The sequence below is a fragment of the Ambystoma mexicanum genome, chromosome 8 (genome assembly GCF_040938575.1).
Source record: "Ambystoma mexicanum isolate Mex_15411 chromosome 8, UKY_AmexF1_1, whole genome shotgun sequence".
NCBI classification, from domain to species: Eukaryota; Metazoa; Chordata; class Amphibia; order Caudata; family Ambystomatidae; genus Ambystoma; species Ambystoma mexicanum.
This window is the reverse complement of record NC_090929.1, coordinates 280,179,995-280,324,173: the sequence shown is the minus strand read 5'-3', so window position 1 is coordinate 280,324,173 and position 144,179 is coordinate 280,179,995.

Below are 144,179 nucleotides of genomic sequence, written 5' to 3'. Positions count from 1 at the left end.
TTATGGATCCTGTACATGCCTAATTTGCTTTTTGATGTGGTCTGTCGCTTAGATGTGATGCTCAGGGTGTGCATCACATCACACTGTGCTGTGCGCTGAGCAGTGTGTTGCAGGAGTAGGACACAGCACACAGAAGCTGCAGTGTTGATTTTACAATGCACAATGTGCATGTAGACAGGCATTCATTGTTATGTTACGTCTACAACTCTTGTAATGCATTTGGAAATGACTTATTTTGGGTGGGAGGTTGTTGGTCAGTCATTTCATCTGATTCCAGGTCAGGCATCATTGTCTGATGCCACTGTACATTTTGGACATGGCAATGTGTACCTTATTGTTACTGTGTTGGTGTATGGGTATTGCTTGCCATGTCATGTTGTAGTTTGGGAGGGTTTGAGTGACATAACAGTGATGGCCATGGCCTGTTTTGCAAAATTCTTCACTGGAACTGCACTGGATCTGCAACTGGGCCACTCTCACCGACCTCGGTCCCTGGCCCAGCCACTCTCCACTTGCACTGCCTCCCTGGCAACCCCTGCACTGCGGTACTGTCTCTCTATCCCTACAGCCCCCCCTTCCCAGCACTGGTCTGCACTTACCTTTGCAGTTGCCACCAGCTGGCCTATGTATTTGTTATTTGGTTTACTTACCCTGTACTGCACTCCCCCGCTCCCCTTCCTATTGGACTTTTCCCTTCCCCTTACCCCTGCACTTGCACAATCTAAATGACACCTGGCCTAGTAGTACCGTTGTCTGTCTTCCCTTGTTCCCCCCTCCCTGCCTCATCGCACCTTGAAATACTTGTGTTTAGGCCACATCATGTCATGTCATATGTGTGCCTTTTGGTCACACAGGATAGCTTGTGTTTAAGTAGCTAGGGATGCAGACAATGTGGCACTTCATTGGCAACTATCTCAGGGTGGTAGGGTTGTGACAGTTGACTGTCTCATTGTCATAATCGATTGTCACCTGGTATGTGCCAGGCCTGTGTGCACTCCGCAGGGGTGGGAGTTTAGGTGAAAAATGTGGCCACAAGCTGGGTCCGGGCTTCCTCGCCACGTGCCCTGTCCCCTCCCATGGGCAGCGCCTGTGGTTGGGGATGTGGGGGCACCACCATGTCCACCAGGACGCCCTGCCATGTTGCAACATTGTGCAGGACACATGCTGCCACAATGATCCTGCACACTACTGGTGGTGCATAGAGTAGCTGCCCGCCAGAGCGGTCAAGGGAGCGGAAACGTGACTTGAGCACTCCGAATGTGCGCTCCACTATGGCCCTGGTTGCAATATGGGCGGCGTTGTATCTTACCTGGGGTGGTGTGGTGGGGTTCATGATTGGCGTCATCCAGATTGGCGTCATCATGTGGTTGCTCAGAGGGTAGGCACTGTCCCCTGGAGAGGTGTAAATGGTTGTGATTATTGGGGTTTGTTTATTGGTGTGTGTGTGTGTGACATGCATGCATGTGCAAGGGCATTTGTACTCACCTAGGAGCCATGTGTCGCCATGCTGCCCAGCTTCCAGGGCCCGGCTCAGGGCGGACATTCTGTATATGAAACTGTCATGGGTGGAGCCAGGGTAGTTTGCATAGACAGAGGTGATGATTCCCTTTGCATCGCATACCACCTGTATATTGATGGAATGCCAGTGCTTGTGGTTTCGGTAGATGTGCTCAGTGGCCCTAGGTGGACGTAGTGTATGCCTGCGTGCGCCATAGCTGGATTGGGCGCACGGACAGCGGGAAACACGTGCAGCGTCTTCCTTGCATCGCACACGTGCGCGTGCGCTGCGTTTCTCGTGCTTGCGCTACCTTGCGCCTGCTTGCGCTGGGACTTTCAGCGCACGTTTGCTCCATGAATCGACTCCCAAATGTTTTCTTTGCATTAAATCATTGCTTGTGTTTGTGTGCAACTATCCAAAGCGGCTCCCATAATAATTTATAACAATTTCAGCAATTTTGACCATATTTGGTGTTTTTGCCCAGTCCATTCTAAAGATTACTTTAAAAGCCATTTTGACAGCTGGATAGTCAACTCCGTTTTTCTCTTGTGTTTGCTGGGGGAAAGTGGGATTGATATGCTGTTTGAATTCTGCCATTCCTAGAAACTGTTCTCTTCCCTATCTCTTTACAGTACCTATTGGGGTTTGAGGGTTGTGCAGGGGAACCTTTAACCACAGTGCTATCAGATCTGAACCCACACAAAAGTATTATTTTCTGTGCTGAATTGTTTTGCTCACTACCTACTCCTCGTGTATTAAAGAGATTATTCAGTGTTACCTCACCCCATTGATGATTGTTGTGTACCTATTAAAACATATTGTGATTCATTTTCAAATACATAAATAAATATTTACCTGGTTCAGTGCGATCGGGGGTGCGGGGGTTCCAGGAGAAGGGCGTGATATGAGTGGTATATCGTTCAGAACAATGAACTTTTAGAAAAAAAAATAAGGATTTCAGTTGTGCACTAAATGCTAGGTGTTGACTTGGGTGTGTGCCGGATTGAAATCACTTACAGCTTGGGGGCTCGTCACGAGATCCTGAATTAGACATACCACAGCATGCTAACTGACGGGGTAAATACACCTTGTTGGGTTACCATATTGTGCTACACTGTAAAAACACCCTTCAATAGAAATACTCAAAGGAGTTAGGCCTGTTTTGCAAAAGTAAAGTAACCCTGAGATAAGTGAGAAGGAAATTAATATTTCAGGAGTGGTGACCTTAGTGGAAATCAATATTGCAATCAATATTGCAAGGGAACACCTACTGCACAAATTGTTTTGTTTGTCAGGGGTGAATGGTTAGAGCAGGATGAGAAAGTCTGGCCGCAGGAAATCAAACAAGTCATTGACACAGAATTAGATACATGGCAGGACCAGCGTCCATTACACCAGGCACTTAGTGAATTGTATATGGCCCCAAAAGGAAAAGAAGAGCAATGTAAAATTGGCAAAATAGCGGCTTTCTTGTACCTCCACATTGGAGTAATACAGGAAAAATATGCCGAAAGCCTAGATCTGGCAAAGAGGCAAGTACAATTCCTAGAGAAAACCCAAATTGATCTGGACTCTGCAGCGCAAAGGCTACAAAAGAGCCAAGAATCAGAGAGAGAAACAAGACAGTACCTGACAAAAGTAAAGGAAGATCTGGATCTCCTGCAGCAAGAGAAGGTAGAGCAAGATACCACATTACTGACACTGCAAAAAGAGTGTCAAGAAAGGTTGGATTCTCTGCAACAGAGCCAACAAAAGCTGGAGCAGCAATTCAATTATAATAGTCTGTGCAGGGCAGATAGTTGTCCTAGAAAGTCAGAATGACGAACTAAAGGAGGAAAATAATAAATTAATAGTGAAGGATCTCCACACTCAAACAGATTTTGATGAGGAACGCCAGAATTGATATGCCATTAGGAAACAAAGGGACGACCTGGCTGCACAGAGGGGTACTCTAATTAAGGAAAGGCCAGGAGGTCAACCATTTAAAAACCAAGGTGGAAGAAAATCACCTGGCCCTTCAGGGACGGGGTGAACTGAAAAGGGACTACGAAAAGCTGTTAGAGCACACCAGGAGGGTGGAAGAGGCTCTGGCAAAGAATAATCCGGCTAGTAAGGATCAGACTCAGGAGGTGAGCCTCCTGCAGCAAAAATTGGCTAAATACTCCCAAATCAGACAGGAAGCAGAGAGAGACAATGAGACTCTCTGTGAAAGAAAATACAGGTTCCATAGACAGATAGCCATGCAGGAACAACCGTTAGAGACCAGTAAGGCCTTAATAGAAGAACAAAAGGGTCAGATTCTTGCATGTCATCAGGGAGTAGGGGCTGAGAGAGATGAGGTCAGATGGGAGAGGGAAACTCCTGAGCATAACCTCAGGAGCTCTGTTCTCACCAGAGACTTTAATCCCTTCAATTCCATGGACTCTGCCACTCCCATGTCCACTGGCTCACATGAGCCAAGGGCCACGGGGATGGTCGACTCAATACAATGGGAAATATGGGGCTAATAGGTCAGCGCCTCCCAGAAATGGGTGGGTGGGTATCTATGTACAGGTTCCCAAGTCCTAGGGCCATCTTCTCTGATCCGGGAGACTCCAGTGAGGGGAGAATCAGAGAAATGGATCCTCAGAAATATAACCTACCAATGATCAGGCAGTGACATTTGGTGGGGAATTCCATGAGACTAGGCCTACAAAGAGCATACTAAAAACCTCTTCCCAGCTAGAACAGTGGCGGGGGTACGCAACCAATCCTGGGAGCAAGGACGAGTCAGAAGACTCTTCTGAGCACCACAGGTCCCTAGATACTAGGCCCCCACATACTGCCAGCCATTCCGAAGCTCGCACAATCCAGCAGAGTCTAGAAGATCAGACAGCCACCTCTGGTAGCAGTGCCTCTGAGTCAGAGTATGAGTGGACCAGGGTGACCAGAACTAAACGGCTAACAAAGTCAAGAGAGCTTTACTCAAGGATCCCCTAAAGCAAATAAAAGCTATTAGGAGCATCATCACGCCCTACAACAAAAATGCCAAATATTCGGTTTGGGAGCACCTTGAATTATTTGACAGATGATGGAGACTTTCCACCTGAAGGACATGCAAAGCTGTATTCAGTATGTAAAGTGGACATTTTCACCTGAGTACTTGAGCTTCTTTGCGGGGCTGGAGGATCAGAACCATTCCAGATGGTCCACCTATAGAGCGGCCATCCCATCTAAACCCTCAAGAGGCCAGCAAGGCAGCCTACAACCTACAATGTGGGGAAGACCAGGCCCCACAAAAATGTGTCCAGGAATTGAAACGTGCCTTTGTGCAGACCACTAGAAGGGTGCACACTGACAGTAAGGAATTGGTGAACACCTTCTTTCATGCTCTCCCTAAATACATTATGACCCAGATAGTGAGGGATTTTCATGAGAAAAGATCACTAGACTGGGTCATTGAACAAGCAACGCGCATCTATGAAGTTCAGAAGCCACTGGAAAGTAAAAAAATTGGCAAAAGACCCAAACCAACCAACACCCCTGCTGCTGCTAACGTGGCAGAGGTGAAGGTTGCCCCCATTTTAGATCTGGAGATGGGGGGGCTAAAAAACTTCCTGCGCAGAATCCGACCAACCCCAGACCCAAAAGGCCCTTGGACCAATCCCAAACAGTGAGTCCGGGAGGTAACCCCACAAATGGGCCCCTAACGCCTCTGACTACATCAGCCCACGCTACAAGGGCAATAGACCAATCCTGGGCTATGTGTGGACATTCCCAGCCCAAGGTGGGGGGATCCAACCAGACAGCTGGAAACCCAGAAAACTTCCCTCCTCACTTTCCTCAAGAGGGCACTAATCCCCCAAATGCCGGACCAAATTTCTTTCCCCGTTACCCGCCAAACCTCAACCCCCAAAACAACCCTTCTTTCTTTCTCCACTTTCCTGAGCCTAAACAGCACAATCCGGGAGAGGGGAGGCCAAGGGTGGAAGGGTACCCAAACTATCCTAAACAGGGGTATCATGCAAGAAGGGATAGTTACCCTTCCTGGGATCAACCCAGGGTAGACCAGAGGACTCTGTACCAGCCAGAGCGGGTGTCTGTCATGCTCGCTGGTCTCCACGGGGGCATCACACGAAGCTGAGCGATGATTGTCTGCACGTGCGTCGCACAAAGCTGGGTGATGAATGCCTGCACATGTCTTCTCTGTCTCACTACTTCTTCATAGGGGAGCGTTTGCCTTAGGTGTTCAATGGCGGATTCTCTGTCCTGCAACTGAGTACAGGGGCGCAGTAATTTTCCAGCCTCTCTTCTGGGTCTAGTTGCGTCACTGATCCTGCGGGCTGTAGCAGAGTTCTGAGTAACTGTGACTCTATAGGTAAGTCTCTATGGCAATAGACTCTCTGTATAGTTTGCTTAAATGTTCTTAATTGCCAAGGTTCTCACTATTGTTCTTGTATTCTTAACAGGTGCGGTTTAGGAGCGTGCCAGACCAAGGATTGCAGTCTCCCCACGACGCTGAGCAGAATTCCTGGAGGTGAGTACTAGTGCGAGAACGCGGTGTCGAAATGTACAGTAAATGGTTCTTTTCCTTTGCGCGACTAACCTGCTGTTCTTTCTTTCCTGTTCTGCAGGTGTGGTGTGGCTCCGGAGCGGCGATCGCGTAACCGCTTCAATGGAATTCAGGAAGTGTACAGTCTCCGGGTGAGTATTGGTTCTCTATGCGTGTGTTTTCCTTTCAGCGCAGGCGACGATCCTGAGAGCGGCAGAAGGAAAAGCCTTTCGAATGGACTGCTTCTCAGGTAAGGACTCAACCACTGTTCTTGTTCTTGTTCTCTCTTCCTTTCCTTTCTCCACAGGTGCTGAAGGTTTGTGGTTCCCAAGGCAGGCATGGCTGGACAACGAGTAACTGGATCTAAGCAGACACGGTGAGCGTTATGCTGCAGGAGTGCAGAATTACACGAAGCGTGTTCTGTCCTTAGGGTGTGGTTTATATAGCCTTGAACAATTAGTACAAACTAAAGTAGTCCCTACAACAACACCCAAGTAGAGCACAAGTCGTCCCAGATAAAGTAGTCCTTCCAGCCACACCCAAAGCTACACTGTATGGCTCAGTTCTTTAAGGCTGGGCTATGTGTGTGTCCATGCTCCCTGCAACAAGATGGAATAACATGAGCCAGGTGCCAACCGTGCCAGGACTGGCTCCAGGAAGTCCTACGGCAACCTTTTGGGGCATTATAGGTCCACATGTGTGCCAGCAACTGGGGTAGGCTGGTCTGCTCCTGATGTCTGGGGGCATGCACCATGCCAGTATCCCAACTGGAATACCAGGTCCAGAACATGGCACAGGATCTGGGTCACATGCTGAGGACTCAACAGAACCCTCATATGAGCATGGCGGCTCGGAACTCCCCAAATCCAGAACAATGACAGGGGAAGAAACCCGACAACCCACTGGTTCCCAGGGAGGAGGCACAAGGGGAAGGGGTGTGTAAAGCCTTAGAGGGAGCTTCCTTCCCCACTTGTGAAAAGCCCCTGGAAACCCAGGAACCAGAACCAAAATCTCCTGCCCCCAAAAGTCTGCAACCCAAGGAACAGAGTGTGGTTAGGAAAAATAAAGAGTCTAAAAAGGTCCATTTTGTGGAGGAGGTACAAATCCTCCAGTTTGAAGGGCATGGGTCCTCAGAGGATTCTGGGAAAAAATCTTCTCCTTTGGGGATGGGGGAACTCCTCCCAAAGAAAAATGGATCCCAAAGGAACCAAATCCAGACTGGGTAGATGTGGGGACCGAGTTAAAACTGCATCATCAAACCCCAGAATGACCAGCACGAAAATCCCCTTGTTCAAACCCATTCTGGTGACTGCCTCCAAAAATGGGGAGGCAGCATAGAATCTGAACAAGGGCGGCCCAAAACATCCCCCATACCTCGCTGTCACATTTTTCTTACAGCTTCCCAAGATCCCAAACAGAATCCTGCCCAAGTCACCTCTCTGTCAGTATCCAAAGCAAAGAAATTAATCCACCAATTGGCCAAAAATGTGCATTATCTTTGCCACCTTGAAGAAAAGGAGGGAAGATTGTATGCCCTGGTCCAAATACAGGGACAATGTACAATTTTGGCACTGGTGGACACTGGATCCCAAAGCCACCCTTCTATCAAAAAGGGACTTTGAGCAGCTGAATTCCAGAAGGGGGAGAAATACCAAATCCCTCTCACCCCTCTTCCTGGACAACATCAGAATTTCGATGGGAAGGAAATTCCTGTCGAGGGAACTGCAGATTTAGACATTAAAAGTGGACGACACAAGGTGAAGCACCCTGTCCTAGTTGTGACTCCAGAGGGCTACTAGGGAATGACATCCTGCATAGATTGTCTCCCCTCATAGATTGTGTAAACAAGGTCCTCTGGACCCAGGGTAACCGACCAATAAAATTGCAACAGAGTGTAAGCCATGTTAGTTTAAATGGCACATGCCACATGGTTGAAGAAAAACCTGACCAAATTGAATTCCACTTCCAGAATAACCAAATCCCAGACGTGACAGTAATTGCAGTAGGACAACAAACTGGTGATAGGGAGTCCTCTCTATTTCTGAAAATCAACCTTCCTTCGAGTCTAAGGTGGCATTCCACACTGGAAGGAAACACTCTGAAATACCATACAAATTCACAGTCAGAAAATCCCATTTCTATAGTCCAAAAAGACGAGAAAGCAGCTCAAAGCTTGTCTGATATTTAGAAAATTGGAGACCGGTTGTTCATCCAGATTCAGTTAAATGAGGGAAAGGACTCTGTTCTCACCCGAGTGTGTGTGTGAACAACGGTAAGAGCTTCATCAGCGCGGCCATGTTATGCAAACTCCCAAAAGATCCAGCCATTCACACATTTAAACTGTTAGACAAATGGGAAATGGATCTGGAAACACCCCATTCCAAACATCTCCTTCCTAGCAGGTGTATGCTCAAAATTTCAATAGGCAACAAGAGCATAGTCCATAATTGTTGGGTTGCGCGAGATGTCCCTGCTGCATTTTATATAGGCAGTGACATTTTCAATCGCTTTGCCATTAGTTTGGACATAATAATCTTCAAAGCTTGGTCCCGATTAGAGGGTAATCCCATGGACTTTGATGACCCAGAGAAAGCATTTCGGTCAGCTCATCTGCTGCCATATGCAGTTGAAATTCAGATTGGAGAGGAAGTCACCATCCCAGAACGGATCCAATAATTTTCACTGTAAGTAAAAATTAAAAGAGGACAGAAACTGAAAAATCCTGACGCCTTTGTACATCCTAATGCTCATTTCCAACAGCAAGGGTTAGGGGTAAACTCAACACCAATAGTCAACATAGAACACAACACCATTCCAATAGAGGTGGATAACAGCGACCTAAAGAGTATCACTCTGGGTACAGGCACCATTATTGGAATGGCGGTTGATGACCAACATTTTCCCATAGATTTAGGTAACAAACTGTTAGGACCAATCCCCAAGGACTGTTTTGACAGTGATAGCGATGAGGACACAACACCCAAAAGGATCTTCACCTGGCATGGGGGGAATTTCCTGGTGTACTCTTCCTGCCCTTATGGTAAGGAAGATGTGACCTGTGACTTCAGGAGGGATAAGGTGATCTTTGAAGTCCACAAGGACTGCCTTCCCCACCTGAAGCCATCAGTCCAAATCAGCACTTTGACCAGGGACTTCTCCACCCAGTTGGAAGAGGCCGCTGAGATAGCCAAACCAGAAGTCTTTCCAGCCTTCTTGCAGATGGTTGAAGAGAGAGTCAACCTAGCTGATGCCTGCGAGACTCTGGAGCAAAAGCAAAAATTGAAACACGTTTTCTTAGATTTTCAAGATCTCTTTGCTGTGGACTCATATGACTGGTCGCACCGACATCCACACAACAACAATTCCCACGGATCCTGGCATGTCTCCATTGCTTGTGAAGCAATATCGCTTCCCTCTCGCATCAATGGAGTCCCCTACTGAAATAATTAAGAACCTTGAGTCCCGTGGGATAATTCATCCTGTCAACAGCACCTTCAATAATCTGTGGATTTTGAAACCAAACGGCCAGTGGAGAGTCTGTGCTGACCTGAGAGAGCTCATCAAACGGGTCCATACTTCCCGATGGCCTCTTCCCTACATAGACCAAGGGCCGGCCCAGATCCAGGGGTCAAAGGTATTCACTGCAATTGACCTGACCAATGGGTCCTGGACTGTACCTGTCAGTAGGGAGGACCAATACAAGCTGGTCTTTACCTTCGGGGCAGCAGTACACTTGGACCTAGACTCCCTTTTGATACTTCAACTCCAGTAATTAATTTAACATCTTTCTACATAAGGCCATGCCCGACATGGGTGAAAGGGGTAACCTGGCCTATGTAGATGATGTTCTAGTCAAAAGCTCAACTGTGGAGGAACACATAGCAGAGATTTGTTATGTTCTGACACAGTTGGGGGCAGCCAGAGCAAAACTCTCTTTTGAAAAGGCACATTGGTGTAGAACATGTGTCAATTTCTTGGGGCATGACATAACACCTCAGGGTCTCTGTCCCCAGGAAAAGAAAGTAGAAGCACTCCAGAAAATAAAAGACCCCACAACTCTGCGAGAACTAAGGAGCCTCATTGGACTAACTAATTACAGCAGAAAGTTCATTAAGGATTATGCAGAGGTCACAAGACCCCTGATCCATCTTTTGAAGGGGGAGGTCAAGTGGGAGTGGGCTCCAGAACAAGCCGAGGCAGTAAGACAACTCAAAAGAAGCCTCTCAGAAGCGCCTTGCCTAGCTTACCCTGTCAAAAACAAGGAGATCTTCTTGGAGACAGGGTTCTCAAATACATGCTTGACTGCAGTATTACATCAAAAGCATGACAAGCATGAAAAGCATGACAAGGTCAATAAAATAATTTCCTATGCGAGTAAGATTTTTTCCTCTGTGGAGGAAAAAATCAACGATTGTGAGAAGACACTCCTGGCAACGTTGTGGGTATTGAAGCATTACTGCCTGTTTATCCAGGGGGAACACATCATACTGGAGACTCCACACCAACCTTTGCAATATCTATAAAATTTGAGTAATTTCTGAATTACTTCCTGGATTCTGTCAATGCAAGGCTTTCCTGTGAAGGTCAGATATGGCCAAAACAAGAAGAGTCCCATCGCGCAAGGTCTGGCTGACTTGAATGATTGTGCCAGAGAAAACTGTCTCAAGCACTAAAGTCTTAAAATCAAGGACAACACGGAGGCCTACCTTAATTCCCCACACAAAGTCCATGAAGAAGACCAGTGTGAGGGAATGCCCACTGTCTATGTGGATGGGTGCTCCTACCATGTTGACAAAAATGGGGAAAAGGAAATCATGTCCGGCGTGGGGGAATGCATGGGTGAATAATGCCCCAGAACCCTCCGCTGGGTAGAAAATCGGTCCCCGAAGTAGTCAAGTGTCAGAGCTGATGGCTGTGCATCAAGCCATCCTCACTGCTGTCCAACACCAACTCCATGAACTGGTCATAATCACAGATTCAGATTATGTATGGAACGGGTTCGTGGAGCACCTCGTTAACTCGAAACCCAGAGGCATGCTATGTGCTAATAATCAAACCTTTAAAACATGGGAAATTAATACAAAATATTGATGATCTGGTCTCCTAGAATTGGATGACCATCTACTGGAAAAAGATCAAGGGTCATTCTAAAGTAGAGGGACCAGACAAAACTGGCAATTACCTAGCTGATCAGCTGGCCAAAACCAGAGCCATCCAAGGGGATCTACTGGATATCGAGTCCCTGTTGGGGGAAATCCAGGTCACTGCTATCACTAGGTCCCAGAAAAATGCTCACAATGAACTCTCAAATGCACAATGGAGTAAGGAGAGCCCCAATGCTGATTTGATTGCGGCTCAAAAAGGGGATCCAATAATTGGTAAGTTTTATCAACACATTGAGGACCCTGAGAACTTTCCCCTATCGGATACTGATTACATTGGGAAAGAGGACCTCAGAGTGTTCATGAATTGTCAAAGAAATGTCTGAATCCAAGACGGTTTGTTGGTGAGGAGATCCATAGCTGGCCATTACCAGTGGGTGGTCCCTACCTTATTCCAAAGCCTGATGCTAAGTCACGCCCATGATGCGGCCACAGCCGGTCATCGGGAGTTTCATACGACATTAGAAATCTTGCGAGAGGCTGCATACTGCCCACACATGGGGCAGGACCTCGACCAATACTTGACGGGGTGTCTTGTGTGTGCACAATTAGAGCCAACATCACTCACACACCGTGCGCCCCTCCAAAAGAGGGGGATGACACTGCTTTGGTCAGATTTACAAGTCAATTTTATCGGGCCCTTGATTCGCTCATCTAGGGGGAACAAGTACATGTTGACCGTAACATGCTTGTTCACTAAATGGGTGGAATGTCTCCCGCCCCAAATTGCAAGGCAGAAACAGCAGCAGTCCTGATGATCAACCATATTTTCTCACGTTTTGGACTACCCCTAAGGATTGAGTCAGACCGAGGTATCACCTTCACCAGCGAAGTTTTGGCAAAGATGTGGGAGATACTTGGGGTCAAAAGGAAACTACACATTGCCTACCGGCGATCCTCAGGTGGTGGAGTTGAGAGATGTAACAAAACTATTGTGAGCATATTAACAAAGTTTGTTGCAGATTCTGGGCCAAGTTGGGACATTCGATTACCCCTTGTCCTGATGACCATCAGATCTACCCCGTCTTCTGCAACAAAAATGTCTCCATTTGAGCTGATGACTGGACGAAGGATGGTGCTACCCCAGCATCTCCTCCACAGAACCCAAAAGCAGACCTTTATAAATGCCTCAACAACTCAGGAGTAGGTTGTGAATCTGAGCAGGCAAAAGCATCATGCTTTTGCCTATGCTCAGCAGAATCTAGAAGGATCTGCAGACAGTATGAAGACCCAGTATGATCTTAAGACAACTAGAAAAGAATATCAAATACAATTTCGAAAGGAACCAAGCCAAAGAGCGCAAATTCCACCCAAGTTGGCGGGGTCCTTTTGAAATTGTGGACAGAATCTCCCCAGTCGCCTACAGAATCTGCATCCCGAAGGGCAGTTTGGCAGAGGGGGAAGATAAGTGGGTCCACATAAATCAACGGAAGAGTTGCGATTCGAGGCATACTTTGCGGAAAATAGAGGAGCAAACCGTAAACCCAGAGGGGCAAATTCCGGATCCCTAGGAGAATCCACCTGTTAAAATCATTAGTAAATACAGGCGGGGAATATTGTAAATTGTATTCAATGTATGCATCTGCCCCACTACACCCTCTGGGAGTAGTAGTGGGGAAATGTCCATAAACATGCTCTGTTCTGTCTCATAGCATTGGAACTAAGAAATTCTAATTACCACGGAGGACCAGTCGGGGACCGGGAGGAAAGACCCAAGGAGCCCGTGGTAACGTTCCATACTCCCAACGAGAACTGGTGAGGGGAGTGTGTCCCTCCAGCACTGACGAGAGAAGCAGCTGAATTCTCCACCTGGACCAAAAAAGAAAAAAGAACATCCCAAGTCGGGAGGGGGGCTCTGTGGGATGTATTGACCCACTTTTGATCTGCTATGCTGCCTCACTCTGTTATGATGGTGCCAGAAACAGCAAAATGGCCGCAAAACTTTGGGCATGCCAAAACCCTTGAAAACTGCACTTTCAAACCAGAAAAAGATGGCTGCCCAATCTGCCACGGATGTTGTCAGTGGTGGAACAGATCTCTCACTTCTGAAATGTGTCACTGAGCTCCACAACAATTGAAAGTGGAGTGCAGAAGGAACAAGCAGTGTTTTGCTAAATAAAACTCCAAATCTTGCTTTAAATCACTTTAAATTGTTGCTGAAACTTCAGAATGCCGGTACAGACACCTTCAAATATTCAAAATTCTTGCTGAGTTTAAGGAAGCATTGTGAACTTACAATGTCCTGAAAAGCTCAGAGTATAAAGAGATTTTCACAGCAAAAGTTGCCTGCCTGTGGATCTGTCAAAAATCTCTGTGCAGCAGAGAGCTGCTGTGATGACAGCTGTCAGCGGTTCCATGTAATAATGTCGCCACAAAAATCTCACCATGCAAAAATATTGCCGAAAAATGGCCGTTTTTTGTGGTGACATTATTGCATGGAACATGCGGGGGGCAGCCCCGCAACCCCCAAACTTTTTTTTTCTTTTTCTTTTTTTTTTAATGTTTTTTTTTGCCCCTGTCCCCATATATTTTTTTGCCCCGGTCACCCATATAATATCGCTGCAACCTTTTCCCGGCGATATTATTTACGGCGACCATATATATATGGGGATAATATTACCTGATACCCTGTCAGCAGCCTGCCTGATTAAACTTTAACATGTATAAACTGAAAATCAAATGTTTGCAATCTAAAAGGCATGTTACTGATAGTAACCCATACTGTTATTGTTTGATCCCATGGTTAAAGTCATCAATGAGAATTCTAGCTGTTATGTGATATATCAAGTTTGTTTTTGTGCTAAGGAAAAGGCCACAGAATGTAAAAATTAATTTAAACCTAGGTGAAGTTGTACAACTTGAATAACAGGTTTCTCACAGAAGGAAGGTATTTCCCCCAGCAGGAAATCACAGAGAAGTGTTAATTTCAGGGTAGGAAATAACCTGGTCTTCAGAGGCAAATGGAACAATGGCCAGCTGCAGCTCAGGAAATTTGAAGTGTGAAGAAAGTCGTAAATGGCCTCTGCAAGGAACAAACATGGGGGATGGCTCCAAAGCAAAAGGCCCACTGCATAGTTGAACCATTCTCAGCTAGGCCTCAAATTGTAGAGCAGAACCCCACAAGCTTAAGGGGAAGTATCATAATAGAGCCGGACTGTGCTCTTACTGCTTGCCTGCTGAAAATAAATATCCTCAGAACCAAGAAGGGCATATCTGATCCAGTCCTGTGGTGTGCTGTGACCAGAACACCTTGCTGAACCTGTCCAGTCCTGTGCAATGCTGTTACCAGAACGTCTTGCTGACCCGGCCCAGTCCGATGTGCCCAGCTGTCTTTCCTAAACCAGATCCAATGCCCTGACCAGAACTGACGGTTCCATTTAAAAATGTACCCAGTGAGTATAAATATGAAGAATTGTGTCACTAGCATATGTACTCTGCACAGTCTTATCCCTATCCTAGACCCAGCCTATATTGTAATCAGAACCTGTATTGTTAGGAGCATATTTGCATTGTCTGAACCCTCTCTCCAACCCATCCTATCTTTCCTCCATAACCAGTATTGTTAAAACTAACTCTGCGCTGATCACCTGAAGAAGGCGAGTTTCCTTAGCAGGCAGTCACCCTCATCAAGTGACTGTGTTCTTGTGTGGTATTCGTTTAGTTCATAGTCATCCTCTAGTGTAAGCAACCCATTTGTCATTTTTAAAAGTGCATTCCTGTTTTCGATTCTTGCGCCTATCTCGAAAAACGACCTCTACTAAAGCGTCTGTAACTCCCTCAGTTTTCGTGATAGAAACAAACTTTCAACTTCTGCTTGTAGCTAATATTCATATCTATCCATCACACCTAAATCACCTAAATCAATTTGATTCTCCCATTATCGCGAATATCGCGCAGTGAAAAGTTTGCCATGAATTTTCATTTTGGGAAATTGTTACATGTGTAAAACAGCTTTTAATTGCTTCTGATTTGAATTTTAAGATTTCAAATGTTTTCTTTGCATTAAATCATTGCTTGTGTTTGTGTGCAACTATTGAAAGTGTATCACATAAGAATTTATAACAATTTCATCAATTTTGACCATATTTGGCGTTTTTGCCCAGTCCATTCTAAAGATTACTTTAAAAAACATTTTGACAGCTGGATAGTCAACTCCGTTTTTCTCTTGTGTTTGCTGGGGGAAAATGGGATTGATATGCTGTTTGAATTCTGCTATTCCTGAAATAATAGCACCACAACACAAAATCTACTTTTGGCACCATACATATTTACACATGTGCAACCTCTATAAGAATCACATATCCAGATTACATATTTAATATAGCAGCTATCCCTCCAAACCCCGTAGCCGTGGGTTCTTGATCTGCTTTTCACAGAATTTTGATCTTTTCATCAGGAACACATTGTCCAAGTTGTGAGCAAATTTCTACAAGTGTGTATGTTTACCATGGCCATAGTGTATAAAGTTTCATACTTCTAGCAGCAATACATTTTGTGTAAAATCACATTTTCTGCCGTTTCTTTCCAGAACATGTCACCCGATTTTGCCGCCTCTTGAAACATGCAGCCAAAAATTACAGTAACAATGCTGTTATTTCTATATTTTGCACATTTTTACATAGTAAGTTATCAGTTTTTTTTAAAATGTGTCCTGTGTCCTTTTTAAGCACAAATGGTTGTTTAGCTCCACCCCTTTGGTCTCTCCCTGGGACCCAGGAGCCATCCCCCTTTGTTTTCTCTTGGCAGAGGCCATTTACAACTGTCTTCGCACTTCGTATTTCCTTAGTAGCAGCTGTTCATTGTTCCCTTTTGCCTCTGTTGCCCAGGTTCTTTAAAAACCCTTTAGTTACAGCTTAGGTGTGATTTCCTGCTGGAGAGAAAAGAGGCCTCTGTGAGGAAACCTGTTATTCCAGTTTGGTTGGCTTAAATGTAAATGTTAATTATGTTGCATTTTTCCTTAGCTTAAAACAAACTTGTGATTTCAAAATAGCAGCTAGAATTCTCATTCTGGATTTTGAACCATGGGATCACACAATTACAACATAGTTTACTCTCAGTAACAGGCCACTTAGATTGCACACATTTTATTTCAGTTTATACATGATTAAAGTTTAATCAGGAGGCTTCATGATAGCTGTCTTCCCTGCAGCCCTCTGCTGCACAGAGATTTCGACATCCCCAGACAGGACCACTTTTGCTGGGGATGTCCCTTTATGCTTTCAGCTTTTCAGGACCTTGCAAGTTCACAATCATTTCTTAACTAAGTGAATTATAGCACCCAGGAAGAATTTTGGATATTTGAGGGTGTTTTGTTCTGGCAATCTGCAGTTTCTGCAACCAAGAAAAAGGGTTTAAAGCAAGACTTTGGGGTTTCAGTTAGCAAAGCACTACTTTTTCCTTCTGTACTGCATTTTCATATGCTGTGGAGCATACTGACATATTTCAGGAGTGATATCTCTGTTTCACCACTGACAACATGTGTGGCAGATTGGGCAGCCATCTTTTTGTGTTGCAATGTGTGATTTCCAGAGGTTTTGGCACGCACAAGGGTTTTGCAGCCATTTAGATGTTTCTGGCACCATTATAACACAGTGATGCCGCATAGCAGAGCAAAAAGTGGGTTAAAACATCCCACAGAGCCCCCCTCATGGCTTGAGTTTGACGGCCCTCCAAGGGGAAGTCAGGAGATTGGGATGTTATTTTTTTCTTTGGTCCAGGTGGAGAAAGTCGTCTGCTTCTCCCATCAGTGGTGGATCGACATGCTCTCCTTGCCGGTTCTAGATGGAAGTATGGAGCGGTATCCGGGCCCCTGGGTCTTTCAACCCGGTCCCCGAGTGGTCCTCCTTGGTACTTAGAATCCTTGGTTTCAGTGCTATGATACAGAACAGAGCATGGTTATGGACATTTCCCCACTACTATTCATGTAGTGGGGCAGATGCATACATTTGACATACAATTTACAATATTCCCTGCCTGGATTTACTAATGGTTTTAACAGTTGGATTCTTCTAGGTATCCGGAATATCCCCCTCTGGGTTTCCGGTTGGCTCCTCTATTTGCCGCAAAGTATGCCTGGGATGGCAACACTTCAGCTGGTTGAAGTGCACCCACTTGTCTTCCCCTTCTGCCAAACTGCCCTTGGGGATGTGGATTTTGTAGTTGTCTTAAGGTCATAGTGGGTCTTCATACTGTCTGCAGATCTTTCTAGATTCCTCTCAGCATAGGCAAAAGCATGTTGAAGGTGTTTTCTCAGATTCTCAACATAATCATGAGTTGTTGAGGCATTTATCAAGGTCTGCTCTTGGGTTCTGTGGAGCAGATGCTGGGGTAGCACCATCCTTCTTCCGGTCATCAGCTCAAATGGAGAAATTTTTGTTGCAGAAGAAGGGGTAGATCTGATGGCCATCAGGACAAGAGGTAATCGAATGTCCCAACTTGGCCCAGAATCTGCCACAAACTTTTTTTAATATGCTCACAATAGTCTTATTGTATCTCTTAACTCCACCACTAGAGGCAGACGATAGGCAATGTGTAGTTTCCTTTTGACGCCAGGTATCTCCCACATTTTTGTCATCACTTCGCTAGTGAAGTGGCTACCTCAGTCTGACTCAACCCTTTGGGGTAATCCAAATTGCGAGAAGATGTGACTGATAATCAGGGCAGCTGCTGATTCTGCCTTGCAATTTGGGGTGGGAGAAATTCCACCAATTTAGTGAACAAGCATGTTACAGTCAACATGTACTTGTTCCCCCTAGAGGAGCGAATCACAGGCCCGATGAAATCGACTTGTAGATATGACCAAGGCAGTGTCATCCCCCTCTTTGGAGGGGAGCACGGTGTGTGAGTGTTGTTGGCTGAAATTGTGCACACACAAGACACCCCTTCACATATTGGTTGAGGTCCTGCCCCATGTGTGGCCAGTATGCAACCTCTCGCAAGATTTCTAGTGTCGTATGAAACCGCCGATGATCGGCTGTGGGAGCATAATGGGCGTGACTTAGCATCAGACTTCGGAATGAGGTGGGGCCCACCCTCTGGTCATGGCCAGCTATGGATCTCCTCACCAACAAACTGTCTTGGATTCGGAGCCTTTTTGGACATTTCATGAACACTCTGAGGTCCTCTTTCCCTATGTAATCGGTATTCGTCAGGGGAAAGTTCTCAGGGTCCTCAATGTGTTGATAAAACTTACCAATTATGGGATACCCTTTTTGAGCCATAATCAAATCAGCATATGGGCTCTCCTTACTCTATTTTGCAGTTGAGAGTTCATTGTGAGCATTTGTCTGGGACCTAGTGATAGCAGTGACCTGGATTTCCCCCAACTGGGACTCCATCTCCACTAGATCCCCTTGGATGGCTCCAGTTTTGGCCAGCTGACCAGCTAGGTCATTTCCAGTTTTGTCTGCTCCCTCTACTTTAGAATGACCATTGATCTTTTTCCAGTAGATGCTCATTCCATTTGAGTTGACCAGATCATCAATACTTCATATTAATTTCCCATGTTTCAATTGTTTTTTTATTAGCTCATAGCATGCCTCTGGGTTTCCAATTAACCAGGTGCTCCACAAACCCGTTCCGTACATAATCTGAATCTGTGAGTATGGCCAGTTTGTGGAGTTGGTGTTGGGCACCAGTGAGGATGGCTTGATACACAGCCATCAACTTTGCCACTTGACTACTTCAGGGGCCAATTTTGTACCCAGCTCAGGTCTCTGGGGCATCATTCACCCATGCATTCCCTACGCCGTCCACAAGTTCTTTTTCCCTGTTGTTGTCAACATGGTAGGAGCATCCATCCACATAGACAGTGGGCATTCCCTCACATTGGTCGTCTTCATAGACTTTGTGTTGGGAATTAAGGTAGGCCTCCATGTTGTCCTTGATTTTAAGACTTTCGTCCTCGAGACAGTTTTCTCTGGCACAATCATACAAGTCAGCCAGACCTTGCGCGAGGGGACTCTTCTTGTTTTGGCCATATCTGACCTCCACAGAAAAGCCTTGCATTGACAGAATCCAGGAAGGAACTTGGGAATTACTCACAGTTCCGGGCCGGATTCTGTCACTTTGAAGATATTGCAAAGGTTGGTGTGGAGTCTCCACTATGATGTTTTGCCCATGGATAAACGTGCAGTAATTCTTCAATGCCCACACCGTTGCCAGGAGTGCCTTCTCAAAATCGTTGAATTTTTCCTCCACAGGGGATAAAGTCTTACTCGCATAGGAGATTACTTTATTGACCTTGTCATGCTTTTGATATAGTACTGCCGTCAAGCATGTATTGGAGAACCCTGTCTCCAAGAAGAACTCCTTGTTTTTACTGGGTAAGCTAGGTAAGGCGCTTGTGAGAGGCTTCTTTTGAGTTGTCTTACTGCCTCGGCTTGTTCTGGACCCCACTCCTATTTGACCCCCCCTTCAAAAGATGGATCAGGGGTCTTGTGATCTCTGCGTAATCCTCAATGAACTTTCTGCTGTAATTAGTTAATCCAAGGAGGCTCCTTAGTTCCCGCAGAGTTGTGGGGTCTTTTATTTTCTGGAGGGCTTCTACTTTCTTTTCCTGGGGGCAGAGACCATGAGGAGTTATCACGTGCACCATGAAACTGACAAGGGTTCTGCACCACTGTGCCTTTTGAAAGAAGACTTTTGCTCCGGCAGCCCTCAACTATGTCAGAACATAACGGATCTCCGCTATGTGTTCTTCAACAGTTGAGCTTTTGATTAGAACATCGTCTACATAGACCAGGTTAACCCTCTCACCCATGTTGGGCATGGCCTTGTGTAGAAAGATGATAGATTAATTGCCAGAGTTGATGTATCCAAAGGGAATCCGGGTCCAAGTGTACTGCTGCCCCTCAAAGATAAAGGCCAGCTTGTATTGGTCCTCCCTACTGACAGGTACTGTCCAGTACCCATTGGTCAGGTCAATGGCAGTGAATAACTTTAACCCCTGGATCTAGGCCAGCCCTTGGTCAATGTAGGGAAGAGGGCATCGGGAAGTATGGACCCGTTTGTTGAGCTCCCTTAGGTCAGCACAGAATTCAGAATGGCTGTTAGGTTTCAAAATCCCCAGCACCGGATTATTTAAGGTGCTGTGGACTGGACGAATTATCCCACGGGACTCAAGTTTCTTAATTATTTCAGTAAGGGACTCCATTGATGTGAGAGGCAAGCGGTATTGCTTCACAAACACTGGAGTCATGCCAGGGTCCGTGGGAATTGTTGTTGTGTGTATGTCGGTGCGACCACAGTTATATGAGTCCACCGCAAAGAGATCTTGAAAATCTAAGAAAACTTGTTTCAACTGTTGCTTGTGCTCCAGAGTCTCACAGGCATCAGCTAGGTTGACTATCTCTTCAACCATCTGTCTGAAGCCTGGAAAGACTTCCAGTTTGGCTATCTCTGCTGCTTCCTCCAGCTGGGCGGAGAAGTCCCTGCTCAGAGTGTAGATTTGGACTGATGGCTTCAGATGGGGTAGGTAGTCCTTGTGGACTTGGAAGATCACCTCATCCCGCTTGAAGTGACAGGTCACATCCTCCTTACCTTAAGGGCAGTAGGAGTACACCAGGAAATTCTCCCCATGCCGGGTGAAGATCCTATCTGGTGTAGCGTCATTGTTGCTATCACTGTCAAAACAGTCCTTGGGGATTGGTCCTAACAGTTTGTTACCTAAATCTATGGAAAAATGTTGGTCATCAACCGCCATTCCAACAATGGTGCCTGCGCCCAGGGTGATACTCTTTAGGTCGCTGTTATCCACCTCTATTGGAATGGTGTTGTGTTCTATGTTGACTAGTGGTGTTGGGTTTATCCACAACCCTTACTGTTGGAAATGAGCATTGAGATGCACATAGGCGTCCAGGTTTTTCAATTTCTGTCCTCTTTTAATTTTTACTTCCAGTGAGAAATCTCGGGTCCTTTCTGGGATGGTGACTTTCTCTCCAATATGAATTTCAATGGCATATGGCAGCAATTGAGCTGGTCGAAATGCTTTCTCTGGATCATCAAAGTCCATGGGATTACCCTCTAATCGGGACCAAGCTTTGAAGTTTATTAGGTCCAAACTAATGGCAAAGCGATTGAGAATGTCACTGCCTAAATAAAATGCAGCAGGGACATCTCGCACGACCCAACAATTATGGACTAAGCTCTTGTTGCCTATTGAAATTTTGAGCATACACCTGCTAGGCAGGAGATGTTTGGAGTTGGGTGTTTCCAGGTGCATTTCCCATTTGTCTAACAGTTTAAATGTGGGAATGGCTGGATCTTTTGGGAGTTTGCGGAACATGGCCTTGCTGATGAAGCTCTTACCGTTGTTCACATACACTCGGGTGAGAACAGAGTGCTTCCCCTCATTTAATTGAATAGGGATGAACAACTGCTCTCCAATTTTCTGAATATCAACCAAGCTTTGAGCTGATTTCTTTTTGTACTATAGGAATGGGATTATTTGATTGTGAATTTGTTTACAATTTCAGAGTGTTTCCTTCCAGTATGGAATGCCACCTTAGACTGGAAGGAAGGTTGATTTACAGAAATAGAGAGCACTCCCCATCAACAGTTTGTGGTCCTACTGCAATTACTGTCACGTCTGGGATTTGATTATTCTGCAACTCAATTTCGTCAGATTTTTGTTCAACCATGTGGGATGTGCCATTTAAACTAACATGGTTGACACTCTGTTTTAATTGTATTGGTTGGTTAGTCTGGGTCCAGAGGACCTTGTTTACACAATCTATGAGGGGAAACAATCTACGCAGGCTGTCATTCCCTAGTAAACAAGGTGCGCCCTCTGGAGTCACAACTATGACCGGGGGCTTCACCTTGTGTCACCCAATTTTAATGTCTAAATCCACAGTCCCCTCCACGGGAATGTCCTTCCCGTCAAAGTTCTGAAGTTGTCCAGGAAGAGGGGTGAGAGGAATTTGGTATTTCTCCCCTCTTCTCGAATTCAGCTGATCAAAGGCCCTTTTTGACAGAAGGGTAGCTTGGGATCCAATATCCACCAGTGCTAAAATTGTACATTGCCCCCGTATTTGGACCGGGGCATAACATCTTCCCTCCTTTTAACTCAGTCCCCACATCTACCCAGTCTGGATTTGGATCCTTTGGGACCCATTTTTCTTTGGGAGGAGTTCCCCCGTCCCTGAAGGAGAAGATCCTTTTCCCAGAATCCTCTCAGGATCCTTCTCCTTCAAACTGGAAGATTTGCAACTCCTCCACAAAATGGGTCTTTTTAGGTTATTTATTTCTCCTACACCCCCCTCTGTTCGTTGGGTTGCAGACTTTCAGGCTCAAGAGATTTTGGTTCCGGTTCCTGGGTTTCCAGGGGCTTTTCACAAGTGGGGCAGGAAGCTTCCTTTAAGGCTTTACACCTCTCTTCCCCTTGTGCCTCCTCCCTGGGAACCAGAGGTTTGTCGGGGTTCTTACCCCATCATTGTTCTGGAGCACTAGACCATGGACTTGAGGAATTCTGAGCCACCATGCTCATCTGAGGGTTCTGTTGAGCCCTCAGCATGCGACCCAGATCCTGTGCCATTTTCTGGACTTGGCTCTCTAGTTGGGACACCCGCTCTGGCTGGTACAGGTTCCTCAAGTCTACCCAAGGTTGATCCCGAGAAGGGTAACTATCCCTTCTCGCAAAATACCCCGTGTTAGGAAAGTTTGGGTGCCCCTCCAACCCTGTCTGGGCTCAGGAAAGTGGGGAAAGAAAGAAGGCTTGTTTTGGGGGTTGAAGTTTGGCGGGTACCGGGGAAAAAATGTGGTCCGGCATTTTGGGGATTACTGCCCTCCTGGGAAAATGAGGAGGGAAGTTTTCTGGGTTTCCTGCTTTCTGGTTGGTTCCTCCCACCCCTTGGGCTGGAGGAGTCCACCCATAGCCCAGGATGGGTCTATTTCCCTTGTAGCTTGGGCTGATGTAGTTAGGGGAATTAGGGCCCCGTTTGTGGGGTTACCTCCCTGGCTCCCTGTTTGGGATTGGCACGAGGGCCTTCTGGGTTTGGGGTTGCTTGGATTCTTCGGGAGAAGGTTTTTAGGCCCCCCATCTCCGGATCTAAAATGGGGGGAACCTTCACCTCCAAAACCTTAGCAGCAGCAGGGGTGTTGGTCGGTTTGGGGTTTTTGCTAAGATTTCTATTTCCCAACGGCATCTGTATTCATAGATGTGCATTGCTTGTTCAATGACCCAGTCTAGTGATCTTTTCTCATGAAAGACCCTCACTAGCTGGAGAGCATGAAAGAAGGTGTTCACAAATTCCTTACTGTCAGTGCACACCCTTCTAGTGGTCTGCGCAAAGGCGCATTTCAATTCCTGAACACATTCTTGTGGGGCCTGGTCTTCCCCACATTGCACGTTGTAGGCTGCCTTGTGAGCCTCTTCAGGATTCCTATGAATGGAAAAATGTTTCAGGATGGCCGCCCTATAAGTGGACCATCTGGAATCGTTCTGATCCTCCAGCCCCGCAAAGAAGCTGGACTATTCAGGAGAAAACGTCCACTTTAAATACTGAATACAGCTTTGGCTGTCCTGCAGATGGAAAGTCTCCATCATCTGCTCAAATAATTCAAGATGCTCCCAAACGGAATATTTGGCATTTTTGTGATAGGGCGTGATGACGCTCCTAATAGCTTTTATTTGTGTCAAGGGGTCCTTGAGTAACGCTCTCTTGACCTTGTTAGCCTTTTTAGTTCTGGTCACCGTGGTCCACTCATCCTCTGACTCAGAGGCACTGCTACCAGAGGTAACTGTCTGGACTTCTAGACTCTCCCGGATTCTGCAAGCTTGGGAATGGCTCGTAGAATGTGGGGGCCTAGTGTCATGACCCTTGCCCCTGGCCCTCACTGGCAAGTCAGCCTTCCAGTTAGGGCCAGGTCAAAGGCCTTAAAACCTCATCCAAGACTCTCTTGGAGTCAGTCCTGGCACCTTTGGTGCCAGGCATATAACCATCATGAAGACCAAAATTAGAATGGGACTATTTACTTGGGACTATTTAACTTGGACGGGTTCAGCCAACATGTAGGCACACGCATAGCTCAGTTACAAGGAACTGAGCTATGCGGTCTAGTCTTTTGGGTGTGGCAGGCCTGGGACTACTTTACCTGGACTACTTTGGGTGTGGCAGGCCTGGGAGTATTTTACCTGGACTACTTTACCTGAGGTTATTTAAACCACACCCAAACAGCAGAACATGCTTTGCCTTATTCTGCTGTGGGCAGCATAACGCTCACCGTGTCCAGTTCTTTGATGCCAGTTTACCTGAAACCAAGGACCTGCAGAGAGAGAAAGAACACTACGAAGGTTACCTGGAACAGTATCCTGTCTTCAATCCATCGCTGACTTCAGTTCCACTCACCTGAAGGTACGAACTTCCATCATCCGGCACTGCATGCATCCTGGAATACCATAACCTGGAAAGAGGGGAAAGAAAGACGGCATTAGTAAGCATTTACTCGCGTTTCCTCCCAAATGAAGAAAGCCACACAATTCTCACCTGGGTAGTCATCTCCTGATCAGTATCATTGCTGGAACATTACGGTGCTCGGGACGTAACATCGGAACCTGCAAGGAGAGAAAAGACACAGGTTAGCAATATAAAAGGTGAAACAGCGCAGCGCATGGTGCATTACTCACTGGACAGCATCGCGCACACCGCGCTTTCACCTACCAGCCCATGCTCATCTTCAAACTGCATGACAACACTAAAATACCTTTCCATACCTAAAAGGAAAGAAGCAAGACATTATTATTTGAACTAAGAGGAACATAAGAACTGCATATAAAGACTGTAAAGCAGCAAACCTATGAAGTCGCAGCAGGCCTGGTTCCTGCAGGGGGGCTTGCACCAGTGAAGTAACTTGGTCGCTGCTCGCCCCCCACATCTACGCGCCCCTGCCATGAGGAGCAGGACGGAGAATCCACCTTTCACAATATTAAGATGAGGAGAAGGCCCAAGGTGGAGGAAGGAGTTTAGGCCAATGGAGGTGGGAAAACATAAAGACAATCTGGTATTGAATCCAGCTCTCCTATATTGCAGACCCATCTTTAACCAGAGGCCTTTCCAAGGGACCGGGAGAGGGTTTGAGAGTGCAAATCATCCAACCAGGGCTGGGTGGCGTCCCTGTGGATACCAGGTGAGCGTAACCTAGTCTCTTGGGACCTGTAGTGCTCAGAAGCATCTGCTGACTATACCTTGCTCCCAGGATTGGCTGAGTATCCCCCCACTGTCCTAGCTGGGAAGAGGTTTTTAGTATGCTCTTAGTGGGCCTAGTCTCATGGAATTCCCCAACAAATTTCACTGCCTGATCTCTTGGTAAGTTATATTTCTGAGGATCCATTTCTCTAATTCTCCCCTCACTGGAGTCTCCCTGATCAGAAAAGATGGCCCTAGCACTTGGGAACCTGTACGTAGGTGCCCGCCCATCTATTTCTGGGAGGCGCTCACCTATTAGCCCCATATTTCCCATTGGGTTGAAGTCTACCATCCCCGTGGCCCTTGGTTCATGTGAGCCAGTGGACATGGGGGTGGCAGAGTCCATGGAATTGAATGGATTAAAGTCTCTGGTGAGAACAGAGTTCCTGAGGTTATGCTCAGGGGTTTCCCTCTCCCATCTGAGCTCATCTCTCTCAGCCACTACTCCCTGATGGCATGCAAGAATCTGACACCTTTGTTCTTCTATTAAGGCCTTACTGGTCTCTATTAGTTGTTCCTGTATGGCTATCTGTCTATGGAGCCTGTCATTTTTTTTCTCGCAGAGAGCCTCGTTGGCTTTCTGTGCTTCCTGTCTGATTTGGGAGTATTTGGCCAATTTTTGCTGCAGGAAGCCCTCTCCTGAGTCTGATCCTTACTAGCCTGATCATTCTTTGCCAGAGCATCTTCCACCCATCTACCCGGTATGCTCTAACAGCTTTTCATAGTCCCTTTTGAGTTCACCCAGACCCTGAAGGGCCAGGTGATTTTCTTCTAGCTCAGTTTTTGAATGGCTGACTTCCTGGCCTAGGGTGTCCCTCTCTTGACACAGAGTTCCCCTATGCTCAGCCAGATTGTCCCTTTCTTTCCTAATGGCATGTATTTTCTGGTGCTCCTCATCAAAATCCGTTTGAGTGTGGATGTCCTTCAATATTAATTTATTATTTTCCTCTTTTAAGGCTTCTAGGCAGTTTTGTAATGTGACTACCTGCTCTGCACAGGTTCTATTAAAATGTAATTGCTTCTCCAGCTTGTGTTGGCTCTGTTTCAGAGAATCCAACCTTTCCTGACACTCTTTTTGCAGTGTCAGTAATGTGGTATCTTGCTCTGCCTTCTCTTGCTGCAGGAGATCCAGATCGTCCTTTAATTTTGTCAGGTATTGTCTGGCTTCTCTCTGAGTCTCTTGACTCTTTTGTAGCATTTTCTCTGCCGAGTCCAGATCTGTTTGGGTTTTCTCTACGGATTGTACGTGCATCTTTGCCAGATCTAGGTTTTCAGCATATTTTCCCTGTATTACTCCAATGTGGAGGTATAGGTAAGTCGCTATTTTGGCAATTTTACATTGCTCTTCTTTTACTTTTGGGGCCATATCCAATTCACCAAGTTCCTGGTGTAATGGACCCTGGTCCTGCCATGTATCTAATTCTATGGTAGTGATTTGTTGTTTGATTTCCTGCAGCCAAACATTCTCATCCTGCTCTACCCATTCACCCCTGACAAACAATTTGTGCAGTGGGTGTTCCTTTGCAATATTGATTTCCACAGGGGTCGCAATTCTGAAATATTATTTTCCTTCTGACTTATCTCAGGGTTATTTTACTTTTGCAAAACATGCCCAACTCCTTTGAGTATTTCTATTGAAGGGTGTTTTTACAGTGTAGCACAGTATGGTAGCCCGACAGGGTGTATGTACCCCATCAGTTAGCACGCTGTGTTAGACTTTCACAATTGGTATGTCTAATTCAGGATCTCGTGACGAGCCCCCAAGCTGTAAGTGACTTCAATCCGGCACGCACCCAAATCAACGCCTATCGTGTAATGCACAACTGAAATCCTTATTTATTTTTGTCTAAAAGTTCTTTATTCTGACCGATTTACCACTCATATCACACCCCTTTCCTGGAATCCCCCCCACCCTCTGGTCACACTGAACCAGGAATGAGGCTGGTTTGCAAAGTTAAAATATTTATTTATATATTTACAGTTTAATCACACTATGTTTTTATGGGTACACAATAATCACCAATGGGGTGATGTAACAGTGAATAATATCTTTAATACACAAGAAGTAATAATGAGCAGAACAACTCAGCACAGAACTAATACTTTTGTGTGTGTGTGCAGATCAGATAGCACTGTGGTTAAAGGTTCCCCCTGCACCCCCCTCAACCTCCCAATAGGCAGTGTAAAGAGATAGGAGGATAAAGCAGGTATTCAGGAATGGCAGAATTCAAACAAAATAACAATTGCATTTCCCCCCAGCAAACACAAGAGAAAAAAGAATTGACTGTCAAGCTGTCTGAATGGCTTTTAAAGAGATCTTCAGACTGGATTGGGCAAAAACACTAACATGGTAAAAATTGCTGAAATTGCTATCATTTTGTGAGGGAGCCGCTTTGGCTGGTTGCACACAAACACAAGCAATGATTCAATACCAAGAAACAATTTGAAATCCTAAAATTCAGGTCGGGAGCAATCAAAAGCTGTTTAACACGTGTCAAAATTTCCCAAAAACTAAATTTGTGGCAAACTTTTCACTGCGCGATAATCGTGATAATGGGAAAACTGTATGGATTTGGTTAGCTACAAGCAGAAGTTGAAATTTTGTTTCTAGCACAAAGACTAAGGAAGTTATGGACGTTTTAGTGGAGGTCGTTTTTTCGAGATAGGCGCAAGAATGGAAAACGGGAATGCGCTTTTAAAAGGACAAATGGGATTTCTAACACTAGAGGATGACTATGAACAAAACGAATCCCCACAAGAACACAGCCACTTCAGAATTACTCCCTACCTGGGACTCGCCTTCTTCAGATGAGAAAAGATCAGTGTAAAGATAGTTTTAGCAATACTAGTACAGGAGGAAGATAGGATGGATAGGAAAGAGAGTTTAGACAATTCAAAAGTACTCCTAACAATACGGGTTCTGAATACAAGATAGGATGGGTTTACGATAGGGATTAACTAGACAAGGTACATATGCTAGTGAAACAGTTCTATCTATAGATACTAACTAGATATGTTTTTAAATGGAACTGTCAGGATTCAGGTCCGTCAAAATTCTGGTCAGGGAATTGGATCTGGTTCTAAGGTAGACAGCTTGGCACATCGGATTGTATCTGCAATCAGCAGGGCGCTCTGGTCACAGCACGGAACAGGACTGGACTGTATCTGCCCTTCTTGGTTCTGATGATAATTATTTCCCAGTGACATATTTCAGGAGTGAGATCTCTGTTCCACCCCTCACAGCATATGTGGCAGACTGGGCAGTCATCTTTTTGTGTTGCAAAGTGCAATTTGCAGAGGTATTGGCATGCACACGGTTTTTGTGGCCATTTTGATGTTTCCGGCACCATTATAACACAGTGTCGCCGCACAGCAGAGCAAAAAGTGGGTTAAAACATCCCACATGCACATTTCAAAGAATCAGTCACTTCAAAATGATCCCAATTTTGAAAACTGAATTAAATATGACCTTTGTAAGTAGAGTGATTTGCACAGGATTGCAGAGATTGGTCAAGTGTCGAGTTCAGGTTTTCTGGTTGCACACATTTTGCAGTCTGGCAGGTTTCTGACCACCCATGATCCCAGTGCAGCTTTGGTTTTGCACCAACATGCAATTCCTGGCAGGCACGAGATAAAGAAAAGCCATCTGTTCAAGTAGATCATTGCATTCTGTTCTTTTTAACTGTCAGTGGGAGAAGTGACAATTACATTTTCTATGTGAGTTTAACAGAGGATCAGGTGATGCTTGGTTCAGTACAAGTTCCACCAAAATCCCCATGGACCCAGGAGGATAGATCAGGCGCAACGCAATCATCTTGGAAGTGGGACGACACAGAGCAACACAGGTTCGAATCCCGGGTCAGCGTTTAGAAACCTCTTGCTTAGAAACCTCTTCAGTATTAAGCATGTTATAAAAAAAACAATTATTATAAAAAATTATAAACGTACTACTATGAACTCCATAAATGGAGATTAACACCACCATATTACCACTTGTACTCCGATGGGAATTCCGCGAGACCAAGTGGCAGTAACAGTAAATCCGTTTCATCCTATTTCAGCAGATTTACTGCCAAAATACCACCAAAACGGTAATGAGGACCTTTCTATTGCTGTAGTTCGGAGGCAATACGGGACAGGATGCTCCATGTAATATTAAAATTACTTTAGATATCCTGGGGATTTCCTCGCCACTTTCATTCCTTTATATCTAAATGAACCTTGTGAACATTTGCCTTCTGGCTAGCATAATAACACTTTGTCAGACACTGGCAATGTACTGTACATAAAATCCAACCAATCGAAATAGAGATGTACAGGGACCCAAAATTAATAGCTGTCAAAGATCACAAGGCGTGAAAGAATGTGCCCTGTAGTGGTGCCTCTGCTTCAGGATGTCACTAACCTGTCACAAAATAGTGATCAAAATATTGATCATGAGGCAAATGTTAGTATACTTAGAGCATTTGGGAACCATTCATGAAGCATTTATTAAAGGTATCTGGAAAAGTTGAATCCTCTAGCAGTGATATAACTTTCTTTGATCTATCTACCCATACGATTGTTACACATCTCCTCTGCAAATTAACCCCTTCACTCATTTTTCGGCGCTTGTTTCCTGCATTCTTGTGTTTGCAAAATATTTGGGCACATCAAGTTTATTGACATGATTTCTAGCCGGGTTATTTTCTTGAAAGGATGGAGATGGGCTGCTGTCATTCCTGGGAACCGTGGTCCAACATCGTATTACATGATCAAACAGTAAACTATATAACAAATGCAATTGCATTAGCAGAGAAGTAGAGACAAGCTTAACATTAGAAGGATGATTACAGGGTTTAAGCGTTCGGCGTCGGGGTGGGTGCCTGAATGCAAGTTCAAATCCTGGCTGGTCTTTCATCATCCTATGGTCTATAAATTGAGTACAAACTTGAAAATGTATTACAACATGTCTGATACAGTTTACACACTCACATTTACTTCAGACGGATTGTTCTTTTTTTAAACTTGTGCATACATTTAAAGAAATTACTTCTGAAGATTTAGCCAGCCTTTAGGAAATCGTTCATCTATTCTCATACTCGAATTCTCGAATTGTCAGCTTGAAGCACAATATGTTTTAAGAGTAACTCACGCCTTTATCAAGTGCTGAAAAGAAAAAATATAACAAGTCCTCTCTCAGTACAATATGTATTTAGGTAAATATACACCCAAAAAAGAAACGAGTAACCACTCACTCAAGAATATTGGCCACACCTGTAAGAGAAATAAAGTTCAATACAAAAGATCGTTTTGAATCATGGCAATCTCACTCTGAAATGATGAGCACATGCAGTCTGAACAGGAATTATATACCCTGTTAAACATAAAAGACATATTGAAGTCGCAAAGGGCCTTATTTACAGTCTTACTTTTGGTGTAAAAAGAAGTTATGCCACAAATCTTCCCAGCAATTGTCGGAAAAGCATTGGAATGAATTCACCAGCTCCCTGATAATCATGACCGGGCCAAAAGGGTCACAACATACACAAAAGGGAAAAGGAAAGAGGTGCGTGGTAGCTCCTCTGCAGAGAACGAACATGGGTCAAAAACCCTGCTCTATTGAATTTCTTCCACTCAGAAGGGTCTGGAACCACGTTTTAGCTCACTGCACCCTTCAGAGAGCAGAAATACCTATTTGCATATCAGTCTGGTCCCACCCGCAAGGGTAGTACAGCACCGAAATACTATGAAATTCTCCTCTGAATAAGAGTACCAACAGCAACCCCAAACACATGTTTTGGACTTGTTGGGATTGGAGGCTCACACACCTTTTGTAAATGTTGTAATGAGGGGCTCACACACACGTTTTGTAAAGAGGGTTTTCACACCAAAGTGAACACCACCAATTCACCACATACACCACCAGTACCCCGAGAGAGAAGCTGGCAAACAACTATTGGTCAAATTCACCATCAGCGGATAGGTGGCCATCAAAAAATAAGCAGCAAATTCACAATGATATTATGTGAATCAGTGGAACTCACAGCCACAACATCATTTTTGGTAATGGAATAAAAAACACACAACATCTTCTAGGTGGCAGCATCAAGTGCATAACTGGTGTATGCGGCCATATACCTCCACACATACACATGTGAATCAAGTAAGAGGACCAGATGGAGTTGGAGCATCAGAAAGAGAAGGCATACAACTAGAAGATTCAACAGTCCTTTATGTGGGGAACATGTGGTAATGGATTTGAGAACCAGTATGTCTGGAAATACAATTGGGTGCAGTGCAACATATGCATTTGCTAGTGGTAGATGGAATATATAAAAAGCCCCACTATCCAGTCAACCTTCCAGCCATGTCAATAATAGCCTGGTTTCGGCATGTAGCAAGTAAAATCATTGTACATGTGTTGGATGTGGCCCACATCATATACCAGATTGTGGTGTAGGACTAAGCACTAAGCATATGTACCTACACACCACTGGACAATTAAATATATTGCACCCCCATACTGGACATGACACAGGCTATCACGCAGACCACATACCTACCAACCAAGGGCATGTGTACTGATGATGACAGCAGAGCAAACACTATGCATGGACTACCTACGTTAACATGCCAACATGGACTGAACCAATGCAACTGTCATAGACTTCGATCCACAGATCAACATCACAGTATCCATCCCACTAATCCTGAAGGTGACAAAAGTCTTTTCTGTACATGCGTGTCTTCCAGACCACTGTGGGTAGCGATGGTAGCATCTCCCAATCAACATTTAGTGACACATGCACACAGGTGCTGATGCTATTAATCCACATGTTGACAATTACGTACACTTCCCAACAGAGGCCAACTCCATCAATAACGACAAGTGAGATTTGTACCGTGTAACAGGACTCCCTAAAGTTGTTGCTTTGATTTATGCAGCACATGTGGCTTTCATACCCATCCCCCCTCCCCCAAGGCTCGTGAATTCATGTTCCTGAACCAGAAAGGATTCCATAGTAACAACTTGCAGGCACTGTGTGATGTAAGCATGTTATTCGCGCACACACTTGCTATGTTCCCTCGATCCATTCATGACGCTATGGTAATGCACAACAGTAGTGCCTCACAGTTCACACAAAACGTTCCCATTAGGAAAGAAAATCTGTTTGGTAAGTATCGGAACACTGAAAGCATGGTGCAGTTGCAAATATGTGCTTTACGCCAATGAACATGATGGCCAACTGGGGCCAGATTATCTAACACTTGGGCCAGAGCTAAACGTTGAGCAAATGCTTTAATGATACTAAATGCTGCAAACTGATGTTGTCGCAAACCCTATTATTTAAGAAAATGTGCAATGTTTAAAAAATGAACCAGGCTGTTTGTTTTTTTAACTCTCTTTTCTGCATAAGATCAAAAGAAATGTGTTTGTCACATGTCTTTTGATATTATGTATTATGTGGTAAACATAGTAAACAAAACAGGCTGCTTCATTTTTCCCGTAGCAAAAATATTTTGAGATAATACAGATGGGGGTGCGGGGGGGGGCAGTTTGCTCCATTCTGTATTATCTCAGCAGCAACATTGATGCTAAATTCCATTGTCTAATCAGGCTCCAGCTCTGATAACTCGAAGTGTGCATATCTCCCTTTCCACAGGTGAGGAAGCCGATCCTCGCAGACCATGACCCCTGACTCCTTTGGGCAACACCCGAACACCAGGTCAGGAGAGTTACAACCGACTGCACATAAAGACATGCAGTGTGATTAAACATACCTTGGTACTGTTGAAGACATGTTGGTGCTGCCTTACACCAGAGAGGATGCACACTCATGTTTACGCCAAGCAAGGTCTCCTGTTTTATGCTTCGCGGCTGCATCTTACACAATATTATCATATATGGGAGGAGGGGTGCCCTTACCACCAGATGCCGGCAGCACTGCTGATGATAATTCAGCAGAGGACAGACGGTCACCTACAGACTCAAAGACTCCTCCACCTCAACACAGGCATTGGTAGTGGTGAGTTGAATGTGTAATATAATGGTTGTTTCCCAGCACTATATGTAAATAAGCTGGAAGGCAATGTTGCACATACTGTGCAAACTGCCCGATGTTCATTGTACACTACCGAAGTAACAGGTCACATTGTGAGAAAACGCTCAGGTGACATTAAGCTGTCAAATGTTCACAGCACTCTGGTAGAAGACCATGGGAAGACATAGGAAAGGTGTGTATTGAAGCTGCATTATCTCCAGTCATACTCCCTTCACATGTACCACAGTGAGCATTGTTCAATGTCAATGCATGCAACCTCACATGCGTCATCAACAATTAGATGATGCTATTCCAACAGGGGATCATGAAGACCCAATTGCATGCACGTTACCTCACGTGCATCGTCAGCAGTGCCATTTTGATAGCCCAACATGCGCTCATAGGCATCCAATTGTTTGCACATTAACTCAAGGAGAGTCCAAACTTCACTAGTTACACACATTGTTATGAATTGTTTCCGTTTTGGCATGTCACTTCATCAATTTCCCCCCTTTGTTGGTGGTTCCTGGGCATCAGACCTTATCTTTGTTAGTATTGGATTGGGACGGCCCTGGGGCTCGGCAGGAGTTGTTTCCTGTGAGGTCATCCTGGACTGAATTCAGTGTTGGCTGTGTGCGTTTGGAAGCTGCCATTAGAGTGATTTAATCCCTCTGAGTGTACAGATTGATACTTTACGGCTTGACTGTGTGGATTTCTCCTTTGCAAACACGTTGATTGCTGCTTTGCTTGTTACAGTCTTGATCCCTACATCTGTGAAGGTGTGGCGATACTTTAGCGGACTATGACGCTTTTGTGAAGTAGTGGTCTCTCATTTGGCGAGAAACCAGCGAATTTGTCATCCTGTGACGCGCTTTGAAGTTTCACCATTTAAAGGCTCGGAGGTTCTTTCCTTCCTTTGCCTATATAGAAGTTTGAATCTACCCTTTCAGCACGGTGTTGAAGAGATTAGTGGATGCTTTTTTTTAAAAAAATTCCCCTGAAGAATGTTCGCCCGAACTGGGCAGTGAAGAACAGAAACATGTTGGGATGGTTGTTCTTTTAGAGACACATTGAGATTTTTTTTGTGTTATGTTATGTGATATCTTTCGTGTCATGCAAATAAGTGAACTTTGTATTTCATGTTTTAGTAACTGTTTTTTAGTGTTTAGTACACTGTGTTAGGTGAGGGTAGTGTTTTATGTTTAAATTCAGTTCGAATTATTTGAATAAAAATTTGTTATACACTTTTTTAATCAATCATAGCAGACGGTCCATTTTGTCAGGACTAGTGATGCCGGAAAACCTTATAGAGTTCCTGTGTAAAGGGGGTTGGATGTAAGTAAAACAAGACGTGTTATCTTACTCTTTATTGTATTATACATATTGATATCCCTGTCAGTAGAGTAGGATGTTATTATAGGGACTGTTTATACCTATTTGAACATACTAGGTCATCCTGGACACCTGTGAGGAAGGTGGTGTCTTCAGCTAAGCTAGCAGCTGTTAAAATGTTTGGTTATGGCAGCCCCGCACATATGCAACATAACCATGCACCTGAATTGTGGCTTCCATACAGTGCAACAAGTCAGGATGAAACTGTAAACACAACAAGGGTGAAGCCTCTGCTTGAGGCAGAAAGAAAGATGATCCACCACTGAGTCCTCTGCCCGCCTTTCTTTGCCTGCTTGTGTCCCCCCTTTGATTACTCATGCAGGATCAGTGTTTCTGATGTCTTCCTGTGAAGGATATTCTTAAAGCGGCTTGGATGTGTTTGTGAAGGTTTGGGAGCTCCAGATGGTGAAAGATATGGGGCCTCATTACGAGTCCGGCAGTAACCGAGGCGGTAAAACTGCCTGGTTACCACGGGACTCGTATTACCATTCCGCCTCTGTGATTCCCGGAATTACCGGGGCATTACAACCCCGTTTTTACGGGAATCACGGAGGTCGGAATGGTGTTAATCCCTCGTCCGCCTGCAGGCGGGCGGTGTTAAACCCGCCAGGTCAAACCTGGCGGGAACATCACCTCCCGCCTGCAGGAGTCGGGATCAGGCAGTTCGGAAACAACGGTGGCGGCGGGTTTACCGCCACCATTTATTTCAGGACCGCCTGATTTGTAATGAGGCCCATGGTCTTGTAGTACCATTTGGCCAACTACCAACAACGCAGTGTGATTGGGATCAGTGTTTCTGATGTCTTCCTGTGAAGGATATTCTTAAAGCGGCTTGGATGTGTTTGTGAAGGTTTGGGAGCTCCAGATGGTGAAATATATGGTCTTGTAGTACCATTTGGCCAACTACCAACAACGCAGTGTGATTGGGAAATCCCTCATCATCTAAAAGAGGCAATACTCTAAGGTGTTGGCAAATGCAGCAGGGTATAGGGCAAAGGATGGTGCGCTTTCGCACCATCATTTTTATTTTCTTATGGCTCCCGATGCTTTACGCCAAAGCGCAGTACATATCAAACACACAGTACAATTATCTGAGAAAAATATACAATTCTAAGCTTTTATATCATGATTGAAGAAGATGTGGGCTCAAGAGAAAAGCAAAATAACAAATAAGACGAAACAGAATGTAGAGAAAGAAGGAGGGCATGCCAGTGAAGAGCGGCCAATAATGAGAAGGAATGGAAACGAGGTTGGGAACAGGGAACTGATAAAGACATTGAGAATGAGATCAAAGGGAAGGAGAGGGAGCATACAAAGAGACAAGAGATGAGAAGTAAGGACGAGCAAGAACATAAAGAGATTTGAAAACAGCACAAAGAAAATTAAATTTAAGACGAGAATAAAATGATAGCCAACCAAGAGAGGATAAAGACAGAGAAACAGAATCACAAGGAGAAAGTGAATATAAAAGATGAACAGAGACATTAAAACCAGAGGAGCTGGTCGAGAAACAGGAGTCAAAACAGTAGGCCTGAACACAAAAAAGAGACGTGAGAAAATAAGTGAGGAAATCCGGAGTTTAGTATCATTAAACCTAAGGAAGGGTCGAGCTTTGCGAATATTAAAGACATTAAAGTAACATGAGCATGAAAAAATTGAAATATGACAAGAATAAGAAATATCAGAATCAAGAGAAAGACCAAGGTTACGTGCAACAGAAGAAATCGAGAGCCAAGCAGGAGAAGAAGAAACAAATGGAGGCAGAGAGAGAGAAGGAATAGTATTAGCGCGGAAAGAGAGGACCTCCGTTTTAGTAGTGTTCAGAACAAGAAAATAGTCTGACATCTAGGTTTTGATCTCCAAAAGACAAGAGGCAAGATTATCATGAATATAACAGGAAAAAGAGGATTGTATTGTATTTTGTATTTATTACATTTTTATATAGCGCTTTACGCCAGAGTGCTTTACAAGAGGACCAAAGAGAATACAATAAGCATAGAGAAACAGCATGTGAATCAAGTAACAAAAACAAATACATGCAACAATTTACAACAGGTTACTTGAATCCAGTGTTGTAACATGAGTGGTGTGAGACTGTAATGAGAGAGGCGATAAGAAGTAGTTAGGATGGGTGTTAGGATAAAGAGAGAGAGGTAGCAGAAGAGGTCAGGATGGGGATTGGAGGAGATGGTATTTTCGAGAAGTGTGAAAGGAAGGGTAGGAGGAGATAGAGCGGATAGGGAGAGGGAGACGGTTCCAATGGAAAGGAGCAAGAAGTTGGAAGGAACAGAAGCAGGATTGGGCGCAGGGAGATGGAAGAGGAGTGAGCAGGAAAAGTTCGGCAAAGCGGAGGCGGCGAGAAGGAGAGTCGAAAGTGAGGAGAGAGGAAAGGTAGGGTGGAGCAAGGCCAGTGAGGGATTTGAAAACGAAACCGAGGAAATTAAATTTGAGCTCGGAGTGAAAGGGAAGCCAACCTAAGGAGGAGAGAGAAGAGGAGATGGAATCATATGGTGGAAGTAGAAAGAGGGAGCGGATAGCAGAGTGGTAGATAGATTTAAGGGGGGTTAAGTGAGCAGAAGGGAGACCAAAAAGGAGAGTGGAGCAGTAGAAGAGCCTGGAGAAGACGAGGGAGGAAACTAGGAGTTTAGTAGCATGGAAAGTTAGGAAGGGATGAATTTTACAGACGTGATAAAGGTGGAAGCGGCAAAATCTGGCAGTGGGAGAGATATGGTGGGAGAGGGTGAGATTAAAATCAATGTGAAAGCCAAGATTGCGGGCATGGGGAGAGATGGAGAGAAGCGAAGGGGGGAAGAGAATAGATGATGGGGGAAGGGAGGAGGATGTGTGTTAGCAGGGAAGAAAAGGACTTCTGTTTTTTCCGTATTGAGGGTTAGAAAGTGAGAGGACATCCAATATTCTATTGAGTAGAGGCAAGAAGAGAGCTTAAGGTGGATAGATATCAGAGGTGAAAGAAGAGAAGGAGAGCAAGAGTTGGGTGTCATCATCGTAGAAATGGTGTGAGACACCGAAGGAGGAGATGATAGGAGCTATGAAGGAAGTGTAGAAAGAGAAGAGAAAGGGGCAAAGGACTGAACCTTGGGGAACACCATGATTGAAAGGATAAATAGGGGAGGTGCTTCCACCCCAGGAAACAGCAAAGGTGCGATTGGAAAGATAGGAGGAGAACCAGTTAAGAACAGAGTTTTGAAAGCCAAGGGAAGAGAGAGAGTTTAGGAGTAAAGGGTGATCAACAGTATCGAAGGCAGCAGAGAATTCGAGAAGGATGAGAATGGAGGAGTGCTTAGAGTAGCGGGCAGAGAGAAGAGAATTAAGAACGGAAGTGAGGGCAGTTTCAGTGGAGTGGTGAGGACAGAAACCAGATTGAGTAAGGGGGAGAAGAGAGAGAGTGGAGACGAAAGAGGAGAGTTGAGAAAAGACAATGCATTTGAGAGGTTTAGAGAGAAAGGGCAGCAGGGAGATGGGGCAATAGTTAGAGGCTAGATGGGGGTTAGCAGTTGTTTTTTTTAGAATAGGGATGATAGTGGCGTGCTTGAAGGGGATGGGAAGGTAAAAGTAGCTAGAAAAGTGTTGAAGAAGGAGGTAAAGTAGGGAATGAGGAGGTGGTAGATTTTAGGAATAAGGGAGGTAGGAATGGGGTCAGAGGGGGAGGAGGAAGCATGAGTTTTAGGTAAGAGGAGGATAACTTCAGACTGAGTAACAGGAGTGAAGGAAGACAAAGTAGAGGGAGGGGGATGGAGGAGGTGTTGGGGGAGAAAGAAGGGGAGGAAAGGGTGTTGTGGCTAGGTATGAGGACTTTACTAGAAAAGAAGTTAGCTAGATCAGAGGCTGAAAGAGGAGAGACAATGGAATGATCAGGAGTAGGTGCAGAGAGAAGACGGGTGAGAGTTTGAATGATTCGGCATGGGTGAGTGGCTTGAGAGTGGAGGAGTTCAGAGTTGTAAGTACATTTAGCAGATTTAAGACAGAGTGTGATAGGAAAAGTAAGAGGATTGGTTAGAAGGGGACGGGTGTTTGAGCCAGCGTCGTTCGAGGCATCTGAGGAAGTGATGCATGGAGGAAAGGTGAGAGGTGAGCCATGGTTGGCCAGGTTTGCGAGAAGGACGAAACGAGGAAAGAGGGTAGAGAAGGTCAATGGTAGAAGTAAGGGAAGAGGTTAAGACGATGGATGCATCATCTGCAGAGAGAGAGGAGAAGTTGGAAAGAGGGGGGAGGGAGGAGGAGCAGGAGGTAAAGAAAAGAGAGGGGTTAAAGTTGCGCAGATCACGCCGATAAAAAGAGGTAGAGGAAACAGGGAAGGGAGGGTGAGAGGTGGGAAGAGTGAGGAAAAGGGAAAGTAAGGAGTGGTCAGAAAGATAGTTAGGTAGGGCTGAAATAAGAGAGGCAAGTAATCTGGAGGTAAATATGAGATCGAGAGTGGAGCCAGATAGGTGAGTGGGAGGGGATTGGAGGGGAGTAAGAAGGTAGGAGTCCAGAATGGATAGAAGAGGAGAGTCGTAGGGGTTGGAGGGAAGATGGAGATTAAAGTCAACTAGGACGAATAATGGAGATAAGACTGAGGAGATAATCAATGTCGTCGAAGAATGATCCGAGGGGACCAGGAGGGCAGTAAATTATTCGAAAAGAAATGGCATGCAGGGAATTAAAGATGTTATACATGAATTCAAAAGAGGGGAGGACAGACAAAAAGAGTTTGGTGTTATCAACATAAAAATGATGTGATAACTCAAAGGATGAAATAATAGCAGCAAGAGGAGGCATGTAAAGAGAAAAAAGAAAAGGACCCAAATTAGAGCCTCGAGTAACACCATAAATAGGAGATACAGTATCAGAAAGAACTCCAGCCCACTAGACAGAATACATACAATCAGAAAGATAAGAACGAAACCAAGATAGAACAGTACTAGAAAAACCAAAGCAAGCACAGGATGATAAAAGTAAAATGTGATCTACTATGTCAAACGCAGCTGATATAGTCAAAAGAATAAGATTTTCAATCGGTTGTCTGTAACTAGACCAATAGACACATGAAGCAGAACAGGTCAGCATTTTGTCATGTGGGAATGTGTCACTTGTGAGCAAACAACCTATGGAACATGGGTATACTTTCTGCAGTCCAGTGAGCTGAGGAGTTTTTATTGTGCAATCATGTCATGCTTCTAACATGTGTATCGTAGGCTGACAATTATGTAGCATTGTGCTCATTCTTTCTGTGGTCTGCTGTGTGACAGTGTCATTCTTGTAAGTAAATGGAATAGGGTTGCAGAGACATGGATTGACTTTGCCTGGTGGCTTTGGATGTGGGTCACTGATTGACCAGTGTTAGGGATGCAATTATGACTGTTTTGGAGATGCAATTTGTACCTGTGGTGTTGGTACTGTTGTGGGTATATGCATGCCTGAACCCTTTAGTTTTAATTGACGCATGTGTAGTGCAGCTGTTTGTCCAAAAGTATGTTTCTGTATTCAGTGCACATTCGTGCTACTGGCATGGATCATTTTGTGTAGGTGTCTCACTCACCTGTGTCTTGCCCCTCATCCAGGCAATTGCCACCTTCCTAATCATTTAACGGGAGCAGTATTTTCTCCCCTATGTTCCACAATACTGTCTTGTGGCTCCCATTCAGTTACTGGGCCTTTGAGATACTCTGATGCAGGGTTGTCCAATGCTAGGCCTCGATGGCTGGATCCATGTAGGGTTTTCAGGATACCCCTCATTAATATACATGAGATAAATTTGCATACAATGATTCAAATTGTATGCACATTTTCCTCATGAATGTTAATGAGGACTATCCTGAAAAACCACCAGGATAAAGTTGAATATGATGGGGCATATGTAGAGATATAGCAGTGTCACTTCTGCTGGTGGTCATTCTGTTTTCCAGAAACATATTCATCTTTGCATGTCTCCAGCACTGTCCTGTACACAGTTTTTATGCAACTGTAATGCATGATCAGCTATTAACTGGCGTATTCAGTCATCGAATGGCAGACGGCATACTTGGCGGGAGTTTAGTGATATGACTAAACTAAATAAGGCCCAGAATGGTCTGCCTGTCCTACAGACATCAACAACAGAATGAACAATTAGTAATGAAAAAATATGTTGAGGGAATGTATATGTTTAAATCTCTTATCCGTGGATGTGGTGCAAGGACAAGACAGTGCATTTTAGGCTAAAGTATGGTTGCATTCAGAAAATTGTGACTAACTAATGACTTTTCCTTTTTCTAATGTCCTTTTTGTAGTCTACAAGACAAGATTGTATTTTGTCTTGTGATTTTACCTACAGATATTTGATAATTTAGCATTTAAATGACATGAACAGATAAGCATTTAATGTAGTATTTCAAGTTTATTTTGGTCATGATTCTGGTTGGAAGAGATGACCCCTTTCATGTTACTGAAAGAAAAACATCCTAAACAGTGATAAGTTTCATTTGTTTAAATGTGTTGGCAGATTTCATCCTTGAGGTACATCGGAATGTATGGTGCTATTCTGAAAATTACGTCTTCTCTTAAGAACAATAGTTAGTCAAAAATTATTTTAGCTACCACTGCATCTTGTTATAAAAGTAGACACTGGCCCTCATTACGGGTTGGATGGTAACTGTGCTGGTAAAACTGGCAGGTAGCCGCCGGACCCGTAAACAGTTACTGGTGCCTGGCTTACCGGTAACACTGGGGTATTACAACCCTGGCTTCCGGAAAGTCAGGCGCCAATAACTATGTTGTTCCCCATTCCCATGGAGTCCCATAGGACTCTATGGGAGTGGGGACCACGGAAGTACCGGCACCGTCAAAAATGGTGCTGGTATTTCCCTGGCAGTCTGCTTACTGTGGCTGCTGTGTCCGGCAGGGTCCTATCTGTTGGGCGCAATGGCTCCGGCATGCAGACCTGTAATATGCTGGTCTGGGAACAACGGTGCTGGTAAGCTTACCGGCACCGTTGTTTCCAGACCGGAAAAAGTGTAGTGAGGGCCACTGTTTACAAACATTGGCCCTCATTACGGGTCCGGCAGCAACTGTGCTGGTAAAATGGCAGTTACCCGCCAGACTTGTAAACAGTTACCATGATCTGGCTTGCCAGTAACAATGGGGTATTACAACCCCGGCTGCTGGAAAGTCGGACGCTGGTAGCTATGTTGTTCCCCATTCCCAAAGAGCCCCATAGTATTGTATGAGAGTGGGGACCACGGAAGCACCGGCATCGTTAATAACGGTGCTGGTGCTTCCGTGACGGATTGCTTACCATGGCTGCTGTGTCCAGCACAGCGGCTCCTGCATACAAACCTGTAATATGCCGATCCAGAAACAACGGTGCCGGTATGCTTGCCGGCACTGTCTTTTCCGAACCGGCAAAGTTGTAATGAGGGCCATTGTTTCATCTTTTTCACTCTTCCTGCTCTGGGATCCTATGTAAGTAAGTATTTCAATCAATTACTTTTTAGATTTAGGTGCTAGTGGCCATTTAGTGGTGTCTCTGAGAATATAAAAAAAACTGTCTTTGAAGCTGTTGTAATAGCTATACTAGACTAACATCTCTGTAAAATAATAATTTAGCATGGTTTTAAAATGATTCAAAATCTTTCCTCTGACTCAGAACAATAATAAATATACAAGTTCCTTTATTATTGTTGTAGGATGTTGTGAATGGATCTGTGTTAGAGTGAATTTCTAAACTCTGGCCTGGTGTACAGATGTTTAGGAGGCCACCCTTATAAGCTGAACAGAGGAGCACTTCTGGGAAGATATACAGATCAATTCACGTTAGCTTGGCGAGCAGTCAAGGCTATATCTCAGGATGGGTGAGGGTGATCAGGGGTCTCCAATAAGCACACACAGTGAATCACCAAGAACAACAGTTGAATAGCCATATACTGAAAATATACTATTTATTATATGCCCAATAAAAACACGAATGAGTTATGAAATGCAATAGTAAAATACCACAAAAGCAACACACTATGTACCATAAACGCAATCACTGGAGTCCGTGCGAGAAAGTTAAAAACTCCACCAATACCTGCAAAGGAAAAGGGCGAATAACTTTAATAGCACAGACAACCTTCAGATATGACAATCCTAACTTTATAAATCCAGCCTTAAGATGAATGGAGCCTTGTGCTCAATGTTTGATGGGTGCGTAAAAGAGCCACTCGTGCATAAAGTTCAAAAAGTACTTTTTAGGAATCAGGAAAATGTTAAGGGATGGATTCAAAAGGGGTGAAACGGTTTCTAAAAGTTAGCAGAGGATTTTCTATGGCAAACAAAGTTGTTCCTTACTTTCAGAGGTCTTTAGGGAGCAAATATTACCCAAGCGAAAAGAAGGCCAAAAGTAACCTTCAATGCATAAAGGCAATGGGATGAACAAAGGGTCACCAATAAGTGACTTTACTACTCAACGCCCATAGCTCGGTTTATGGTGCAGACCACCTGGCAGGTCTAGCGGTGGCCATCAGAGGTTTGATTTCCCATCAGAGGTTTGGCATCCTGATGCACAGGAGCCGCAGGTGCAGACAACAGGTCCGGTCGGGCACTTGAGCTGCTACTCTTAATTCAGATGAAGAACAAAGAGAAAACCATTGCAGCAAACCTCAGGGCACAGGAAGCAACACGTGAAAACCACCTTCAGTGATCGTCACTGTCGCACAGTGACGTATTGCATTTTACTCTCACAGTAAACACAGCCGCCTATCTTGTGACCCAAAGCTGCTGGGACAGCAAAATTCGGCAGAACGGTGCATTGTCGGATAAGCTAGGGCTCCCCAATGTCTTGAGTTGAATCTTAAAACTGCGACACTCCTGCATGGTACCCAAGTTTTCATCTTGTCAGTCCGCTGGATGGCCCAGGGACACTTCCAAGCAGGCTTCTTGCAGGGCTACCAGGAGGTGTTGAGAGTGATTGGTCCCACCAATCCAAAGGTTTGAAGCACCTTAACAGATCAAGCACAAAGCAGGGCTTAACCGGGACAACAATGGGATTCAGGTGTCAGCCCTCTTCAGTGCATCTCAGGATCATCCTTTGTTTTGCTCGGCTCTTCAGGATGCTTGGTTCCTTCTGCAGATTTGTTCAAAGCTGTTGCTGATCTGCTGGAATTGGTGCAGTACCCCATCTCATATCCAAAGTCAGGTGAGTGCTCGCACCTTGCCCACCAATGAGAAGATCTGGCCAATGCATGCATGCTAGCAGTGGTCCAATCAAGAACCACTGTGGTCATCATGCTCTAATGCATACCAGACACCCTTGCACCAATAGAATGGATTTGGACCAGGCAGTTCCAGCCCATTTTCTGGATGCCTACACAAGTGACCTGCAGGGTCCTGCAAAAGAAACAGCTTTCACAGGTAACCACATGCTCAAATAATAAAGTATTGCACCTGGAAAGGCAGGGGGAAGGCCCAGAGACAAAATTGTCAAAGGAACCGACACAACACCTTGTGGCATGACCATATTGGACACTAAATCACGGTCTTGAGCCAAAGTGGTAAACGCAGTATGGCTCAGTAAAAAGTTACCAAAATATAAGAAAAAGCTACTGTCTGTTGCTAGGCACATTTTACAGTCACCCAAAAATGCTTAGAGGGTTTCTAGGGCCAGAAAACACAATGGCCCATTTGCACAGTACTGTAATGCACTTTGTGCAATGATAACATGTTACCAAGTGACACCAATGTCGAAAGACAAAGAGAACCAAAGTTTCTCAGTACTAACAGCCTGAAGAATGTATCAGTTTCTGCATAGAATTGATCTAAAGCCCAGTGAAGTGCAGCTGAAGGCTGTGTCCCACTGTAAAAAGTCAGGTAAGGATACAGTAACAAATGCAAAAAGTTTGGGGGCCCTTAGACTAAGGAGAAAAATTATCTTCACGAGACATCGGAAATCTAATAGTCTGCATACCATTGTCGGTGTCTGTGGGCCTCTTGTACAATCTGAAACTAATGGGTTCATGGCTTAAGTCCAGCCAAGTATCCAAAATAGACTTGTCTTTGGGACAATTTGGAAAGTGAAGTAAATTTGATAGATGAGTGTATGTTGTTTTAATAATGCTTTTTAAATCAAAGTAAGAAACATCCAAGGAAAATCTTCTTACTTATTCCATATTATAAAGATGCTATCAATATATTGGATTACATTAACTCATGTATCAGCCAGTGTGATTAAGATGCAATCAACTGTCTTTCAGACTGCTTCGTGAAGACATAAGGAAGGTTAGGGACTGATTTCTTGCCTGTTGATGTACCTCTTGATTGTCTATAGCATGTGTTGTGAAATCTGATGGAAATGCGTTGAAAGCCTACTTTGAACAATTGCAAAAAGGTATGGCTGACGTCTGTGAGATGTGAAGTCAACCATTTTGTGAGTGCAGTATCTTTTGCTTCAATGAGCAGGATAAATATAAATACCTAGGATATCCGATTTGGGCAATATGGTGTGTCCTCCTATTTTGTGCTGGGATTCCACCTTACTAATACCACTGCAAACCAAATGTTCACCTCGATCAATCCACTGTTCTCTGGGCGTTTATAGGGTGTAACCTTAACTCTTTCTGTGTATTTGAGTGCCTGTGTGTGTACCTGTGTGATACTGTAACTGTGTGGGTGTGTTGATGTGTGTTTGTGAGTATCTATTTGTGTGCATTAACAATTGTGCCTGTTCCATTGCTGTTGCTGAGAGTGTAAGTGTGTGCACTCTGTGTGTTTCCATTGCTGCATGTTTGCGGTCCCAATTCTGTTGTTGCTAAGTTTGTGTGTGTGTTTCTGTTTTCTGATGATTGTTTGTAAGTTTACAAGTGCAAAGCATTTGTGCATGCATGCATTCGGGAAGTTGAGTGTATTCTTGTGAAGATCAGGTATGAAACAATCTGAGGAAAACATGTTGCCATTCAGTCCCTTCATTGTGGGTATATCTCAGTGAAATACAAATTCTCATACATTCCCAAAATCCATGAAGCCAAGAATAGAAAATAATAAATTAGACCTCAACATGCTGAAACACAAATCATGTGTCCTATATAAGCGTAACCCAACATGGATCTTCACTAGTATGTTTTTTGTCAACTAGGTCCTCACAAATGTAGTGAAGTAATGTAGGAATCTTTGTGATTGTATTCTGTTCCTCATTACTATAACATGTCCACACTTCAATCCTTATAATGTCCTCATAATCACGGGAATATATGTGTGGGTGTGTGGGTTTGTGTAACTATCCTTGTGGGGACTTGGGTATGAAAACATGCACACGCTCTGCGGACTTGATTTCACTGTGGGGACCTAAACCCAATTCCCCACATGGCAATGCCTGTCAAAGGACTTAAAGCAGCTTAAAAGACATCTGTGCACATTTGTATAACTTTTGAAAATATGGTCTGTGTTTATTTTGGTGTGTTGATTTTTTTCTCAGCTCTGTCCCCGTAGGCTGGCCATTTTATTGTAGTCATCAACACACGGACAGGAATTTAAACACACTTCATAAATTGGATGCCCTACATGCTTAGGCATAAGAAAGTAGATTCATGGGAACCATGTATACACAAATTCAGTTGTGTATTTGATTGGCCTGAATCCTTTGCTCTTTGCGTTTAAATGTAAAATAATGAAATGAAGCTGTTTTTTGTGCATTTTGTATGTTTACAGAATTTAATATAATCAATATTCAACGTAAGTGTTCCCTCAGCGCAATACACACTTCCAGATTAATTTTAAGCATTGGCTACTTTTGTAACAAACCAATTAAAATGTGACTTACTTTACTTCCTTATTTTTCTTTGATTTTGTTGAAGTCCCAACAGTGGTGGTGTGTGATGATATTGAATTCCACACTGTGAAGGCAACATATTGTGTCCACTGATAAAATCTTGTCTATAGTCTGATATGTGCATTAATTGAATGTTCGCTTCACATTTTGTCTGATTAAACAACATTTTTTACAGGGTTGATGTTTAATTGATACTAATTTGGTCTTATTACAAGTTCGGCGGTAAGGGGAAAAAGTGGCAGTAATGGAATTGCCGCCACTTTGACCAAACTGCTGACATAAAGTTTATTGAAAATGGGCGCTAATTCCTCTGGTGGAATTAATTCTCAAGAAATTAGCGCTGGAGGAATAAGTAATTAAAACCAGTGATAATTCCCACCGGGCAATTCCATCGTATCTTCAGGTTAAAATACCTGTCAAACACTGGCAAAAATACTGTCCAATTTAACCAAAAACATGGTGCAGTTGCCTCCACCCAAAAGGTGAAGGGAAATACGTTCAAGTGATGCAATTGAAGCCACAGATGCACCCAATTGGCCATTAAAGCGTATGTGAGGCCCACAACTTTCCCAAACACACTTTCCAACACTATGCAGCCACTATATGCAGTCACCAGCAGTAGCAAAACCTAAGCTCCAAGACTTCCTGTTGTACATTGAGCTGAAGAGGCATGCACAGCTCCATTAGAGTACAACCAACACAATTTCAGAGGAGAAGCCTTAAAGGAGAGCACCCATTCCCTGGGTCAGACAATTTCCCTGGGCACTAACTTATGTGCATCTGATAACAATCTGGCGCCTTAACAGAGAGACATTAGCTGAGCTACTCTCCCTGATACAGGCACTTCTTTAAGGAATGATCAGCACAGGATCAGCCAACCCACCATTGCTGAAGGTTTGGTTGGTGTCATACATACATGCCAGAGGTGCCTTCCAGCACCTTATGGCCATGCAGCATGGCATGTTGCAACTCATGCTTTCCATTGTGCTTGCCCAGGTACTGGACTTGCTCATGTGGCATTCAATCCAGCACATCTCCATGGCCACCATCCCTTCACAGGTAAATGTAACAAAGGCACAGTTGAATGTGATCTCTGACTTCCTCATCATCAGTGCAGCACTTGTCACATTGGTTGTACCCTAGGCATCGGAAGAGGTGTACGGTAACAGGAAACAACAACATTGCCTTAACATACAGGTCACCTGTGATGCAGACCTCAATGTGAAACATTGCTATGTCTGCTTCCCCAGGCTACACCCATGATGTCATGGTCTTGTACAACAGTACACTACCAGCATATATGGTGAGGCCCAACAAGGACGAAACATGTCTGGGGTTGCTTGTGTTTCCGTGCTGAGGGGACCTGGTCTAGCAGTTCAGGCTGGGCTGCTGCCATTGGTGGCAGTACATTACTGATTTGCATATGGATGGACCCCATTTGTAATGGCGCAGACAGGCTAAACAATGGTGGTGTGGAAGGATATCCAGAGCAAATCCAGTGGTTCCGATTCATTCAAAACCTTCCATCCATCACTTTTGTGGTTGTAGACCCAAAAAAGTCAACAGACATGAATCCTGGGTAAATTCAATCAACACCAAACACACAGGGTTCACAAGTGGAAAGGGTAGAACCAAAGAGGGGGGTGGGGTTTCACCTAGGTGATTGGAATGTAATGCAAGCCCTCTCACAGCCGTGTGCTATAAGGATCAGCCCTCTGACCCAATACATAAGAAGCGCTACCCTACTGGACAAAGCCCTGCACAACAACATCTGGGCATGAAAGCAATGCAAAAACTGAAATGAACAAAGACTGGACTACAGATCCCCCAATGTATAGGAAAACCATACCTAGACAGGAGACAACACAGTTCTCCCGAGTAAGATGACAGATGCAACACTGACACAAAAGCCACACCATATGCATACCATTTCAGGTTCACTATCACAAAGTGCACAGGATTATCAGAAAGCAAATCAGAGCATATGCATGAGTACACAGTGTTGAAGATCCAAAGATAACACCTCAGTTTGCAATCCAGTTACAGCCTATGTCCATTACCTCTGGTGGAAATGGGGTAATCCCCTAGTGACATTAAACATTTCCCCTCTCATTCCATGAGGCATTGCATGATTCAGGGAGAGCGAGAACTGATGTAACAAGTGTGCCATTTGTACATTACCTGACATATCATGCCATGACTACTTAATCAAAACCAAACTAAAAGACTACCTCCTCGCCTCTGAGTTACCCTCTTAACCTACCTTTCATCTGACTGCTAGCTAACATGTTCTTCTCGCCTCTAACATGCCTCTGTACCTCATTTCCTCTGTCTCCACTCTAGCCCTTTCCCATCATGGTAACATCTGGAGCACAGCTGGCCATACTGCCTACCTGCCCTTAAAACTATCCACTGTTAATTGTCCTTAATCTATGTATGTTGTAAGGGTGTAATAGTAAGACTCTGACACAGAGTAGTCATAGCGGTTGGCATAAACCTTTATTATATTATGAAAATGAAAAGAAAAGCCTATCTTACCTTAATGCTAAGAGTGGTTACCCTGCCTCAACCAAAATAACTAATGTCACTGTCGGGATGTAGAAAGCAAAATGTCTGAATGTCCATTGTCAGAATCCTAACTCTGTCCCTCACACTCTTAGTTTAAAACAAATGAAAATAAGGTCTTCCTGGCCCCTGGACAAAAAGACAGTTTGAAGTGTATTAGTTCCTTCAAATGGTAGGGGGAATATCTCCCTTCCCCAGCCTTCCTTAGGCTTCTGGTGTAGTTTGTCAACTGTTGGGGATGTCTCTCTTCTCCAGCCTTCTTCAGGCTGGCAACACAGTTCAGCTTCTTCTCTGTTTCTGGGGTCCCCGATCCTTGGATTAGCAAGCTTGTCTCTTTTCTTACCAGACACTATGAAAAGGAAGAGGAGTTTGGATACGTGTCCAAACTGCGGTGGGTCACTGAACCTCGTTGGCAGACTTGGTCTCCTCTAACTAGGTACTGCGATGAAGAAGAGTGGCATGCATGCTCCTCCAAGCTTAGGTGGGTCCTGACCCTGTGTGGCAGACTTGGTTTCCTCCTACCAGGTGCTGCGATGAAGAAGATTACCTTGGATGTGCCTCCAGTTTGAGATGGGCCCCTGACCCTGGTTGGCAGTCCTGGCTTCCTCCTACCAGACACTGCAACAAAGAACAGTGGCTTGGATACACCTCCAAGCTGAGGTGGGTCCCTGACACTGTGCGGCAGACTGGGTTTCCTCCTACCAGGCACTCTGATGAAGAAGAGTGTCTTGGATGTTCCTCCAAGCTGTGGTGGGTCCCTGACCTTGATTGGCAGTTCTGGCTTCCTCCTTTCTCAGGTCTCTTAGTTTCAAACACAGACTTGGTTCACTCGCCTGCCAAGCTCTGTGTTCCATTGTACTGTTCTCATAGTTTTTCTTTTTTATGGTCTCTTGATGTTACATACTTGGTTTACAACACTGCCAAATACTGTCTTCAGATATATTGTTCTGACAGTTCTCTTTGTGGTTTCTCTTATGTGACAGTCCTGGGTCACATTCCCTCCAAATACTGCCACAAATAAGATTGTGCTTTCTCATCACTTGATTTGATCACAGACTCTGTTTCCCTTGTTACCACATCTTGATACTCTGTCTCTTAGGGTTGCATATGGGCTGTCCTCTTTGCCCCACTTTCCATTTGTAATGTTTTTTAGGGTTTCCTTTACCTTCTGGTGACCCTCAACCACAGGCTCGGCCATCCAGTTACCCCCAGGGTCTTGGATGCAGCCCTGTGGTTGGTTGCAGACTTCCCTGTGTTCTTTTTTGCTTTGCTGGTGCTCTGGCATTCCTGTCGGCTCGCCACAGTGGATCCGAAGCTCAAGACTGGCTTTGGCGTCTCCTTCTTCGCCAGACTGTGTGTTCCTGTTGGGCTGTGGTGCTCGCACTTCCCAAAACCAGCCTCTTGGTTTGTTTAACAGTATTGGTAGAGATAGCCCCTTCAGTGTCTCTACGCTTGGATCTGCTTTTGCTGGCCTTCTCTGTGAGCCTCAACCCTCTCTCAGTTCCTATGCGCAGCGTCTGGCATTCTGCTAAGGCCGTTGGCTGTTGTTATGTTCCCAACCAGTAAGCTTTGTGACGGAATACTAGACCGTTCAGATAGATTCCTGTTAGTGATCCATGCGGCTCTGTGCCTCTTTCTCATCACAGTTTGTTGCTTCAGATCTTCATTGTATTCATCCATATTCTTCCTCGTCTCAGTCCTTCCTACTTCTTCCATACTACACAAGTGTATAGGATAGGAGGGTATGGGTGAGAAGAATGGGGGTGAAGGAGAGGTGGGCCAAGGTGTATACCATGTTTTACCACTATAGTTGTCACCAGTCCCACAGGGATTTCCCCTCCCATTAGATCAAACCACTGAATACCAACCCCAGAGGGACTATCGTGTAGAGGCCTCACCTCCCCGGACTCATGGAAGCCGGCTACCCCTACGGAAGCAGTGACGACATCCTGAGATTCATCACAATGTTCACTTATGTATTGTCCCCGGGGACTGTTCTATTTACTTCCCTCACAACCTGGTCAGAATCTCCCTCAAACTCACCCCATTGTAGGAAGCTCACTGCTTCCGTTCAAATCTGATTTCTTGTCTATTGTGTTCCTCCTGTAAATAAATACATTAATAAAACACCTATCCTGATTGCCTTGCAAAAGATTCCAGCTATCCCCATCTCCTGTCTGTGTCCTGATGCTTGGGGCATTGATTTGATGGAACAGGTCAGGATGGGGAAGAGAGGCCAGCACAGTGGTTGGCACTGTCAGGCCATGGGTGACTTGTGTGGTATCTAAGAGGTTACTGATCTCCATAGGGCATGCCTGCTAGTGGTACTGGCAGTAGTGTTGGTTAGGTTGGCAGCAGGTAGTGGCACATTATTATTGCAGTGTCGGTAGTGGTGCAGTCAGGAGCCACAACTGCTAAAGTGGATGCAGCTGGCATGTTGGTGCTGATGGCAGATGCTATTTTGGGGTCATCCAGAGGGTGACATGATTGCAGGGTCTAGGGGTGGTGGCCGGGGTGCTGATGGTTGGTGTCAGCACCTTGGTGCTCTCAGTGACATGTCTCGTTAACACTGATGTACTGTGTCTGGCTTCCTCTCCACAGTGGCCTGTGAACCTGTTGGGTGATAAATGATCTGCAGTCACTGATCATGCGGACTGGTACGTGGCAAAAGAAGACATACTGCATGCATTTAGGAGGATGCTGACCGAAGGCTAATGGGGTAGGGTGGGCACATATGCAGGAGGATGACTAATTAACCAATGATATATATGTCTCTGAGGGTTACAAAGCTTGCAGGATGTGAGGGTTGAATTTTGTGTCAGCATGTCACTGTGCCATCATGGACAGTATTTTGTCAAGCCTCACACACACCACTGGCGAGGTTGGAACAATGGCAAGAAGACTTGAGGACTTGGCCTGCTATTTTTGAGAGCCCAAATTGGCAGATGCATTTCGCATATTACATGCACATGGGTCAGGCCAGTTATTGGAACTGGAGTTTTCAATGTAAGTTCCATGGAATATTGGTGTTTTTGGGATAAATTTGTGCAGAGGGGATTATATTTGTGCGATGTATTGACCCACTTTTGCTCTGCTATGCTGTATCACTCTGTTATGGTGGTGCCAGAAACCGCAAAATGGCTGCAAAACCCTTGTGCGTGCCAAAACCCCTGAAAATCACGCTTTTCAACACACAAAAAGATGGCTATCCAATCTGCCACTCATGTTGTCAGTGGTGGAACAGAGCTCTCACTACTGAAATGTGTCACTGGGCTCCACAACAATTGAAAGAGGAGTGCAGAAGGAAAAGCAGTGCTTTGCTAAATTAAACTCCAAATATTGCTTTAATTCACCTTTTCTTTGCTGTCGAAACTTCAGAATGCCGGTACAGAAAACCTTCCAAATATTCAAAATTCTCGCTGGGTGCTACAATTCATTTAGTTTAAGGAATCACTGTGAACTTACAAGGTCCTGAAAGGCTAAGAGAATAAAGAGATCTCGACAGCAAAAGTGGCCTGCCTGTGGATCTGTAAAAAAATATCTGTGCAGCAGAGGGATACCTGTGATGACAGCTGTCAGGGGCCTTCCTGATTAAACTTTAACATGTTATAAACTGAAATTCAAATGTTTGCAATATAAGAGGCCTGTTACTGATAGTAACCCATATTGTAGTTGTTTTTGATCCCATAGGTTTAAAATCTTGAATGAGAATTCTATCTGTTATTTGATGCAACAAGTTTGTTTTGTGCTAAAGAAAGGCCAAAAGAATTTAACAATTAAATTAAACCTGGCTGAGCTGCAAGAACTGGAAAGGCAGGTTTCTCCCAGAAGGAGGGCCTTCCTCTCAGCTGAAACTCACGGGGAGGTGCTAATTGCTGGTTAGCCCAGGAATAAACAATGGACATCCTCCAACCCAGGATATTGAAGGTGTGAAGGGTCGTAAACTGCTGCGTCCCAGGAAACTCCTGGCTGACATTAGAAAATTCCAAAGCAGGGGGCGACCACATGCTTCAAGGAGTGACAAATACTGACCATTTGGTGTTAACAGGATATGTAATGGACATTTTTAGAAGGTGTATAACATATTATCAGAAGGGGTGCAAAATCTGAAATTGGCAGATTAATTAACCTAATTTTTAGCACTAACTTTGAAAACTTAATACAACCGTGTAGCTTCTTCTGAACGGGAATGGCAATTAATGTGGGTTTATGGGGATTGTATTTCAGCTAGAATTGTGAAACTTTATACCCACATTCCCATGGTAAACATGCACATTTGTGGACATTTACAGAAATATTGGAACCTGTTCTCTTTACAAAATTGACAACATTCTGCAGAAAGGTAAAACAAAGTCGCAGAGCTGTGGGACTTTGAGGAGCAGATACTCCATAAAAGATGCAATTTATGTATGTGATTTCCATAGAGGTTGCACATGTGTAAATATGTATTTTGCCAAAATTAGACTTTGTGTTCCACTGCTAGGAGTGGATTCTCAGCATCATACAATTATACCATAAAGATGACACCCGTTTCTCTCCTCCTATCAAGTCAGAGAGTAGACTCTGATCCAATCACCTTTCACAGGGGCAAGCTTAGCTAAGCTGGCCCAATGCTCCTCTTTTGTGATGTCATTCTATAGCATAAATAGAGACAGCTGACAACATATAGGGACCTCTAAGTCTTTACTATCTGCTGACTGCTGGCAGAGCGCTCTGCTGCTGAAATCTGCATCTTCCTTGTTCCAGACTCCAGAAACTTGGCAAAGCAAAAGCCTATGCATAGCTGAACCATTGTCAGCTAGGCCTCCAATTCTAGAAAAGAATCCCAAAAGCCTAGAGGATGCATCATAATACAACCGGGCGTACTGTTAATGCTTGAATGCTGAATTGAAATATCCTCAGAACCAAGAAGGGCAGATCCCGTGCAGTCCTGGGCCGTGCTGTGACCAGAGAGCCTTGCTGACCCTGTCCAGTTAGATATGCCCAGCTGTCAATCCCTGATAGATCCGATTCAATGGTCCAGAATCCTGACGGTCCACAATCTTAAATCCATTTGTTTTGTGAGTATTAACAGGAAACTAGAAACTGTTGATTGCTGTGCATTATCTTGTCCCCTCCTAACCTCTGAATTATCCTTACTTCCATAATCAGTAACATTCTATAAATCTGTAGTGAAATCTTTATCTGTCTATCTGTAAAAGCATCCTTTTCCTAGTCATTTTGTTAACTTTGATCTATTAATTTAATTTGAGTGACCAGCCTAGCGTTACAAGGTGGATATCGAGGAACCAGGATTGAGTTGCAAATCACTCCCGACTCTTACGTAGTGCCGCCCTGGTGGTTTAGCTTGGCTGCTCTAGTCCATAGTCAATATTTTTCTGATTTTGAAACTGAAGCCTCTTTCCATTCTCATGCCCATCTCGCAAAAACAACCTTTACTAAAAGCTCTATTCCTCCCTCGGTTTTTGTGATAGAAACAAAATGTCATCTCCTATTTGTACATAACATCCATAGATATCCATAGAACCCAAAACAGTGTGATTCTCCAGTTATCGCGAATATCGCGCACAGAAAGGTTTGCCGTGAATTCCCATTTTGAGAAACTTTTACACGTGTGAAATAACTTCCATTTGTTTCCGACCTGGACTTTAAGATTTCAAATGCTTTCTTTGGACTAAATCATTGCTGGTGATTGTGTGCAACTGTTCAAAGCAGCTCCCATAGGAATTTATAATAATTTAAGCATTTTTCCACACATTTAGAGTTCTTCCTCAGCCACTTTAGAAGTCTTCTGACAGTTGAAAAACCTACTTTGTTTTTCTCTTTCTGTGTAAGGGTGGAAGGGGGAAGTGAGACACTGTTTGATGTATACTATATCTGAATACCTGCTATCTCCTCACATGTATTTAAATTTGCTTATTGGTGGGTGGAGGTGTGTTGCAGGGGGAATTTCTAACCATAGTGGTATCTGATCTGAAACCCACACAAAAGCATTATTTTTTGTGCTGCATTTGTTTTACTCATTACTTAGTCCTAGTGTATTACATATATTATTCAGTGTTCTTTCACCCCATTGGTGATAGTTGTTTGCCTATTCAAATATATATTGTGATTTTGATCTTAAATAAATAAATAAATAAATAATACCTTTTACAAAGCAGCATGATTCCTGATCCAGCGTGAACCGGGGTATTTTTAAGTAACAGGTGTGATACGAGTGGTACATCTTTCAAATAATTGAATCTATATATCAAATTAGTTTTTCCATTGTTCTGTACACTAGGCTGAGAGCAGAGTGTATCGCCTGATTGAAATCTTTAACAAATATGGGGGCTCGTGTCCGGGGTTTGATTGATTGCCACCACAGCAGTCTAAACTGCAGAGTAATAATACTTTTTGTGGTGTGAGTACTGTGCTACACTGCATAAGCACCCCTAAAATAAATACTCTAGAAATCAGGCCTGTTTGAAAAAGTAAATTTACCCTGAAATAATTAATCTAGGAAATTGATATTTCCAAAATGAGAACCCCAGTGGAAATCACTATTGTTAGGGAACACCCCCTGCACAAACTGTTTGTCAAGGGAGAGTTGCCAGAGCAGGATGAGAAAGTCTGGCTGCAGGAAATCAAAGAACAAGTCACTGCCATAGACTTAGATAAATGGCAGGACCAGGGTCCATCACACCAGGCACTCAGTGAACTGTACATGGCCCCAAAAGTAAAAGAAGAGCGATGTAAAATTGGCAAAATAGCGGCTTACCTGTACCTCCACATTGGAGTAATACAGGAAAAACATGCCGAAAGCATAGATCTGGCAAAGAGGCAAGTACAGTCCCATGAGAAAACCCAAACTGATCTGGACTCTGCAGAGCAAAGGCTACAAAAGAGCCAAGAATCAGAGAGAGAAACCAGACAGCACCTGACAAAATTAAAGGAAGATCTGGATCTCCTGCAGCAAGAGAAGACAGAGCAAGATACCAAATTACTGACACTGCAAAAAGAGTGTCCGGAAAGGTTGGATTCTCTACAAAAGAGTCAACAAAAGCTGGCACAACAATTAACTTTTAATAGAATCTGCACAGAACAGATGGTTGTCTTGCAAGACCAGATAGACCAATTAAAAGAGGAAAATAATACATTGATTATCAAAGACCTAGAATCCCAGAGTTTGATGAGGAGTGCCAGAAAGCTGGGGCGCTCAAAAAACATAGGGATGACCTGGCTGCACAGAGGGGCACTCTAATTCAGGAAAGGGACGCCTTAGGCCAGGAAGTCAGCCATTTAAAAACAAAGTTATAAGAAAATCACCTGGCCCTTCAGGAACTTGGTGAAATCAAAATGGATTATGAAAAGCTGTTAGAGCACACCAGGCGGGTGGAGGATGCTCCGGCAAAGAATAATCAGACCAGTAAGGACCAAACTCAGGAGGTGAGTCGCCTGCATCAAAAATTGGCACAATTCTCCAAATTCAGGCAGGAAGCTCAGACAGACAATGCGGCTCTCTGTGAAAGAATGACAGGCTCCATAGATTGATAGCCATGCAAGAACAACTCATAGAGACCAGTAAGGCCTTAATAGAGGAGCAAAACGGTCAAATATTGGCATGTCATCAGGAAATAGGGGCTGAAAAAGATGAGGTAAAATGGGAGAGAGAAACCCCTGAGCATAACCTCAGGAACCCTGGCATCAGGGACTTTAATTCCTTCAATCCATGGACTCTGCCACGCCATGTCCACTGGCTCATATGAACCAAGGGCCACAGGGATGGTAGTCTTCAACACAATGGGAAATATGGGACTGACGGATCAATGCCTCCCAGAAATGGATGGGCGGGCATCTATGTACAGGTTCCCAAATATTATGGCCAGCTTCTCTGATCAGGGAGACACCAGTGAGGGGAGAATCAGAGAACTGGATCCCCAGAAATATTACCTACCTAGAAATAAGTCAGTCAAATTTGGTGGGGAATTCCATGAAAATAGGCCCACTAAGAGCATCTTAAAAACCTCTTCCCAGCTAGGACAGTGGGGGGTGGCGGGGTACTCAGCCAATCCTGGGAGCAAGGAAGAGTCAGAAGACTCTTCTGAGCACCACAGGTCTCAAGAGACTAGGCCCTCACATTCTGCCAGCCATTCCCAAGCCTGCAGAATTAGGGAGAGCCTAGAAGATCAGACAGTCACCTCTGGTAGCAGTGCCTCTGAGTCAGAGGATGAGTGGACCAGGGTGACCAAAACTAAAAAGGCCAACAAAGTTAAGCGAGCCTTACTGAAGGATCCCCTGAAGCAAATCAAGGCTATTAGGAGCGTCATAATGCCCTACCACAAAAATGACAAATATTCAGTTTGGGAGCACCTCCAATTGTTTGAGCAAGTGATGGAGACCTTCCACCTGAAGGACAGCCAAAGCTGTATTCAGGACATTTCCACCTGAATACTCCAGCTTCTTTGCGGGCTAGAGGATCAGAAATATTCAAGATGGTCCACCTATAGGGCAGCCATCTTAAAGCATTTTTCAATCCATAGAAACCCCCAAGAGGCCTGCAAGGCAGCCTACAACCTGCAATGTGGGGAAGACCAGGCCCCACAAGAATTTGTCCAAGAACTGAAACGTGCCTTTGCGCAGACCACCTGAAGGGTGCGCACAGACAGCTGGGAGTTCATCAATACCTACTTTCATGCACTACCTAAATACATTATGACCCAGCTGGTGAGGGACGTTCATGAAAAGCGATCACTAGACTGGGTCATTGAACAATCCACTTGCATTTACGAAGTACAGAAACCAGCAGAGAGTAAAAGTACCAAAAAAAACCCAAAGCCTACCAAAACTCCTGCTGCTGCTAAGGTTGTGGAGGTAAAGGTTGCCCCCATTTTAGATCTGGAGGTGGGGGGCCTAAAATCATTCCTGCCCAGAATCCTACTAACCCAAGACCCAGAAGGCCCTTGGGCCAATCCCAAACAGGGAGTCAGGGAGGTAACCCCACAAATGGGACCCCTAACTCACCTGATTACATCAGTCCCCGTTACAAGGGCAACAGACCCATCCTGGGCTATGTGTAGACTCCTCCAGCCCAAGTTGGGGCGATCCAACCAGGCAGCCACCAACCCAGGAAACTTCCCTCCTCACTTTCCCCAGGAGGGCAGTAATCCCTCAAATGCCAGATGAGGAGGGAAACCAGATAACCCACCGGTTCCCAGAGAGGAGGCACAGGTGTAAGGGGAGTGTAAAGCCTTAGAGGAAGCTTCCTTCCCCACTTGTGAAAAGCCCCTGGAAACCCAGGAACTGGAACCAGCATCTCCTGCCCCCGAAAGACTGCAACCTATGGAACAGAGGACGGGTAGGAGAAATAAAGAGCCTAAAAAGGCCCATTTTGTGGAGGAGGTGCAAATCTTCCAATTTGAAGGAGAGGGGTCCTCAGAGGATTCTGGGAAAAGGATCTTCTCCTTCAGGGATGGGGGAACTCCTCCCAAAATAAAATGGGTCCCAAGAGATCCTGATCAAGACTGGGTAGATGTGAGGACTGAGTTAAAACCGCCCATCATCAAATCCCAGAATGACCAGCAAGAAAATCACCTTGGTCAAACCGATTCTGGTGACTGCCTCCAAAAAGGGGGGCCACCCAGAAGCAGAACTAGGGGAGCCCAAAACACCCCCCATATTCAATTGCCACCTTTTTCTTACAGGTTCCCAAGATCCCAAACAAAATCATGCCCAAATCACCCCTTTGTCAGAATCCAAAGCAAAGAAATTAACCAACCAACTGGCCAAAAATGTGCATTATCTTTGCCCCCTTGAGGAGAAGGGGGGAAGATGCTGTGCCCCGGTCCAAATACAGGGGCAATGTATAATTTTGGCAATGTTGGACACTGGATCCCAAGCCACACTTTTGTCAAAAAGGGCCTTTGATCAGCTGAATTCGGGAAGGGGGGAGAAATACCAAATCCCTCTCAGCCCTCTTCCTGGACAACTTCAGAACTTTGATGGGAATGAAATTCCTGTCGAGGGGATTCCGGATTTAGACATTAAAATTGGGCGACACAAGGTGAAGCACCCGGTCATAGTTTTGACTCCAGAGGGCACACCTTGTTTTCTAGGGAATAACATCCTGTGTAGATTGTCTCCCCTCATAGATTGTGTAAACAAGGTCCTCTGGACCCAGACTAACTGACCAATAAAATTGAAACATAGTGTCAACCATGTTAGTTTAAATGGCACATGCCACATGGTTGAACAAAAATCTGACCAAATTGAATTCCACTTCCAGAACAACCAAATCCCAGACATGACAGTAATTGCAGTAGGATAACAAACTGGTGATGGGGAATCGTCTCTATTTCTGAAAATCAACCTTCCTTCCAGTCTAAGGTAGCATTCCACACTGGAAGGGAACACTCTGAAATTCTATACAAATTCACAATCAGAAAATCCTACTCCTATAGTCCAAAATGATAAGAAATCAGCTCAAAGCTTGGCTGATATTCAGAAAATTGGAGAGCAGTTGTTCATCCCTATTCATTTAAATGAAGGGAAGGATCCTGTTCTCACCTGAGTATGTGTGAACAAAGGTAGGAGCTTCATCAGCGAGGCCATGTTCCACAAACTCCCAAAAGATCCAGCCACTCCCACATTTAAATTGGTAGACAAATGGGAAATGGACCTGGAAACGCCCAATTCCAAACATCTACTGCCTAGCAGGTGTATGCTCAAAATTTCCATAGGCAACAAGCGCATAGTCCATAATTGTTGGGTCGCGCAAAATGACCCTGCTGCATTTTATTTAGACAGTGACATTCTCAATCGCTTTGCGATTAGTTTGGACCTAATAAAATTCAAAGCCTAGTCCCGGTTAGCGGGTAATCCCATGGACTTTGATGACCCAGAGAAACCATTTCGGTCAGCTCAACTGCTGCCATATGCAGTTGAAATTCAGATTGGAGAGGAAGTCGCCATCCCAGAATGGACCCGACAATTCTCAGTGGAAGTAAAAATTAAAAGACAACAGAAACTGAAAAATCCTGACACCTATGTTCATCTCAATGCCGATTTCCAACAGCAAGGGTTGGGGGTACACCCAGCACCACTAGTCAATATAGAACACAACACCATTCAAATAGAGGTGGATAACATCAACCTAAAGAGTATCACTCTGGGCGTAGGCACCATTACTGGAATGGCGGTTGATGACCGACATTTTTCCATAGATTTAGGTAACAAACTGTTAGGACCAATCCCCCAGGACTGTTTTGACAGTAATAGTGACAATGACACCTTACCAGACAGGATCTTCACCCGGCAGGGGGGAATTTCCTGGTGTACTCTTCCTGCCCTTATGGTAAGGAAGACGTGAATTGTGACTTCAGGAGGGATGAGGTTATCTTTCATGTCCACCAGGACTGCCTTCCCCACCTAAAGCCATCAGTCCAAGTCAGTACTTTGACCAGGGACTTCTCCACCCAGCTGGAGCAGGCCGCTGAGATAGCCAAACCAGAAGTCTTTCCAGGTTTCAGACAGCTGGTTGAAAGGAGACTCAACCTAGCTGATGCCTGTGAGACTCTGGAGTAGAAGCAAAAATTGAAACAAGTTTTCTTAGATTTTCAAGATCTCTTTGCGGCGGATTCATATGACTGTGGTCGCACCGACATCCACACAACAACAATTCCCACGGACCCTGGCATTACTCCAGTGTTTGTGAAGCAATATCGCTTGGCTCTCATATCAATGGAGTCCCTTACTGAAATCGTTGAGAACCTTGAGTCCCATGGGATAATTCGTCCAGTCCACAGCACCTTCAATAATCTGGTGCTGGGGATTTTGAAACCAAATGGCCAGGGGGACTCTCTGCTGACCTAAGGGAGCTCAACAAACGGGTCCATACTTCCTGATGGCCTCTTCCCTACATTGACCAAGGGCTGGCCCATATCCAGGGGTCAAAGGTATTCACTGCCATTGACCTGACCAATGGGTACTGGACATTACCTGTCAGTAGGGATGACCAATACAAGCTGGCCTTTACCTACAGGAGGGCAGCAGTACACTTGGACCCGGACTCCCTTCGGGTACATCAACTCCGGCAATGAATTTAACATCTTTCTGCATACGGCGCTCAGCTCCTGCAAGAAAAAGAACACCGTTAGGAACAGCCTTACCTTGCGGCGCTTCTGCCAATCATTCATCGCTCCTTCTGTTCTGCGGGCATCTTCGGCATTGTCATTCCCATCCTTGTACGCTGCTTCCTAAGGAAAAGGGAAAAGAACAGAAAAAAGGCATTAGTAAGCATTCTGCAAATCTTAGCTTATTTTTAAATACTGTATGAGCTTCAAACGCTTACCTGAATCCCAGCCGCTCTGGGGGAACTCTGTCGCTGGAACTTCTCATCCATCTGCAAGAGGGAAAAGACACTCCAGGTTAGCGTGGAAACATCTAGAGGTGCCGCATACCGCACTTACCCACCGCATTTGTTCTTCATAATCGGCATCCACGCTGAAAACGTCGCAGCACCTAAAAGACACAGAAAAAGAACTCAGCTCAATGCAAATACGAAAGGGGTGTATCGTGCATCGCGCTCTCAATCACCTTCAGTGCTACTTATCTCAGCAGCACGCTGCCATCCATCATCTAAGGAAGGAAAGGAACGAGACTCTTTATACTTACATGTCGGACTCTTTCCAGTGAAGTAACTAGGAGGCAACAAGCCCGCATCAATCAACGCGCCCCGGTGCTGAAAGCAGGACAGAGAGCACACTATCCAAGAAAACAAGGTGAGCTGTGGATCAAAGGGAAGGGTTGGTCCCCGGCGAAGAAGGGGTTCAAGCACACAGAGACAATAGGGAGTTAAACTCTACCAATTCTGTGTTTGAGTCCCTGTCTCCAATCGAATAGCCTCCTGGGAAGGGTTCGAGGTCGTAAGAGGTCAGAACAGGCTGAGTGGCGTCCCCATGGATACCAGGTGAGTGTTACATCAACGGACTCTAGAGAGATCTGCAGACAGTATGAAGACCCACTATGATCTCAAGACAACTAAAAAGGAATACCAAGCAGGAGACCAAATCTAACTGTACAATTTCCAAAGGAACCAAGCCAACAGCGCAAATTCCTCCCAACTTGGCTGGGGCCTTTTGAAATTGTGGACAGAATCTCACAAGTCGCCTAACAAATCTGCATCCCCAAGGGCAGTTTGGCAGAAGGGGAAGATAAGTGGGTCCACATAAACCAGCTGAAGAGTTGCCATCCCAGGCATACTATTCGGCAAATAGAGGAGCCAACCGGAAACCCAGAGAGGGAACATCCGGAAACATAGAAGAATCACTAAATGTTCACCGTGTATGTGAAAGAAGAGTGTTAAGACCATTAGTAAACATAGATGGGGAATATCACCAATTGTAATCAATGAACATGTTTTTCCCACTGCTGACATCCCCCAGATGACATGGGAACATAGCAGTGGGAAAATATCCATAACCATGCTTTGTTCTATCTTCTAGCATCTGGACTAAGAAGCATCCATGGGATTACCAAGGAGGACCACTCAGGGACCGGGAGGAAATACCCAAGGAGCCTGGATTGCCAATCCATACTCTCGACGACAACCAGCAATACTCCTGACCAGAACCGACAAGGAGAGCCGGTTGCCACCAGCACTGATGGGAGAAGCGACTAAAATTCTCCACAAGGACAGAAAAAGAACATCCCAATCTCCTGACTTCCCCTTGATGGGCGGTCAAAACCAAGTCGGGAGGGGGGCTCTGTGGGATTTATTAACCCACTTTTGCTCTGCTATGCTGCATCACTCTGTTATGGTGGGGCCAGAAACCACAAAATGGCTGCAAAACCCTTGTGCGTGCCAAAACCCCTGAAAATCACGCTTTTCAATGCACAAAAAGATGGCTATCCAATCTGCCATGCATGTTGTCAGTGGTGGAACAGAGCTCTCACTACTGAAATGTGTCACGGGGCTCCAAAACAATTGAAAGTGGAGTGCAGAAGGAAAAGCAGTGCTTTGCTAAATGAAACTCAGAAAGGCAAAATAAATCGCAGAGCTGTGGGACTTTGAGGAGCAGATACTCCACAAAAGATGCACTCTGTGTATGTGTATTTCATAGAGGTTGCACATGTGTAAATATGTATTTTGCTAAAATTAGACTTTGTGTTCTAGTGGCTAGGGGTGGATTCTCAGCATCATAAAATGATAACTTAAAGATGACACCCTGTTTCTCTCCTCCTATCAAGGCAGAGAGTAGACTCTGACCCACTCACCTTTCACAGGGGCACGCTTAGCTAAGCCGGCCCAATACTCCCCTGTTGTGATGGCATTCTATAGCATAAATAGAGACAGCTAACAACAGATAGGGACTTCTACAACTTTTCTATCTCTTGACTGCTGGCGGAGCGCTCTGCTGCTGAAATCTACATCTTCCTTGTTCCAGACTCCAGAAACTTGGCAAAGCAAAGGCCTATGCATATCTGAACCATTCTCAGCTAGGCCTCAAATTCTAGAAAAGAATCCCAAAAGCCTAGGGGAAGCATCATAATACAGCCGGGCATGCTGTTAATGCTTGCCTGCTGAAATGAAATATCCTCAGAACCAAGAAGGGCAGATCCCGTGCAGTCCTGGGCTGTGCTGTGACCAGAGAGCCTTGCTGACCATGTCCAGTCCGATGGGCCCGTCTGTCCGTCCCTGATAGATCCGATTCAATGGTCCAGAATCCTGACGATCCAAAATCTTAAATCCATTTGTTTGTGAGTATTAACAGGAAGCTAGAAACTGTTGATTACCATGCATTATCTTGTCCCCTCCTAACCTCTGAATTATCCTTACTTCCATAATCAGTAACATTGTATAAATCCGTTGTGAAATCTTATACTGTCTATCTGTAAAAGCATCCTTTTCCTAGTCATTTTGTTAACTTTGATCTATTAATTTAATTTGAGTGACCAGCCTAGCGTTCCAAGGTGGACATCGAGGGTCCAGGATTGAGTCGCAAATCTCTCCTGACTCTTAAGTTGTGCCGTCCTCATTGCTTACCTTGGCTACTCTAGTCCATAGTCAATATTTTTCTGATTTTGCACTGAAGCCACTTTCCATTCTCGCGCCTATCTCGCAAAAATGACCTTTACTAAAACCTCTATAACTCCCTCAGTTTTTTTGATAGAAATGAAACTCCTACTTGTACCCAACATCCTTAGCTATCCATAGAACCAAAAACAGTGTGATTCTCCCATTATCGCAAATATCGCGCACGGAAAAGTTTGCCGCAAATTCCCATTTTGAGAAACTTTTACATGTGTGAAATAACTTCCATTTGTTTCCGACATGGACTTTAAGATTGCAAATGTTTTCTTTGGACTAAATCATTGCTGGTGATTGTGTGCAACTGTTCAAAGCGGTTCCTGTAGGAATTTATAATAATTTAAGCATTTTTCCAACATTCACAGTTCTTGCTCAGCCACTTTAAAAGTCATCTGACAGTTGAAAAGCCCACTTCGGTTTTCTCTTTCTGTGTAAGGGGGCAAGGTGGAAGTGAGACACGGTTTGATCTTTACTATTTCTGAATACCTGCTATCTCCTCACATTTATTTAAATGTGCTTATTGGTGGGTGGAGGTGTGTTGCAGGGGGAATTTCTAACCATAGTGCTATCTGGTCTGAAACCTACACAAAAGTATTATTTTCTGTGCTGCATTTGTTTTGCTCATTACTTAGTCCTAGTGTATTAAAGATATTATTCAGTGTTCTGTCACCCCACTGGTAATTGTTGTTTACCTATTTAAATATATATTGTGATTTTGATCGTAAATAAATAAATATATAATACCTTTTACAAACTAGCCTGATTCCTGGTCCAGCGTGACCCGGGGTATTTTTAAGTCAGGGGTGTGTTACGAGTGGTACATCCTTCAAATAATTGAATCTATATATCAAATAAGTTTGTCCATTGTGCTGTACACTAGGCCGAGAGTAGAGTGTATCGCCTGATTGAAATCCTTAACATATTTGACTGCATGCCAATGGGCTGCAATGATCAGTGCATCTCCAGATTGCATGATGTCACATTTTCATAGATGCAATGGTAATATTCTGTCTTCAAAATCATGTGGTCATGATATCCCTCAATGGTTTGCTCATTCATGTTGTTGCCCTAGCATTGGTCCCATGGACCTTTGAGCATGGCCATGGCCTTGCTATTGTGCCCATATGATTCCACAGACTGGTACATGGCTATGTTAGATAGTTAAGTCATACATTCACATTGCAGAGGAGGCATTCCTAGTTACCAGGATCGGGCTGACGACTGTTCCGACTTCTGCTCTTCTAATTCCCTTGGTGCCAGGCATATGATGGACACTACTGGCCCTTTCCTCCCAGGGCGTGAGGATGAGTGTCTCAGCTGTGCCATCTCATGTGGCAGCTGTCTCCTGCTAGGGGATAAAGATTAATGTCCAAAACTTTGTCTTCAAGTGATTCCACTTTTTTGCGACAGTCTTCAATGTCCCATTATATAGTGCCAAAAGCTACCACCTTCTTACATAGCTCCAGACGGTGTCCTTCCAATGGAAAGAGGATGTTTGTTCTTGTGCTCCAAAATAGCACATCGCCATGTCTGACTAATTCGTACACAAGGACCTGGAGCTCTGCCTCACTGAATGCACATTTCAGGCACCTTCACTTTGCCTTTATCAACTGCCATGTTTTGAACTGTTTTTAGGGTCTGATGGCAAAAGAAAGTGGATGATTTAGAAAAGTTTGCATTTTAAAAGAAGGCCACCGCTGATGTTCCAGTTTGCGGGATGATTCTATTTCCACTTGGCTTTAATTCTGTCGGTGGAGTTACCATTCAGTAATTGCTCCAATTTCCTGGTGATTGTGATAATTCGACTAGGCATTGGAGAATTTACTGTAGAGTGTATCGCCTGATTGAAATCCTTAACATATTTGACTGCATGCCAATGGGCTGCAATGATCAGTGCATCTCCAGATTGCATGATGTCACATTTTCATAGATGCAATGGTAATATTCTGTCTTCAAAATCATGTGGTCATGATATCCCTCAATGGTTTGCTCATTCATGTTGTTGCCCTAGCATTGGTCCCATGGACCTTTGAGCATGGCCATGGCCTTGCTATTGTGCCCATATGATTCCACAGACTGGTACATGGCTATGTTAGATAGTTAAGTCATACATTCACATTGCAGAGGAGGCATTCCTAGTTACCAGGATCGGGCTGACGACTGTTCCGACTTCTGCTCTTCTAATTCCCTTGGTGCCAGGCATATGATGGACACTACTGGCCCTTTCCTCCCAGGGCGTGAGGATGAGTGTCTCAGCTGTGCCATCTCATGTGGCAGCTGTCTCCTGCTAGGGGATAAAGATTAATGTCCAAAACTTTGTCTTCAAGTGATTCCACTTTTTTGCGACAGTCTTCAATGTCCCACTATATAGTGCCAAAAGCTACCACCTTCTTACATAGCTCCAGACGGTGTCGTTCCAATGGAAAGAGGATGTTTGTTCTTGTGCTCCAAAATAGCACATCACCATGTCTGACTAATTCGTACACAAGGACCTGGAGCTCTGCCTCACTGAATGCACATTTCAGGCACCTTCACTTTGCCTTTATCAACTGGCATGTTTTGAACTGTTTTTAGGGTCTGATGGCAAAAGAAAGTGGATGATTTAGAAAAGGTTGCATTTTAAAAGAAGGCCACCGCTGATGTTCCAGTTTGCGGGATGATTCTATTTCCACTTGGCTTTAATTCTGTCGGTGGAGTTACCATTCAGTAATTGCTCCAATTTCCTTGTGATTGTGATAATTCGACTAGGCATTGGAGAATTTACTGAAAGATGTTGTCTTTTGATGCTAATTCTGTGGAATCAGATTACCGCTACCATCAAGGGTTGGGGCTTGTACACGTGCACTCATAATTTGGTGCTAATTCTGCTGAACACAATCAAAATGATGGTAATTCTATATAGCATAATTAGCACCAGCTACCTTTGAACACATAATGAGGATCATTGTTTCTATAACCCCTCCTAAAGATGTTGTGTGTTATTCCACAGTGAGGGTCTGTATAATACAGATGGCCCGCCAGGTATGCTATGATGATTTTAAAGTTCCACAGGACAATAAATGATGATACTGAGATCTTATTGCAATGATGTGTGCTATTGGAACGTCTGTGGATAAAGAGTGTACTAACATTGATATAGAAAACATTACCACCAAACCATCTGAAAGATTAAAGAATATTGAGGCTTAATACCACTTAATAGAAATATGCAAGTCATGAGTCCAAAGGTGAAATGTACTATTTATTAACAGGCAGCTGTCTGGCTCTCAACACCCAGCAATGTGTGCAAGCAGACACCGTGAGATGAGAGAGAGCTGGACATTTCAAAAACACAAGTATTCATACACGTTTTCCACAATCCCGGATACATCGTCCAGCCCCTCTTCATGTTATACTTTTACCTAGGGTTCATGGCCTATCCACATAACTAAGTCATGCTTAAACATCTTTAAATAGTTTGTTGTTTTCCTTTAAACATTTCACAAGTTTTCCAAATATAAGACAGAAAGGTAACATTCTATATTATGTTCGCTTATATTTGTATATCATTTGTTCTTGAGTTTAAAGTCAGCTTAGTTTCAAGGAGCGAAAACCAAGATTTCTGCAAGAAGAGCACGTTCAACTATTAATCATTCTACTTTGCTGTTTGAACGGAGAAGGCACTATTGGAACAGATGGTATCTAAATCACTGATTAGTACGGCTTTTGTTTAACTCCAAGGTTCCTCAGTGTAGGACAAACAATCCACTTTAGCAGCTTCAACATTCTTATCTACGTTGACATCATCTGGAAACAATACAAAGTTAATTTTGCTCTGCTGGAGCCAAAAACACAATTCTACACATGGTACAGAAAGCAGGAGACGATCAAGATGGTGGATAACTCAGAATGGGGGTGTAGTCAGCCTGTCTCACGTTCATTCAGAGCAATTTATAGTGCAATGCAAATGTTATTAGGCCATTTATTTACTATCAGGCAGTATTCATGCAAAATGTACTTTTACACATCTCTAGGCACTGAAAATGTTGGGATGATATTAAAGTCTGCCACAAAAAATTATACGTGGTGATTTTAACACCACCACAAGCATACTGTTTGATAATGGTCCACATGCATTGTGTCTGATAATTCTGAATTTCCTTCCTGATGGTGTGTGATTATACTGAAATTCCCACAAGTACTTTGTGGGATGATTTTAAGATTAACACTGAGGTGATGTGAACATACCACGAGGATAACTGATAATATTGCAATTATAGACCAAGTTGGTGTGTAATGATATTAAAGTTAATAGAGGCGTGCTCTTTGATCACCTAGAAGTCATAACCCCAATGCTGCTGAGAATGAGTGTGTCACTCTTTTGTAACTACCTTCCCAGTGCTAAGAACAGGATTTACAGATTTATAATATATTTACGAAAAATATTTTATTTTTATTTGTATTTGTATTTCTAGAGCGCTACATGCCAAATAGTGCTTAGTAATGCAGGAACATGAATGCAGGGTTTCAGGGGTTAACATGGATGCTGCCTAATGTTATTGAAATTACTAGATGTATGTGTGAAATGATATCGAAGTATCACAGGGATGGCAACAAATAATATTAAAAATCACACTGATTATGCCAATGTAACGCTCTCCTCTGTCTGTCTCTCTAAATAAATAAAGTTGTTTTTTAAAAAATCACTTACAGGTGATGTGAGGTGATATTGAATTGCCCACAGCTATTTATTTATTTTAGTTACTTTTATTTTATTTCTTGTAGTGCAAATCTAGCTTGAGAGCAGCAGGGAGCTTTAAGTGGGAGCATTCCACCATTGGGGCATGATCATTTATACAGAATCACATTACTGTTGGTGGGGACCTCCAACCACTGGCTCAACCATCCAGTTACCCCCAGGACCTTTGCTGCAGTCCTCTGGTCCCTACAGGGATGATATGCGATGATATTGAAGTCCTCACATGGATAGTGTGTGATGATGTTGAAGTCTCCTTAATGAAGATGCGTAATGATATTTAAATGTACGAGTAATGATGCTGAAGTTCCTTCAAGGAAGCAAAAGAGAGGTTTTGTGAAGATGTCGAAGTCATTTAAGAAACCATGTATAGACCTGAGTGTGTTTTATCTTAACTTTAACTCATGGAATGGTAATGTAACATCAAGCCCTGCTTAGTACATGGCCAAGTCAGGAATCAAACGAAATTTCACCTGACAATGGTGGTCATTACATGTTGGGCGGTATTCCAGCTGTAAATCCACTGGAATACTACCCAACGGACTTACCGTTACCACCACTTGGTCTGGCAGATTTACTGCTGGATTACACGTGTTGATGGCAGAGTAAGTCCCAATTTATTCAGACTCCATTTGACTCTCTGTGACATTTTTGGCAAAATTACTGCAGTAGTAATGCTGTTGCCATAATTCTGCTGAAAATTGGCAGAAAGTCAGCAGATTTACCTCCAGTTCATAGCTGGGGGTGAATCCTCCAACATTCCACCAAACTCATAGTAGGGCGGTACAGTAATATGCGGTAATTGTATTACCACTTCATTATAACTGCACCGCGCAACTCATAATAAGGCCAAATATCTTTAGCTACTCTTCTTCACAACTGTGAGGTCTTCTGCCACATTTCACCTACTTCACTGTCCCCATTTGTTTAGCGCGGAATTCATGACTGTCCTTTACTGGCATGTTGTAGCCGTCCCTCAACTCTCCAACCAGGAGATTCTTTGTTGATTCAGAGACCACAGTCCAAAATCCAAAAGATAACTTGGTCAAGTTGCAGGATGAATTTAGTGTTTTCAGGGCAACGATGCCCATAGTGAATATCTTGTGCCGCTAAGCATACAGTCCCTTGTTCTCCATGTCAGGAGAGTAAGAGGGGGAACATGTGGTTTGGAAGCTAGCCATCATGACCTTCACCACCAGACCTTATGGGGATGCATGGATGAAGTGCGGCAAGACCATCCACTATATTTTTGAAGGCACTGCTGAGCTCACTTTTGGTGTGCCTATGCCTACCCTACCCTACCTACATACCTAGGCATGCCTACCCTTTTTCTTCCCAGGCATAGTGTACATATTTCTAGTGTAAGTTTCCATTTGTTTTTGTGTAAATATGTTTTTTGTGCACATTTGTGAATAGGGATTTGTTCATACTCTTGTAATCATTGTTTCTGATTTTTGGTGGATTAGCCACTACAGCAGATTGACAGGCACCATCTTCATGAATCGGGTTCAGGTACCCAGCTGAGCTAGGCGTGAGGGGATTAAGAATGACCATTAAGTATAGGTGATGTCCCATGGAGCACACCCTTACATCAGGTACTCAACTTGACAGTGTCCCTAGAGTCCCTCATAGACCAGGTCAAGTGCCTGGGTAAAGACCCTGGCCTAGCAGGGACCAGTATCCTGGTATGCCATGACCCTAAGAAAGTCAACTCTGAGACATTGCACCTCAATAGGGGTGCCCCAATAGTGCCTTATCCTCTTTGGGCATTAAACACCTGGAGAGCATTAGAGGCTAGCCTACCATCCAAACCACGTACGCCTAGCAAAAGCCCTGCCCTGCCTTTTCCAGCACCACACACAGTCACCCTGCAGCACCCACTGTGGGTGCCATCATTGCTATGCCCGCAAGAACCCTAGTTCATCCCAAAATGGCCGCCGCAACCTTGTTGTTAATGGTTGCCTAGCAACCTCTCCCGGAGCTCATTGGCTCAACCTTTGTTTATTGTAGGCTCGGTTCCGCCGGAAGGCGTGAGCCGGCACCCCCGTTCAAGGCACCCTTTTAAGGCTCCTGGCCTGTTCTGCGCCTGTCCAGTGCCGACAGTGCCCAGGGCCAGGAACTCTGGCCGTGTGCTGGCAACTACACTGAACTTCCCAGCAACTTATCAGACAAACAGTAAGAAGGGGGAACTAACACTCGTCCTGCTCGCACCCTGAATACACGCAATGTTAACTCAGTCTACCTTCTTCTCGCCAACCGCATGCTGTGCTCCATGCGCCTCATCATAACTTTATCAGCACATTAACTCTTCCTGCCACCCGTTGTGGCCGATATTCACTGCTGTAGCCACTCTGCATGCTTAGACAGCATGTACCTACTTACTTGCTAGGTATTTCCTCGTGCTACATTGTTAAGTGCCTCGACTTAAAATGCATTTTTAGCCTCCATTACGACTTTTTCGAATTCAAGTATCCCTCACAGCGCTTTTGCTACGATTTGCGGCATTATGCACGCCTAGAGTTCACTCTTGCTGCTAATGCTTGCACCTCATGGTCACTCCGGACCAGACTGTAATCTTGATATACCATAGGGTCGCCCACCTGCGCCGTTGTTAATGCTGCTCGCAAGCTACACTGACATCACTCATAGTCCTCTGTAATCTATGAATCATAGCCGAATCCTTTCTGCTCAACCGCATCAGTTTGAAAATGCCTTTTTAGCCACTCCTGCAATTTTCCGAACTTAGGTGACCCTCACTGCGCATTTATTGCTTACTGCACTATGGTCAACTGCTTCTGTGTAAAACTGACTTTTTTAGCCATTCTTGTAATTTTCCAAACTTAGGTGACCCTCATTGCGCATTTATTGGTTGCTGCACTAACAACACTGCAATCTGATTGTGCCCAGTGATCGCTTAGCAACCCTGCTGTGCCTCATGGTTGCTTAGAGACCACACTGTAATTTGTTGTACCTTATGGTCTCTCAATGATCCTGCTGTGCCTATGGTCGCGTAGAGACAACCCCAGCCACTATTGATTGTGTTCTTTGGTCGCTTCTAGGCCCCAATGTAATTTTGCTGTACCTCCTGGTCGCTTAATAACCCTGTTGTGCCTCAAGGTCGCTCAGAGACCACACTGTAATTTGTTGTACCTTACAGTCGCTCAATAATCCTGCTATGCATATGGTCGCTTAGAGACCACATTGTAATCTACTGTACCTCCTGGTCGCTCATCTGCACTTTTGCCTCCTGTTGCTTGCCAGATACATTGACATCCCCTAGCACCCTTGGATGCATTCTAGCCCACCCAGAGCCTAACTGCTCCTGCCCTCCTGGACCACTCTACCCAACCTGACTGTGCACCCCACCACCGTAACATACTATCATGCTCCTAGCCCCCTGCAAGCTTGCCGCTACCACCTTAGTACTGAGCCTCCTTACTATCATGACTCCTGTACCCACTGCCTCTTGCCCACCTAACGACAGAAACATGAGATTAAGGGCAAGGCTGTCTCAACTACATGAACCATCATCCTGCCACACTTTTAGGGGCTATACCGACTTAACTAACCCATCCAACAAACAATCTAAACACCCCAAGCTCGCTCCACCGCCCCTAGGCGCCTCACCCACCAAGCAGCTACTATCGCAAGCTACAACCTCACCTAAAAAGATACAACCCTCTATCACCTTACCATCTAGCACCGTTCAGCTAACTGCCACCCTCATCAATGCCAGATCAATGGTTGCCCACGCCACTGAGATCTCAGACACCCTAACGAACAAGAACCTAGACATACTATGCATTACTGAAACTTGGCTCCATGAGGCTGCTGGCCCTGCTATTATGCTAGCAATACCAGACGGCTACCAACTGCTAAGAGCTGACAGATCCAACACCAAAGGAGGTGGCTTAGCCATTATCCACAAAGCCAACCTGCCGATCCGACTAACTACCACCACACCACCTCAGTCCTGTGAACTCCTCACTGCCAAACTCCAACTCTCATGAAACGGCACTCTCACCATCCATATGATCTACAGACCTCCTGGACCATAAGGTACCTTCGAGGACGACCTAACCAGTATCCTAACTAATAATACTAAAGACCATGCGCAAATCCTACTATTAGGAAACTTCAACCTTGGTTTCAATGACTGCAACGACAAACATGCCACATCTGTTGCAGCACTACTGCACGACTATGGACTAACGCAAAAAGTCACTACCTCCACCCACTCCAAAGGCAGAACTCTTGACTGGGTTGCAGACCTGAACTGCAACACCAGCATCACTAATATAACTCCTCAAATATGGACAGACCACCATCTAATTTCATTCTCTGCCTCACTTGACCTTAGCCATCCTAAACCAATAACAATAGCCCCGCCACTCCCACTAGAAGTAAAAAAGACATCTCAGCACAACAACTCCTTCCACACCTCCTCCCTACCCTTAACAACGTAGACAACATTACAGACCTGTCCTTACTTGTGGAAACCTATAATAATACCATGACCATGGCACTAGATCTGATCGCACCCTACCAAAATCTGTAAAGGCAAACAACTCTCCCACCTGAATAACTGGTTCACACCTCAACTGAAAGACCTCAGAACTCAAAAAAGAAAACTGCAATCTATATGGCGACAGTCGCCCACTGAGGAGAACAAAATCAGGCAAGCCACCCTCGCCAAACAATATAAAAAGGAAATCATTAGCACAAAAAAGAACACTTACAATGACAGAATAACCAAAGCCAAATCTGATACCAAGGAATTATTCTCCATCCTGCGGGAAATGGAATCACCCATACCGCAAACGGATAATACTCTCAAAAATAAACTCTGGTGCACTAACATACAAAATGCCCTTGCAGGAAAAATTAGCTCTCTTCAAACCAAAATTGCAATTAAAAAAGCCGCTTTGCTAGTGCCACCAGAACCCATCCCCAAGACACAGCCTTCCTAAACCAAGCCGCTAACACTCCTCACCCCTTTAGCTTCAAACAAATAACCATACTAGAGACAGAAAAAATCATACTCTCCTTAAAGCCATCAAATTGCAAAGGAGATAACTGCCCACCTCAAATTATAAAAGATGCAGCGAGAGACGTAGCTCCCTTCATCTCAAAACTGATCAACGCCTCCTTTAAGACTAACCTAGTGCCCAATAACCTTAAACAGTCCTGGGTCCTACCCCTGCTAAAAAAACAAACTCTCGACCCCTCCATCCCGACAAACTATAGACCTATCACCACCGTCCCATTCCTACTCAAAATCATCGACAGGGTAGCCTACCTGCAAATCCTGGATTACCTTGAATCCAAGAACCTACTTGGCTCACGACAATCTGGCTTCCGCCCCCTTCACGGCACTGAAACAGCCCTGATTGACCTTAAGACTCAAATTGACGAGTTGAAGGATAATGGAAAATCAGCTATGCTACTCGTCCTTGACCTATCGACAGCCTTCGACCTGGTAGATCACGCAGTTTTATGCAATCACCTCGGCTCCGCTGCCCATTTCTCAAGTGATGCCATAACCTGGGTTTAATCCTTCCTTGCTAACCGGACTATGAGAGTCATCTCCCCCCTTGCAGCCGCTGACCCCATACAAGTCTCCTGCAGTGTCCCCCATTGATCATGTGTGTCTCCTACTATGTATAACATCTTTACCAAGCCCTTGTTTGACAGGTTGGACAGACTGGGTGTCATCTACACTAACTATGCAGATGACACTCAGATCCTCATCCCCCTTTCGGGCAACTTCTTGGAAGACTCAGCCTTGGTAAATAAGATATACTTCCTCATTCAGGCATGGATGGCATCCCACGGCCTCTGCCTGAATGACGACAAAACAGAGATTCTGTTCCTCGGCACAGAGATAGCGATTAAAAAACTCGACCCCAACTATGCCTCATTCAACATTGACAATGTCATCAAAGTGATGCCCGCAGTCAAAACCCTTGGGGTCTATCTGGACTCAGCACTCACTTTCAAGAAACAAATTAACTCCCTAGCCTCCTCCACAGCCTATACTTCCAAACTGATCCAAGCATGTAGACCATTCCCAACAGAAGCCAGCTGCATCACCCTAGCTAATGCACTTATCTTATCCAGATTGGACTACTGTAATGCCCTATATGCTGGATCTAACAAGTATATCCTCAACAAACTCCAAACTCTCCAAAATAACGCACTCAGAGTAGCCTTAAACATACCTAACAGAGCCCATGTCTCCACCGCCAGAAGGAACATCCACTTGCTTAAAATTAAAGACAGGATTACCGTCAAAAATATCTCACTCACGTCCAAATTCCTCAACAATATAGCTCCTCCCTACCTAGTAAACAGAATCAACAAAAGAACCTCAAATCGCCCCACAAGAATGACTAACGCCTTCACCCTGCTATTGCCTAGACATAAAAAAAGCACAGCTGGTGGCGCCAGCTTCCCAGTCACAGCGGCCCAAACCTAGAACAAACTCCCCTTAGAACTCATAAAGGACCAACCCTACCCAAGTTTCAGATGCAAGGTACTCTCATGGATACGATCTAACGACATCTAAGGTGATCCCCCTCCGTAACAGAACCTCTCGTCCTGAGAGACACCTTCCTGACCATGCCCCTGCTAACCTGGCCCCTCGGGACCCCAACTTCCACCACTAGTATCCAGCTACAAACTGTAGCTGACTACCATCCAACTCCCTCTTGCTCCGACCCCTGACATTCAACAGCACAAGGTCGTTCAAACTGTAAACCTCAGTGAACTGCACCACCCTCTTTCTCTTTCTGCTCTAACACCTGGCATTAACTGTATAAGCACATGCAATCTATAATGTTGTTGAACTGTTCCTACTGCTTACGCTTGTGTGTGTCACTGTAACCAAGTTCTCAAGTATTCTTGTAATGTTCGCACCCGGCTACCTGTGGGTTTGGTTTTGCACTATATCAAATAAACAAACAAACAAACAAACAAACTGGGTGTAGCATACAACAGTTCTACACCAGAGGGTAGAGGGACCATACTGAATGCTTCCTCTGTGGCGTATGCTGTCAAGGATGTGTTGAATGAGGCCAATTATGGCACCATCAGAATATTGACACTATATCTGTCTGAGACCCTTCTCAGGGGAGAAACCAACCCAGAGAGGTGAAGATGAATATCAGTTATGGGTGAACCAGACCAACCAGATAATTCACAACTGGGGAGCTCCTGACAGGGAGACGCAACGTTGCGTTCATGAGAGTCTGCAATGTCTTCTGATGAGACATCCAGGTGCTCTGTGCCATACATCAAGACCCCACATCAAAGGCCATCATGTACATGTTGGATGGAGTCTTTGGAGCCACTGAGTCAGGTGCAGAGTTGACGGTTAAGCATTATGCCAACAACCCCCAACACAGTGAGGGTCTCTTGGAATATCTGTCCAGAACTGAACCACTTCTGCAGCTGGCTTTCAATCAGAAGGAGGCTGAGCCAAACAACCTGAAACTGGTCAGGTTGCAACAAGTGATTTGTGTAGCAAGATCAATGCTGCTGATGCTTCTGCAGCTACAACTCTGAGAATGGACTTTGAAACCACCTTCCTTTGATTAACTCGTCAGGAACGAGAGATGAAGGACACAATGTAAAGTCTACCTAGTCAAATGGTGTCTTCATACACAGCCCCAGAGCATGACCTGAGACATCAAGAGGAGAAATTGTATCAGACCATCTCTACAATGCAGCTGCAGAGGGCACCGGCCAGGACACCGCCTTTAGGGTCACTCATGCTACCAGAGCTTGGAAGAGACTCTGCACTGTCATCAGAGGAGATGAAACGCCAGCTTTTCAGTAAGCTCTACAGCCATGGCTGCCCCAAGTGTACCAACAGCAAACTGCACCACTCCAGCCCTGGTCGTTCTGCCACAGGTGTGGACAGCAGGGTAGCGCTTTCTGTGCGTGCACAAACCCACCAGATTACAATCGAGTTGCAGAGAAGTTCCAGGCCTTGAACATTTCAACACGCGCAATTGTGGGAAACGCCAGTGAGGACAGGAAGGAGGAGGAGCACCTGAATCCTCACAATTAGTATGCACCAACATTGTAAAGACAGATAACAGCAAGTGTTTGCCACCAGACAGCTCCAGCACTGCATTGACACCACTGGTGGGAAAGTCACCTGGGAACCAGAATCCGCACAGACCGGCCAGCCCAGCCGAGAGGAAGATCAACTGTAGTCTAACTACCAACAAGTGCAGCACTGGAACACTTTGGGGAGTATTGAAAGGGCTCACATGACCACCAGCCACTGTGACAGTTACCATCGCTGGATAGCAGGCAGAAACGCTACTGCAAAGCGGCTCACAGATGACCTTTGTGTAGAAAACCCCTAACGGATATCCAATTGGATCCCTTGACTGGACTGATCCTCCTCTGCAAGAGAGACCATCCCATAAAATATCTTGGGTACTTCTGATGCAGGCTGCAATTTCCATGTGATGTAGCTGGAGACAGCAGCTCCATCGTCTCTCTGGCTTTGTTCCGCAGCAATTAGAGTGAGGAACCCACACATTGGTGGTGATTGGAACCAATTCCTTGATGTTCAATGCTCTGGCTGCACTATGTCAGGAGATGGCTGAAACACGATATGTCAGCACATTGTCCATGCAACCTATGTACCAGCAGCCATACTTGCAGATAACTTTTCAGTCCAGAGTTCTACCTGATGGACCCGTTAGAGATGTTCGCAACAACTGTTTCAGGCACATCACAATCCCACAACACACCACAGTGGGGGTTCCTGCCAGATTGCGACTCAGCAGGGAGCAAAGGCCAAGATATCGGGTGATGGAGGCACCAGAATGTGGGGAGATCCCAGGGGGTGTACTAGCCCAGGAGACAATGGATAGCATGGACCTGATGCCTAATCAAGGTATCTGTCATTAATGTGGTCAATAGAACATCTGCTCACCAGGATGGACCTTCATCATACAGTTAGACCTGCCCACTTCTGTTGCTCCAGCAGAAGTTGCTACCAGTCCATCTGAGACGGTACTGGATTTGTAGACGTTGGACTTTAGATACTCCCTGATATCAGAAAAGGACTAGGACCACCTAAGGGAAAAGCTTGCTAAGTGCGCCAAGGCTTTCTCCACCAGCCCCTGGGACATCAGCAAGACCCAAACAGTGTAACACCAGATTTATGTGAGCAACGAGACACCCTTCAGGGAGCGATCATGATGCCTGGCCCCAGGAGATGTGGAGGATGTGCTCCACCACCTGGATGATCTTCTGGAGGCAGAGATCATCCAAGAGTGTAAGAGCCCCTACGCTTCTCCTATCGATGTCACCTGGAAGAAGAACGGGGATGTCGGAATGTGCATCGACTATCCCGCACTATTTGGGGGCAATACACCACGCCCTGGGTGGATGATAAATTGGACTGCCTGGTGCAGAGTACAAAGTTTTCAGTCCTCGACTTGTGGAGTAGGAACTACCAGATCCTGATGCATCGGCAGATGTTGAGAAAACGGCATTCATCTGCTTTCTTGGATTGTATGAATTCATCAGGATACCACAGGGGATTTACGGTGCACCAGCACATTTCCAATATCTCATGTAAAATACCATCAGTCAAAGGAACCCCCTGGAGCTAATGCTTTATATGAATTATATAATTTTATTCGGGAGGACACTGGAGGAACACAACAGGAGACTCATGAAGGTGCTGGATCGCCTAAGGGAGCAGGGGCTAAACGTCAGAATGAAAAAAAGCCCAGTTTTGCTGTACAAGCATCAAATACATCAGACAAATCATCTCTGCAGACAGCATCACTTTAGACCCTGCAGAGACAGAGGCGGTCCTCACCTGGCCAAGACCTCAGAACCTGAAGGAGTTACAGTGTTTCCTTGAATTCTGTAATTACTACCAGAGGTTTGTTGTGGGATATGCCAACATTGCGCGACCATTTGTGGACCTCATCAAAGGATATCTGCCTAACTAGAGAAGCAGGCGGATTACTGGTAACTCTGCGGACCATTTATAACATCCACATGAGCCCTTTGAATATAGGTGGACCGACCAATGCTAGGAGGCATTCGAGGAGTTCAAGTGGACCCTCACCACTTCAGCTCCTCAAATCCTCGCACAAATCCTGGCCTATAAGGATCCTCAGTTGCCTTGAACCTTGCACATTGATGCAAGTCTGCAGGATTGGGAGCTGTCCTCTACCAGGAGAACAATTATGAGATGTGATTGGTCACTTTTGTCAGCAGAGGCCTGCATGCGTAGGGGAGGAACTACCCAGTCAAGATGGTGTTTCTAGTATTGAAGTGAGGTGCCACAGAAAGGTTCCAGGATTACCTCTATGGTGTGACTTTCACAGCGAGGAGAGACAACAACCCCTGGATGATTGTGTTGAAGTCAGTTAAGCTGGATGCTTACAGACATCGATGGCTATCATGGCCCACAACAGGCTGCAATGCTCAATGAGTGGAAGACTCTTGTGCAGAAGGGAGGAATCCTAAATAAGGTATGTAAAGTTGGAATTTGGCTATTACTTTGCTTGGTTTTACCACAGAGGATCTTTCAAGCAGTAGTGTATGCATTCCCTGACCATCATGGACATCTTGGCAGTGACAGAATGTTTGATTTGGTCAACTCTAGGATTTTCTGGCCTAGACCAGCAGCAAATATGGAATATTATTGTCAGGACTGTGCCAGTTTTGTCACCAAGAAGACAACAGCTCATCCTGCTGCTTATTTTCATCACCTGCAGGGTTTGCATTGACCTCCACTGCATCCACTTTCTCATGTTGGATTTGGACAGGCGAGGCGTGCAGAACATCCTGATGGTGACAGACCGCTTTACCCAGTATGCGCAGGTGTACCTCCCTAATGATCTGTGCACCACCACAGTTACTCGGTTGCTGTGGGAGAAATCCTTTGTGCACTATGGTTGGCCAGCAAGGATTCATTGCAACCAGGGGCCTGATTTTGAGTCGACACTCGTAAAGCAGATGCTGGAGTTGGTTGCAATCAAGAAGTCCAGTATGTCCCCATACCACCCTCAGGAGGATGCCCAAGTCGAGCGGTTCAATTGAACCCTCTTGGCGATGCTGGCCACCCTGATGCCAGAGGAGAAGAACAGGTGGAGTCAGCATGTTGCTACTCTGGCCCATGCTTATAATTGTACCAAGAATGAAGACACTAGTTTTACACCATACTACTTGACGTTCGTAAGGGATGCCTGATTGCCTGTAAAGTTGTGTTTTGGAACATCAGCAGATGGAACAAGTAATGAGAACTATGCCAGCTATGTGAAGCAGCTCAAAGATCAACGAGGGCAAGACTATCAGCTGGTCCAAGCTGCCATGGAGAAGGCAACAGAGGGAAACAAACGCTGCTATGACACCAAGGTTAATTTTCACACTCTTCTGCTTGGTGATTGTGTGTTGATCCACAGCCTGGGAAAGAGTGGACAGAACAAAAGTGACAAGTGGGTGTCTCAACCATTCATCATTGAGCATCAATTAGGAGAGCTCCCTGTGGACTGACTGCGTTGAAGAAGGACAGCCAAGGAACACAAAGACCTTGCACTGCAACCACCTGCTCCCAGTCCGGGATGAGTTTGAGCTGACACCGGCAGTGAGAGAAAAGGATGTGAACCAGAATCTGAGAGTGTTCAATGAAGACTAATCTTGATCCCATTGCTCCTGCTACATTGGATGTGGCAGAGGAAGACTTACCCATTCCTCCACTGGAATATAGGGACCCTGAATCGGTACAAGGTTGCTGGCTGGGCCAGGGAGAAACCCTAGATGAGGCCCCGGATGCTCTCTGTCATGCCACCAGGAAGAGCAGGACTGTCATGAAACAAACTTAGGATTCACTGGGAGTCCAGTGTGAAGTTCCCATTTCCTGATCCTCACTGTTTTCCACTCTTCTTGATTTAGTGCAGGTGTCTAGGAGTTATGGGGTACTGTGGCAGGTGGCTTGTATATTGAAATCAAGGCTCAATTATTTTAATTGTTTTATTATCATTATTATTATAATTATTATTATTACTATTATTATTGTTATTATTATTATTATTATTATTATTATTATTATTATTATTATTATTATTATTATTATTGTTATTGGCGGATGGGGTGTAGGAAAGGGCTCTCCAAGCAATTAGGAGAAGAACCAGTGAGGAGCTGATCAATCAGTCTCAGGTCGGGTGGGGAGTGGAGGGCGTGTGGAGCTAGGTGTTAGCTAGATAGATTTATAAATCGGGCCAAGGCTATCCTCAAGGTTGTGAATATTTTAATGGGAGCAAGCATGCAACAAATTAGTGTAAAAGACACTTGCGTGTGGTGCTGCACAGGGATCCTTTAAAAAAGGAAAATGTTTTCGCCGTGAGCACAGCACTTTGACAGTTGGTCCCAACCTTCACATAGGACAGTTGAGCAGTGCTCCTCCCGGCACCTTTGCTGGTTCTTTTTCACCTCTGCGGGCCGAAACTGAAAGAGTGATGATCCCCTGCCAGGTAGGGACGTGCCACCACTGTCTCCTGGTGCTCCTATCGCTGCCGTCACCTGGCTCCACAGCGCTCCCTGAGTGGGGAGTGCCCAGGTCATTGCCCCTTTCTCGCCCTCCTCTGTCAGACGTGGTGCTCTCCGGTAGAGAGAGGGGAGCGCTGTGTAATGATTTAAGGCCTCTCCCCTGCCAAGATGGGCCTCCGAGACTCCCAGGGCTGCATCTCCCGGGGCTGCATCTGGTATACACAGCCTGGGTGGAGCATTGGTTTGGGACTCCCCCAGGCTACCATCAATTTCGGGCTACACCTGGCATAAAATGCCCATCCAAAAAGAACTTTGGGGGCCCACCACACATCCTGCTGCTGCCATGCCTGCCAGAGAACCATCACAACACAGGAGAAGAGAAATAAGTACAGCAGTAAGGCCCTTGAGACAGCCCTGGCCTGGCTGTATCAAGCGCCTTAAGACTTGTATATATTTTTAAGGACTTTCATAGTTTTGAAGAACTGTTTATATTTCAAAAGGACTCTTTTCTGTATTGTTTTCAATAATTCAGTTGCATAGGTAGGTTAATAATGTAAATAGTATTGTGTGATTACCTCCTTTTATATAAAAATATATAAATCTGCTGGTGTATTGGGAGAAGGGAAAAAACTGAAGATCAACTAAACCGTACACCAGCATTTTGCTGTCTGTCTTTACTTTTTTGTGTGCTAAAAGTAATATCCCAGTGTTTCTTACCAAGAGGTCCTAACCTTTGCATTTTGAGCCCATGTCTACTTTCCAACGAGGTGCACCAAGGCAGGGTTGGACTGGGGCATACAATTGGTCCTGGCACCAATGAAAAAGTTGCCCACAATTACACATTACAATTCATTACTATCCAAAACAGACTGCTTGAGTACTATCCATGCCAGTCTTTTTGGTAAAATATGTTACAAATAATGCATTTGAAAACATATTTGCATAGTAACATAGGTCAAAACTAGTGTGGAAACATGAAACTGGACTACTCTGGCCAGAAAGTGGTCCATTCTGTCAAGAAATAACTGGCCCATCATAGAATCATGGGCTGGCACTTTTGAGCAATGCCCTATAGGCCAGTCCGAGCCTGCATGTTCTAACCGCTGAGCCACCGGATCTTGCTTCAGAAAGCTTAGATTTGTGCATTATGACATGTCAGACAAAGGTATAATGGATGAATATGCACCTGGGAACTAGCAATGCCAGTTGGGATAAACAAAGGTGCTGGTTTCTATCTCTGAGCCATGGGTAATGGAAATGTAGATTAAACAATATGTTTATAACAATAAAAAAGCATTACAAATAAAAACATTACCTATGTCCACCCAAGCACAGCTGAACCTACCAGTTCGACTATTTTCAGCACGAGAACCTGTAGTTGTTAAACACACGCCCTAACCTCTGAGCCCCTGGGGATCCCTTCTGAAAGATCAGTTGTTTGCATTATGACGTGGCAGTCAAAATTGTAATGGATGAAGTTGCCTCTAGGAACTAGCAATGTTGTTTGGGATAAGCAAAGGTGCTGGTTTCTATCTCTGAGCCATTGGTAATGGAAATAAAGATTAAACAATATGTTTATAAAAATAAAAAAAACATTAAAAATAAAAACATTACCTATGTCCACCCAAGCACAGCTGAACCTACCAGTTCAACCATTTTCAGCACTAGAACCTGTAGTTGTTAAACACACGCCCTAACCTCTGAGCCCCTGGGGATCCCTTCTGAAAGATCAGTTGTTTGCATTATGACGTAGCAGTCAAAATTGTAATGGATGAAGTTGCATCTAGGAACTAGCAATGTTGTTTGGGATAAACACATGTGCTGGGTTCTTTCTGAGCCATTTGTAATAAATAAATATAATACATATTTTTATAAGAGTAAAAAAAACATTAAAATTAAAATGTTTATTTCCTCCCATTGTACAGGTCATCCTCCTGGTTTGAGTATTTTCATGCCAATGGTAAACCCCTTCTCTAACCTCTGAGCTACTAGCTCTCCCTTTGGAAAACAAAGTGTTTTGCATTATACAAAAATAGTTGTCAAATGTGTAATACATGAAGTTGTGTCTGGGAACAAGCCAAGGTTGGACTGGGGCATAAAATCGGTCCAGGCATCAATGAAAATGTGACCCACAATTACACATTACAATTCATTACTTTCCAGAACTGACTGTTTGAGTACTGTTTACGGCAGTGTTTTTGGTCAAATGTGTTGCAAATAGCATATTTGAAAACATATTTGCTTAGTAACGTTGGTTAAATCTAGTTTAGTAACTTATGAAACTGGCCCACTCTGGCCAAAACAATGGTGCATTCTTCTAAAAGATAACAGGGCCATTTTAGAATCGGCAGATCATAGGCAAGCGTGGGTTGCTGGAGACAGATAAGAGGTGGGTTACATTTTTAAAGTTAAAGCTTAAGTGTCATGAAAGTACATTGCTGAGTCTGCCTATACCTGTCTTCCATTCAGTTTGGTAAGACCACCCCCCCCTACAAAAATGGGGGGATCCACTCAATACCAGAACTTTGTGAATCCTAGCACTGAAGGGAAGGATGCACTGGAAGTCACGGGTGGGTGCTTATCAGAATGGGGATATACTGAAGTATACAAGATGATATGTTATGTTATGTTATGATGGTTTATACTGTGTCAAACTGCCAGTACAGTTGTATGCACAGTAAAACACCTGGACTTGCCCATGGGGTGGCGTACCATACACTTGCCAAAGGTATGCAGACCTTAATCTACTGGAAGAAAGAAAATGAGTGCAGGGAAGAGAAAGGGATGGGAAAGCTTGAAGTAGATGTCAGCGTTATCTACATTTTATATTTTGCACTGAAATATGCAGATTCTCTCCTCAGTGGACATGCTATTGTACTAAACTAATACAATACGATTGTGATTAGTACAATTCTCATATCAACAGTTTTCTTGATACTGGGAAAATGTTAGGGTCCTGAGCCTGTCCTTGGAGCTAGCGGAGCACACTAGGGGCATTGGTGGCAGGTTTATTGAATGGGTGTATATGTTTCCCATGAATATGGTGGAGTGACTGAATGTTGAGAGGGAGCATGAACTAACTAGGGAGCTCGTGTGGATTCCTTCCCTGAAACCATGTTTAAAATAATAGTCCAAAATGGAGCATTTTACAGCACACTTTCAGTAAAGAAGTGGGTAAAAAGCCACCCAGTGTGCAATCGATTTTGTACAGTAACACATGAAAACGTCCAATGGCTGCAAGTCACCAACAATGCACAGAAGCATTTTACAATTCATTTTCATGATGCCTTTTTGCACAATATATGCAAGTTTAAAAATGTTTTCATGCTGGCTGTGCCTATTCCTGTGCATGCAGACTGCACAAATATTTGCATGTAATCTCATATAAAAAAATATCCTGTTAGCTGCGCCAGTAAAAAATGCAATGCCATAGTTAGAAACTATTCCCAAACTGGCTTCACCAATATATGCTATTATGTCCACTTAAGAACATTCATGTTGGCTTACCTCCTTATGCCACTAAGAAATGCCATGCCACAGTATAAAACTATATGCAGACTGGTTGCACCAATGTAGGGCAATCTAGCTATATAATAACACTGATCATGATTCTTTCTTTGGTGTCTGGTACAAAAGGCCATAATACAGTGAAAAAAGATGTTCAGGCAGTCTGCACCAATGTGGGCCAGTCTAGCCACACAATAACACTTATCAGTTCTGCCCACTCGGCATGCTCACGGGGGTACTGAACGCTGTCAAAGAGAAACTATTTTTTGAGTGAAATCCAGCCCAGGCTTAATTCCTCAGCTGCTTGCTGCAGCTGAGAAAGCACTCAGTGTTTTCACTGGGCTAGCTTTGATCATCCATAATGAGTGGTGGGCGATTCCATGCTGCCTATTATCGATGAGCCGCCCCTACCCATGGACCAGGAAGTCAAGCTTACTAGGGCGCTTAGGCCAGTGCCAATAGTACCTGGAGGAAGAATGGGTAGGTTTTGCCAGTGCTCCCTTCCCAGTACCCACCAACCCACTTCTGAATTCATTAGAGACAATACACATGCAATCCTCCTTCTTCATTCTCTTCTAGTATGGTTCCCATACTTTTTATGAGGGCAGTAACAACAAAGCATGGTGAGAAAGCCACACTAGGTAAGATGTCTTCAACTAATCTCACCACAACCGAGCTCAGGCTCCATTTGAGACACTTCCTGTTTATGTCAGACATAGACCCAAACCTGGAATTTCCCTGAGTAAGCCCGCTCACTGTTTTTCCACAGAAGAGGTACACAGAATCAATGACTGAGATCTGTTTGACCAATTGAGCTAATAGAGCCACAAGAGCCAGATGGGGCATAAAGAGAGTCATGGAGAGGAGGCAGGATTTTCTCCTGACTCCCGAATGGCCACCCAGCCATTTCAAGCCGTGGGCACTGCACACCAGCCTGACATATGGACAACATTGTGTATGTGTAATAATTAGCCATTCAAAGGTCTACAAGAAATTGTGAATGATGATAGCCAATACCAAATCTGGCTGAAGAAACTCAAGAACACAAACTACTATAAAAACCTCAATCACAATACACCATGTTTCAGGCGGCAGGAGTTGAGAGAATGATGAAGACACATCATCTCTGTGAGGACTTCACCATCATTATTATCACACACCATCTCTGTGGGGTCTGTAACACTAGTATTATTACACACCATCTCTGTGGGGATTTAAGAGTCATTATAATCACATAGCATCTCTGCTAGAACTTCCATATAATCAAGACAAAACACCATCTCTGTGGGGACATTAACATCACCACATCATCATTCCCCATCTCCATCTTGGATTTAACATCATTATTAACATACACTGTCGGTGTGAAGTGGCTTTTACATAACCATTTGCACACACCATTTCTATGAGGACTTATCTTTATGAACACATCCGGACCTCATGAATACCAAAAAATATTATTAACACACAATCTTTGTGGGGACTTTCCATTTGCAATAATCATTCACTCAACCCATGAGGAAATTAACTTCACCAATATCACGCACAGTCCCAAAATGGACCGTACCATCTTTATAAAGCCATCCTCAAGAGGAGATGTTCTTAAAATCATTATACTCTCAAACCACCTATGTGATGACTTCATTCTTATTACACACCATCTCTGTTGGCACATTAACTTAATTATCACACACCACCTCTGTGAGGACCTGACATCTGTGTTATGTCATGGCACACAATCTCTATTAGGACTTCAGCACAATACACCATTGGTATGGGGACTTTAATATCCTGATAATCACAAGCCATCTCTGTGGGGACCTCAACATCGGTATTACCATACAACATCTCTGTGGATTCTTTTTCATCATCATCATCATCATCATAATAACACACCATCTCTATCATTATTATCACAGACTATCCCAGTGAGGGACATTTACATTATTGGTATTACACACCATCTCTATGAGGATTTACCATCTTTATGAACACACACAAACCCTATGGCACTTCAAAAAGGAAAGCTACCAAAATGTCACCCTGACAATTACGACGGCCAAAAATGGAGCCCCCTTACAACACATATATATGTGGTGGGGGTATAGAATATAATATTAATATGGATGGGTGCAGGGGTTCTCCGCCCGCATATATATGTCGTGTAAAGGGGTTTAAAAAAAAGTCTGCATTTTCGGCCATCGCCATAATCACATAGATCCCTTCAAAAATAGTATGAACACACAATCTTTGTGGGGACTTTCTATTTACAATAATCATGCACCCTCCCCATAGGGAAATTATCTTCAATATTATCACAGACCATCCCAAAGTGGACCGTATCATCTTTCTAAAACCAATCCTCGAGAGGAGATTTGTTTCAGCGGACAAGATGGCGACTGCTAAACAAAAAAAAACTGAATACAAATCCATGCTCCCTCCTTCACCACAGTGTGTGATCCTGGGTTGATTGTGTCATCTTGCTGTTCCCCAGAGCTCTTTGCAGACACATTTTGGAGTGTTAATAAAAGGACTTAATGACAGAATGAACAGCATTTAGATGAATATCCTATGGGAGATACAATACTATCACTATCAATTTCTTGTGTATCCCTGTGATTTAGCCACATACCTGTGCGTAGAAGCTGAATTGTTTAATGGACGTGAAACAAATATTTAGGCATTTGCATATGTATGCATTCAATTCCAAATAACAATACTGAAATAAGTTCCCACAAGGATGGTAACACATGTTTAAGTCCCCACAATGATGGCACCGTACATGTGATTAGAAAGTGGTATTTTCTGCAAATTTGAAGCTGGATCCTAAATCATGATTTTTTTTAAAATTATATTTCTGGTATTAGAACATTTTTCAAACATTGTGAAGGATAGTACCCACAAGGCAGGTTCCCACACATATTCCTCAGAAGGTAGTTAAAGCATGTGTGCATGTGTTTGTGTGTGTGTGTCACTCCCCCTCTCCTTATAAGCATGTCATGACAGGGATTGTAACCTAATCATCTCTATTTTCCCCAATCTCATGAAAAATTTCTTCTCTGTTCATATCTACAAATTCTACTTCTCCAAATAAATCAGTTCATCATGAATAATAGTAATCCATATCATGCTCAATAATTGTACCAAGCCTTCCTTGTTTTTCTTTGTCAGCTCCCAGCCTGCTTGTACATATTCATGAATATGTTTAATTCAAACAAACCCTGCAAACATATCTTAATAATGCACTCCTTATTCTTGAAAATCATGCTAATCGGGGTGTGTGCTCTATAGAAAATACTCCTTTAACCTAATGGCACACTTCTTTATGTGTTCAGGCCTTAAAAATACTAGCGTGATTTCTTGTGTGTCTTCATAACTTAATGCCTAAACTAGTGCAAGTTATCTCCTAGTTATTTACTGAGATCTCTCCTAAATACAACTGTTAAATATACCATGGTTTTTTATCTATAATGTGTGCAACCTTAGCCTTGGTGCGTTTGAGAGTACTTCCTCTCATTACTTACAACTTCCTCATTCTAAATGCAAATGTTTGCATCAATACATGCACTTTTAACATTGTTGTGACAAAAGGTGTTTTATCTCCTTAAGTCTTGCTATTCCCCATAAATATTCACTGTGCTTAATCCAATATCATTAATTATTGTATTAATCTATATTTTAATGTAATTTGCATTCATAATGATATTTTTTCCGCAGCTCATGTTTTCACAAATTGTGTGATGTTAGGTAAACAAAATTCTATGCTGTGCAGTGGGGGAGACACTGCCTCCCCTCTTGAAGTTTGTCTGATTTGCTGTGGCTTTGGTGCATATGCTTGAGTCAGCATGTGTAATATCCTTATGACTCTAATGTATTATGGTGCATATCCCATGCCTCCTCTTTCTGTCCTTAATTACCAATATTCTCACTGTTGGGGTTATTTATAGCACTCTCCTGTGCTTTCTTTTGCAATCTCTACCTTCTTTTTGCTCTCTCAATAATTTAGTGTCCCTTTCTCATTCTGCTTCTCTCCTTTTATAAACATTTTCCCATTCCCTACTGACATACTTCCTCGCCTTCTGTTACAAATTCCATGAAAATAAACTGTGTGCATCTGCTCTTTCTTTTTTGTAGTGCACTGAAACTTTCTCGTAAAGCAGCTTTACTCTTTTCCCAAATACTTTCCATCATTGTATCTAGATTTTTTTAAATGGTTCCTTTCCAGTACATTTTCCCTCATCTGTGTGATTTGCCCATATGCTCTTTCAAAATGTCCCATTTATCACCAATAAGAAATGCCTAATGACATTAACAAATCAGAGGTGATCTAGTGTGTGCTTAGCAGAGAAAGTATCAAGCATTAACTTAAAAATGGGAAGTGACTTGTGTGATTTTAAACAGTGATCTACTGGGACCATCTTAGTTCACATACATGCAGTGACTGAGGACAATTTCTAGTAACAACCTTTGAACAACCTGGGGCTTAACTATACCACAATGTCAAATAATTAAATCAAATACTTCTCTAGCACCTGGCTTCAATAAACACATGCACAAATACCATGCAACAATGCTGTCTCAAAACCCACTCAATTTTCAAATTCTTAGTTGGTGTTTGTCATACAGACGTACAGCTGGGCTTCGCTACTTCAAAAAAACAAGCATTACATGTGTGCATCACATACATCCCTAAAAAGCTGAAGTCAATTCAATGAGTTCTGGTTCAAGGCTATATTTGCATAAGGGTGTGAATCAGCACTGGCTCACTTACAACCTTTGAACAAAAAAAGATAAATATTTCAAGCATACACAAATAAATAAATACCTATTTCATACACGCTTATACGTGCATCAGCTTCTGGCGTTACTCATTCCCACTGTTTCAATGTTAATAAACACACACACACACACATTTGCTTTATGTTTCCCATAATTTCGCTAGTATTTTATAACAGTATTGTCACTTTTACTTAAAAAAAAAACAGTTTTTATGGAAAACTGGTTCATAGCCGCTTTGACTCACAGGGCGTCTCATGTTTTCAAATGCACGCATATCGAAAAAAGGAACATGGAGTCAAAGGCTACCCTTGTCAGTGACGCTAAGGTGGTTTGTCTTAAAAGGTGCAGTGGAGCTTTGGATACCGTATATCAGTATGCTCTTCCAGAAAAAGTGGAGACAGTTAAGTTCTGCAATTTATTAGTTCACATCCGATAAAAGAGTATTTAAAATAATGACATATGTCGTCCTGGACACAAAGAGGTATTGTATATAGATCACAATACTTTGTACATATTTCAGTGGGTTAGTACAATTCAAGTGACTGTGATTTTATGTATTGCTAATAATAAGGCAGTACACACGCATGGTCGACACACAAACAATTGAGGTGTTTCTGGTGCGGTGGATAGGTGGAGAAGACCAGTGGTTGGAGTGGTCGTGACCTGCTGGTAATGGCACCTCACTGTCGTCAGGACTGAGGGAAACTGGAGCACATGAGGTGCTCCTGTAATTGGTAAAAACATAGGATGGGATGTTAGATCTGGGGTTCATTGAAAAAGGCAAAGTAAAATTGCACAAAAGGGGACACTGCAGGAAGAACAGCCTGCCTAAGGTAGTTCAAGCGTCATGACTGTTTGTTGTTGAAGGTGCCGGCGTTGAGTGGCTGGCGTGTTGATTGTAGTCCGCAAAGTGGATAGGCGATCTCTGTGGTTGCTGAAGAGATTCAAAAGAATTTTGTGGTTCAAGGGAACTGGCACATTGAATGTGATATAGCGAAATGGGGTAAAACAAGGGATCGTATTACCTTGCGGGATCGATCTTGAGTTCAAGTCGAAAAAAGTGGCGGGAGCCGGTGTTTAATGGCTACATCTAGTGACTGTGGGAGTCCTGTTGAAAAGGGACAAAGATATATGTAATACAGGGTACGTATAGCTAGCTGCAGAGGTAAGCATGACTTAGTAAGGCCCGAGTGGAGGCGGACATACATGCAGAGAAAGGGGCCATGCCCAGTCTTATGACAAAACTCGAGGAATGAAATATGTTGATTTCTAAATTTGCTAGTTCACATGGTTTAAGTGATCACCTGTGATATTTGCATGGGATATAGGTGAATGCCGAATTTGTATGGGTTTAGAGCATGCAGCTGGTTAGGAAGATTGCTGATCACGCTTATAGTTCGATAGTACACGTAAAGTAAGAACACTGTGAGGGGCCATGTTGTAACTTGGTGAAATAGCTGTGGTCCCGGTAGCCAAGTAAGGACAAGCAAATGCGCAGAGAACAGGGAGTCCTAGTGCTTACCTCTCAGCAAGCTGTATCAGTGGCTTACGTTGTTGTCCCACAGTAGCGACTCTGACTCACCAACTAGTGGTCATCCCATCCTATGTTTTTACCAATTACAGGCTCACGTCATTCTCCTCACGGCACCTTTGTGCTCCAATTTCCCTTAGTCCTGACGACAGTGCAGTGCCATTACCAGCAGGTCATGAACACTCCAACCGCTGGTCTTCTCCACCTATCCACCGCACCAGAAACACGTCAATTGTTTGTGTGTCGACCATGCTTGTGTACTGCCTTATTATTAGCAATACATAAAATCACAGTCACTTGAATTGTACTAACCCACTGAAATATGTACAATGTATTGTGATCTATATACAATACCTCTTTGTGCCCAGGACGGCATATGCCATTATTTTAAATACTCTTTTATCGGATGTGAACTAATAAATTGCAGAACTTAACTGTCTCCACTTTTTCTGGAAGAGCATACTGATATACGGTATCCAAAGCTCCACTGCACCTTTTAAGACAAACCACCTTAGCGTCACTGACAAGGGTAGCTTTTGACTCCATGTTCCTTTTTTCAATATATTTGCCTAAATCCTCCGGAGTCAGGCCCCCAACAAAAAAGAGGGTTCTTTTGCCCTTACTGCATACTTCAAATGCACGCAGCCATGCCTTTCTGCAACTTTTAATCACTTCCTAGCTTTGTGTCAGCCCTTTATCTTAGCTTTGGTTTTGAAACATAAATCTCACTCTGCAAGATGTGTAGCTTCTTTAAAATGAATATATTTCTGCATTCTATTTACTTTTAGAGCAGGTCATGTACAAACTATCTTCATTTGTTCAAACAGAAAATGAGATTACTGATGGTTTAGCTCACACCCCAGCGTTTTAATAAATGCTTTCAATCTGCGGACTTTCCTAATCAGAAAAAAGTGCTGGCAGTGAATCTGAGTGTCTATCATACTCAGGCTTTGTTTGTGTGTTCCACTTGTCGAATGTTTATCATTCAAAGCATTTCAGTCTGTCAAGGATCTTATCTCTCTGCGTATATAGTGTTTCTTTGACTTTAACCCTTTATTTGATTTCACTTGCTTGTTTAAAAAGTGTAGAGGAGGGACTTCACTGCATATTTTTAACAAAACCTTAAATAAAGCCTCCAAACATTTCAAACCAACAAATATGAGCCTGCCCTTTCAAATTCTGCTCAAGCCTGTCATTTCCCAATTAGCTATCTCTACCTTTGGATTGGTACCAACCACTTTGCTATGCTCAATCACTGTTGCTACTCAAATTGCTTCACAATTGTTATCACTCTTCAATATATTTACTCAACAAACAATATATAGAGTAGTCAACTTTACACATGAAACAAAACTGTGATCACTCTTGTTTGTCTCTCGCCTCTAATTAAATACCCTGTACAGAGTTTAAACCATCTCCTTAGTGAACCTGTTCACACATAGCCTAATTTACTCCTGCTGGAGTGTGAGATGATTTCTTCTAGGCACTTCTATCTCTTCACACAATATATCCCATTACTTAAAATTACCACAACCCTAAAAATGTACATGACATTATTTTATTTATTTTCTGTTGCCTCTGTCTCTCATGATACATACCATAATTCACAGATGTCAGGTGTGCCATGCTGACGGTCATGAGGAGACGCCCCTGGCAGAAATGAAATCATACTGCAGTTTTATCACTCACCTTATCACCTTTTTCAGTCATCTCCCCCTGTCTTCCATCACATCAACATGAAGCCTGGGCCCCTGTCCCTGGATATTATGAATATTACCTTAGCGTCCCACATTTGGCTGACACATGAATAGAGGGGCCCTGGGCACCATCAAACACTAGTCATCCATGAATCCTTCCTCAGGAACAGAGACAAGAGAAAATAATGTGCCCAGAAGTTTTTTACTCAGCAGTCTTTATTAGGTGTAGATACAAGATACATTTTGGAAAGCAATCAGCAACATTTTGCCTTCAGCGTGCTTATATAGGCTATTTGGATGATGCAACTTCCTTGTGAAAATGACTACTTTGATTAGTGTATGCTTCTCATAGGCCCTCTTAGTCAGAGAAAAAAACCTCACTTCTCTATGATTGGATGGCTTATCTGATACTCACCAAGCCCACATTAGCATAGTTGGCAGCCACTATTTTTTCTGACACACACAACTGATAAGCTTATTTTAGACTTGGCTGAACACATTTATGACAATTCAAAACTCCTGCCAAAACACCTTCATTACATCAATATCTAATCCTTATATGATTTTCGAGGTCCTGCCAAGTTAGTTAGTACCTTATACTGTGGAAGAAATAGATAAACTCTACTATATGGTGCCAAATAATACAGCTGGTCTCTCAAAATTGTCTGCACAGAGTACAGTGTGCTCTCCTATTTAACAACATAGATAAATGTATCCAGGTGTCCCTTGCGTTTATCTGGCTTTGTCATTAATTGTGTCTGCTTTTCCTGTCAATTTCCATTTTTGGCTAAAAAACCCAATTATCTCACTGCGAGATGCTGCCAAAGTCTATCTCTAATGATTCAGCCTCTGTTGCGTGTCTGCATGACTCATAGTTTTCCACACCTGGCTTAAAACTGAACACTATTTTGTACTTGAGGTATCCATTTTGAAATATATTAATTCTGGAGGGAGCTATTATTTATTTATTTGAGCATCTCTCACTTTGTATCCCTTAGTCATAATATATCTTTATATACTGATGGTATGTGTGTGATATCTAAAGCACCCTTCACTTCCTGGGTCATTCTAAGCCAAATATGTGCAGTAGCATATGCACTTTTTTCCTTAAATGAAGGCACTATAATTCTGAATCCATTTGATCTGCCTACCATATTATCTATACTCAGAGAGGGGGCTGGGGTTGGCACCTCCTATACACAATAGTGTATTATTGTTTCAAAATGGCTAGATACATGCCTCCCTTCCCTGTACATCTACTTTATGTCCCACAGTCACAGAGGTATAGTAACCAGCTTCTTTCTTGATACCTACATTCTTACGAATATATCATGTAGCATGCTTCTCAACAAGCTACTTCCAAATACAGTTTTAGGGATATACCATGTAGCACACTCCTGGACTACATTCACTGAACATAGTTCAAGGGATACTCCTAGATATAACGCCCAACCTACTTACTGAAAACCTTTAATGATCACAGTCTCTGGCATATAGCACCCTGCATGCTTCTGGGCACCTTCAGACAAAGTCCCAGGGATGTAGTATCCAGCACACTCCTTGTAAACTTCCAGGGTGTAGTGTCCTGCTCACTTCAGGAATGTGGTTCCCAGTTCACTTCCAAGTATGTCACGCCTAACTCACTACCTCTTTAGGGATATAGTAATCTGCTCACTTTTGTAGACTGCTCCAGAGTCTCACTGTTGTCTTGGGTTGTCACGCTTGTATGACACTATTGTATGTAGCTTGTCTCTCCTCTGTTCTCCTGCCTCACAGGTCTGTAGTAACCTCTGCCAGGTTCCTTTACTTTCTTAGGCATGTTATCTATATCTGGTTTCTCTTAATCTTCTCTTGGCTTTGATCTCTGTCCAACAGCCCCTGGTATCTGCCACAATCTCTAACAGCAGACTTGGTCAATAGTATCTGCTCTTATATAGGGATCATGCCCTTCTAAAAAGGGCTGGTCCTGCCTTTGCTGCAGTGACCATCATGTGTGCCCCTTTGTGTGGTTCATTACTATACTTTGGCGGTTAGTCTCACCTTCAGCTTTGATATACCTGGGAGGTCTTTAAATGGTCCAGCAACTATTCTGAGGTCAAGTCAAAGCTCTCTCTTCTCTGCACAGCTCCAGTTCAGTTCTCCAGAATACACCAGACCTAACCCTGCTTCTCGTGCTCCATTTTGATAGTCATCCAAAAGTCCTTTGTTCAAAAATGGTGAGCAGGCTTATGAGGAGCAATTCTGTGCTTTCAGATTGATGGTAGACCTGCTATGCTATTATCATGTTAAGCTCAAGTCTACCAGGGCAGATTCTCTATCAACACGTATACTGCATGAAGTCAGAGGGGAAGAAGATTCCTCACTTTGTTCCTCAGAGGAGCTATAACTTTGCAGTGGACCCAGATGTGAGCAGGACTTGGGAGGAGGACTCTGAGAATCCCAATACTGACCGCCTCCAGGTAGCTCATGACATTAGCCTATGGTCCATGAAAGGTTGACTCATCTGGTCCATATAGTCCTCATAAGTGCTTGTGATGGGGTAGGACTCTAACCAGAGATGGCTTAATTGGAAGGCAAAATGGGCACTTGCCCCAGGTCCCCACCATTGAGGGGGTGCCCACAAGGCTGACCTATATAATGAAGTCAGTTTCTATTGTTTGCCAGCCTTAAATAGCAAACATCAGGATATTTTATGGTGTTCTGCTGAGGAGCTAAACCTATTACATGTCTGTTGTTGACAAGTACATTCTGATCTGATCAATTCACTCTGTAATGCTTTCTGTGTTCACTGTGGTTATATAGTGTTTGATTTCACTACAACACAGCTCCTGTAGCATTCCAACATTTCTGTGGGAATTGTTGTGATCATGTCCAGTGGGCCGGACTATCTGTAGGGATGAGCAGGTGGTTGGGTCTCGGTGCGCAAATGTGAGTTAAAAAACAAAAGACATGGGGTTTGCAGTGTAATGTGTATGTCTTGCTCTACTTCTAACTATAACCTCTGTGATACACTGCATTACCACTTTGATATTTGGGTATCATGGGACTTAAATCATATTTAAATAGATATCAGGATGTTAAGACAATAACTAACTTAATGCCATGCAATACTTCATCATTAAACGCAGGTGACGGAGGGCTATAAATAACAACTTGAAGAGCCATATTTTGGCACACAGACCGTATGTTGTGCACCACTGTAATACCTAACCTTTCTAAATTGCCAGTCCCCAAGCCCTTCAAAAGTGTCACCCTTCAAAGTGATTTAGTTCTCTAAGGCTAGAATCTTCAAACATTCCTCACACATGGTTTCACCGTCTATAGTGTTGCTTCCTCTATAATAATAGTGAACATTGATATTTTGCACACAACAGTAATTTATTTCTTTGCTCTCTCAGATAAACTTGAAAACCATGTCCCTCTTCTAATCTCAGTCCGTCTGGCTATAGACACCTTCCTGTTAACTTCTAATCTGCATACACTATCTGTGCTACGGTATGTGTAGCTTTTCCCTTGCTTCCAATTGGTATCCTGTATCCATTATTGCACACTTTTGCATTCTGCGAGGCAGCTAATCTGAGTCGCCTCTTTATTCTGGATTATGTGGACCTTTTTCATATGTTGTGTGTCCTGCCTTCATACGATGGCTTGTATTTCTTCTTCATGGCTCCTATCGAGGAAAAGTGTCCTATACTATGCTAGAACACAGGTATCCATGTCACAGTGCTGCTTGTTTATCATTCTGATGAAAGCAATACGGAAGAGGGTAAGGGGACTTAAAGGGAGTACTCATGCTTATTTTTATTGTTGAAAAAAAGCAGATCAATCTTTGGGTTGTTATCGCGAAAAGGGGGAGGCCAGATATTCTTGATCCCTTAATTCATTTGATTCGATGGAGGGGAGCCCTTAAGGTGTGCATGCCCCGGGTCCCAGAAGTGCTTAAAATGGCCCTGGCTCTGACTTCATCATGGTGCAATGCCCCATCATTTCTGAGGGTGGTGTGCATCACCCTCAAAATACCACACTACCTGCAAAACTGAGTGGCCATTGACACAGACATTGCCCGTACTGCCTGACAATATTTTTGCAGGAGGTGCGCAGTAACGGTGGTGAAACATACTCCTATTCCGCTGCTGGTCATGTGTCTCCACCAAATTGTGCCACCAGAGGGATATAGCCAGTATCCTTTGATGGTACAGCTTGACTTTTTATGGCATACTATTTTCACTGACATTTCTGGCTGAATGGGCAGTATTTTTTTTTAAGTATACTGCGAGAGTTAGGATAGAGTTAGGATGGGATGCAAATGATACGTGAATTAATGCTCGAGGGTGATGTGTCTGTAAGTTATACACCTCACCCAATGGGCTTTTTGTTTTTAGAAAATCCTAATACAATCAGTGCACACAATAGTATATTCCTCTGAAAGGTCCTTCTTTCTGGAGCTGCACTCTTTGAAAGGATCCTTTCAATCTTAGCTCGTGGAGTGTTATAGTTCAAACTGCGTTAAAGGATGTATGCCAGGCTAAGTGCAACATCTGGAGAAAGAAGCGCTGATTTAAAACCTCCAGTCTATTTTTTTACAACACGCAACAGTGCACACGTTATAGGTACCCAAGGTGCTTTAACATAATCTGGATCTGTCAACAGGAGAAATATACACAGCAGCGGAGTGGAACCGTTTACCTCACTTTCACAAATCCCACATGTGTTTTTTCGTGCAATGCAATACACTGGGGTGGTTTCTGAAAAGAATGCGGTACGATAGAAGAATTCATAGAGTATGTTTACGACTCCATGCATATGGCGCATTGCACTTTAAAGAAGATTATTTTTCATTGCATTACAATCTCTAATAGGATTTGCAGATTTCGCCGCTTTGGTACAGACTTTCTGCTCGAAGGCACTGTGTTACCATTATGAGCTGAGGTTGGGAGTAAGAGGGCAGTTACAGGCAAACCTATGAAGATGATAAGAACATTTTCCTCAAAGCTAACAGCAGGTGTGTGTGTGCTTGTGTGCGTGCACCCTCCTGCCCAGGTGTGGAGATACTTATATGAGGCATACTATCAACCTTTGTGGTACACAGGAGCAAAGAAAACCAGATCTAATTATGTACAACCATCAAGCCTTGCTAAATCTAAGTGTATGCATTCTTCTTGCACCTTTACCTACCTCTAACTTTCCCACCAGGCTCCACAGACCCTTTATGGAGTATGTGTGTCAGATAAATCTCTATCAGCAAGTCAGTTCACTTCATCAGTTATGTTATGTGATAGAATTTCTCATATTGCTGATAAGCGTACCTATCTTTCTGGTTTATGGCCAACCCATGCTCACCTCCAGAGGCTTGATACCTGTTTAAATGACATTGTTGCCTTCCATTGTCTCCCCCTCTTACCCCCCTGTGGGATTTGGTGGGACAACTGACATGCCGAATGTTTAGGGCAAATCATCTAGATGGGCAGAGCTCTTAAGTACCAGGATAGGTCCTTTAGCCAAAGTCAAGGTGTTCCAGAACTTTGTTCCCCATATTCTTATTCTACACTATCTGTTGCTGTGATGCACCTGTGTCTTTCATCCAGCATACCCAATAAACTCTCATCCCTGGGTTCAGCCAGCTCAGCTCAACAATCTCAAAGCACACCACATCAGCAATGCTCCTTACGATTATGTCCCTTATGAACACCAGGCCTTACCACTCCCTCTGCCCGTCACCAGTTTCCACGCCTTCCAGCTAGCTACTAAAGGATTCCAGCCCAGCCCCAGGCAGTCAGCATTGAGGAGGATGATGGTCACTTGACCAGGGCCTGCCACGCAGCTGCTCCTCCCACCACCAGATTTTGTGCCTTACAGGTATTTACATAGGGAACCCTCCAGGCCAGCTCCATGTAGGCAGTATTGTGGAGGCTGTGTGCCACGTGACCAGGACTTGCCCCTCAGGTGCTCCACCAACCACCAGTTTTTGCCCCTTCCAGGCAGCTACTTATTGACTCCAGGCCAGCTCCAAGAAGACAGCATTGAGGGGGGTGTTGGTCATATGACCAGGCCTTGCCATTTGGTGGTCTGCCAACAACCACCAGTTTGTGCGCCTACCAGGTGGATACTCAAGGACACAGGCAAGCTCAAAGCAGACAGCATTGAAAAGGCTGCTGATCAAGTGATCAGGCCCTGCCACTCATCTGCTCCACCTAATAATAGCCTCCCAGGTGGCTATTTAAGGACTCCAGGCCAGCTGCAAGAAGACTGCATTGAGAAGACTTCTGGTCAAGTGAACAGGACCTGCCACCCAGCTCTTGGCTCACCAACTATTTCACCAGTCCCCTTTAGGTGTCGCATCCTCATCACTGGCATCCTCATCAAAGGACAGACAAAGACAAGGACCTCACCTGTTTTTGCCTGTTTGTGCCTAATAGGGGTGAAGGCCAGAGCCGTTATCCTGTATTTCATCTACAACATAGTTGCTACTACTATTAGCTGCCAAAAGATATAACCATGTATCTCCTCTCTCCAACGCCTATCTCTACCCTTGCTAGAGTTCGAATGGCCAAGTTCCCAGTCAGACTGAGCAAGCTACTCTAGCTAACCTCATCTATATCTCACTAGCCCCCAACCAACACCCACAAACCACACTTACACCTCCCATCATGCTGACAAATGCTCGCTCAGTAGTCACTCGTGCTGCAATGATGGTCAACCTCATCTCATACAACAAACTTGATGCCCACTTCAACGTGAAAATTGGTTTCCCCTATGCTCCCTGATATTTTCAACATTATCCTACCCCCAGGCTACTGCATTCAACATGCTGAATGGCCAAGAGAGTGGCAGGCAAAATGGTAATCATCCAAATTAAAGTTTGGTCGTGCTCCATCATCTCTCCCAGAAAAAGCTAATTTCAACCACTCACCTGCTGTTTCCTTCTATCTCACAAGGAATCCATCACCTTCCACCTCATCTACAGACCACCTCACAGGTGCTGAGTCTTTCATTGCCGCCATCTCCAACTTACTCTGCTCTGCCAAATTAGCACACACTAATAATGTCTTACTTTGAGATTTTAACATCCCCAATTCTCACACCGACAAACACAATCGAAGCATGACTGTGACTAGGTCCATGGACCATAAGTAAAATGTGCTCTTTCTCATGCACAACAAAGGCAAAACCCTAGATTTATTATTTACATCACCCTTCTCATCACCTACACAAACCCTATCCCACTCGACTGGTCAGACCACACTGCCATCCCACTATAGATCACCCACTCAAACATGGACCGAAAAGTCAGACTTATCACATCTCAATCAAGAATGCTCATTCAAAACCTTCCCTGTCAATGAGCTGGAAGGAAACTTTGAAGACTTGCACACCAAAAGGAATGTCTCGGTCCTACTATAAATATTCAACAACTCTGCTAGGAAACTTATGGACATGCATGCCCCCCTAAAAGCCATCCACTCTATGACCAAACCATCTGGCCCTTGCTACACCTTCAAGCTCATCTCCAACAATTGCTTAATCAGGGCCGTAGAGAAAGGGTGGTGCAAAAATCATAACCCTGTATATTTCACCAACCTAACACTTTTCTGTGCCAACCATCGGATTCTGATTAGCAAGGCCAAAGCTGCTTACTATTCTTCCACCTTTGTGGCAGCCTCTAATGGGAACAATGTCCTCTTCAAAGTAGTAAAGCATTATATCAAACCCTCACCCTACCTATCAACAGTTACTTTATTGGAAAAATGACAAAATCTGCAAGAGCGTCAAATTAACCTCCATGGCATTAGCCCCCCTGCACTCCAGGCACACACACTGTACTCAGGACTGTATTGTCTACTCTGTCTCCCACTGACCTCGAAAAAACACTTGCCTCCCTCAAACCTATCTCCTACTCTTCTTACATCATCCCAGCCTCCATCAATAAATAATAGATGGACCCAGGGCTCAAAGCACTCCTGAGCATCATTAAGCCCTTCCTCATTGAAAGGACATTCCCAGAAACTATCAAGACTACTCTCATACAACCTCTTTTGAAAGAAATGACCCGAGACCCAGACATACCTGGCCAACTACCAGCCAATAATGAACCTCCCGATTAATGGCAGAATCGTGGAAAAAGTAGTCACTAAACAACTCCTCACCTGAATTGAACAACTGCACCTCCTAAACAGTTATCACTTGGTGTTCCACTTCAAGTGGAGAATAGAGACAGGCTCTGTCCATTTGCTGGAAGATGCCCTCCAAATCATGGCTAAGGGTGACTCAAGACTCCTAGTCATTTGTGGCATCTCAACTGCATTTGACAGTCTACCAATGCATCCTCCATTGACTATCGAAAAGGGAAATGCCCTTCTTTCAGGGATACCATATTCTCACTTCGTTCACATAAAAGCAATCCACCAGTCCACAGATGGCATTATTACGGGTATGTGGAAATTTGACTGAATCACACCCATCCTATGCAAATTACATTGGCTTCGTCACCAGGCCAGGATACTGCTTAATACAGCCAGGATACTGATCATCTGTGGAACAGTAACAAGTAGCAAACCAGCGTACCTGGCTCCAAAACTAAACATAGTTAATAGCATACATTCCATGTGAAGTACATTTTATAAACAGGCCTGAATCACAACTTGTCCACAATGAGAGAATCCACTAAAAATCCTCTTCTTTTCACACACCCACTTTGAGGGGTCAAAATGAGAGGCAGATGCAAAGTTGCAATGTTCTCAATATTGGACCTCTTTATTAAAATAAAAGGGTTAAATAAAGGCCTCTCTATCCCTATCCTAAAGAGAAGTTCCCCACCAGGGAAACAAAAAGTAAAGACCAGTCGTTGTCTCATCATCAAAATGATATTAACTGTCCTTGTGTCCAAAACATACTACTCTGTTCCTCAGACTAAAATGAATGATAAAACAGTCAAGGAAAGATATCTGGCCTAGAAAGATGTTAAAAACTAAGGTGGGTTTAAAAATCCAACAAAAACAGTCCTTTTCCAAAGAGGAATCCATGGATCCAGAGGGTGATTTCCCATCCCCTGGATTATTTTAATTATGTTAGAAGAAATGTCTCTTTGAAATGATAACTTCTCAAGGATGGCAAAAGGTCTCTTTTAAACAATAGCTTCTCCAAGACGGCAAAGTGTCTCCTTCAAATAACAATTCGGTAAGGATAGCAAGCGTGTCTTTTCCAAAAAATATCTTTTTAAGGATAGCCAAAAGTGTCTCTTTCAAATAACAGTTCCTTAAGAATGGTAAGGGTCTCCCTACAAAGGTATAGCTCCTTAAAAATAGCACAAGGCATGCCTCTTTCAAATAGAATTATTTTAACAAGGCACAAGTATGTCTGGTATACTTCTTTACCATATACTTTGTGATACAGAATACATTTCTTCATACCATTTTAATTGACCTCCTGGTATACTCCCCTGCCAGGATCCTTTTCACTCTTTATGCAACCTTAATGAACCTCCTGGTATGCTCCCTTGCCAGGGATTCTTTTCACTCTAAATGCTATTTTACTGGACCTCCTGTTATACTCCTCTGCTAAGAATCCGGTCACTCTATATGCAATTTTACTGACCTCCTGGTATTCTCCCCTGCCAGGAATCCTTTCTCTCTGTATTCAATTTTATTGGACCTCCTGGTTTACTCCCCTGCCAGGGATCATTTCCACTCTTTGTACAACTTTAATGAACCTCTGGCATAATCCCCTGCCAGCAATCCTTTTACTCTCTGTCTTACAGATCCTCTGGTGTACTCTCCTGCCAGGTATCCTGCTTCTTAATGTTCACTTCTTGGTGCGTTCCTTTCACCGGGCCTTCTTCTTGAGTTCACTGTCCTTAAATTCAACACATGTGTACTACTACACTGTGTTTCTACTTCATTGGCTTGAGTTACTGTTTGTTCCAATCTCCCCCACACTGACATCTTACGTATTGGGATTTGTTCAAGTTCTGCCTTTTTTTATATCTTCTTTATTATTCATTTTCTTAGGGAAATGCTTGTTCCAACTTTCCCCACCTTGGCATTTCATGTATGGGTAATCGATTAAATTCTGTCTTTTCACTTCACTTGGTCGGTATTCAAAATAGTTGCTTAATTGCTCTCAGGCCTGTTGCTACACCCCAGGGTCCCCAATGACTCTGAGTGGACTTGCTAGTGTACTGAAATTCTCATGGGCCGTGGCACTTCATTGCCATGAATGCCCTGTTTGTGGATAGCCTCCCCTGCGTAGCAGGTATCCTTTCCACTCTCCAGGCATTCAGCGCTTACCCGCCTGCTTGACCGCTGTCCCTCTGCAGCACTGTATTCCTGGAAGCTTCTCCGTTGCTGCTGACGGCTTTCTTTGGGTGCCGGCAGCATACCTGTCTGCCTTGAGCCACACCGGTATGTGACACCTGCAAGCAGTGGGATAGATTTTTCAACATTTGATCATGTGCTAATCCCAATTTACTGAAAGAACGCAACTCACGGTACTGCCCTACTGTTAAAAGACACCAGCCCATACGCTGGCTCCCCACATCCTGTACAGCACCCCGCTGCTCTTGAGCTAGGTCAGTGCTTATAACAATAAAATAAAATGCCTATCTGTGTGACAACATGCATTGTCTGCCTCTGGCACTCTGAAATAACCAAGGTGAGCTTCCCCATGATCTTTTAGGCAAAGACACATCAATGTATCCCCTGATGTAATTAACATGTATCTCTTGCAATTCGTGTCAACCAGTCTTCAATGTTCCCTTAAGGTTACTGATTGCTGGTATTTACACCAGCCAACGTTTTTTGTATTCATGTCCTATCGGTTAATGACATCCAAGTCAATTCTTTCGCAAACAACACTTTGCGGGCCAGGGACCTGGTCTTTAACAAGGAATGAAAGCAATGGTAATGACACTGTCAAATTTCCCAACCAAAATTCTAGCAAGAACTAATTCATCTTATGCACATTATTTGGAATACCTTCAAATCCTGGGCTAAGGTTCAAACACATAATTGCACAATCAACAGTTCAACTTCTCACTGACAAAAATGCACAGCAATGATTTGCAATATCAATGGCACTGTCCTAAAGAAAGGGCTTATTCAGATGCATCCCTCCAGTCATTTCAGGGCAGGATTAATGGTGGTGGTCAGGAATGCATATATACACCAAGCCCATGTCAAATGAGTTGCTAGATCCAAAAGACATGTTGTTTCAGGAAGCCCCTAGTCTAAGGCAGGCACAAAGATAGTTGGCATAACTAATTGGGAGCTCAAATGACCACCTAAACTACAGGCCATGTGGCTATGTATATCTGCAAATTATACTCCTATTTCTTTAGCTGCAAACCTACACACATCTTTATAGTTTATAGGGTACCAGGCGTCTTGGTATGTCCGACACATATAGTGGTAACAGATGTATATTCATAAGACGCTCTAAGTGAATCCACTTGGAAGCAAGCATGTTAAATTACTGATGATGTCTAAACGGCGAAGGAAATGCCTTTGTCTAAATCACCTAAAGGCGTTTAGCCCGGGATTTCAGATATACTTCAGGTAAAGTAAGTAAGCAGAGGAGATATGTCAGAAATGCTTAATTGGTGATAAGGGCATTTTAAAAACAAAGCTAGATTGAGGGCCTCCATCCCAAAAACACAATCCAGAAACCACTGCGTGTTTGTTAGACCTGCGTAGGTCAAAGTCCATTCATAGCAGCCCAACCTCTGAATACACAAGCGTGTGCTCTAATAACCATCGGGGTGTTCCCTTCTTCAGTAAAGCAAAAAAAAAGTACAGGCTACCAGTGATAGGAACCAGCCTGCTCATCCAGAAACCCCTTTGATCCACGAGCTGAACCTCAGGCTGTGATCCATGTGATCAGTTGCAGGCACATCCAGAAACTGCAATCAGCAAGCAAGCATCCACCTCCGTTGCAACACAGTGTATTGTGACCAGTTGCAGGTGGTCATTTGTTTCTTTAAAATGGCGTAAATATTCTCCACAAATATGTGTGAGTGACCAAGCACAGCAAAGGTCCCAGGGAGTTCAAACATCCCCAGACATTCTTTTATCTGATGGGTTAAAATGGTGCATTTCATAGCACAGCTTTTGTCAAAAGGTGCATTTCATAGGACACTTTTTGTGAACGGTTGTGCAAAAGGCTGTGCAGTTTATAATTGTTTTTGTAGGGTGACATGTAAAACATATAAAAAAAGATGCCAGGTCATGGGCACCGTACACAGGATCATTTTCAAGCACATTTGCAAGCAATATACGCCATATTTCAGCCTGTGTAGAATACATGTTCATGCTGGCCATGCCCACAATGCCAGTACTCTGCAGTGCAAGAAAACATTTGCATGCTCATTGATCCTAGTAATCTTTGTTATGCCACTGTAAGAAGCCAAGCTCATGCGACCTGCTACAATATGCTGCTGTTCCCTTGTAAGGACACACACGAGGTCTTTGCATAAAAGGCCACCAGAAGAAAACATTTATTGAATCTGTCTGAATCTATATAGGCCAGCATGCCTCCATAAGAACACTCTTAGGTGCTTTACGATAATGCCAGTAACAATGCTGGGCCACTGTAATAAAACATGTTCATATTGGCTGTCCCAATATAGGCCTGTGCCCCAACGTAAGAACACTCACACTGGCTTTGCCTAGAATGCAAATAAAAACCGTATGCCTCTGTAAGAAATCATCTTGTTGCTGGCGTGTTCCACTTAAAACCCATTCTCCTCCCCAACAAACTCTCCTCTGATCGTACCTTAACAGTTTCATGTATAACAAATACTAGAAAGAACTGAGTAACCCAATTACATACATTGGGAACAGAAAAGCACTTGATTCTACAGACCACTAGTACAAGCCTCTTGCTAAAAACAAACATTATTCAGGAAACCGGAAAGGGGGAAAGCATGTTTCCCCAGGAGGAAAGGTTTCCCCAGGCTTTCTGATGTTCAGCTGCAGAGTCAAGAGGTCATCCTATAGAGATGGTAAACATCCTCTTGGAAAAGATTCACTCAATGTGTTTTCTGAATCTCATAGTTAATGCAAGTGCTCACTGTGCGCATGTGTCCCACTCAGCTTCTGTTGGAAGTGTGTGTTGATTTTGGTTTATTGAGGCCAAACATTGCAGTTGTGCATGGTTGCCACCCAGTGGTGGCACTTGCACCGCTAACTGGTATGCATCCTTATCCCTGAAAATGAGGAAAAGGGTGCCATTCTGAAGTGTAAAACACAGAGGTCTGTTTCAGACGGACACCTATCAAGGGCTAATGCTGAAGTCATATTGGACTTCACAGTCCATTCACCAGGTCTGTTTCTTTCAAGTATTTTCTTTTATTGCGGGGATGAGGCAGACACAAGCGTTAATGGAGATTGTTAATTCCCCTTTCTCTGTTAAGTCACATCTCACTGGGAAGGGGCCATTAGCATTCCAAAGACCCTCATCCTTTGTATACTCCACAGTGAACACCTTTCTCGTATATATTTTTATTTTAAACATACAAATGCTGACTAGTCTGTGATGTGTTTAATTTGTTTTTTTTAGGGTAAACTGCTTGCGAGTGCGCTCAGGCTTGAGATATTTAGGATATATTGATGAGGTATGCTGCAGAGCTGGTAATGTTGGGTCTTAAACTACACCCAGTAAAACGTAATGGATTATGTAGTTAAACCAGTGTTCTGGGCTTACTAAATATTTCATGAATGCATTAATGTGATAACAATTTGCAAATTAGGTATGTACAAATAATACAATGTAGTTGTTTAGTCTTCAAGAGGTAGTATTTTATTAACATAAACACAGTCCAGCCAACACGTGTTTCGACCTCTGGTCTATTTCAAGGCTGGTATTAGTATCGACCATATCATAATCAATTAAAATTTGTTGCGAACATTGGTGTATACATCAGGTAAGGGAGATTGGCAGGAAGAAAAGAACAAACAAGAAACATAACTATATTTAAACATGACATCAACTTCAGGTGCATATGATTGGTTGTACTCCAGATACCTTGTAATATAGTCTGAGTGTTGGAAATTGCACCACATGGCAAGCGTGGATTCAGTATAGCACCCAAAATACTTAAGTCACAAATAATTTGAAAACCAAAACTGTTCATTGTACGAATGGACTTATGAGCATACTTATGACACCCATGCAGATGTCCCATTCAACCTTCAGGCTGTTGATGCTGTGTCAGTGTTTTGTGTCCCCAGCTGCGATTAGCTGATGGATAGACTCCTGTACACCACTCAAATTAGTCACCCCACCCATCATTCTACAGTGAGTCGGGTCCAAACCACTCACCAGTTATTGTGTCTAAGGATGCTCTGAAATATAAGGGAGAAATGTTGTACATATGATTGAAATCTATATAAAGTTAAACCCCTCCCCAATGAGTCAGAGGTTAGGTCTCAAAACACTTAGCCAATGTTAGTATGTCTATCATATCCTATGAGTTGCATGAATGTTCATTCTAGTTCTAATTTAGTCCTGAGCTGGAACAGAACATTACACAATGTAAGCCTGCAACAAATCCAGTCCATTTGTCCAGCCCGTATCTCCTATTTGGGTGCAAAGTGTTTTGAAACGGACATACCCCAATGATAGCCTGGTTACATACTACTAATTCTGTATCTCTGGTGGGTAAAAAGTGTCTTGTGTGTTGTGAATACAAAAAGGCAGTGTACAGAGCTGTCCGGTTGTCTCTGGAAGGTCAGACATTATCAAGCATATGGGTGATGTAATAGTTTTGCTGACTCCTTGATTTCGGGAATAAGGGGTGTTTAAAATAAATGTTGAAAACAAGGAAGGGGGTGTTTGTTTTTAAAAAAAAAATAGAGACGAGAATCAGTGCAACTCTAGACTGAGTGCCACCCCCTGAAACTAAAACACAGCAAATACTTATTTTTCCTGCTCATCTTGTCCTGTCTGTACGGCGCTATGTCACATGAATACCAGAGCAGAACAGTAGGTCACATGATGAAATGAGATATTGAATCGTGAGGCACAAACTGAAACACACCTTCAAAAGCATGTAATCGGGTCCGAAATAATGTTTTGATGAGCCAGAGCTAAAATCAGCTCCTGGGTTGTGAGGCATCACCCAGTAGGCAGCTGCTAGCACAGGGGACTCAGGAGCGAGTATACAGAGCACTGCAAATCTAACTTACACATGAGATGCACACTTGAACAATGTTGCCAGTATATATGATTCAATATGTTTAAGTTGTTCTAGATGTATCCTAATTCCTATTTATTAACATTCTCAAACACGGAACGTTAATGTCACGTATACATGTTTGTACTGCGCCAGTGGCCCTGCGAAGCCAGAAGAATTTCCTTGTAGATGTTGTTTTCAAGGTAACCAGTCTCTCATAAGATAGAAGCAGGAGCTAAATAGCTCCCAGCAATTCTGAACCCTGGTGTAATAATCAGTGACTAGACATGAGCATATATACGGCAGAAAGTGGGTCGAGGTAGCTCCTCTGCTGTCCCTCCCCTTTTCCAAATAGCAGGTACAGCAGTTTGCACAACTGCTATGTTTGGCCACTGACAGTTATACTTGAATGCATCAGATTGGGGCTAAGAATACAGTAAAAGTGACTGAGTTCAGAGTTACTAATGGCCATTCGCGCAACACGCACATTGGGAAATCACTGCACAATTCAGCATGTTTCCATTCAATTCTGGAACATTGTGCTCAGACCTGATGTTAAATGTTAAATGTTAAAGGTATTTGTGCCCCGCACCGTCACCAACAGAGTTGGTAACCAGGCGCTCTGGTGATCTGCAAATGAGAAGGTGGGATAGGTTAGTAAGGTGAAGAGGAAGTAGGATAGTGAGAGGAGTGGTGTTCTGTTGGCAGCTTCAACACCGTATACACCGGGTGCTGAGCTTTGGTGCGAGTATTGGATCGATGTCAGTCATCGGTGCTGTTAGTGCGGCTTATGTGTATTGCGTTGTTGTGAAGTGCGTGCGGGTTGTTATGCGAGATACGGTTGTGTGAGTTTTTTGAGTGATATAAGTATGCAGAAATGTTGAGCTTTTTGGTTAGTGGGTTATATGATATTTAACATGCTAACATTCACAATTCTGTCTAAGTGTGGCACTTGCTAACCTTCACAGTCCGATCAAGAAGCGATTCAGGCTAACGTTCAGAATTCTATCGAAGTGTGGGACATGCTAACATTCCCAATTCCATTTAAGTGTGGGACATGCTAACATTCACAATTCCATTTAAGTGTGGCGCTTGCTAACCTTCAAAATTCCATCTATGTGTGGCACATGCTAACATTCACAACCCTATCTAGATGCAGCGCAGGCCAGTGTTCACAATTCCATTTAAATGTTGGACATGCTAACATTCAAATTCCACCTAAGTGTGGCATGTGCTAACGTTCACAATCCTGCCTATATGCTACTTTGGCTAATGTTCGCAATTCTATCTAAGTGTGGCACATGGTGACATTCACAATCCTATCTAGAGGCGATGCAGGTTAGTGTTCACAATTCTAAGTGTGAGACATGCTAACATTCAACATTCATCTAAGTGTGGCACATGCTGACATTCACAATCCTGTCTATATGCTACTTTGGCTAATGTTCGCAATTCTATCTAAGTGTGGCACATGCTGACCTTCACAATACTATCTATGTGTGGTGTGTGCTAACATTCATTGTCCTGTCAAGATGCAACACAGCCAGAAGTTCACGGTTCTATCTAAGTGTGGCGCTTGATAGCCATCATAATTCCATCTATGTGTGGCACACGCTAACATACATTAATTCATAATTCTATCTAGGTGCAGCGCCGGCCAGTGTTCACAATTCCATCTGAGTGTGGCATTCATAATCCTATCTAGATGTGACGCTGGCTAATCTTCACAGTTCTCTCTAGGTGTGGCAATTGTTAGCATTGACAAGTATGTTAGTATGTAATGCAAGGCAACATTTACTGTCCAGCCATGAATAGGTTTAGGCTGGTGGTCACAAATCTCTCTAAATATGCATAGTGTAAGTCTATGGCAGTCTACGTTATGGAAAGGTAAGGTAGGGTGACAGAGGCTTTCTGGAGTAGAGTAATTGCTCTACACCCCTCCCATGACACACTTACAGTTTTGTTGCCGTCTGTTGACTTCTGGCTTCATTGGCTTCCCCTGCGGACACCTGCTGACACTTTCTGGAGCTGTCTCTTTAGGAGCTGTCCTTTGCCTCGGGTCCTGAGCCGCAGGGCTGCACGGGCAGAGGGTTGCCCTGGAGAGGTCGGTGATGGCTTTGGGGAGAGCCAATGATGGGAGGAGGGAGGGCCGGGAGGCGGGAGATGGGAGGAGGGAAGGGAAACCAGGAAGAGGTGCCTGGGGAGACGATGGCTCATGGGACCTGGGGGCTTTTAAATAAACTAAATATGGCCTCAAATGGAGTCATGCACACAGCTGCACCAACCTGCAAGCTCCGGTGGAAAGGAGGCAGGTGGCTGTGTCGGGTTCACTAGACCCAAGCAGCTATGGCTACAATAGCCAATCAGAGGGGGTCGGAGGGCCGGGAGGCGGGAGGAGAGAAGGGGAAACCAGGAAGAGGTGCCTGGGGAGACAATCGCTTACGGAGACCTGGGGGCTTTTAAATAAATGAAATATGGCCTCAAATGGAGTCACGCACACTTCTGCACCAACCTGCAAGCTCCGGTGAAAAGGAGGCAGGTGGCTGTGACAGGGTCACTAGACCCGAGCAGCTACGGCTACAATAGCCAATCAGAGGGGGTGAGAGGGTCGGGAGGCGGGAGGAGGGAAGGGAAACCAGGTAGAGGTGCCTGGGGAGATGATGGCTCATAGGGTCTGGGGGCTTTAAAATAAACAAAATATGGCCTCAAATGGAGCCGAGCACACTGCTTCACCAACCTGCAAGCTCTGGTGGAAAGAACTTACCCTGCCTTCTCCTGTCCTTAGGCATTGGTAGCTCAGTGCGTTTGGTGCCTTGACCACAAACCACTGGCTGACCCCGCCCTCAGGCTGTTCTGCATGCAACTCATAGGTCTGACCCCTATTTGCACATCTCAAATTTCATTGGCTGTCAAACAGCCAATGAATTGTGATGCGGGATAATGTACAGTTAAAGTCATTGGGCAGCTTTTAGGCCACACTTCTGCCTCCTCTCCGTTCACCTCCAGCAATCACTACACTCATGATTTCTTTATTTGTCCTCCCAGCAGCACACAACCCACTTCACTGCCTGAGTGCCTACTACCTAAATACTACATGCCACTGTGCAATGTCCATTTAAGTTTATTTGGTGCTCCCCTCACCCTGGACAACACGTCACCATCATAAGAGAAGTGCATCAGGCAGACAGTCCTTGTCCTCGCGAAATTCGATAGAGCAAGAATCTGGAATAAAACCTATGGAATAACAGATTTTCCTGAAATAAACAAGTGGCAAATCCAGTGGTCGAAGTGAACGGGAACGGTCGGGAGTGGTGTTCCACTACTTTCTTTTTTTTTACTGTTAACAGCTCCACTACATTTTGCAAGCATTTGCAGCATTCCAGGAATTGTTCTGTATGAAGTTAAATCACACTTCTCCACTTTACCACCAGGTATCAGTTACATCTAGAGTGTAATCTGTTTCAGCTCAATTGGCTGTCAACCATCATGTCTACACCCCTTGAAAAATATGGTGCACGTTACCCCTTCCATCCTACTCTGTCCGCCGCTGGAGTCACAGTTCCACTGCTGTTTTGGTACACTTCTACCACTGGGCAACTCTCCTGTCCAGAGTGCTAGTTTAATCTGCTGATTGAGCAGATTGATGGGGGCACTGCAGTCCTGTCTCGAGGGCAACATGTGGAACCTTGGAGATGCGCCATGTAAAAGAAATCAAAAATATCATAAAAGTCTGCAAAAATAGATCTCTGTGTTAGAAAAAAGTACTGCAACAGAGAGGAGATATACATGTCTTCAGCTGATGCCTGAGTGCTTGTGTGTGCTGTATAAATGCAAAAAATAAAGAAAGAAAGACATGGTAGACCCCCCTTCACCTCCTCCCCTTTGTATCTTCTATGTGTAGTCTGCCAAAGTGCAAAACATGCTTTAGGCAGCAACTGACAGACTGTTGAGCAGACCAAAATTGGGGTTTTTGGAAGTTTTATAAGTTAGACATCAATTTACATTTTGATTGTATTTGGCTGTTAGATGAAGTATCACTCTGTGCACTTATACATATCCTACTCTGTCACGTGATCCACCCCTCCCCTCCAAACTGCAGCTCAATAGGATCCTGCACGACAGACCAGGACAGGGTGATACTGATTGCAATGTACTTGCAATCAATGATTGATAGTTTTTTACGGCTATAAGTGGAGGAAGGCAGAAGTCAGAGTTTGCACATAGTTGGAAAGTTACCGAGCACAATACAACTAATCTCTTCTCTTCTCGTGCACAGCATCACCTGACTTCTCATTTGCTTTATTCACCATTTCAAATCCACCCAGCCAAAGGCATCCATAAATGTAGCCTCATGCATTTCTCCACAACACCCGACATGGCTTCTGCCTGTTAATCAGCATGCATTAATGGACAGCCTTAGAGGCATATATGAATGCTTTAATTACTCTATTATTATGAATGAAATGCATGGTATGTTTAGACATTTGTCTAGTGGAAACCCACTTAGTCGCACTAATACACTGCATAAGGTCATTGAACTATATGGAGCTACACCCAGGGAGGATACATGGAGGAACCCAGGGAGTGTTTTACAAACAATAATATCTATTTTTTTTTATATCGCTCTTTAATCTAAACCGCTTTACATAGGACATATTTACATGCATTACACTATGATTACCCAATCGAAATTGGTACTCATTTATCAACCTCGGAAGGATGAAAGGCTGAGTTGGACTTGCCAGGATTTCATCTGCGACCTGCAGATCACAGCAATGAGTGTTTAACCCTCCACACAACATACAGAAGCTACAGGTGATTGAGAATATAACAAAGGGAGTTGTACCCACATTGTTCTGCTGCAATGGTGGATGGTTTAATATGCAAATGTGCTGAAGGCTGAACCTCAAACTGCTCCATGATGACAGGGAGACATACATCAGAGTAGGGATTCGCCTGCCAGGTGCCTCTGATTGCAACATGTCGAGGAACCATTTCCTTATCAGATCAGCTTTTGTTTTCCCATTAGTGTCATGACACAATTCAATAAAGGGGTAAAACACTTGTTTTGAAGCCAGAACATGTTTGCTTCAGTCCGGTTTGTCTACCAAACGTCTGTGTGATCTTGTGCAAATCTTCACTGCACCTCGGTTCCTTTTTAATAATTTATGCAATGATGACCTCTAGAATTAAATTGAATGTAGGGTTGATATTTGTACGTCAAACAAACAAAGCAAAACATGACAGTGGGCCTCATTCCAAGATAGGAGGTAGCCATGATGCTATTTGCGCCATGGCTACCTCCAATACCTGGTCCGGCACCGGTCTTGTTCAATGGGGATTTACCGGTGCATTCCGACCCTGGAGGGACCGGTAAGTCCCCATTGAACAAACCATTCCCCATTCTCATTTGAGCCCCCATAGGGCTCAATGGGAATGGGGAGGGCGCTAATAACGGTACCGCAATTTGCAGTACCGTTATTAGCGCCCTGTTCCCTTAGCTGGACCCGTAAAGGACATGTGGTCACCACACATTCTTTTGTGGCTTCTGCTAAGGGACCTAAGAATTGGGCGGTAAGGCGATTACCAGCACCGGTCTCCTTACCGGTGCCCAGTATCCCTTACCGCCCAACTTGTAATGACCGCCAATGACTTATTAAGTCCCATTCTCAGTCAGTGTCGAGTCCATGATCAATAATAGATCAATCAGGCAACTGACGTCACTTCACCAGCAATGCTGATGACATTAGTTGGCACCCTTGGAGCTAGTCGTGAGAATACCTGGGCCAGAAGCTGGACAGACAGGGCAACAGCTTTGCTAAGGAAGCATCAGGCACACTGATCACATTGCAAAATAAATGAAATTCCATCCGTTCCCTGCCTTTGCCTCCGATCTCTGCTATCCGTCTGTGATTACCGCTCTGTTGTAGCAACGCCGTGGGTTGCCAATCCCTATTCAGCTCACTTTCTCCCAGATGAGACACAGCTGCTCAACGCCAAGCTTATCAGATCATGCGGATGCTGGTATTTTCATAACATTCGGCTATTTGCTATGGGTCCCCTCCTGCACAGCAGCAAGCAGAAGCCGCTGCGCCCGCCTTGTTTAGAGTCGGCAAGATCGATGGTCTTCCAGTGAAGTACTGGAAACCATGACATCATCCCCAAACATTCTGTTTTCCTGCCTAATTGCCTTCAGATTTCCGAGGTTGAAGCAAGAAGTGGTCCCTGGAGCTGCACCCCAATCCCCTTGGCTACTGTGGGTCTGGGGCTGCATTGACACATGAAGTTCCCTTCCAGCTAGTTGACAAATTACCCACATCAGGAGGCGGGATGTCAAAGAGCGTCCGCGCAGGGAGAGCAAGAGTGCATGGAAACCTCAGCTTCTGAAGGGAGGCATGGAAAGCGACGGGAGGCAAGAATGCGCGTCGGCCCTTTCCAGTGTGGGTCGAGCTGTCTCCATAGGCCCTTCGGTTCCCACTCAGCTGTGTGCCAGCCCTACGCCATTAGCAGATAATTCTGGAGGTGGTTAGCAGAAATCCCCTCTGTCAGGGAATGAAACAATGATGAGCTCTTCAATTAGAGGATGTGACGTTTGTAGTATTCAATGTGCATACATATTGAGAAGACCAAGCATATGACGCAAAAGCCAGTTGAGCCAGACACATGCCAATCTCGGGGGGTACTAGAGAAAGCTCACTTTTTCAGTCCACCACCTTACTTACTGCCTTATAAACTATACCAATGTAATTATGATAGTTAACACGTCTTCATGTTTTGTATAGATATTTCATGCAATTTTGAACTGTCACCATGAAATAGCAAACGTCAAGCAATTCATAATTCTTAGAATTACCAAGTAGCTTTCACTAACAAGCATATGTTTGCACATAAGGTAACAGGTCAGGTGTATTTGTAAAGTGCAAGTGCACCCTCAGGGGGGTATTTTTGTGCTGCTGACAGATAGCAGATGTTTATTTTGACCCCTATTAATGGTACTCATTTTTTCAACCTCGGAAGGATGAATGGCTGAGTGGATCAGCCAGGATTCCGACCTGTGACAATGAGGTCAAACACAGGCCCTTGTAGTAGAAGCTTTAGTCCTGTAAGCCATATATCCAGCTTCCCTGTTTATGAACGAAAAAAGAGATGTATCTTAGTTGTGATTGCTATTAATAAGGTATGCTGATGGGCACCATTCTCATGTTCTGAATATCAGCTCTCACCACTGGATGACTGGGTCTGCAGATGATCGATCCATTGCACTGGAGAAAAATAAATAACACATTTTAATTCCCCGAGTTACCTACAGACTAAAATCATACTGCAGGCATCCTTAACAAACAGATGACTGTACGTTTACCTGATTTAAGTCAACCATCTTGGAGGTACTTTCCATGTCCTACTGGATAGGGCAGAAAGAACTTCTAAAAAGCAAACCTACTAAGTGAGACAACCAGTGGAGTAACTTTGCTGAAAATGTTGGGGGGGGCAGGGGTGGGGTGGAGAGAGGGCGGGTGGTGGCTCTTAGGAATCGTTTCAGCCAAATTGTTCGATATAATTTGGTTGAATGGTAGATTTGACTGATTTTGGTCACTACCATTAGTTCGAAGCCTGAAGATATGAAGAGCTGGAGTTGTGGGGGTGTCCCCATGTTCGGTATTTTTTACTTCGGCGGTTGCAGGTGTGTCCCTCGCTTCCTCAGCATTGGTAGCAGGGGACCCAACAAAATAAAAGAAGAACAAGGGACCCTTCAGCGTCAGATCAGACCCACGTTAGATGGATGGATCTGACGTTGCAGGGTACAGGAGTGGCGGCGGATGGAGAAAAGGTAAGTAGGGGGTTTATGGGTTTACTGGCGGTTTGGGGGGGGACATGGGTTTGGTTGTTTGTACCAAGGTAAAAATTATATATGCAGTGAAAATGACTACGGTCAATTTCGCTGTGATTTTGTACCTCAGTCAAACAACATAAATCCCTGAATCCCTGATGGATAACACTAGACTACATCATTTAAAAAATATCCTACTTGAATTGGGAAATGTACAGAAGTAACAGACACTCAGTACTTCAAAGAGACATCGAATAACAATGAAGAGACAGGGGTATAAGAGTATTACATGTGCATGTGTGTTGTGCAAAAATTGGTGAATTGTTTACCAAATGAAAAGAAAATATTGATGTCAAAAACTGTGTGATAATGAGATCTTACTCTATGGTAATACCCTATGGTTCTCAGAGTTCTTCAATTGCTCTTTAAAAGGTGTTCAACAACTGAAGCTACACATTCTTTATAAAAAAAAACCTTTCTTATATTTTTGTAGAACTCACTATCAGACGACACAGTGAGAAATCCAGTCTGTTTGTTTGTATACTAACCCTTGAGAACATGTTTTCTGTATTTGTGATATGTTGTGAATCACGTTTTAAAGTATTATATTTTTGTAATGAGGAAACTATTTTTGTGAAATAAATTAATCAAAAGTTTCCCATACACAATCACAAGAGTCATTTGAGTCATTTAGCTATATGATGACTTAGGTCATCTTTTTGTCACCTGGTGTGGTCTGAAAATTTAAAAACAAGAAACAAGAGAAGGGGGTGGTCCCTAGTTCACATGTGCTTTATGCTGTAACACTAGACTACTACACTACAAGAGTCCATTGCTGACGCTCTGTTATAACTTTCATAAGGCCTATATTTAAAATTAAATTGGGCTCCCACACATGTCCAGCCGGCCTGCAATGCACCCAGTGACACAACATAACATTCACAGACTTAATCCCAATTGAACATACAAACAATGCATTATTTATCATTCATTCAGACACAAACGTCAACACATATATGCTTGCATACACTCTCACTCACACACAAATGCACCCAGCACCTACATTGACATACACTGTGTGCACACAACATTTAAATGTACATATACAATAACACATGGAAACAGTGGTGCAACGTCCATTGAGCAGACCTGACCTTATCACCCTGTGATCCCTGAACTTTTGGGCTAAGTTGACTTGACCTATTTGAACTATAAAGCCATGGCCGAAAAGAACAGATTCACTGGAATGTCAGCAATTCCCTTGATTATTTTCCTTTTATTCAAAGGCAGAAGCCATTAGTTAACGCAGTACAGTGGGTGACCAAGTATACTTGGCATCAATATTAAATGCCATATATCTCCAAACTAGGGTTCTGCACAGCACCTTATATGTGTGCGTGCTTATAGATTTTTTCTACAAGATTCTGATTGATTAAAATTAAGGTATGTTTTCCTGTGTTCAAATGGCTCCAAGCAGTGGAGTACCAAGCGCGTGAGGCAGGGGGGGCAAGCTTCCCCCATGGTTTATTTAAGAGCCAGACCGGGACAGTTTTCATTAGAACAACTCTCTCATTCGGCACATCAAAGAGGGCGCCCAACAGCAAAGGTGTCCCGCTAGCAGGACAATGTGTGCTGAGCAATTCCTGCTCAGCACGCTCATTGTCCTGGCAGAAGGACACCTTACTCGTTCTGAATGGTAGAGGTGTCCCACTGCCAGGGCAATGTCCCAAGGAGCTCCGGGCAGCAGAGGGTCCTCACGTTGCTCTGGATCAACAGAGCGTTACAATGTGAGCAATTAGGCACTGATGGGAGGGAGGGGGGTACTATTAGCAGGGACGTTTGTGCCTTTAGAAATGTGAATGGGAGGGAGTGATCAGAAGTGAGAAGGGTGAATAATGTTGCATGATTTATGAAAGAATGAATATGGCTTTCAAACCCAAGGGGGATTTGTCAGGCTCACATTAATCTACATAATGCTATTGTGACTTTGCATACAGAATGGGGAAGATAAAACCAAAGCCGTACTCCCATTGCTCAACATATTTCTATGAAAATGTATATAGTGTATGGTTAGTTTACTATGAAAGGCTAGTTTATTATGTAATGTTGTTTGCTTCCAAGGCGTTGCTATAAATAATTATTTAAGTACATGAAATGTAAAGCAAAACCTTAATAAATATCTGTATCAACTAAACCTGGAAAGATGTGTGCGGTCGCTTAAATTGTCCACACCCCAGTTTCACCATTTAACCAAGCGTGTGATCCTGACAAATCATTTAATCACATGGTGCTTTATCTGCAGCTTTGCAAGTTACTCTGATTCACTTCAGAGATTATGTCAATGTATCATGGTATTATAATGGAAAAACCTAATAACTATAGAGCTGCTCCACATGTCTTTGCACTCACGCACCTCCAGACAAACCAGCAAGCTGAATGTGCTTCCTAGTTCCTGTCTGTCGCACAAACACAAAGCCGGAAAGAGATTCTCTGCGCTGCAGCCCCTGGAAGTGCTGGTGCTAGCGTGGCAGGACAGATGCCAGGCCCTGCAACAGCCAGTTCAGCACCCTGGCTTCTGACTTTGAGTCAGGCCGCGCGACTACCAGGCATCTCAGCATTATGTAATGAGACAGCGCAAGCCTTGCTGGGCACCCCAGCCTGGCCTGCGCTGTCCAATTACATAATTGATGACTGCGGCCCCCCTGCCCTCCCTCCAAAAGTTGGGGGGGACAAAAAGTCATGCCACAGAAGTTGGAGGGGACAAAACCCCCTGCCCCCCCTATAATTACGCCAATGGAGACAACATTACTTCTGACACGCTAAAGCTCCTACTCAACTCTCACACTTTTACAAAACAAGTTGATCCCAATCAAAAAGATGAAACAGGCACAGTCAAGTGAGAAACCTACTTTGCCTTTTCTAGTAACGTGGGCAGAGGGCAGGTTTTATTTCTTAAACTGGTACAACGTCCAAAATAAAGGAATGTCCAACCAAATCTTAGTTAAACACAGCTATAGCCTCTTCCAAATGTTCTCCCTCCTTCCAGATCATCAACTATATTTACTTCTTCTGATAGCCACAAGGTTTTGATAAGAGGATAATACAACTGGGACCTCTGCCATTCCATTGGCATTGGAGGGCCGTCCCGCAACTCATTTCTGCAGATGTTTCCTCTCCCATATGAGGGAATCCTCAACAAATTTCACAGGAGTTTAAGTGTAAGGATGCCAGTGTGAGCGAGAACAGTCCCCAATGCAGACAAATCCTTAGATAATTATATTAGTAGGGTTTAAGAAGGGGGTGGGGGGTCAGGTGAGAAGCAAAGCAGGATTGGTTTGCCGGGGATAATGTTTTTTTCATAGCATTTTTTGCAGAAAATGTTTGCCTAAAAAAAACCTGAAAAAAATGTAGGGGTGGGCAAAGGCATATTAGTGGGATGGTGGTTGTGCGGAATAGGGGATATATAATAGGCAATTGGGGGTACTCCCCAAAGAAAAAAGAAAACAATTTGATGAGTTTTTTCAGACAAACATTTCCGGCAAAAAACGCTGCAAAAAAAAAAAAACGGGGGTGAATGAACATATAACCGTTTGCAGCAGTTGTTTTATGGAATACACAAGCATCAGACATCTGCAAAAGCAAATAGGGTACAATGAATGTCAGATTGGTTTAGGATGTAAAATTGGGGATGGCTCTTGAAAAGTCAACATATCAGTCCCTTACTATGGGATAGACATCTTTGAGTTTGTGATATGGAGGAAGCGTGTTCTATGTGATGGAAACAATCTTGGAACCATTTATTATCCAATGATACGTTCAGTGTATGAATTTGCTCCCGGAGGATGATTGAGAATGGGCAATGGAGTATCATGTTTGAGCTTATTGATCAGCATTTTAGTCATGCTGTCTCGACATCTCTGTGAGTGATACATTACTGCTTAACATGTATTCCTTTTTCTACCAGCAGCCAGTGTAAAGTCTTGAGACTAACGAGTCAGGGACAGGCCCCACCATTATCCACTCTGCAGGTGATAGCTATCATTAAATAGCTCCAGAGCTACAGACAAGGTATTGGTCTAATGTGGGATGTCGCCTGCATACTAATAGCTTTGGATGGTGTAAATGGTCGACTTGTCACATGAAAGGTAATGCTGTCCTGCTTGGCTCGCATATAGCACACACTCGCACATGTAGAAAAGAAGGGCATGACTGCTTCGCTCCATCAGATGTAGAACACACCAGATTGTTCCTGAATTGCTCAAATATGTTTGAGTCAGTGTGTCTTTGCCATCAGCAGCCCATCATAGACCAGACAATGAAGGCAACCCCAAGAACGCACACACATTTTCAGAGTATGGAATCTATTCTGAATTGCTATACTGCCGCTCAGATTGTGACGTTCAGGTAACTGTTGAAAGAAATCATACATAATGTTGTCCAGGGCAGCAACACATACCTCACGTTCCTCCTACGCGAAGTAGTAAACAAGGTGGCTGTCCCGGTTTTTGTCACATTCACCACTCTCATGTACCCAGTGGCACATTTGTCAGTGGGAAAGGATACTGTGCAGGAAGTGTTTGCTCGGACAAATCTCAGTTATATTGTATGCAGAAGAATTTAGCTCATGATATATCCTACATCATTACATCCATGTTATGTTTGCAACATATTGCGTTGCCTTTCAAATGTAGCAGTAGAGGAGTTGTGGTATGAAACACAAGCTAGGCTCAATATATCAGGACATAGTGTGACTCTAGATAGTATCCGTTTTTAGTTGCCTTTGTCTGTGTCCCAGTTCTCAAACTGGCCATACGGTGTGTCCATTTGTCTAGCAAAGCAGAAAGCATTGTTAATCTCAAAAAGCCAAAGACTACTGAGACGTAGGCACAGGGGTTTGGGTGTGGAAAAAAGAAGATTCTGCACTTGCAGTCTGGATTGTGAACAAGGGCCAAACACTTGATAACACATGATGCCATTTTGAACAAGCAATCAGCCGTATAACTCGGGCTCTGTACTTGTGAGTGCCCCTCACAGTGTGGGCCAAGTTATCCCAATGAGAGACTTCATGAATACATATTAGGCGGGAACATTGCAACTGTCCTTTTATTGTTTGATGTTCACTTTGTGACATGGTTTATGCCCCTAGGGAACCCAGACTGGTGCAGAGAAAACATGTTTGGCATTTCAGGGGTGCAGAAGTAGGACGCAGTTGTGGAAAAGGGGTTGGCATATATTTGTATTTATGAATTAAAGGAAATAAAGGCCCTGCTTATTATGAGGGGTAGCCCCATCTGAACAGAAATACTAAGGGCCTGGTCAGAATGTCCACAAAGTAAAATGTCCACCTTGCTGTGTCTAAACCCATTTCTGTCCCTTACACTTTCAACTAACTAACGAATAGCTGGATGTCTAGTTCACCCAGATGGAGGCCCCTCTCACTCTGGATGCAGACTCCACAGCACTGTATTGGTGCAAAGAAAATGTTCAGGCCAACAAAAAGAAATACTGTTTCTCTTTCCCTGTCTTGGATCTTGTTCCCACTTTTGATCATGATATAGTTCCACAACTCTTTTCCTTTCTTTCTGTTGTAAAAAACATGGTTCTCCTCCCATCTGGAGGGAACCTCTTTCAACATTTAATTTCCTAAATCTTTGAACAAAAAACAGAGTTCTCACTTCTCCTGGAGGGAAAAGCTTTTCCACAAGCAACATTGTTCCCCAGTCTTCTGGAGGAAGGGGAAACCTTTTTCCAAAAAAAACACAAGGTTCTCCAATATTCTGGAGGGAACTTCTTCCTTGTCCTTTAAACAAAATAAACGTTCCCAATCTTTTCTTAGGTCTGCTTCACTAACCTGCCAGACTTGACTTCACAATGATCGAGTTCCAAATGAGGTTTGCCTTTCTGTCCTCTTTAACTTCTCCTTTTCATGTCCCCAACTGCTTCTGGGCTCCTGCTCACTGTTCACTGATTGCAGGACCTTCACCTTTTAGATATGTTTCTGATGGTCCTCACCCACATTCATTAAGGTCCCAGACCCTGCTGCACATTGGTGGGGCTTCCCGCTTTCATTTGAGTCCCAGACCCAGTGGCTTTCCTTCTGCGTGATTTCCTTCCTTCTCATTCCTAGTGTTCACTTGGACAGAACTGGTATAATCCCCTGCCAGGCTCTATCCGACAAATGTTAATTCCTGCTATTGACTTCAGTCTGAGTACTTTATTTTGTTACCCCTATGCAATCTTTTGGTTGTCCTTATTTGCTTTACAAAGTTATGGTCACTCTGGGAATCCCTCTGCAATTCTTGGTATATGATTGTTTGCTTTAAAAAGTTCTTTTCACTCAGTAAAACACTGCTTTTATCCCCCTGTGCTCTCCAGAGCAGATTTGTATGGTTTCCAAAATGTGTTTTAATTACAATGCCTCTTTTAACCCCTTGTGCTCTTCGGGATATGGTTGCATGGTTTATAAAGTTCCTATCAATTACAATTCCTCTTGTATCCCATTGTGCTCTTTGGGATATGTTTTCATGGTTTATAAGGTCTGTATGAACTACAAATCATCTGGTATCCCCTGGCGCTCTTTGGCATATATTAGCATGGTATACATGGGTGTTCAGTTCCCCCATCTACCTTGATCCCTTAGCCACCAGTCCGACCCGTTCCCTACCTTTGGGAAGCCTTGGGGCAGTATCTGGTCTCTTTGCATGGTTCAGCTTCTTTGTCGCTGCTGTGTTTAGCATTCACCCCATGATTCCACTGCTGCGGATTGTTCATCTGGTCTCAGGCTGCCCACATCCTCCTTCTTGTTCTGTGCCCACCGGTCTGGCTGCCTTCCTTCCTGCCCTCGGTCGGGTTCAGCTTCTCTGGACCTCTCTGGTCCCCTTGACGCTCTGATCCCGTGCCACAGAGTGGGCATCTCCCTGCATGTTCCCCCATGGATGATTCAACCTGTCACAGAGTCCCTCTTCTCTTTTTAATATTGGAGTGGTCTCTTAATGTCTATATAGTGTATGTTGGTTCCACAGTGGTCCTGTGCCTCCTTGTTCAATCTTCTTCATCTCAATAGTCTTTGGCCACAAGCTTGGGTAAGTCTTCATCTTCCTCATCCCAGTCCTTCCAAGGACACTCTTTATTTTACCATAGCAAATAGTGGGGTGGGAGACCAAAGAGATCTGAAGGGTGGTTGAGGTGAGTGGGGACACAAAAGTGCTGAATGGATAACGAGTTCTCCCAGAGACATCATCACCAGTCCCATGAAGGATGTCCCTACTCATGAGATCCACCCGCTGAATGGGGGGCATATCGGGTAGCGGCTGCACCTCCGTGGCCCCATGGAAAGGGACCTCACCCATGTAAATGGTGACAATACCCTGGGATTCTTCACACCACATATTCTGGGACTTGGTCATCCCACATATAGCCAGATCCCCCTTCAGACAAATTAAGATGTATTCTCTGAAGCTGTCTACTAGCACTAAATATGCAAACTGAACCATTCTAAGTACAATGCAGTAAACCATAATTATAACTATAAGCAATACAATAATGACAGCTATTCTCATAGTATATGTAGTAGAGGAAGGCCCAATTTACCGCACTGGTAAAAACCATACTCAATAATGGAGTACTCAAAGTGCACGGGAAAACCCAGCTTTATTCAAAGCATTGAACTCAGACAGGACAGCATACATCAAATCTCAATGTTACAATAGATGTGAGTCGTTTTTAAATAAATGAGAGGCCATCTCAGTCATCATAGTAGAGTATCAATTACAAACCATATGAAAACATTTGGTTTGTTAATATCATAAGCTACATATAGATTATATAGGCGTTAGTCCTATGATTGGGTTAGACATATCGGATGGGTACTCCTGGGCCTAAACTACTCCAGAAAACACTTTCAGTAACATCATCACATTGATAATTAATTTATTGGCATTGCTCATTATAAGTGGAGTAACACAAGAAATTTCTATTGGTTGGCAATTTGCTCACCAACCTCGGACAGCCTGACAGTTGTCAAGATATGAATGAGAGACATAAGGTGGGTGAGAGAAGTCGATGTGCTGCTATAATTCTAATTAAAGCACCTTCTTGTCATTCCCAGGTGATGAGGCCTTCCCTTCTATTAGTACATGGCCTTGTGTAACATCTTGTTTCTCTGTTATGGAGTTCAGCAGGTGTTTTCTCTGTGCTTGTCTTGTAATGAATAGCCAGTGTCCTCAATGGTCATGTGTTAAAGGACTGTGTTGGAGAATTAATGTCTCCCTATTTATTGTTTTTTTCAGCTAATTCTAATGTATGTTATACTCCTTGTCACCACTTGAGAGACCCTCTGTCTTTTTCCTACAAAGTCTTTGGCATACTTTTCGCACGCACCTGGTCATCAACGACTGTCTGTGCTCCTATTAATTTAATTAACTTGGGAGAGTGTTATTTTGCATCCTGAGAATTGTTATCTTCCCTCTAGGTTCTGCTTACCCACTACTTCCTTCCTGGTGTTCTGACCGTGGTGCTCACAGTGAACTGCTATTTGTGCAGCTTCAGAAGCTTCTACAATAGATGGGCTGTGAGAAATTTCAGAATTTTGGATTCAAATACTTTGCTAATTCTTGGGCCTGCTGTGGCCTCCATTGTTAAGAAAATGGCTGCTCTTCTGCACCTTTGCCTCCATGTTGGAAACTTATTGGAGTTGGTTTGTTCCACATTGACCTTCTGCATTTGTCATCCGTTGATTTCCCAGCCTGTGTATGCTGTGCCATTATCTACATACAGTTGCATCTGCCCTTCCGGTGTAGTAAATCCCTCTCTTGGTAAGCAGGAAGCTATGTTACTTATAGTACACTACTTGTACCTTCCTGGCCTATATCAATTCCCTGCTATTGACGCTAAACCTAACCAATCCTTTATGACAGATATATGTGCATTAATAGTTTGACTGCTTTATGGACTCCGCCTCAACTTGTATCATTTCTTACCCCTAAGTTCACAGGGCGGATGGGTCTGTTTATTCTCTTTCTCATATATAGTAACAAGGAGGAGGAGGGGCAGAAGTTTGTGTAGCACATTTACATGCAACTTTACCCCCCCTGGACAATTCATTGACCTCCTTTTGACCTGTGTCCTGCACATTATAGCCATCCTTGGGCAGCCTTTTTTCTGTGATCCACCTCAAGCTACCTCATTGTGTTACATACACTTTGGGGCCACACGTCATGAAACAACAGACCCCATCCCCTTCACAATCTACCCAGTGTTCTGTGTAGTTGTGGGGGTCAGCAGGATATTCTAACAACGTCCCAGATGGTCCAATACAATGTTCTATAGCGGGCAAGTGGGGTAGCTCATCTGCTTGAGTACACTTATGTATTGTATCCCCCATATTTAATATTAATATAATTTCCAGTGCTTTCTTTCAAGTCTTTTTTGCTTTGGCTCAGTGCTATTTCCAGGACACAAACAGCTGTCAGGACCAGTAGCAGTATAGCTGATAAAACTTTGAATGTGTTTGCCAAACACGTGAGTACCCTAGTTCTTCAATGTCTACATGGTTGCCTTGGCACGTGTGATTGCCACTTTCGTCTCTAACTTCCAGTGTTATGCGGATAACACACAACTCTGCTTCAGGCTACACTCAGCCACCTCCTTGGTCAAATCTGACAGTCTTTCCGCAATTCAGTCTTGGTGTGCTGCGAACGACCTCTGTCTCAATGCCAATAAAACAGAGATCATGCGCATTGTGACTCTTGGTCCCATATTCCCACTCTTGCTTTGGCCAGCCTCCCTTTTGCCTCCACCTGCGAGGCGGAAAATCTTTAACTCCACTCTTTCCTTCTCCACTCACTTTTCAGACATCTCTACGAAGTCTAACTACCAGCTGAACCTCCTCAGAAGTACTCTTCCTTTTCTCACCTTCCCCCAGTGGCTCACTGTCTCCAGAGCCCTGGTTATCTCAAGGCTGACTTACTGCAACAGCCTCTTTCTTAACTTCCCTGCCTCTGCCCTGTGCCCTGTGGAACTCATCCAGACCAGAAATGCAAGACTTATCCATGGCCTCAAGCCCAGGGACTGCATCTCTGCAGCATTGAATTCCCTCCACTGGCTCACTGTGGCTTCAATGGTGAAGTTCAAGTTCCCTCTGCATTGCCCCCGAGGCTTTCTTGGGCTTGAGAACTACCTATCTTCAATAAAGCCTACCTAAATACTGTCCTTCCCGAGCCCTCTGCTCCTCTACCTTCAACCTTCTGTGAGTGAGCCGGATCTCCAAGCAGAGAATTGGAAGGAAATCTTTATCCTCTGCAGGGACCTCCCTCTGTAATAGCCTCCCCACCACGCTCTGTCTTGAGCCTGAACTCCTTAAGTTCCGGAAACTCCTTAAGACATTCTTCTTCTCCTCTTGCTTCTCTCTCTCTCAACCCTGCTAACCTATCTTTCTGCTCTATTTCCTCCTTCCCTCCTTCTCTGTACAGCTTGCTAAGTGGTCACTTGGTGTACCTAAGAATCTCACAGGTCCCTGGTACCCTGCCTGTCCTCCTGAACTTGCCTCCTCTGTGCCTTGAACTTCACCTCTTCATCACTGCACTTGGTCGAAGACCCAATAGAGTTGCATCTCTCTGCACTTACCGCAGTCACTACCGACTGGACGCACCTGTACCCCCTCATTTTCACCCCTCCCCACACCCTGTAACCGTCTGTGCACTTACAGGAATCTGAACGTACCATACCTAAACATCTGTTTTGTGTTTTACCCCTGTCTTCCCTCCCTGCATGGTGATGCCATAGGGCAGTTGGAAACACTGCAGAATTGTAGTCAGACATATTTGCTGTTACCTCTGATGTCAAATGCATAATATGCCTATAATATGCCATTGTCTCAGAATTTCAAGGACTCTGAACGACTGTTATTTTTCCCCTTGTTCTCTCCCTCCTTGAGTGCTTTGAAACACCTGCTTTGCATGTAGGTGCTATACAAATAAACATTACCATATCAGAACAGGCAGTCAAACCAGTCATCGTTCTCAATGCCTTTCCTCATCCAACATTTAGAGGAGGAGCCAAATGCCTCTACCAGAAGTCCCACCCCTATTCTGTCTATATATTGGAAGCCAGAAATGGCGACATGCGCATCACTGATAATGATACCTATACCGCGAAAGATCATTGAAACAACGTATCCATTGAGAAGCTCCTATATGATGTATCCACAGAGAGATGACGGTCTCCTGAGAGAGATCCCTGAAGAAGTGTGAAGATGTGCGCAATAGAGGCTAATGACGACACAAGAGATGAGAGTTACACCCTGAGAAGGATGACCAGAGAAGAGAATGTATAGACTTTATGGAATCAGATGACGAAAAAATGAATGGAGTAACTTTTCACATGCGGAATGAAGACTGCACATGCGAAGAACACTGAAGAAAATATAAGTCACTTTATAACTGTACAGATTCTGCAACGCAAGTAGACTAAGTAATCACGAAGGCTGGCTATACGTAGTGAATAGACTGCAGGCAGTGCCGTCAATATATTATATATATCTATATATCTATATATCTATATATCTATATCTATATATATATATATATATATATATATATATATATATATATATATATATATATATATATATATATATATATATATATATATATATATACACGTGTATAGAATCTGGATATTCAATGTCATATCTTTAGAAGCCAGGACACGTGAAAGAAAAGGGCTAAATTATGGTGCAGCAGAGAAAATGCCTGAAAATCGAGGAAGGATCAAAAAGGTTGTCTGGCACAGTGTCAAGGGTTGGGGCAGCCAAGAACTGGTTATCTATTCAAGAAGATAAAAAGAACGTGAGAAGCGAGGTAAGCTCTTGTTAAGGTGCAACAGCAAGACACCATGGGTGCCAAGTTTTATTTATTTAATATAATTAAATGTGAAGGAGAAGCTCAAACACGGTCTCCTGTCACATGAGATAGATGGAAATAGAACATGAGCAGGCAACACTGAGACTTGAAGATTAGAACGTGCTTGCACTACCTTCTATTCTCAAGAGCAGTGATATTTTGCAAGGCCAAGTTCAAAGACAATTCAAATGGCAGACGGCATGAGTGATGATGGATGGTGGGCTAATTGGTCGGGAGGCATGGCCAAGTCCACCCGCCAGCACCTGCTGTACCAACTTGCGTGCTGCGGTGAGTTCAATATTCCAGAATGCAACAAGTGTGCCAACCAATTATAGAGGGCCATGTATTGCAGAGCCCTATAGTTTGAGAGCCAATGGTGTGTTGTGCATCTAACAACTATTGAGGGTAACTTGCACAAGGGTTGGGCATAGGTTGTCCACCTGACTATATAGACCCAATCACGATACAATACCCTAAAGAAAGTATACTTAAATGTTCCCCATAGACCAACCACAATCCTAAATACATTTTCTTATTTTGCCATGTTGTATGACGTCATGTATGAGGAGTTTTCGCTATAAAAGTATTATTTTTTATGTGATGCATTGAGATTATACTGTGAGACGTCTGTTGATGTCCGTTGTACACCCTGTTTTAGACAATTAAGAATAAAACAGATTACCTTTGCCAACTTCCTGAGTTGGGCTTGATATTGGTGTAAGAGTTATTTTCCATCCCCATCCATCTAAGGATGCGCTACCTCATTTAAGTGGACCTAACTGTTCAAACACCATTTTGGTGGGCATTTCCTGTAGTGTGCTTAAACTTCACTGTTGCATTGATTGTCTACAGCAACTCCCATCTATTTATTTGTAACCATTTTTCATGGTTGCTGCTTGCAAGCCAGGGGAAAGTTAGGAGGTAAAGAACATTGCAGTTCTGCCAAAGAACCTATGTTTGTGTGGAATGTCATTACAGGCCTCATCAATTAGTTTTTCTAAAAAGTAATTCTCCCTCCAAATGCATTTTAGGGTGAGAGACCTTTTCTTTCTGGTGTGTGTGTTCATTAGGGGAAAATCAAAGATCTGAACCTCACTTTGTGGCCCCACCAGAGCCGATAAGCGTATTACTACTATAGAGCATATGCCTCCCCAATTTGAGGGGAGATGCACATAGGCCTTTTAACCACAAGTCCAATAGTGGTCCATTAATACAGTTGTGCCAACCCTCATGCCTTCTGGGTCCAAAATGTGTTGGAATCCTTCATTCATCCCTACTTTCACTGAACATTTGTTCCTGAAACACAGGGTTGCACCTTTTATTTGTATTATAGGTACCAGTCATCTTCATATTCTACCCAGGTAAGCAATTTAGAATATTTAACCCATTCTTTTTGGCACACTCTATTTGCGTTCTGCACAACCTCTCTTAATGCTGTTTGTGAGGGCTTGTGCCTTGCAGCCCATCATTCCATAAACACATCTCCTATTATGTGTAACTGGGGTATTTTCCAGCAGCCAGGTAATTATTTTCCTTGTACATCAGTGCACTGTAGCGATAGGTGGTCTTCTCTTCTCACGTCTCCCCTAATTGGGCCTTACAGTACATATTTCACTACCTTTTGTTGTGTTTTAACATTGTTCATCAGGGGCTTTTGATTTAGGAAGCAGTCTCATGAGTTGAGTCTGCTTTTTTCACCCACCGTATAGAGGACCATCTGCCCCGGAATTGTACTCTTGTGCATAGTGCAAGATGTGTCAAGCAGTGTCTACTATGGTATTTGTGTTGCTATGAACACTCTGGAGGCACTCCTGGTATACAAAATGAGGGAGCAAAAAACACAGCTCTCATTAGATTTCTCTCATTCAAACTTTCTGATACTACTGTGCCACATATTGCAAGTGGCACGGAGGGATTTATAAAAATACTGCATCATGTGGTTTTGGTTATACTGCACACTTCTTTTTAACCTTGTAAGTAAGGTGCTCAATTCAGAATGTGTTTCAGGTATCTTTTCAACTGCTGTTATTTCCAAAACTATACTTATATTATTATCATTCACAATTGGTCTTGCTATAACATAAGTGTTATACCAATTTACTGCAATATTATAAGCAAAATAAAAATGACATGCAAAACAGAATGCCAAAATCATAATCGCTAAAGAATCTACCCTTTGGAAAGATCCCTAATAGCTCATTTGGGCAGCAAGATAAAATATTTGGTATGCTGCTAAAAATCAGGTTTTATACCTGGCTTACATTGACTTCAAAGCCGCATTTGATTCTATTGACCGGTCCATATTACACTCGAAATTAGTAAAACATAATTGTCCACCTTCTCTTTTGAATTTAGTCATGTTATTACACACCCACACTACTATCCAAATTAGACTCTCTTCTGCAGGCAATCTCTCAACCGTTATTAAGACTGTGCGGGGCCTTAAACAAGGCTGAATTTTGGCCTCCTCCATCTTTAACTTCTTTCTGTTTGATCTGGGGTTCATCCTACGGGCCACCAAGGGTGACTCCCCTAAATTTGGTTCTCATATCATCAGCCATCTTCTTTACGCTGATGATCTAATTCTCATCTCCCAGACTCCCTCTAGTTTGCAAACTCTACTGGACACCTTGGCTTCATATGTATCTGCCAATAACCTCATAGTCAACACTAATAAAACTCAAACCATGATATGCAGACCTCATAGCAAAACGAAAGTCAAGAATTACAGCTTGTCTCTACAGAATGTAGTGTTATCTGATATCCAGCATTATAAATACGTGGGCATCACTATCCAGGTCTCTACTTCGAATCAGGCACTGGATGCTGACATTCGGTCCAAACTTTGTTCGTTAATCTGGCAAGCTAAAGTTCTCAAGAAGAAATATGGTAAATTCACCCTAAAACATGTCTTATCCTTTTATCAACAGAAAGTTATTCCCATCATTAGTTATGGCTTTGAATCTATGCTTCCAAGAAAAATCCAATTGGGGGTCTGTCTTGGAGGCCAGATTTTGGAAGCAATTGCTATATCTACCTAAAAGCACGCCCCTCCCACTAATCCGATATGAATTGAATTCCCTCTTTAGAATCCCAAATCAAATGGAAGATGTGCGCATTATTTTGGAAGGCAGTCTTGGGCGTTGCGACCGGTGGTTTGTTGAGCATTTTGGCCAATCATCTTCTGGCTCAAGACCATGTTTTCACTAAGACATGGTGTAATTTAGTTATGGATACTCTATCTGATGCTTCAATTTCATTGGACATGATCTTATCCAATCCGGTGCGAGCGAAGCAAAAACTTTACCTCTTCGATTGGATAGAAACTCCAAGGCAATGCCTTAAATATAAGAACTTTGATACTTGTGTCTTTGGTATCAAAGCGTTACATGCAACAGCGCCTTACCTTATCAGATATCCGTGTCTGTACATTAGACACCAATTTCTTAGGTTTCGCCTGAACCTCTGGCCCACATCTGAGGTACTAGTTAGACGAAACTTGATTCAAAGTGACTTGAACTATTGTTGTTTCTGTTCAAACAGCTCTCAAAGAGAAACTTTAGAGCACTGCATTCTGTATTGCCCAATGTTAGTCAGTCAAAGGACTATTCACTTTAAAAAATGTAATTTGACCAGGTACAATCATATGTCAATGGAAAATATTTGGTCCAACATAACAAATAATCCTAATTTGGGCTTGTGGGTGGCTATAGTCCACTATCTTGATGCAATCTTCCCCAAACCTGCCCCCAAGAAAGGGTCCATATGATTGTATCTGTGTTTTGATGTAGTTATAAATCACAATTTACACTGTTTTCTCTGGTTTCCTTTGATGTTGACAATGAAGCACTGAGTATTACTCAACCAAAATTATTTATGTTATTGTTGAGTGTATGTCTGTTCTTCACCACATGTAATGATTATGTTTTTCATCTTGTTTGTTAACTCCACCTGCTTGATCTTTTATTCGTTAAAGGTGTTTTGGATTTGATCATATATATGCATTTCTTTTTATATATTTGAAAGGATGATTGTATTATCCAAATCAAACAAAAAAAAAAAAATATTTGGTATTACTTAAAAATGCATGTCCTCTTTTTAACCTCTTTTTAAAAAATGAAATAAGTGTTCAAAATAAAAGACTATATATACATAAGAGGATATTCCTTTCTAAAACAATATATGTTTTTAAGTTAAACAATAAAACTGTCATACAAATGTTCAAAACTCCTAAAAAAGGATGAGTGTTCAAGAAAAAAGAAAATAGCAGAAAAACACGGAATTTCTCTGGGCAACATTTTATATTCTTCTTGGAACAAAAAAACACTTACTGTCTCTAATTGTGTTGTTCTTAATGCTGCTGGTTCGTTCTGGTTATTTCACTCGTCTGAGGTGTTCCTTTTTCTTCTTCTTCTTCTTGTCGCTCTGTATCTTCTGGAGGCTTCATCACAATATTCTTTATATACTCTAATGGATAGCCATTCTCGTTTTCCCCTAATCTTCACTGCCAAGGGTATTGCTATTAATACTGCCTATGGACCTTCAAACCTTAGCTAATGCCACTGCCGAGTACAATTTTGACAAAGGACCAGGTCTCCCTGATTCAAGGGGGAGGTTGTAATAAACTATCTGGATCAAAATGACTATTTAAATCTCCATTGATTCTTGCTGAGACCCCATGTATTGTCAGTATGTGTTGGGAGATAAATGTCAGAGATGTATTCATAGCCATCAAATATTCATGCATCTCATTACAAAGTGCTGTTGCTGAATTCCCAGTATCCGTTTGAACATGTGTGGGAGGAGCAATTCGAACATTCATGCATCATCCTTTCACAAGCTCATGGTGTGTCAGATGATGTTCAGAGTCTGGCTGATTGTGTAAGGCAAAAAGAGCCAAGGGAAGGCAATGCATCCAATTTTTATGTAAAGTCTCTTTATTTTTCCAACGTGTTTCTTCAAGAGGCCGTTCAGACACTCACAAATTCCATTCACTTGGGGGGTGTTAAACAGATGAAAATGTGTGTCGTATTCCCAATAGAGATGTAATCTGCTCAAACACTTCATTTACAAAATAGGGTCCGATGTCATAACATAGCAATTTGCCTACTTTCCATCTGGGAAATACCTCTCGTACAAAGAATTTTGTAGCTGACATGGTGTCTGGATGTGCACATGGTCCTTTTTCCATCTAACTGGAAAAAGGGCATACTACATCAATCATATATTGATAGCAATAACAATTATGATTTATCTTTTTTGGAGCATATTCACCTAATCAGTATACAAATGCTGCATTGGTCGAGTAGGGTGTGGTATTGTTCCTCTCACTGTTTTTAATGCATTTCCAGCTTTCCATTTTTGACAAACTATAGAGTTATAGATAATATTAGCCACATGGTAATGTAAATTTGGGACAAACCTATCACCCGAAAGTGTTGCTGCAAGACACTCCCTCGTGATGTGTGCTGGAGAATGTAACTGTTCCAGCACTACCGTCAGCAACTCAATGGAATGATAGGTTTCCCTGTATCCTGTCACCAAATCAATTCTGCAGGGGACAATGGAGACCCCTATTTCTTCTAAAAATCCTGCTCCCTGGAGGCACACATGCCTGCAATTTTTGTTTCTGCCATTGTATGAAAAGATTCTTTCATCACCATGTTAGGTGTGTATTTATTTGGGACAATTGTAATGTCTGATATCTTTGTGAAAAACACTGCTTTTTTGGATTCTGTATCTGCAGCTTAGTTGCCACAGGGAATCACGTTTGCACTTCTCGTGTATGCTGCAGACTTCACTTCGGCAACTACTGAGAGACATCTTGAATGGAAGAACAGGAAAGCATCTTTACTATTATCTGGAATTCCTAACATGGGAGCTGTACATATTGCTTGTTTCTGTTCATCAAAGGCATCTGTGCATATAATTTCACATTAAGAGGGGCCAAACATATGTGCTGTAGTCAAAGACCCATAACCCCGACAATAATCGTAAAAAGTCCTAAAAACTGCTGTTGCTCTTTTAATGTATTTGGTGTGGGCAACTTGCCCATTCGTAATGTCTCAAGGCCATGTAAGAAAGTCATTGTATTTTTCCCATGCTCCCTTCCCTGCCTTGAAGCGCTTTGAAACACATTGTGTATAGGCGCTATATAAATATAATATCATATCATAATAGCTTCTGATCTTTCAAGTGTTACTTTCCTTTGTTGCTTTGATATTATCTGTCCCAAGTACAATAATTCTTTCTGACAACATTGCAGTTTGCTACTTTATAGCCTTTCTCAGCCAATACTGACAATAATTTCACTGAGTCTTTCCTGCATTCATCCTTTGTGGCACTGCAAACTAGCAGGTCATCAGCATACTGTATGACTGTGCTATCAGTTTGTATATTTCCCAAATCTGTCTGCAAGACATTATTAAAAACACTGGGTGACTCACATTACACCTGTGTGAGGCAGATGTGCTTCAATCACTGTAAAATGTTGTGCTGTAGGTGGTTTGTTACATAATATCATGTCTGGATTTGGAACCAATGGAAACTCTGCTCCAAGAACATTATTCAAAGGGTGTAAATCTTGTATGAATCTCCAAGACCCTGTTTTTCGCCTATTCTATTGGATACATAGCCATATTGCATGGTGATTCTGAAGGCACCAACATACCTTGTCGCACCAAGACAGCAATAGTTTCATAGATACCATTGTCAGCTTCTTTGGACATGGGATACTGTTTTACTCATGGTAGAGTAGCACCTTCCTACAGTTTTATTTTAACTGCTTGTACCCCTTTTAATAAGCCGGCATAACATGGATCCCTGGTCCACAATGAATTTGGCACTTTTGCCAAATCCTCCTGCAAAAATTATGGTATCTTCCTCTCCAACAATATCATCTGTGGTTCCCCTCTATACTCTATTTGCAACTGATATGTAATGCACATGTCAAACATCACCTCATCATCCTGATAGTCATCTTGATACAGTTTATCAGTCAAGTCAGAAAGTCAATGTGCTGAATCGAGCGCTATTGCTGCACACCAACTTACTCCTTTGTCATCAGTTCCATGCAATATCACTCTGTCCCCTTTCACTTCTGAGGCCTCTAATTCTATCGTAATAATGTTCCCTTCTACCATGTCCATGGGTATCTCAGACATAAACAAAAATTCTGTGGGTAATCTCGCCAATTTGTCTTCTATAATTGGAAGCCATGGCAATAGCACCAGTGGCCCAAAATTAAATATCTCAGGGATTAGCGGCACCCATCTTTGTGCCTTTTGACCATAAAATGCTCTCACAAACTCACACATGTTTAGATAATGAATACCCATTGTTGAACATATTATTCCCTCTCCAGTGAACAAAATTGTCATGTTAAGTTTACTCATCACATCACAACCTAATATGATAACTAGTGTTTTCCAGGAATACAATAAAAAACATAGCCATCTTGTGTTCTCCTATTATGGACAATTAGTCTGTAAAAGGAAGTGTTGTCATAGTGTCAGATAATCTTCGTGCTTCCATTGATATTCCTGAAATTGGAAACTATCCCTCTTCAACAAAAGATATATTCACCCCAGTGTCAACCAAAAAGGGGAACGTCTTGTCACCTATGGTCACCCCAACATGGTTCCACTTGCGAGTCTGGGTTTATCAGTAGAATTGGGCATATCAAGTCGCTATGTAGGGTGTCCTGTTGTGGATGAATGTTCACTCCTGTTCCAGCATAGGGATTCCCTCCCAAAACTGTCACTCCTTCTACTCTCGATGTCTGTGCCTGCAGCAATATATTTACGTCCCATTGTGCCACAGTTTTTTGGGGTAGTGGTGTTGTTACCAGTATTTGCACTTGTGTTTGTTGTATGTGAGGTTGCACTACCTGTTGTGTTTGCAGTATTTGCTGTGCCTGTATCTGGGTTGGTTCATACTGTGTATAATCCTGGGTGTTGTACTCTTGTTGTGCAGCGCTCCGTGGCTACTGGATTCCCAGAGCCTCCTCTTGGGACAAAGTATTGCCAGTTGTGTTACATTCCTCCCTTACTTCTATAAACCTGTGCATAGGGTCTGACTTTTCAAAAAGTCCAACAACATGGTCTGTATCCCCCAAATCGTGGTTGTTCTCCATTGAACCCCGATGGCAATGGTATGGTGCTTAAAATACAAACCCTCTTGAAATCCAAACCCTCTTCCTCTTCTAGCAAACCCTCTACCCCTGGGGTAATTATTGTATTGTTTTCTACAGATAAAATTTCCTTTTAACCCTTGCTCCGTTTTCTGTGCCCCCTGTGCACTATTGGCCTCACTGGTACTTGTTGGTACTGCTCTTACTAAAGGCAATTTAGACAATTTCGTATGTACTAATCTTGCTTCCTCCACCTTCTTTTCCTCAACTTTATTTCTGTCTTTCTCTTGCTTTAACCAACAATGATGGACAATGTTCAGTTGTATATTGGGCCATGGTGTAACCTCAATCCCCACAATTTTCCTTAACTGTCTTTGTACCGCTTTGGGGAGTCCCTGACATAAAATGTGATAGAAAATAGGTATTTTTTTTGGCCCAACCTTCACTCATTTTTAGCCACTATTTCTCTTTTATTTCCTGTATGTAAGCTGCTGGGTGCTCATTCAGATCCTTTTTGTGTGTCATTATTGCACTCATATATGATGTATCTGGTAATTGTATCCTGAGTTCCATCCAAATATATGCTTGCCAATTATTAAAAGGTGCACCGTCATGTCTGCCACTCTAGGGTACTCTGCCTGTTTCCAAATGTGTTCTGATTGCTCTGCCAATAGGGCAGCAAACAAGATTTTCATTTTCCCCTACTTCCAATTTCATGCCCAGTGTTTCTCTTTGCAACTCATTGATCCATTTCCCTGCAAAGACAGTTTATGTATTCAATTATTTTTGGCTGTCTGTGGCCAAGGTATATATTGCGCAAGTCTTCTGCATTTCTGTAATAAAGGGCATTGTGTCAATCCTATTCTGCACACAAATGTGGCTGCACCCATTGTCCTCTTTGATGCTGCAGTCATCCGAACCATTTTACCACCTAGTAAATCTCTTGATCTATTTACATACGGTGTGTTCTTTTCTTGACTCAATTGACATCTCTCTGCGAACAATGGATATATAATGGGCTCTATCGCTCTTCCCACCAAGTCTATCAAATGTATCTCTCAACCTGCAAGTGCACCTGTAAGAAGTGCTTGTGCAGCTTCCTCCTGCCCACTCTCCTCATTATCGTCCCATTCCAACTGTCCTTAATCGTCTTCATCCATAGTCTTCTAAGGGGCTCTCTTACATACGTTCCACTCACTATATCCTTCAGTATTTCCCTTCCAACATTTGAGGCGAGTTCCTCCAACTCTCTCTTCTACCCATGATATATTTTCTGCTCCTATTTAATCTGTCATTGTTTCTTCTTGTAACGTCTTCAATTTCTCTGTCAGTCATTTTGTGTCTGTTAATCATGTTGTCAGAGTTTCTCCCTCTCACTCTCTCTTCCACTCATTTCTTTTCTCTTTCTCTCTCTTCCTCCAACCTTTTGTCCATTCTGCCTCCTGTCTGTTTCCATCTTCCAAGCCCTTCTCTTTAGGATTCTCTATGCCCTTTCCATCATGCTTGAGTATTATTTGCCCTCCTATCCATTTAACTGATACGATTGTTGTCTCATCCCTTTCTCCCTGCATGCCTTTTGTTCTTTGACCGTGTTGCTATGCTTCTGTTAGCGTAATATTCTACTTGTGATAACAAGGTTCTTTGTTCACCTTTTCTCCCCTTATGTTGTCATCATCAATATATGCTGGGGGTGAATACCTGTGGTTGGTGTGCCCTGCAGCAGCCTTCAGTATATATTTTCCCAGTACAGTGAAAGAGGGTATGCCGGTAAGAGGAGGAGGTGGAGCTGTGGGCAGTGTTTCCCCTTGGTCATGCTGGTTAAGCTTCCACTCCTTGCTTGGCTCCACTCTTTCCTCCTTGAACATTTTCCAAAGCTAGAGTATACTTAGTCTGTTAGGTGTGGCATTGTGAGGGGTCAGAATTGAAGGTTGGGCACACAGTTGTCATGTTTTTAGGTTACAGACTTTAATCTAAATGAAAAATGGATGGAAACATACCTCTCTGACCCTATGCTAAAGATGAGTAATCCTACCTATAAACCGAAAACTAAGGATTTGTCTGTGTCAGGATGTCAATAAATGAAAAGCCAACCTTGTGTCCAAAGCTTCCTATCCTAACCCTCAAACTGCAAACAAAACAATGAAAAGTACAGGGAAATGTCTTCATGATATTGGCAAAAAGGTGTACACAAATAAAGATTAGAATCACTCCAACAAAAATGTTCTCCATGGTGAGACACCTTGGACCCAGAGGTTGGCCCCTTCCACTGGATTTGAAATGGATTGTAATGTCTCTTTTACTAACAGTGCCTTGAGTGTCTCTCCTGGATTCACAATGTTCCTGTTAGGCAACAAGTTTTGCAAAAGTCTTTCTTTAGCACAAGTGTCTTTTTTATCTAGCAAACACTGTTTCTTTTTTAGTATTTCTTCTAGCTTTGCAATTCCCCTGCTATACTCCCCTGCCAGGATTTGTTGTGCAATTCTAACTGCCTCGTGTACTCTCCTGCCAGGACTTCTCTTGTTGTTTCACTTGCCTGGTATACTCCCCTTCCAGGACTTCTTATGCATTTCAATTGCCTGGTATCTTTCTATTGTCAGGACTTAATATGCCTTTCATCATTCCTCGATATCACTGAAACTGTGTATACTGTAGTCGGCCGAAATATCGTTGAAACTTTGCCCCACACTTGCATCTCATGCATTAGTTTCTCATTTCAGCTTGACTCTGTGCTTTGCCTTTTCTTCATTCAAACAGACTTCTCATTGGGTTTTGATTCTGCACTTTGCATTTTCTGCATTCAAATAAACTTATTGTATTTTCTGTATATGTACTCTTAAACCATTCAAACTGTTGATGGCAGGGTTGCTGGAATGACACGGGGTACCCACTTGCTTAGGGAGAACTGACCAGTACTTTCCAGCATCTCTGGACCTGCTCATGCTTCTGCAGCGTGGCTCTGCAGCTCACTTCCCACTCTAATGGCTTTAGACGACCTCTGGCTTCCTTCGCGCCACCAGAGTCACACGCCTGCTTCCCTTCAGGTTCTGGTCTGGAAAACGCTGCTTCTTCCAGCTGCCGAGCACCCAGGAACACTCTTGTGGCTCCCGAGTACCAACTACTTCATTCTACTCATCCCACTACTTCAGAGATGATGGGATTTGGAGTCCAGAGATGTCATCGGATAGATAGCATTTAGGTCATTTTTCTCTGTAGTTTTACATGAGCAGACATCCTCATACAAAGGTGTATTAGAAGCAAAACAAGTTCTGTCTGAGCTTTTTGTTTATAACTCAAAGATAGAGTTTAGACCTAAGGAAACTTGAGGTGAGATTGCTTTACTTTCTCTACAAGGGGGAACAGGCAGCTAATGCTAGGTCATTAAGTTCTTGTGTATTAGACGGATTTCCTCATGGAAAAAAAGGCCTTGGGTATTAGAGGGTCTTCCTCATGGGAAATGAAGAGATACTGGGCCTCGTTACGAGTCTGGCGGCAACCAGCCGTTTTTTCCGGCTTGGTCACCGTCGGACTCGTATTACCATTCTGCCTCCGTGACTCCTGGAATTACCAGGGCATTACGACCATGGTATCCCGGGAATTCCGGAGGCGGAATTCGGTAAATCCCCATTCCCATTGAGTCCCATTGGGACTCAATGGGAATGGGGAAGTGGAAACACCAACACCATCTTGTGATGGTGCTGGTGTTTCCCTGTCCGCCTGCAGGTGGGCGCTGTTAAACCTGCCAGGTCAGACCTGGTGGGAACGCCACCTCCCGCCTTCAGGACTCGAGATCGGGTGGTCTGGAATTAACAGTGGTGCCGGGTTTACCGCCACTGTTATTTCTGGACTGCCCGACCCGTAATGAGGCCCACTGTGTCTCATCCAATCAAATCATGACATCTCCCCGGTAGCCGACTCCCTCAATGGGATCCTCCCTTATAAAGCCGCCCTCAGGGTCAGGATCAGGTAGCAGCTGCCTTCCCATGGTCACATGGGTGGAGGGCATCGCCGGGGAATCTGTGATGATTCCATTGGATTCATCACACATGTAAATATGTGCACATGTGTTGTGGCACCTCTTTCTAATGAGTACCATCTTGAGGCCATGGTATAAACATTTTTCCGGCAGTATCTTTAGCCCACTGAACATGGTACTTCATTATCTTGTCTTTAAATATAGGTAGTGACTTGCACAAATGGACATTAGAAGTGTCGGACATTATAATGGAGAACCCAACTTCCCAATAGTCAATAACCACGACTTTGACACCCGCTCATATGTTGTCTTATTTTTATACCGCTCCCCAAAGGTAACCCACTCACTCATTTTTTCAAATCCCACAAATCTCTCTCCCAATAATAAAAAAAAAAACACTGCTCAAAATCTAAGCTTATTTCCACAATCAAAACGACCAATTCCATCTTCTACCAATGCAAAAACACCTTTAATATCCTATGTTATGCCTCAATAAAAAATGTATCATGCCAAAATCTATTAACTCAATAAAAAATATAGCTGTCTTCACATTATATGCAGGGATCCTTCTATTTATCTCTCTACCCCTAAAAAGCAGTTTACCACACAGTCTTTCCTGAACCTTGTCAGAAGTTTTCAATCTCTCAGTATCTCAAATATCTCAACCTCTCTTCCTGGCTGTTCAACCAATACCTGGCACTCCTTGCCCACCGCATCACCACTCTCTGTCCCAACTTTCAGTGCTATGCGGATGACACCCATCTCATTTTCATGCTACCCTCGGCCTCCGCCTCCTCTCCTTCCCTCATCTCTGACTGTCTGTCTGCCATCCAGGCTTGGTGTGCCGCCAATGACCTCTGCCTTAATGCCAGTAAAACTGAGATTCTACTCATCAGCACACCCACTCCCTCCTTACCTGCAGCACTCTGGCCGGCCTCTCTTGGCCCTTCTCCCACTCCCTCCTTCTCCCCTCACATCTCTGACGTCTCTAAGAGTTCACACTACCAGCTGCACCTCCTTAGGGGTATTCTTCCTTTCCTATCCTTCCCCCAGAAGCTCACTGTCTCCAGAGCCCTGGTCCTCTCCAAGCTGGACTACTGTAAGAGCCTCTATCTAAATCTTCCTGCCTCCACTCTCCGCCCTCTGCAAGTTATCCAGAACAGGACTGCAAGACTTGTCCTTGGCCTCAAGCCCAGGGATCGTATCTCTCCAGGACTGAAATCTCTGCACTGGCTCCCAGTGGCTGAGAGGATTAAATTCAAAACCCTCTGCATTGTACACAAGGCCTTCTGCGGTCCAAATACCTTCAACTCTCTCTTCCTAAATACCTTCCTTCTCGAGCTCTTTGCTCATCTGCCACCAACTCCCTCAGGGTCTTTCGCTTCTCCAAGCAACAAGTTAGTGGCAGATCACTCTCTTCGGCAGGGGCCTCTCTCTGGAACAGCCTTCCTGCCTCCCTGAAACTCGAGGAGAACCATCTCTGGTTCCGGAAACACCTCAAAACCTTCCTCTTTGCTTCTGCTTTCTCTCCTCCCTTGCCTTGCTGAACTCCTGCACTGCACTGGTTACCTGGCCACCCTTCTGATCTCTGGCCCAGGCCCTGTCAACTGCCCTATATAAAGAGACAGGGTCAACTAAATACTGACCAACAATAATCCTTAAGTCTACAAAGTCTACAGGTTAAACTGTTGCGTTTAAGTCACAAAAATTGTCCGTACGGCAAATTGTCTTTTAAATGTTTGACATGATGAGAGTCAAAATGCAGTAGAGACTTTATTTCAGTTCAATTTTTGCGACTTAAACACAACAGTTCAACCCAACAGGCCTTTGAAGAAGAGGCACAACATTTGAAAGACAAATTGAAAAAAAGAGGATACCCAAGAAAACTCATTGGAAAAGCAGCAAAACGTGCTTTTAATAACAACAGGGAAGCCCTCCTGGATGACAAAATCAAAAAACCAATGGATAATAGAATTGTGTGTGTGAACATCTTCACGAATCACAGTCTAGCTATTAAAAATATTATCACTAAACATTGGAAATTATTGAGAACCATAGCTGTTAATCCCACTACGCCTTTGTTTGCATACACTAAATCCCGTTCCATAGGAAATAGTGTGAGCCACAGCAGATATCGTAACACTTGCTCTCCCGCCACTAGTCTTACTAATCAATGGGGTTTACCCCCAGTGGTTGGGCATTCACCCTGTGGACAGTGTGTGGTCTGTAAATTAACAACAAGGAGTAAAGAAGTAGAGATGGGTTTAACTCAACCCTGGTTTCAGAAGACATTCTCGAACTGTAATACCGAGAATGTTGTTTACATGATCACTTGCCCATGTGGGCTTCACTACATGGGTAAAACTACACGAAAAATCAAAGTACGGATAGGCGAGCACAAAAGTTGTATTAAGAACAAAATTATGCAGGCACCGTTAGTAAAACATTTTGTGGAACAAAATCACGGCTGTGAGAGTTTCATGTGGACAGTCCTTTTAGTAGTTAAAGGAGAGAATCCTTCCTTGCTAAATAAAAAGCTTCTGAAGAAAGAACAGGAATTAATCTTCAAAACACGCAGTGACCAGAGAGGCCTTAATGATTCGATTGAGTGCTTAGCTTAAGTCCCTACTAGTGTTGATCTACCTAACTAATCCTTTATGACAGATATATGTGTATTAATAGTTTGACTGTTTTATGGACTCTGCCCCAACTTGTATTGCGTCTTACTCCTAAACTCATGTTGTGGCTGGATCTGTTTATACTCTTTTGCTTCTTTAGAATAACAAGGAGGAGTTGGGGTAGAGGTTGGTGCCTGCACATTTATCTGCACCATTACAATGTCATGGTTGATATTGCACAAAACAGGGCAGTCACCATGTCTACTGCTTTTGGGAAGGGCACTTTAAGTTGTATGTCCCTACCATGGACAGCATTATGCATGGTCAAAGTGTCACAAAGTCACGTTGTTTAAGCTGACACACTGACAAGTGCTCTGAGGCTGCGTCCCCTTTCCACTGCTGCAACCTCGGCTAACATAATGGCTCCTGGCAGCGTCAATGCCCACATCTGCACAGAGTCACACTGTTTGGGCTCAAGCACTCTGGAGGTGTTTGAGGCTGTGCCCTCTTTTCACAGCTGCTTCTGCAGCTACAGGAACTGATCCTGGAATGTCATCTCTGTGCAAAGTTGTTGTGTTTGGGTTGAAGCACTGAGGAGGGCTCTGAGGCTTCACCCCCGTTTCACTGGCGCACCCGCGGATACAAGAACAGCTTCTGGCGCATTGGTGACCACGTCAAGTCTGTGTGAAGATACACTGTTTGGATTGTTTGGCCTGGAGTGGAGAGAGCAACGATGAGGATCACGCAGTGGGCTGTCTGCACTCCCCAAATCTCCTTCAACTTGGGGATATCTGGGCCCTGCCTGTTTCCTGGAGTACTTGACATAGGGGAAAACAGACCTTGGAATATCGGTCCTGGCTAACCCTTATTGATAATTTGGAGTCTGGAGTTCAGCGAAGCAGTCTTTAGGATGGAAAAAGCTAATGGATTGAGGAGGGAACCAGCCAGAAGGTGATTATAATGAAGGAGTGTTTACAACATTACTTGAAGCCAGAGAAGGGAGAGACACTCTGGCGTACCCCTACGCCAATCAAGCTTTCCTCCAAATTATTTACACTTACCATTTACATTAAGACCAGCATGAAGCTGCGAGTAGGGCAGTCCTAGTTTGAAGAGACACGACTCTCTCTCCTGCTGGATGTCATATTTTTAGTGTTTGGACATGACCTCTAATGTACTTATTTTAGCATCTTTTTTACCATCACTTTTCCATTTTTAATTGTAATTATTTATGGACTAGCATGGACATGGACAAATCCTCTTTTAGAATATTTTAGCATTGTAAATTGAATTGCATGCACTGTCACTTTGTCATGACCAGGTTCCAAAAAGTGTAATTTGGTGGATGAATAGGAGCATATGACCTCATGCACATAAACCCTGTCAGCTATATTAAGAGTGGCTGTTGTTGAAGGGACCAGAAGGAAATATAGTTGATTTATTGTTTGAAATGCACTTGTGTATGTTAGTACTGACTAAACGTTTGGGTTCTCTCTGGGAAGGGGTGGTAAGAGTCATCCTCTGGAGCTTGCTAGGCAAGGTACCCTAGACCCCCCACCCCAGGCACCTTGCAGAG